At 36.2% G+C, this 144179-nt stretch overlaps 1 protein-coding gene across 2 annotated transcripts; it reads left to right on the forward strand.

Annotated features, from left to right (window-relative positions):
- Positions 1-45320: 45320 nt before the first annotated feature.
- LOC121739533 (zinc finger homeobox protein 4) lies at positions 45321-113975 on the forward strand. Of its 2 annotated transcripts, XR_006037463.1 has the most exons (5): positions 45321-45554; positions 82424-85187; positions 90296-92991; positions 94646-97871; positions 113964-113975. XR_006037463.1 is itself a non-coding variant. In XM_042132049.1 (4 exons), the coding sequence occupies exons 2-4, from the start codon at positions 82460-82462 to the stop codon at positions 97499-97501; spliced, it is 8280 nt and encodes a 2759-aa protein (XP_041987983.1). In that variant the 5' UTR covers positions 45321-45554; positions 82424-82459; the 3' UTR covers positions 97502-99583. The 2 variants fall into 2 exon arrangements, 1 of the variants encoding a protein (XP_041987983.1); XM_042132049.1 differs by lacking the exon at positions 113964-113975 and having other exon boundaries at positions 94646-99583.
- Positions 113976-144179: the final 30204 nt, after the last annotated feature.

A 144179-nucleotide genomic window follows, 5' to 3' on the forward strand; every position in this document is an offset into this window, starting at 1 on the left:
TATCTCCCTAGTATTTACAAACTACGGTTATTTGAAACACACGCCAATAGATCGACAATTTCATTAACTACATGGACGTTTGAATTTTCTTAGGTCAATTTTGAAGTAAGATATCGGCAACGCGGCAAATATATGGTCAAGGTATTTTGCTCAGTGGATGGCCTTTATGATTCTATTCTAATTTTCTTCTTCCGAACGGAACGATTTCAGTACGTAAATTTCAAGTTTAAGCCGGCTCGTTCGCACGTGGACGAACGAACGTTTGCGCTAACGTCACGGAATTCCGAATCTTAATTCCACATGAGAAAATCGAGTATGGAAAACGTGTGTATGCAGTCAGCCTAAACATTGCATGCGCCATAATATGGCACATAATAATTATTATTTAGCAAGGCGTGCTTTGGTCATTAAGAATTATCAGCGCTGCCATCTCCATTGGCGCGTTAGACAATAGAGTGACACCTCTGAATACATACAGGATACAGCATTGTTTTACTCCATCGACCCCATTGACACACATACAAACATTTCACCGTAACAGATTGACCGTGCCTCGCATTTGGTTCGAAATAGACAACTTAATACAGTTTGTACAAGTTCATTTTTCGGAATCTAACCCAGAAGATAAACAATACTATCAAGAGTAGGTACTTAGTCAACTTGTCGATCATTTCGAAAGCGAAGTAAGAAATCCAAAGTGTATAATATTATTTGACATACAGCATACATCATATTATATTAATTGACATACATTTGAGGATCGCTAGCTCCATGTCACGATGATATGATCATATTGTTAGTGATTGCATTAGTTAGTCATTATTGTCAAATATTGTTAATTTTTAATTTTGCTGTTATAACATAATTTAAATATTATGTAAGTTGGCTTACTCGGAGACATTTAATTTTAATTTTATTACATTTAATTAATTAATGTTCGTCTCTGAGTACGGCGATTAGTACGCTTAGTCAACTTTATAGGTCTTTATACCTCTCTTCACGTAGGCCACGAATTATTATACCGTCACTATGATTGCACTACAAGCTACACCGATCTTGAGCAATCATGGAGGTATATTGTGTCCTATCATGAAGAGCTTCCTGTAGAAATTAGCCGTCATTAGTCCTTATTAAAGCAAAACAGCAGTACCTAACATTAACAAGCGCAAACGGCTAAGAAGCGAAGCGAAGCCAGGCGAAGCGGAAAGCGGAGCCGCCTCACTTCTCCATGAAATCGCTTACGCAATCCCGACAATGCGTAATGACGATCATTAGGCTCAGTAATTGACTTGATTTTACAATTTCTTCGTGTATTTTTATTTCCTGCATAATGAAGCGCATTCGAATGCGAAGTAACACATTCATTCTGATTATGTTGCATTGTGACTTCAATAGCTCTTTAATATTATATTCTTATAATCTTTAAGAATAAAGCTATACATAATAATAAAGGGATGTGCAAAAAATAAAATGATGTACAATTTACATATTACGAGTATATATAAAATTACTTTGTTATGTAAGTACGTGGTACAACGTTTAAACGAACCATCCTTATTGGAATGGGGATGGTTCGTTTCATTTTTCATTTCTCTGCCATTTTCATTTGCGGAAAACAACAGATATTGTACAAACTATCTATCACCTCCAAAGAGCAGTTAACTCTCTCTACATATAATTTAAAGCCATTAAAGACATCTGCAGACCCCATACTTGGGATGCGTGGCGTCCCTTTGGAGCCCTTTTTTGTATTACGTGCGGGGGTGACTTTTTCCAGCAAGGGGTGAAAGCGTGGGGTGATGTTTATAACTCCTTGTTCTTGACTCACATATCGTTTTATGAAAACTCTGCCTTCGATTGCCGAAAGGTCATTATACCCATCAGAAAACGATTATGGATTTTATGGGTAGCATTAAAATGAATGTAGATAGCGTACATATATGCGAAAAATCAAATAAGCGCCTTGTTATGTCCCTGATGTCAATGTTGTTATGTCGATTTTGTAGTGCCTTCCATAAGTTTTAAATTTTTTGTTCTAGATTGGTATAGAATATTTACTACACTACCTATGCTATGACTCCAGTCTCATGGTCTTCTTAGACTGGCGATCAAAATATCTAATTTCCGTGAGTGCGTTATGGAAACAATTGTTTTACCCAGAATTCACACCATCGGCGCAAACAAGGGCGCAAGTCCGTCGTGACTCGTGCTTAATATCGTCCTCCTCTGATTAACCGACCCCCACGGCCATAAAAACATTATCCCCCCGTAAAAAACATAAAGAACAAACATCAGATATTGGCAGTTAGCGACATCCTGAACACGCTTCGTTGATTACGTTTAGTTGCACATATTTTATTAAAACTAGTTTATATTTCTAGTTTATACTCTTCAGTCGTGTATCTTGAAGAACAGAGCCTTGTGCCTTACTCCCGAAACGATTTCAATTTTCGATTTCAACGGTTTTTTGACATTTTTTAGACACACTTTAGATGGCTAAAGTGTCAAAAAACCGTTGAAATCGTAAATCGAAATCGATATTCGGGAGTAAGGCCCCAGTTTAGAAATAGGGAATTTGACCAGTATCATTAAAATCGAATATTATGTGTCTGAAGTTGCATTCGTCATTTTATTATTTGGTTTGGATAGAAGATTACAGTTTTCAAAATTAGTTAGAAGTTCGTTAAGTGCAAGTTTTTAAGGGTTAATAAGAAACAATACAAGCTTTTTATTATTATAGGTGTTTAATTCCGTGGTCTAGTCCTGATTTTTTGTGCTACATTTCTTCAAAATACATCCATAAAATTGAAACATATTATACGAAACAAAGAAACCCATGTTTATAATATTATTAGTGAAGATAATTTATTTTATTAAGGAAATAGGGCAAAGGTAAAACGTAAAAATATTATTCGATAGGCAAATGGAGTATGAACTTGACGAAACGACACGTGTAAATCGATCGACTGAAATCGCTGCCAAATATTTTAATATAATTAACTAATTGATTATTCATTTATCTATTTAACCTTTTACAGTCACCTTAACATGAAAGACAAAATTTAAAATATTTTGCGTCGCCTTGTCCGTTGTTTAATGCTTTTTGTGTGTTTTAATTAAATTATGTGATAAAGTTAGGAACACAATGTTAGTTGTTTAGTGTTACTTGTTTTAATAATTTGTTGCACAAGACAAACAATTTCAGAGAGTTCAAAACTTAAGGTCTACAAAAAGCTACGTCATTAATTACTATGCCTTTGACAATATTTTAAGTTTTAAAATTTACCACACCAAAATGACCCAAAACAACCGCCAATCGGAAATCATCAAGAGACATGCTTTTTACCTAGGCATGCCATGTCTTTAACATCAGTTATGGCACAACCTAATTCTATTTTAACTGTCTCCATCGATTTTAATTAAAAAGGTTGTTATCTGAAGCGCCATTTTAATCATCACTAATCATAATGTGAGGCACTGCGATAGTTTTGAATTATAAACTCATCGGCTCGGCGACTTTATGGGGCGTAATGGGCATCACGTTGAGAAAATGACAATTAATATAGAGTTTTAATATAGGTGCCAGTTATTTATATCTATTCTTACGTCTGTTCTATGTAACTGTTCCACTTCAATTATAGTTTCAATTCATTTACACTGTTGTTTTAATTTATCCTCAATTTTGTGAAATTATTAGATTGCAAACACATGCAATAAACATTTACAGTAACAAATGACAACATCTCAACTCAGTAGTGTTGTAGGTGATCTAGTTTTAGTAAACTTCAAAGTAGATTTTACACTAGATACTTCATATTTACAAACGAAACCATCAGAGGAACTAGTGGAATAGGATTACGAATGATTTATTTAGCAATTATAAATGGACACAGAATAGCCTTAGGGTTGAAATCTCAAAGCGTGGAGAAAAACATTTGAACGCTCCACCGATATGCTTAATGCACCCCCACAGAAATTATCGATTAGAAGCTTTTTTATGCAAGAGGGGTTCGTGAGGGAGCCTGCCTGGGGCGAGTGGTTGAAACAAAAAAATGAGAGTGAAGAGCAAAATAAAAAGTTTAAACAAGTAGGATTGCAGTGCCCCTCAAGATGCCGATCGATAGCCGATGTTGCCCATGCAAATCCTTATTGATTTCTTATGCGAATTCAACCGGTTTTAACTGGATTTGTCTGGTTGTGTCCGGTTATTCGATTTTTAGTAAATTTCTAATCTAGATCAATTGATTCTGGACGTACTGCCTGCTTTACTGGTAATGTACTTATTTAAAAGTATATTGCGTGGTTATCTATAACAAAGTGTTATTATTTTACATTGACATAATTAACAAAAATGTTAAAACAGTTAATAGAATATTACAAAACGTGGACCTCACCTATATACTTGACCTTAATGCTTATTAATGAGCTAATTCTTTAATCAAAAATTACTTCACTGAAAAATATTATAATTTTGTACGAAAACGCGTAAACAATGATTTGAATTTGCATACCTAGTCCAAAAGTCGTAATAGACGTCACATCATAAGTTCTGTCGTGCAAAATTTAAATTTAGAATGCTAAAACATATTTTGAAGTTTTGAATTTCGATTTTTTTAAACTTTAATAGCACTTAGAAGTACACGGAACTAAAATGGTCACATTTTGCAATTCCTCGCAAATCAATTCAGAAAATGAATTGTTAAAACTGTCATACTGACGAATGTCAAATTAGTACGAACTGTGCGAATTACTAGTCATAATATAAATTGCAAACAGAGTCACCATTTTGCGATTAAAAAAAAATGAATCATATTATGATTCATTATAATATGATTCATCTAATTCCGCTGGCCGTTCAAAAAAAAGAAGAATTGTTCGTTGCCGTGTACAATTTCAGGAAAACGCTGTTACAAACAATACTTACCCACGCATCTCAGGGTGACATCAATCAAGTTTTTTTCTTAATAAGTCCTCTCTGTATCCTCGGCCCAATTAAACCGCCCCTGGCCTCAGATGTTCTTCTTGATCGCTGGAGCGTCATCTTTAAATTTCCGTCGTTAAGATTTAATTTCACCCCGTGCGGAGGGGGGCACCTGTCGCGCCAAATATTTTCCTCCGTAGTTTTTCCCTCCGATGGCACTTACCCTCCCTCGGTTGTACGCATTTTTTTATCATTAAAACTCGGAGTGGGGTCGACGAACTCGCACGATGTCATAACAAAACATAATCCACGAAATGGCGGAGGTGCGAAGTTTAAGTAAGTAGTATTCTTTGTTTAAAATACTTTTTTAAAAATAAATAAATTACACAGTTTTTGTGCTGCTATGATTTATATGGAATATATCCAAAAAAGGTATAAAGTAATATTTTATTTCTAAAAAGAGTGTACAGTTAGGGTTCTACTTTTGTAATGTTCTCTTTACAGAATATTAGCACGTTCTTGAATTGTTACTAATTTAATTAACGCAAATATTTGTTTTTCGCTTCGCTGTCCTTGTCGCACAGTGTACGGTTGCTATGGTAACGCTCATTTAGAACGACGAAAATGATTTATGACAGTTAGAATTAGCACAGGTAGACGCTATTGTTATTTGTTATTTTATTTATTTCGTTTTTTTCTGATACATACATATTAGGTTAGGTTAGGTTTTATTATGTTAAAAATGTTAAAATACAATTTCTATATAAATAGACTTTATGTTTTTGTCTTACAATTAAATGCCTATTATAAATAATATACATAATATCGTTGTCTATAATCTCACAGTTTGCTGTCAATACAATACCAACAATCTAAGAATATTCATAAAGTATCCCGTCTTACCGCACAACAACAAAATCTTCCGGCAATATAAAACCAAAAGAACGTCCAACTCCCATTTCCCTCCCCCCACCCTCGACCACTAATTGTGTCCGTTAATTAAGGAACGTCATGAGTGTTTACCGAGCTAAGTGTGAAGTTCGGGAGTCTCGAGTTGGCGCGTTACCGAGTCGGGGAGTCTCGAGTTTTCTCGAGTTCTCGAGTTGAAAGTTTTTGTGAAAATCAACTCGGATTAATTAGCTGATGGGCGAGATTAGCCGCCGCGTCTGCGTCTAATGAGATTATGTGAGTTTCCTCAACTTCTCCCACCTAAACGACCACAACTAATGGTTATGGATAAAATGGGATTGAGGCAAGTTAGTGGGTATACATATTATGTAAAATCTTTGTTGTGATATTGACGTAGGGGACAAAACATTGCGGTAATGTGCCATTTTAAGTATTTATTCCTAGTTGGTCTTACTTATTTAATTTATCTATCTTGGAAAGACAAATACATAGAGAGATGTAAAAATTTCCAAGTATATTCATTTGCCTATATGTGAGTACTTCAACACTTAATCTAGAATCTTTTTCTCTTCTATAATAACTAGAGATCGCCGAATGGTCGAAATTCGACCTTAGTTTTAACGACATACCTATATTTTGTAAAAAATATTGACTTTATCATTTTTTTTTCAACTCTTGTCTCTGGGACTTAGCTGATCTCAAACTGGCCGTGTAAGCATTGTCTAATAGTATCATCATTTCTCATGTGTGTGTGTTGTAGTGTGTGTAATATTTTATTTGTTAGAAAAATGTATGATAAAAGCATAATTTCAAAATAATATTAGCTCGATGCACTCCTTCACCATATAAACTATAACTGTGCGAAATTTCATGCACCTACGTTTCCCCATTTTTCGTAAAAAGGGTTACAAAGTTTTTCGTTCGCGTATTAATATTATGATAATAAGTAACTCCGAATTCAAAATGTGACAGCAAGAATGCACGAAATGAAACATAAAACCTCATTCTTTATCTTAATTCTCACACGAAAATAAATCAGTTAATTGCGTCTAAGACGTTATACGGCGAGTAAAGCCGGGATTAAGTGTTGTCGCGGTAATGGACGGACGGACAGACGCCCCGTAATTAACGGGACTTAATTAAGACCAAGTGTGAGGCGTCCTTATTGACTTTACCCCCCGTGTGTGGCCGCCCTTATATTTACAAGGAAAATTGGCCTATAAATATATAGGAAAGAAAACATTACTGATATAAAACTTGCTGGAAAATCTTAATTAACACTAGAAAATATTAATTTGCATGTTCAGAACTATTGCACATTTTTATTAATATTGTAATTTTTCCCCTTTTTTTCTAACTTTTTATCTACCCTATCTAGTCCACATACAAATACGAGAGTGGAGGGTATAATACTATAAAATTACTTGGTAATACTAAGGTGTTTTTCTCTTATACTCCACCACCCCTCCCCGCCGCGTCAAACTGTGAAAATGTCCTTTACCCTGAATAGCTGTAATTCCGTGTAAATTATGAATTCATTGGCGGCCATTGAGGCTGACAGGGCATATCTCATACTCTTGTCTGATTAACATGCCGCCCCTGTGCTCTGATGAGTAATTGCTTTCTTAATTTTCGTCATCCATCCCCAAAATAGGGCAATTTTTCATTTGGTTCGGTATTCATAGCGACACGTCTATGTATTTTGCATATTATCGTAATTATGTTTTTTTGTAAGTATTGAAAAGGTGAACTAAGAATTACACGTCATATCAGTAAATTTATCCAGTAGAAGTTCTTTTAAAACTGGAAAGTAAAAAATAGAAAATTTCATAGATCCATAAAACGTACAAAAAAATTGCATATTTTGCATATTGACGCTGCACTAACAAACCCCAACTTTCAAATATCTTCGACGTTGAAAAAACCATTAAAATCGCAAAAAAATAGCTGACTCCGAATAAGATAAAGCGCGTCTAATTGGGAAGTATCTTTGCAATTCATAATAAGTCTTAAGGTAAGTGAAAACCCCGGCTTAACAGAGTCGTTAGCTCGGCCCTATGCTTTCTTCCCTAGCCCGTAATTTATTCCCGAAAACATAAAAGGATTCCGGAGAACATCGTTAGCGATATTGTAATTTTATTATTTGTATTTTTTCGAATAATTTTAATCACTGAGGGGGTGGACCCTCGGAATCCAATTTCAATTAGTCCACGGATTGAAGAAAATGAGTATCGATGAACTTACCCATTCAAATGATGGAATCGATTTTATTTTTCGTAAGGTGAAATTTTACCTGTAAAGTAAGAAAATAAGTTATTATTGTCTTACTTTACAGGTAAAATTTTAGTTAAGTTATTAAGTGCACTTGCATATCATGAAGTTTTGAGTTTAAGTTTAAGTAAGAAATTGAGACAAAATTGCTACGTAATCAAAAGTCATAACTCATATTAAGCATTACATAACACATCAAACCTCACAACAGACGTAAAAAAATCCTAAAACAATGTTACTCCATAGAAAAATTGAGTCTGGTGATATTTTGAGTATTAAGTGACAACAGTGATTTACTAGAATCAATTAACTAAAAAACACAGACGACAAAAAGAACACGAACAATAAATAATGTTGCTTCGTTTTTCAAAGCTCAAGGGAAACTAAAGAACCCTAGTGGAAAACTCAAAAATATAATTAGTAGCCGAGGCGCACGCAAAGCACAAATAATTAATTAGTGAAGCAGTCACTTACTGTCAGGTCGACCGACTATTACTGGAAAGGTTAGACATGATTGGATAATTGACATAAACTGCACTATTGATTGTGTTGATACAGCTGATAGGCTTTTCCATGGTGAGGGAAAAGGTTTTGAATTTTGCAAAGCTATTACAATGGCAGTAAGTGTAAAGGACAAGTTGGTAAAACCAAAACTAGTGTGAAAGAAGATGCTGGTCGCAACTCTCATTATTGCACGACAATTATCTTAAGCATGAAAGAACTTAAAAAATATTTACCAACGAATCACAAAATAGATTACCAAAGAAATTAATTAAGGAAAGAATTACATTTTAATTTGCCTAACCATCAACGACATTCTAAATTCAAAATTAAGTCGACCGAAAAAAAGTGTGTTCCGAGTGTAAAATTTAATTTGTCCGAAGTATTCGCCGACACGAACCAATTAGGAGGCCGGACGTCGAGGAAGCCACAGTTAAAAGAAATCCTCGAATCTTCCGAATTAATGACTTCTTTGCTTGTTAATTCCTAAGCTAAAAAACCCCGAGGATTAATTCCAAGTGCGAGTCGATTGTTTGCATAAGTCGGTTGGGGAAACATCACCTCTCAGCCACCGGCTTAAAAAAATAATTAAAATTCGTAATCACTCTTGACTCGCTCCCTGGGGAGAGCGTCTTCCCTTTTAAGAATTCACAAGAAAATTGTAAGTGCAAAAACTTGGGTGTTTATAGACTTGAAAAATTTTACATGCACGCCATTTTTGAAGTTTGCGAAAGGTTGGATCATCGTTGCATGTTCGTCGGTAGTTTTCTGTTCTCGCGGCATATTTTGGCATATTTCGATTACAATAAAGCGTTCAACTTGATATATTGTATGTGCACTTATTGTTTCAGAATGCAGCGAGCTCCATTACGTTTTAAACTCATATGCTATTTATCGTATCGTTCAATTTGGGATTATGATGGGCTTTCGGTTTAAAGCTTATAACGTTATAAGACATAATAAGGATTCATTTTGCTGCATTTTTATGTAGGTAACTTTATTTTCTTGCAGTAAATAAATAAATGAATATGTAAACCCATCTTTTTGCATTTGGTACATCGAATAGAATATTTAATATCATACAGTTTCTTTTGTGGTATACAAAATTTTATAACACTATAATAATTTATCTTGTTCAAATCTGTAACTCTTCAACTTTTTATGGCCTTACAATACAGACAGCAATGCCCTTTGCTGTAAAATGGAAGCTCTTTCCTGAACATGTCGTTCGAATTTTTGTGAATTCTTAAATTTCGTGCATTATCTCAAAAACTGAGCCGACCAGTGGAACGCAATAGAATGTAAAATAGTCAACAATGGGCAGACATTTCCTTGTTACATTCAAAAGAATTCGAGCTTATCATGGTCTTAAATTAATAAGTATTCAAGTTGAGCCAAGTAAAAATGAATAAGGCTCGTAACGACGAACAAAAGCGTAATAAGGATGGTGCATTCTGCCCCTTAGAGCTTGCAAAATAACAATAATTCTTCTCCCCGTGAAAAGATTTCCAGCGTTACTCCACTTGAAATTGTTATTATTTTTTCTTGTCGTCGTCTTGCCATTGTCTCTGAAGGTAAGTAATGAAAGAAATTTGGGGTTCTTGGCTCGGACGCGGCTGGAGGGACAAGATTTGCGTGACTGCGCCGGCCCGCCTGTCTAATGCCTCATAATGAAACGACCAAGATTTCGGCTTCGCGGTTGCTTTTATGAGGTTTAATAACCCTCTATTATTATATCTTGATATATTCGCCTAACAATGATCGATCTTTTGGCCCATTAGACTACTTACCAACATTACAATTATGAAGCTTTATTATAATATTAAGAAATAATAATATTAAATCTTGACCATGAGATTAAGACGAGCAAATTAAAAAGATAAAAATAAACATAGTCCAATGACCACTAAGTTGTAGTTCCGGTAGATGGAAAAATGGAAGGAAGGAAATTTAAAAAGTTGTCGACAATTCCATTTCGATCAATCTATCGGGTCGCAATAAGCCGTCCCAACTCAAACATTATATTTACATATCCCAAAGCGGTTTTCCTCGGTCCATACTTGCCGTACAGCATTTTTAATCTTGTTGTTTGGATCTCAGGACACGTGGGCTTCCCCTCTGTTTACCTTCCGAAATAGTTTAACGGGCACAATTTGCATCTACTTATGCGTCCGTCCTCGCTTGTTAGCCGTGCCCTTTTCGTAAAAATGCCAACATCTTTGCCTTTGTATCGAAGTTTTTGCATAACAAATTCTAATATGAAAGTCTATTGTTAATAAATGCGTTTGTTTGGTGCCTCGTTAGGTCGTATTTCTCAATATTTACATCGTCTTTCGACAACTGCATACATTTACAAAGTGCCATACATATCTAATGTATGCGGTAGTCGAGTGTAATAACATCATCACAATGACGCCTGAAACAAAAAGTGTAATAATAATTTAGAGGTTTTTAATTATGGTAGAGTCATCAGAAAAGTGAATTATTGTGGTGTCATCATCTATATCTATATTCTATATTTTAATATATAAAACTCAAAGGTGACTGACTGACATGGTGATCTATCAACGCACAGCTAAACCCACTGGACGGTTCGGGCTGAAATTTCGCATGTAGGTAGATGTTATGACGTAGGCATCCACTAAGAAAGGATTTTGATCAATTCTACCCCCAAGGAGTCAAAATATTGGGATGAATAAGGGATGAAAGTTTGTATATAATAATACTTACTAACGCGAGCGAAGCCGCGGGCAATAGCTCGTTTCAGATAAACTTGGTAATCAGTTAATTACACTTGTAATAATAATTATAAATTAAAATACTTAGATAGTGAAACACACGCCCAAAATTAAAAAACATAGATAAAAATAACATTAACTCGCTTCTTCCGTCAAAGCTAAAGAAATCAATTACGGAACGGAATTAATTGAAAGTAAACATGAGCAGGTCCTACGTGAGCCAATCGATAGCTTATAATGATCGCCGGAGGAGCTCGCATACGAAATAAGGAGGGCCGAGGTGTCCGGGGGCGGCGGGGAGCGGGGGGAGAGATATGAGACGATTTAGATTTTTTCCCTCTTTTATTCTTTCGTTTTTTTGGGGGAGCCCCCTTCAAAAGGGTGAGTTTAAGACGGCGATCGATATTTCGCGTATGCATTGGTATTCCCGTAATGTCTTACTCGAGATTAGAATTATGTTTTTATGTTCGTATTTGAATTCATGTTTTAGTTTTCTTCTGGTTTTGTATAGTTTTAGTGTACCTATTTCAGATATAGGTAGGCAATTTTGAGTCAGTACTGAGGTGCGATGAGTTGCAAAAAATATGTTTCAGTTGTAAGCAACATGACATTAAACAAACAAAAGATTATCGTGATACAAGAAATGGGTAATAGATATACAAGAATCAAAGAAAAAACTCAAAACACGAGACCCAAAAAGAAAAGTAAAAAATAAACAACAGCGGTAAAAAAAACAAAGTGCAAGCGGTAAAGTTAACGAAAAGGCAGCGGTATTAACACCACGGTTAGAAAAAACAATATTTCGGTTTTATTAATAGATTACCGGTGAGCGGGCACAAAGTCGGCTCGCGCTAAAAGCCGACAAAAAAGTCTCAATTAAAAACCAGTCGGAAGCTTTTAGAAGGTAATCCTTCAAATTGTTTCCGACGCCCCCTCATTAGCGCCGAAAGTGTTAAAAAATAAACTTTTTAATCTTTATAACTCGGCGATCGCGCTAAACGGGTTAAATTATTATGGGACAAGACTTTAACCCTCCGCTGACTGTTGGTTTCTTTGAATTCCTTTTGATGGTGAAGGTTGCCATTAATTTACATCTTGGCGTGTCTATTATTTTTAACTCTATTGTGATTTATGAATACAATTTTTATGAACTTTGTTGTTATTTTTAATTGAGCTTTAGGTAGGAGTGGATGTATAAAATGTTAGAAGAAGTTAGTAATTATTATACGTTCACTTTATAATAATTAAGCAAAACAATAACACTTTAATAGTTCTTTAAATTGTAATTAAAGCAGAGATTTTTTATTCACATCTTTTTATAAACTCTTATCGCGTCCGACCTGCTAGAATAGTACCTACGCGGCTCATCTTACTTGATGAATTAAGTACCGAGTTGTACTAATATCGAGAAGAAACCGCAAAAATACTACAGATGTAACTTAATAATGTCAAATTACACAAAAAGAAGGACAAAATGCGACAGTTTTTACAAATCATTTTCAGTTCGTCCCTAACTTCGCAATTAATGTTTACGAAACAAACAAATGTTTTTAGGCGTCGTTTTTCTTAATTATGACACCATTAAACTCCGACCACTCCTTCCCTCCGACAAAAAACTTGCAAGACAATTAATTGAATCTAACCAACGCCGGTTTATTAAGACTCATTTCCATTTAGGAGGAAAAATCTTAAGTGGACGAAATCTTTTTCATGACATTATTATTTTTAACAAAAAATTAAAACCGACTTCCAGGGTAAAAACAATAATAACATCCTTATAATATGAACTAAAAAGTATTAAATAATTTTTCTTATCTAATAGTGCCTTTTTCCGAATTCGGCTAAACCTCAACTATTTCTGTACTTAATCTTCATCATTTTGAAGTCGGTACCAGATATAGCTGAATCTTCAGTCTGCCAGAATATTTGAAACTTTTGTAACGGGCACCGACTTCAAACCATATAAATTTAGAGGAGTTCCCTCGATTACTCATGGATCCCATCATCAAGTCACCACTTTTGTGAACATGGTACCAAATTGGAGTGAAACCTAATACAACAAAACAAAAATTTCGAAAATCGGTTCACAAACGGCGGAGTAATCGTTGAACATACACAAATAAAAAATAAAAAAAATATCCACAGCCGAACATAACCTCCTCCTTTTTGGAAGTCGGTTAAAAAGGGAAGTCGAGGATGCAAATCTCGCGGTTTCGTTTGAATTAATTACTGTAATGATCAACTTTTTCATCGCTGTCCGCGTTGAGTTTGATCGCTGTCGTGTTGAGCTTCGTCGCTGCCGTGTTGAGCTTCGTCACTGCCCGGGCCCGTGTGGAGTTTCATCGCTGTCCGCGTTGAAAGTTATCGCTGTCCGCGTTGAACTTATCGCTGTCCGCGTTGAACTTATCGCTGTCCGCGTGCTGACAAAGTTTTCATCGCCGTTTTGATAACAATGTTGGCGTAAACAAAAAAACTTGTCAAGGAAATGTTTTTTGCCCATCTGTTGCCTTTTTAATTCTTTTCGAAGTCGGACTCGCTGGAGGATTGTTTGTGAATTTATTCCAGTAATTAACGAAGTTTTCGTTTGTTTCGTGTTACAAATTGTTTTGCGTTTATGTATATTGATTTATTTCGAATTTTCGAGTTTTGTTTCTACTGTTTTTTTTTTGTATTGCAATGAATTTAGAGACTTTGTTATCTTGATGTTATGATAACATCTATTACAGATGATCAAGAATACTTTACAATTAATATTTACCTAAATATTGCTGTAGTGATGTAATGAATTGTTAAATTTAAATCCTCGTGCTAACATGTAGCTTTATTTGTCGATATAATTACTAACGCCCGGCGTGCTTTAGAGGTGCCTTAAAATTGGTTTATGTATATGCCGCTCGTATAAGGAATTTCATGGTTGTTGAAGGTTGTTTAGTTTCTTAATTAGACTCCCGACTTCGGTTTTGACGCGTGGTAGCCGAGATTAGGGTTGGGCATCGACAATCCAGTTTTATATTTTGTATTTATTCTTGTATAAAAAGTATAGATTCGAAATTTGGTTTTATATTGATTGTATTTTTTTTAATTTAGGTAACTGTAATGTTAATATAACCGGCCAAGTGCGAGTTGGACTCGCCCATGAAGGGTACGATTTTCGATTTATTTTATATTTCAGTTGATTTAATGAAAGTTAAATTATGGTTTAATATTTATGATCTATAAAAAAAACTACTGGCTAGATCTCGTTCAAACCAATTTTCGATGGTAGTTTTTATAGAAATGTAGGAACATCTTTTTTTTTTAGAATTATTACCTACTTTAGAAGTTAGAGGGGGGGGGGGGCACACATTTTACTACTTTGGAAGTGTCTCCCTCGCAAACTATTTAGGTTAGAAAAAAATGATATTAGAAACCTCAATATGATTTTTAAAGACCTATCCATAGATATCCCACACGCATAGGTTAGATGAAAAAAAAATATTTTTGTTTCAATTGTACCTATATTTAGGACCCCTAAAAATTTTGATAATTTTTCCATTTTTGTATCAAAATCTTAATGCGGTTCACAGACTACATCTACTTACCAAGTTTCAATAGTATAGCTCTTATAGTTTCGGATAAAAGTGGATGTGACATACGGACGGACAGACAGACAGACAGACATAACGAATCTATAAGGGTTCCGTTTTTTGCCATTTGGCTACGGAACCCTAAAAATGATACTTAATAAGTAAGCTATCAATTATCATACGTTAAGATCATTTCTCTAGGTGTTTAAATATTAAAATTGTTTTTCACTGTTCTCTGTCTGACCACTGTTGCTCTAAACTGTGAAAGCGTTTGCAATAAAATAAACAATTGTCAATGTTTTTATTCGGCCGTAAATGAAATGATGGACTATGTAGTTAAATTTGAGTGTTAGGTGCGACCAATTGTTGCCCGCCTACGATATGACGTGTATTAACTTGGAAATATAAGGCTGGACCTATGAATGGCTTAAGTAACAAATAATAAGTAATAAAAAGTATATTTTTTGGATTGGGAATGCATATTTCATTGAATATTTTTGAATTTTATTACGTCGACTTCTTCAGGCGATTCGTTTACTTTTCTCATTTCCCAGATTTAAATAATACTGTAATAATTTAATTACAAATTGTAGCCAAATATTTCCTTTTGTCACTCAAATGAATAGACCAACACCAGACAGTCATGTTTCATTGTCCAACATGAATTTTCTTTGTTCATTCGGAATAAAGATATTATAGAATCGTAGGTACGTGTTAAAACAAAATTATCTCAACATAAACGCCATGTACGCGGCCGATCTGATAATGTGCTCCATTAATTGTGCACAAGTTCGCGTCGACACCGACAGTCGACACACTCACCGACACACTCGTCGACACACCGACACAATACCGACTAGTGATGTGAAACTGAATCCGTAACCGTATTTGCGATACTGCGGATATCCACGACGCGAGGGCGCCGCGCGGCTCCGCGTGAATACGGAAATCCGGATTTTAAAACAAAGAACTTATACTTAATACATTTTTACTGTTTAATAGTCTATCGACTAATAAAAAGTAAAAATAGTTCTAAGTACTTATATTGTATAATTGTTTAATAAAGTAAAAACTATTACGTTCTATTTCAATAACATTTATCATATTATTTTATGTTAACAAATCCGTAAGCTATGTCATCGAACCTACATAAAATATTATGTTACAATAATTCACAACTTTTTTGTACACAGAAGATACTTTATAGGTTCATTTAAAAAAAAAGCACTAAAGTTAAATTTTTTATTTATATTCATCATCATAAAGGCCCATATTACTATCCGAATCCATATCCGTATTCGCGATGCTGCACATCACTACACACAGACCGACACACGCGCCATATAGAGGTGAGAGGACAAAATTTATAAGTTCGATTACTTTAATCTCATTTAAGTTATGCGAGTACGAGTACAGCTGACAAAAGAAATGCACGCCATAAATTTCGCTCCTATCTCTTAAATATGTATTGTGATATCTAAGCTTAAGGTAATTAATTTGATTGTGCTTTTGCTTTGTTTGCTAGGTAATGCTAAAGTTAACTTCTACACAAAGATTTGGCTTATTGAATAATATTATTATATTACTTAACTGAAAATCTTATTCTTTTTGGTTTTTTTTTTGTATTTGAGGCGTTTGACTTGTTTTCAGCGTTATAATAGAGTCAATTTTTTCTTTAGTAGAAAAACTTTTTAAGAAAATTCAATGTCTTAGAAACGTTAGGTTAGGTGCTTTATTGAATCTAGTAGCAAGAAAAGTCCACTTTTCGCCAAAGTTCAACCCTCCTATCGTGTGCAAAAAGAAAAACATTTCACAAAATATGATCCTCCATAGTGCCACAAACTACATATTTCGAAGGATCATTTTTAATCAATTCAACTGTAATGAGGCCAATATGAAACTCCTTAATCCGAAGGTGCGAAGCTATAAATAAGTTCGAGCGATATTTCTAGATTACGTCGCACAAAAACGTATTATACTGCGCATTTAGAAGGACTTATAATTAAATCGAATGTAAATAGCCAGCGATGTATAACGAAGTGGAATTATGCACACCGCATCGTATTGGTCACGCAAATCAGATCGCGCTGTCCACGCAATTATAATCAAGTATGTTACGCCAGTCGTAATTCTAACGTAATCAAAGGTTGTCCCATCTGTTTGCAAATAAATATACTTTGTTTACATTCCGATGTAAAAGTAGAATGATTCGTCAATTAAGCCTAGGGTAGGTAAAAGCAAAATTAATTTAAAGAAGTTAGTAAGCTATAAAAATATGTACTATTGTGTTAATGGGTTAAAGTTTTGACCATGAATTAACGTTTGATTGCTGATAAAAATACTTAGTTTCAATTAAATATGTTTAGCCAACCAACGTCACGTATCTGGGGGTACGGCAGAATCCCGCCACGGGCCAAAACGAGGCAAAGGTTATTTTTCTATGTCTAGACTACTAGACAAAAAATCCAGTTTTTTTACTTACCATAATTTTCTTTTTCATTTTAAATGTCTCCAATATAGTATCCGAATCTCCCGATCATGTCACAGTACAAGATAAAACTGGCAAATTAAATAAAGGGCGATGTCATTAAGTTTTAGGCTAATACTCCCATTGTTGACACTCCATCTCCATAATCCATAGCGAGCTCCTTACCATAAATAATGCATGTAGCTCTAACTACAATACCGTACCGTGCGTAGGCGCAGAGTGATCCTGGCGTAAATCTCGCCCAGACATCGCCTAAGGAGCGCTTTATGTCAATAATGTATGTATAATGTATATCTTTTATATTGATTACATATCTTCATACAGTATTGAAGTTATTGTAATGTTTTTTTTTAATATTGGTTTACACTAGTAATAAGGCTGACGATTTTAAACGTATTGTGTTCGGTCAGGCTCAGAAGATTTAGGGCCTATTTTGTAGAAATAAGATTTGATACAAATTTTTCCACTTTATACTAAAGTCCTAATTGTGAACAAAATCTAATCTTCAGATAATAAATTATTAGGCAAAAGCCAATTCATCGTCTGTACAAAAGAAAGAAAAAAAATTAGATTTTGTAGACTAAAATTTCATCACAAAAAAGACAGATAAATATAATTTACTTTCTCTAAACTACTTAAGGCGGGGATTAATCTCAATCCAAAACGATAACCTTGCACACAACTAAAGACCAAGCGTATACGCATCGCCATAAGATTCATTTTAGCTTAGCATAAAACTGTAGTTACTAGGGGCGAATCTTCTCTATTTTTCATGTTTTTTTTAAATATCTTTGGAAATAAACATTAAGAAACAAAATTGTTCGGTTAAGGACATTTTAATATAGATTTACTAACAATTTATTCAAATAAAATGTATAATTATCCTTGTTAATACTTATATTTCGATGAAATAGGTTTTTATCGGAAGTGAGTTTGTAAATTAATTACAGCCAAAGTATTACGTTTTATTAAAATGTTTATGGTTTAAGGTATTTTAAATATTGTGCTTTATATCTCATATTTTTTAACACTTCGTTATTATATTGGAACTAGGTAAACCGGGAGTCACGGAATAACAAATTGGGGTTTATACTCGCCTTAAGCCCCAACCTTATTTAACTTTGTTTTCTGGTTCAAATTATTACCCTGCCTGATGTGTTTTCTAACAAGTCATATAGTAGGATCAGACAATACTCCTGTCTGGCTACAGTCTACAAGCCTCAGTAAGATGTCCGATTGTTCTGATACTACGCTTTGTAAGTAGATACAGTTTTACGATCCACGCACGTTTCAACGCATATGGAAAACGCATTGTAAACATTTTCTAGGCTAAATATGTCCTCTTTCTTGTAATGTTGTCTTTGAACTTACATATAATATTTTGTATATTTTTATATTCGAGCAAGCAAGAAAATTAATTCTGTTTTATTTCATTCCTTCTACGTAGGCTAAATGCATGTGTATATTAAAAAAAAAAAGGCTAAACGCATGTGTATTTGCCAGCTACAATATATTAACTCAGCAATTATTAATAAGGTATAATAATCATGTTCATTAAAGATTTAAAATGTAATTAAATATTACCAAATTTACGAAATCATAATATTTTAAACTGTATAAATTATTATTTAATCGCCCATAATCATCTGACTTAAAGAGTTCGTTGGACAAAAATGGTATCTTAATTGTTTTGTTAATAAAATAAGATCGATAGTTACAATATTAATTTCTTCTCTCGATCGATAGTTTAGATAATGCCATATAAGCCGAGGTATTTTAACGTTGCCATTAAGATTGGACGAATATGCGCGAGAGTGGGCGTTTTAATAGAGAAATTACAGGAAAATAAAATAAACATAAACTTGAAGTGTTACAGACTGATGACAAAGCAGACATTACTGAGTATTACGAGTTCACAGCTGACGTGAAAAAAAAAACTGCAAGCTTCTTTTTTATCTGTAAATACTGTAAAATAAAGTTTCACATATTTTTTGTTGACATTTTCAACTCTGTCATTAATTCAAATAGATCCAATGCGTAAACTGAAGCCTCCTATTTAAAATTTACGGCATAATGTTATGAAATATTTTGTAGAAAAGTTATTAAGCAAATTTTGTTGTACAGAAACTCCTCAAAGTGTTATGAAAAATTCTCAATCTGTTCAACTTTCGAACTAGTACCGTAACATACAGTATACACGTGCGAACACAACCGTGTTGATTGTAATTTGTAGTCCGCCCGACGCCAAACAACTAGTCCATGACTATAGCAGCTATACCTGAGTATAGTTGACTATAGTGACTATAGGTGACAATAGTCAATTTCTCCACGCACTTTGTCTACTTTACATATCTTTTACCACTTAGACAAAATTAAACGTTCTAATCTAAGTTACCCAATTTGATACACAGCTTAGTAATTTTATATTATATTTGAAAAAACTTAGTACATACCTATTACAAAATATTCTCATGTAAAATTATACCAAGACTAAATTAATATGACTCGTAATATCAAAAATTTTGGTTCTGCAATACATTGCAGAGCCAATAGTCGGTGTTTACCTTAAGAAAAAAATATTCTAGCTGTAATTCTTACTCAATTTATGTGGTTTGACTATGTTATTTTATCTTCTCCAGAGATAATTTTTAACAAAATAAAAAATATTTCTGTAATAGCAATGGAGCTTTTGCTCATTACAAAAACATTTAGAGGAATAAGGTCAGTGATCGTTTTTCTGTATATAAACGAAAAAAATACCCATTAGTTACTTATATTTTTGAACAAATATGTTTAACCTTTGTTTGACCTTCAATGGCGTTAAATTAGCAATAAATTCGACCAACATCACGTTTCGAACTTTTGGTAAGCTTTTCGTATCAGCTTTCACATAATGAGAACTTACATTTGACGAACCAGCCATTATAAATAAGATTGAAAGGAAATTTAAAACATACTGCAGAGGTCAATTGTCCGCCGATGATGACGTCAGAGCGAAACTTTAAAAATTTATTGAGAAAAAACTAGCCAATGAATTTCAAAATTATGTAATTTATATTCTTAAAATACCCTTTTATAACGAAAAAATATATAAAAAGTACATGTGATTTTTTTTTGGACAATGCCCATTAAATTGTAAGTCTAATAGGCATTAATCATTATGGTAATTAATGAGAAATATATTTTGTTATCCAATATAAAAATACCATAAAAGGAAAAACATTTAATTTATATAGACTTAAGTGATAATTACTTAAGTAGTCCTGTGTCTTATGTAAATTAATTTATATTAATGTATATCGATTAAATTATATCGACTTACTCTAAATACGTCCCACTGCGTATATAATTGCTTCTTAATAAAATTAATATTGATCAATAAATAGAATAAATTATTACTTTCTCAGATTTTTTATAGCTCAATTCATTACTTTAATTATTAAAGTAGTCGATACTGTAACGACTCCCCTACCCTCCCCTATTCCCTTCCCTAGTCCCTACCCACCCCTATTACCCTATTCCCTCTTAAAAGGCCGGCAACGCACCTGCAGCTCTTCTGATGCTGCGAGTATCCATGTGCGACGGAAGTTGCTTTCCATCAGGTGGGCCGTTTGCTCGTTTGCCCCCTTATTTCATAAAAAAAAAACCTACATCCTGTTGAGAACTTGAATGCATTATTATAAGTATTAAAAAGTATAGTCAAGCTACAAATTGTAAATCAAACCAATTAACTGGTGTAATATGAGCTGGTGATGAACGAACAGACCAGGAACTGGCCGCGGACGACAATAAATTATATCATCACCCGGAACCCACATGGGTTACGGGTACGGTTCTAGAACTGACCGCACGCGGTGGTGGAAAGAAAAAAAACTCTTTAAAAAAAGGAATTCAGAATTAAATTTTATGCAAAAATTTAAATATAGAAATGACACTTTTATTTGAAGTAACTATAATAAATAAACTGTGATGTAACTGCAATACCAAGTTATTTTGATGATTCACAAAATTGGCGAGGGTATTGTAATAATAAATTTATGAAGCGAAGAAGTGAAATATAAATTTAAAAAAATCAAACTTACATTCTAGTCTAACAGAGAGGGTACATCGTTGACCTTATAAGTTTATAAGGTGTCATGTAACTTAGGTATAATGATAGGTTATGCTTTTGGACTACTACAAGATTGTAATTGTTATGTCAGTATTAAGGGGCTGTTTCACCACTTCACGATAAGTGCCGGATAGGCTATCCACAACTTATTTGACAGATTCTTCATACCCTATCGGTCAGGTTAAGTGGTGGATAGCCTATCCGGCACTTATCAGGAAGTGGTGAAATTGCCCCTAAGTGTACTTAATTCAAAAATGTTCAGTCTAAATATATTAATTTTAATAATCTCTACTACATTAAATATTCTGTAATATCATTTAATTGTATCAACATTGAATAAGTTTGCTAACTTGAGGTTGAGTCCTAATGTCCAGTTCTATGACAATATGTATTTATTTTCTATACAAGAATTGCAGATAAGCAACATTTTCGCAATATTGTCGAATTCTAAAGGCGGTTGATTAACTATTCCGATTTGTGTGCGAGAGTGTGACAGTCATTCGAGTTATGAGATACATAAACCACATTTACTATACCAAAGTAAAATGGCAAACGATGGTCAAGTAATCCTAACAAGTCATTTAGTGACTGTAACAATGTAGAAGGCAGTTAGCGGCTAGAACAAAGTATATGGCGCAGTTACCGCTTTATGTTACTATGCGCCTTGTTAACACGCGTTTAGTGATCTGACTACCGAATACAAAGTTACAACTGAACTAGTGGAAAGTCACTGGTTTCTGGTATTTGCTCCAAATTAGGCTACTGGCTAGTCACAAAATTAATCGTTAAATAGAAATAGAATTAAAGTTTCCGGCAAAATCTTAGAAAACTCGCGAATTTTTTAGCATAATATTGTGTGTAGTTACTTTTTTTATACATTTGTAGTTTTGTACAAAGTAAAAAATAACAGTAGTTCTAAAAGCCCCATAAGAGCACCGGTGATCGCGACAACACAATAGAATACAATAGCATTTCCTGGAAACTGTGATCGAAGTAGAATAGTAAGTAATAAATTTTTAACTTTTCACGTTGTTTTTATTTTTATACATATTTTTTGCGCTAAATCTCAATTGAGATTAGAATATTGGGGGTGAAGGGGAGTGGAGGCAAGTCTCACGATATTATAATATTTACCATCGGGGAACGGTAGCTTCCAAAGACTTTTCTACCTGTACTTCTTCTATGAAACAAATCTGCTAGGAGCTATATCGAGATAGTCCATATTATAGCTTCTAAAACGTAATCTATAACAAATGTGTTAGGTGTAAACTTTGAAAGAGTTGTGCTACCAAATTATTTATCGTAGTTCCCGGCGTGACGCCCACGCACTATTAATTAAGCGAGTCCCAAAACCTGTTCGACATTTATGATATCGAATTAATCGTAACTAATTCTAAGATTTATTTTTAAGATTCAAAGTACGGTCCTTTTCCCTTTATGATTGTTTATTATAGTAGTTTTTGTAAACAGTGTTAAAAAAATAATGAGTTATGAGTTATGACCGTATCGCATGAAAATGTCCTACAATTCTGATTCCAGAGGATACTTACATTAACCTCTTAGATTTTTTTTTTTGTGTTTTTTGTGATACTTATTAAGCAGTTAAACTCGTTGTTCCAACGACGCGACGGTTGAAATTTAGAGGTTAAATTATTCTGGAAAAAACTCGCGGAAATCGTAAGTTTTTTGTCCTATAACTATATATTTATATTTTTTTAGTATCTTCGTCTGATACTTGGGAAAAATTTACTTGATGGTTATTGTGTTAATATTTTCGGATAAATATTAAAAAATTATATGACCGAAGTTCACAGTACTTAATTCAAACATAATATTATGTAAGGAAATCAGAGACTTAGGTTTTACGATCAATGAGATCACTTGACATCGAATAAGTTTGAGCACGAGTAATTTCCAGCGATTTAGAATCGAAACTTGACATAGTTCATCTCGAAAAAGAGTTCAAATTTTCTTGAACGAATATCTAAAGCACCTAAAAGGAGTTACACTGAACTTGGTCATGAAACAGGTAAGTATAGATAGAGCAGATGATATAAAGAGTTATATAAATTAGAGGAAAGTAACCAAATGTGGAATAGATATCCCTAAAATGGAATACTGTCATTGTCACAAAACAAATACTCCTGGTTGCTAAGGACTTTCATCTTCTTTTTCTATAACCCAAAAACAAAATTGTATTCCATATTTGGTTACATAATACTCTACTTAAAAAGAATTACCTTTAAGATAAAATCTGATTTGAATACGTTTACAAATTGTAGGTCATTTATGTTGATTGATATATTAATTATCCTTTTATTGAATCTGTTATCTGAATTTAAATTATTATTAAGGCGATCTGCCTTACTAATAATTTATTAATATATCAAATGGTTGCTGTTAAGCATTAGTGTCCTAACCTACATTTTTTTGTTGATAAATTTTGAATGCAGTCTTGATTTAAAACATTTATAGAACATAACTGCATTCATAACTCAATACGTAATTTTTATGTGGGTTAGTACACGAATGCTTAACAGCGTCCATTAATAAGATTTGTGTCCTTTTAACATTAATTACCGAGAGCGTTCGATGAAAACCGATATTTCTGAAGTCATCCACAAATGCTTAGTCACAGCCAAATAATTAGGTCGATTTTAAAGAAACTATACAGTTCAAAAACGAAATCATCCATTCGAGAGCTATATCGCTAGACATACACAAAGACGAACAAATCAAACTTGTAATACTTCCTTTTTACGTCGGGGGCTAAAACAGTTCGATCGAACCTTAGTAAAACTGTTAAGAAAGATCAAAATTGGCCTAGTCCAGTATTTTGAGGTTATGGCATCTTTATGAATGAACGCGTTGACCGTTGCGTACGCCACACAAGCTCGCTCGCACGCACACAGGCGCGCGCTCGCGTGTGGGTCGGTTTTTTGTGAATGGCCAGCAATATCCGGTCCACGCATCGACCGGACTACAGGTTTTCTTATCACCTCTCGGGCACTGTCTAAACACGAGATATAAAAATGGTGTTTTATTACATTTTACAACACTCACGATCCATGAATATCGATGAAATAAACCACAGATCGATCACGGGATAGATGCGGCGAAATTTATGCCTTGCTGTGCCTGATTAAAAATTTGAATAATATTATGTAATACTAATAATATTTTATGTCCTTGGTACTTAAAAATACCTTTAAGTTATTATTTTAATACCAGGGACAGCTATGCATTGTAATTTGTAACCAAAAACTTTGATTTCAGGGGAAAAAATATTATGTTATGTTCTTAATTCTTAACCTGTGGTGGTGGTAAAGGTGGTGTGCATCACAAACATCTTCATGCTTAGCAATTTGCTTTAGTCATGTCCACTGATTTTTAGGTCTATGTCTGGATTAAGCTTATAATAGGCCTTTTGGAGACGAAGTATACGCGTAGGTGTCAATGAGTGACCCGTTCTTTTGAACGACAATTTAAGGATGGAATTTTCGAACATTTTATATCAAAAATATCTGGTTTGTTTGTATGTTAATTTGTATTCACGTTGTGGTCCCAGCAACGGGAACGAAATATTAAAATTGTATTACAATTACTTACTCAAAATAGAATAATAGTGAATTATTATAATTTTTAACTGTATAATAATTTTTATGTAAAGGTTTCCTTTGACAGAACTTAATGTTTGTATCTAAAATTGTTTCACACATACAATAATAATATGATGATCCACTTGCAAAAAGCGAACCGTTAAGGCATAAAAGATGTTATTATGTTTATGTGAAAATTATCCGTGTCCCGATGCAGGCGTGAAAAAACCAAAGGGTCATACCAAAATTCGTTGAAACCAAATCGTAAATCTTGTATCACCAAAAACACAAAATCAAAATAAAAACCACCCCACCAAATCGAGTCAGACTTAGAAGAGAGCGGGGCTCGCCTTATCAAAATTTAAATTTGGAAAAAAGCGGGGGCCGTCTCATTTCAATAACCGTTATTCTGGCCCCCGCCCCGCGTCCTCCGCGCGCCCCCGCGGGGCCCGAGTGCCCCGCGAAGGTGATTGATGGCGGTGCAGAAACAATGGCCACTCGGCGACCCGGTCCAAAACGCGAATCCTAATATTTTATTTTGGGCCGGAATAACGAGACGTTAATAAATATCGACACGGCCGGCTCGCTATTAGCGACATACATATGAAGATTAGACAACGGAATATTATGTATATCGGCTCCGAATCCCGATTTCATTGATATGTATAAAGCAAATGCATAAAAGAGAGCATGATTAGATGTAAATTAGAGTTTTTATGCACGGTACGGGGCATTTTGGGCTGAGCTGGGTGAGCGAGCCTGAGAGAACGGTGTGTGGGCACTGGGCCCGTGTGAAAAGTGCCAATGGTCTTCCCTATAATGTAACCACTTATAACGTGTAATCAACTTTCAAAACGCATGCACCATGCAATAACTACCATTTGCTATTAATAGTGTTGTAAAACTAACATGTGCATCGTGCATGCATGCAATTTGGTCCAAGACTGGCCGAGCGCGTAATAGGTGGCTGTTGACAAGGTAACACTGTCTCTAATGACTGGACTAGATGACACTAAACCTGTTATTAGTACAGTGCGTGGTGCCTAGGTATATTCCCCTAAACGATGCATGAATGATTAAATACGCTCGTTCTGTCCGTTTTGAGTCCTGTCAACAACAGGAATCAGGACTGATCTGAAGCTTACACTTGTTTACATAATAAAGGATACTGAAAAACATCTCCTGGATTGCACAATTTAAAAATAGAACGTAGTATTTAAGGCGCTATGCTATCACAGATAAAAAACTCAAAATGAACTTTTTAAATGTCTGACATCCTGTGAAGGAATTTCCGTTATAATGGATGATTTAAATACAGTATAATATGGAGTTAAGCCACTTTACAATATTATATATTATGATGTAGTACCTGAAACTATTTCATAGAGGTTTATTAAGTATTGTCTATGTTTTTAGGGTTCCGTACCTCAAAAGGAAAAAACGGAACCCTTATAGGATCACTTTGTTGTCCGTCTGTCCGTCTGTCAAGACCCTTTTTCTCAGGAACGCGTGGAGGTATGAAGCTGAAATTTATATCAATTACTCAGGTCTACTGTCCCTTGAAGCTGTGAAAAAATCAAACTTCTAAGCCAACGCAATCAAAAGATACAGCCGTTTATGCCGCAAATTTTCGACACTTGCAAGGGAATCAAAACCTACAGGGTGCTTCCCGTGAACTCAGAATCTTGAAATTTGGTACGAAGCAACGTCTTATAGCATAGATAAAGGAAAAATTACGAAAACCATAAATTTTTAGTTACATCACATAATATATATTTTTTTAATAATTTTAAACTTACTACCCATTTCCTCATAAACGCGTAGAGGTATTAAATTGAAATTCATACCAAATACTCAGGTCTATAATACCTTTAAGCTGTAACAAAATCAAACTTCTATGTCAACGCAATCAAAAGAAACAGCAATTTAAGCTGCATATTTTGAAACTCGCAAGTACTCGCAAGGGAATCAAAACCTAAAGGGTACTTCCAGTCGACCTAGAATCTTGAAATTTGGCATGAAGCAACGTTTTATAGCACACATAAAGGAAAAATTCCGAAAACCTTAAATTTTTAGTTACATTACAAAATATATATTTACTTATTACTTTTTTCCTCATGAACGCGTAGAGCTATTACTTAAACGATAAAGAGATCTTTGTCTTAAATTTATGCTCCTCCATCTTTCCCCATTGTAATGTTATGAATTTCATTTTGCAATAAAAATACCATAGTTATGACTCGATTGTCGTAATGAACGAACTTTGTAAACCTTGCAGGTTTGTACGGAACCCTCGGTGCGCGAGTCCGACTCGCACTTGGCCGGTTTTTTTTCCTACTCAAAGTACTAGAATTCTTTAAAGATTACAATCATACAACTTTCACTCATAAACCTATCTTAACTTATTTAGCATAATATTTTGTAAGGCCAAAACGATCGACACTCCCTCAAATACTGACATATTTTTAAATGTCGAATTTTAGTCCGGTTTTACTGTGATAATTGTATTCAAACTTAATTTATTATAAGTTATAAATTGTATTTCGTCATTTAGCTAAATTATTGATATTGGCACAGAGCCTAAGGCTTTGGGTTAGGAAAAATATGTCAAAACACATTATGAGACACATTATTTTTATGGTTTTATCTACTTTACCACATTAATAATAATAAAATGATTTCCGACAACATTAGAATTTTTAAAATACATAATAATATTATACTTAATAGATATTACAATAACGTAACTGTAAAAACGTAAGCGAGGTACTTACGCGTACGCCATAATATTATATAATATGTAACATCAATATGTAGTTTAGATTAATATAACCTACATCAGACCTACATTAATAACAATATTATATCATAATAATATGATTTTTGTCATGATGTCTCAGCCTTGAACTGTTAGGTTACATAACAAGTTTAGGGGAAGGTTTAAAAAAACTTCTAAGTTTTTTACACCTTCCTCAACCATTCTTTAAAAAATGCAATAATATGGGAAAATTTTCTGTTGAGCGGAGAGTCATACGTAAGTTGAGATTTTCACTGTGAGTACGACAATTATTTTTTTGCCCAAACACGAATTTATGGAAACAGTAGATCCCAAAATAGCTGTAGTTAATTTTTTAAACCTTATATTAATTAGAGCTGCCTACTGCCACAAGTTAGTTTGTAAAAAATTAACAGTTGCTATGAAAATGTGACACTGGTTGATGGTATGGGTATATGGGCATACTGCAGGGCTGTCACAAGTCAGAAAGTCATTGTTTCACGATAGGGTTACCACTAATTACGAAACAAGTCGGGTATGGATGTATGTGAGAAAGCCAAGCACAAAATGACATACTAATGCACTACAGGTAATTGTCTTGCTTAGACCCTCCTCGTTACTTATAATTTCACCGTTTTTTACGCAAAAATCAACGTTAACTTCAAGTTTTAAGATTTAAAATCGTATCTACTATTTTAGTGATAAGCTTCGTTACTCTTATTAGAGGTTACAAGTTACAAGTCTTACGCTATTACAGAAATAATTGCATGCAATATAGATTATTTTCTATTTAGTTATTAGCAGTTCCCACTTCCAGCTCACTTTTATCACCGATTATTATTATCAATCTTCTCAATAAATCGATTTTAACCGTCATGAGCACTGGCAGTATACTGAGTTATATTAGGAACATACCCTTGACAACACGTCACTAAAGTGACACTTGTCAAAATTTTGGCAAAGCGCCAAAAGAGCCTTATAGAGTGGTTTATTCCATTGTAATAAATATGTCAAAGTAGTTTCGAGGCAAAACATATTGACATTTCATTAATAGGTATACTTTATGAATATTGATATCGCGTATAAGAAAACTTATTAGCATAGCGACACAATGTTGGCCGCACTAATGAAGAACAACGAAGGCAATTAAAATTTTTATGTTAATATTGCCGTAGAGACGAAGATTTGAAAACTTAGGATATGGCAATTGGCAATTTTATATGCAAAAAATAGTAGTATAGGCTACGATTTACGAATAATAAAAACTAAGGAAACGTAACTCCCTAGTATGGGAGTTACGTTTCCTTAGTTTTTTACCGTTTTAAATTTGGTTCCTATCAAACTGTCATGTGACATCAGCCTGATACCGCTGAAGGCCACCTAAATATTGCAAAGTATTGAAAATGTGTACCTACGTACACATTTTTGACAAGTATTGTAGAACATGTTATTTGACGGAGTTACATTCCTTAGTTTTTATTATTCGTAGAGTATAGGAGAAATTTATTCATAGTCAAATGGCGGACCTAGGTTACTTTGTAGAGTTATGACAAATGACAATTCGGTTTTGGTTGTGGTTGACATAACCCGACCAATTGACGTGTGTCCTTCGATATTTTAATATTAAGAGTCATGCACTTTTATTATTTATATCCTATAATACAACCTATTTATATTATACTTGAAGTTGTGTCATAATATTTTAATTTGACCATATTTTGTTTTTTCTATCATTGCAAAGACTAGCACTTTAGTAAAATAGACTAATTTCCTAATATAAATAGAATAATTTCCCTTTAACTGAATGGAATATCTGTTTCTTCTGAGACCTATATTTACAACATGTTAATAACATGGACCGGTATATTTTATGTCTTATGTTATAAAACAAATTATTGTAGAGCAAATTGTATCGGGCTTATCAAAAATTATAAATTAAGATTTTGATTTGCATATTTTTTATTTGATCAAAATGTTTCATTCAATCTTTCTTCCATTCATGCGACGCCATAAGCATAGGTAATGATTTCATTAAAATCACGTATTACCTTGACAAAAACTAAGCATCCAAATAGTATGTGTCATAGTTTTCTCTATATCTTATATCTTTAAACGAGCAATTCTTATATATATAATTGGAATCTCGGAATCGGCTCTCGGATCGGAATATAATTGGAATATCGGGAAATTTAGTATACAGGGGGTTTCGGGGGCGACAAATCGATCTAGCTAAGAATAATTTTTAGAAAATGTCATTTTATTCGTGTTCTATCGAATACCGAGCAATGCTCGGTCAAATAGCTAATTACTATATTAAAACAGAAGTACATATTAGATTAATTTGTTGCATTAATACACTCGCATTAATATATATTTTATAATTGACTAGGAACTTGCGGACAAAACCGGATTAGTCCGCGAGAAAAAAATTGCACAGTGGTTAAAAAACTAAGTAGTATCAACTAATACTACTTTACTACTCAACTAATTCGGTTTTGTTTAAAAATTGACTTTTTCAAGCCTTTTTAACCGGGTTTGATTGAAATAATTAACAGGAATTGACGCAGATGGGTCAAGAGAAGACGATTCGAAAAAAATATACTTTTTCACTCTGGTGGACTTGTCCGGTTTCGTTCGCCAGCGCATTGTTTTTACAACTCACAGAAAAGGAGGCTATTTCCATCGCAGTATAACACAAGAATCGTAACGCGGACGAAGTGAAAAAAACATATAGGTAATATTACTTACATCCAATATCCATCCATACTTCCATACTAGTCCATAATATTATATCCATATATCCATATAAATTATATATTATATTATAAATGCGAAAGTGTGTCTGTCTGTCTGTCTGTCTGTTACCTCTTCACGCCCAAACCGCTGAACCAATTTTGCTGAAATTTGGCATGTAGATACTTTGAGCCCTGGGAAAGAACATAGGATACTTTTTATCCCGGAAAATATATAATTCAATGATGACTGACTGACATGGTGATCTATCAACGCACAGCCTAAACCACTGGACCGATCGGGCTGAAATTTGGCATGCAGGTAGATGTTATGACGTAGGCATCCGCTAAGAAAGGATTTTGATCAATTCCACCTCCAAGGGGTTAAAATAGGGGATGAAAGTTTGTATACAATAATACTTCTTAACGCGAGCGAAGCCACGGGCAAAAGCTCGTACATTATAAATACATGGGAAAGGTACCGAAGAAAAACACACTTGGAAATTACCACAAACAACATTAATATCGTTATTAAAATAATTACGAGCAAACATTAGGTAATTAAAGAAAGGGGTCTATAACAGGCTGGTAATTTGGCCGCGATTTGATAGTAATTCCACCTAAGTGTTGGTGATTACGACTCAAGTTGTATGATTTATACGTTTATCTACACGCCATGTAATTAAAGTTTTTGGGTTGGTGATTAGGACTGGGTTTATCCTATTGGTGTTGGCTAGAGAAGAATTGAAGCATAATATTTTTTTCTATTTACAAATTATTGTACACAAGATACTACAACTGACATGGAAATTACGAATAATAAAAACTAAGGAATCGTAACTCCCATACTATTACCGTCTTAAATTTGGTTCCTTTAGATCTGTCATGTAACGTCAGCCTAGAGGTCACCTAAATATTGCAAATGTATAAGGTGCACTTTTTTGACAAGTATTGTGGAGCATGTTTTATGACGGAGTTACTTTTTGTTAGTTTTTATTATTCGTAGCATGGAAAACAATAATAAATAATAATAATATCTATGGACGCTAAACACCACGTCAGTCTGGCGGCTGGCCCTGTGCTAAGTACCTGAAGTACTTGTGTTACGGGTACCAGACAACGGAATAGTATAAAAGTATATTTAATACTTTTATACTATACATATATTAAGATTTTATTATATATTATGATACACATATTTAATACACATCCATGACCCAGGAACTTCTGAAAACTTTTTGTTCCGTCGGCGGGATTCGTACCCGCGACCCCCGGCTTGAGCTACCAAGACGCCCACCAACTGAGCCACAGAGGTGGTCATTCATAATATAGGGGAACTGCTTCTTTCTATGGAAATTTCTTGCAGCCACTCTTATATCATTCAGCATACTGGACATTGCACACAAGACTCTCAGAGGCAAACGCAAAGAAGCAACGTTCTGATCAATCTTCTTCTGATTTAATATTTGGATTTGATCAGTTCACTGTCACTATTTATGTGCTGAGTTAACAAAATACGATTTTGAAATAATACATAGTTCATAATATTCCTTCAATGACCTAAAAAGCTTCTAAATTCAATTTTAATTGCAAATACAACTTGTATTTTTCATCAGAAATTAGAACAAATCTTCGAAAACGCAATTAACCAAATTATCATAGAATGGAAACAATTTAATAATCATAAACATTGAAGAGAAAAAAGGTCCCTGAAAGGCCATGAAAAAAGGGGCCGAGTAAATAAAATTAATTCATTATTTCATTAAGCAATTATCTTCGGTCCGAGGCGTTTGAACAAAGAACGGAAAATTTCATTTGAACCCAATTAGGTCGTTCGAGAATTGAATTTTCTGACAATTATACCCGGGTATCCGGATATGGGACAGTCCGAGGGAGATAGAAACATCCGAGCGGAAGCGAGATAGAGCAACAGGTGGCTGGAGCAATTAAAACAGAGTTTTAATTAGTAGGGGAGTCGGTTATTAGCAAATCTCGCCGCTTTTACGGTTTAAAGCGGAATGCAAACTCGGCTGAGGGGAGATTTCGGCTCATTCGCTGGTATCACTTGAGATTTTATTACCAGCGTCTATTGTTTTGGTTTTATCCCCTAATTCGGGGCGAAATTAACGGGGAACTGTAATGGTTTAATAAGTAATATTGTGGCTGAAAACAGCTGCATCCATAATTTTTGTGGCTATTTTAAATAAAGTGATTGAAACAACGTATTAGATTAAGTAACAAAGCAAATAGTCAAATAGAAAGCACATATTAATATATACACATCTCTTAAGTCTCTTAGTATATTGTATAAAATCGTGGTCTAAACACAACATACAAGAATTATTTACGTTACAAAATTATACGCATTGTTTCAATAAACTTCATGAAGTAAGATGCCAAAATACTTGAAATTCGATATTTAAATAATCTTAAGTCCTTATAAATAAGTCCTAAAATACTTTTCATTCATCAGTCGTGACTCATGAGTCATGTAATATATCAGCTGACCTAAAGCTGCATACAAACACACATACTCAGATTAATATCAACACCCCGATAAAACCTAAAATACTCGAAACTCGATATTCAAATAAACCTTAAAAGTCTTTTCATTCATCAGTCATGACTCATCAGTCATGACGTCTTTCTGACCTACAATAAACTCACACTCAGATTATGACGTAAACACCGCTACTTGCGAATACTTATCCGATACTTAGCTTTTCTTCAAATGTCTGCATTTCCTTATCAAAAGCCTCCTGGGAGGGGTGTTTTTTAAAAGAAAATGTGGGGTGGGTGGCGGTGTGTGTGTGTGTGTGTGTGGGTGAGCCCCGCTTATGTTGCTCTACTCATCTATATGTGTTAATGCGTTTTCTTTTTACCAATTTTTCGTGCGTCCACAAGTTTGGAATAAACTAGGATATTTCCCTTATTGTCAATCAAATTATGTAATAGAAATATTGGTGAGAAAAAGAAAATTTTACTAAGTACAGAGTAAGTGTCTTGTTTGATGGTATATCTTGTTACGTTCATTGCGCAAACTATGGCAGGGAAATCATAATATAATCAAGCCTTTTTTTTCTTCTGTCCGTCTTTAAAACAACATTACCTACATTACTACATTTATACGCTGGTTCCTCGCGCCGGGCTAGTTCCCGAAACGGTGGTAGGCAGCACGTAGGACAAATCGTAAAATAAAAACAATTTTTATTAACCGACTTCAAAAAGAAGAGGTTATCAATTCGACGCGTACTTATGTATGTAATATATCCAGAACTGCCCAATTTTCGTATATGTTAGTCTATATCAGCGTCTGAACAAATGTGCCCAAAAGTGTATGTACTATGTATGTATGTATATTGTAGTATGTTTTTATTTTTGTGTTCCCATCCATCATCTCTGGAACTACCATTCCGATTTCAGTTTTTTTTGTTGTACTAGGTATTATTCAACTTAGGGAATAATGCAAGTTTCTTTAAAATCGGTTCAGTATTTTGGAGATAGGGAGTTTTAATTCTCAATTACGTACAATTTTGAAGTCGGTCTTATCTTTTTAAAATACCGTCATTTTACGATATTTTTTTTTGTATTTCCTACTACTTACGTCACGGAATGTTCGGTTTCATTACGCAATGCATATTAGAATATCCATCAATGTTCTTTGTTACTTGGTTTTGTGTCCGACAAAACCAAGTAATCCATTAAAATACCAAAACATGGTTCACCTCTCGAAAGTCTTCGCTTCACACGTCCCGAGCTTGCATATTATTTGGCCGCTGTATGTGTGTGTGAGCGTGAATGTGTGTGTCACTCGCTATTCACGATTTTCGCATCGATGGTGTTGGTATTGATTTCGAATTGTCGTTAGCTCGCGACATGTAAAAATATAAGGGGTGTTACTTCTATACAATAATTATCTAGTTTCATAGCCTAAAAAGATTTCTTTATCTCTTCATGCTGTTCTCTCTAGCTTTACTTTAAGTTTTTTCCAAATTGTTTTCTGCCTTGCTGCCTAAGCCTGTTAATATTTTTTCTGTGCGTCAAGATATTAACTGAACTAAACTTATGAACATTAACCCATAAATTTAGTTCAGTGAATTTTAGAAAAAAGTCATATTACTCGTATCTTAACCTAGCTAAATGTTCTAAAATTGATATGGTAGCAGACACACTGTATTTTCTTCTAATTCACGTATTTTTTTAGGGTTTTTGTTAGTAGTTTGTTAATTATTATTATTATTCAACAGCATCATTGTTTGATTTGTTCATGTTTTCTATCGTTACCCAATCAAAATCACAAGTAAATTCACCTTTGAAATCACAGAAAGCGGTTTTTTATAGCTCTACCATTGCATCTAAAACTTTCCCAAAAAAAAAACTTCCAATATTGATCCGAATTAAAATACTCGAATATTTAAATTGAGAGGTCTCCCTAAAAAAGAAAAAGGGTCCGGGCGCCATTAGAAAACGTCGCGATAAGGATGTTCAATCATTTCTGCAATAGGGTGGTATCGATTCTGCGTCACCCGTCAGCCGCGTCACTATATTATAGTTTAAAGTGCCGTTTACTTTGGAGATAAAATGCTAGGTAATGTTTGTATATTCATATTATTAGGCATACTCAACCTGCGGCCCGCCGGGACTTTATCAGTGGTCCGCGAGAATCGATAACATGAACGTTATTTTTTTATCCCTAAATAAATTTAAATGCGGCCCGCGACACCAATACTAAAACATGTTTGTGACCGTATAAAAAAATTTTGAGTACCGCTGTTATAAAGTGTTTCAAAGTCGACTACCGCTGATATTTCTGCCCACGATCTACTGCGTCAGGCTAAAAAATAACTGCCCAAAATTCATGTAGTTGATTTTATAAAACCTTTTATGTTATAACATCTATCCGAAGAGCCAGTACATACCTAATTATATTTGGTATAAGAATTTCCTTTCCCTTCCTTCACCACAAATTAAAATGTCCTTGTGTCTGCTTTTCTTCTTAACTTTTTTTACGCATACGCTTACGAACGTCAAATTGCGATACATTTGGTTACATACAGAGTTAAATAAGTAATTACTAATTAGATAAGGTTAAAACTTTAATTCTGTGGATTTCAAAATTCAAATTATTGTGTTTTTGTTGCAGATAACTAGCGGCGAAGTTGATCACTGCTGTATCCATAGGTGAGTCTGCTTCACAATCTACTAAAAAGTTTTTATCGTATTCTTCTAATTCTTTACTATGAAATGACGCCGTGTAACACACGTATCTTGGTTCTAAGACACTTGCTATAAATTACTCTAAATATTATTGTGTAAAATAAAATTTACAAATATTAATATACATAGAATAACTGGTGCTATACAAGAAGTGTGTTACTCGTTTATCGAGGTTGAATGCGCTGTGTTCAAGTTCAAGAACGTTAGTTCATTCTATCCGCCAACAGATGGCGCCAGCAGTTGTGGGGGCGTACACATCACACGGAGGAAGTTTACTAAACATGCTTTTCTTGGGACGGGTGCTTCATTACGTATGTAATAGTTTCATACTCAGCGTATAGGGGGCGGTTTGTTTTGCATTGCGAAATTGCGAATTGTCTTTTTTGTATGTCGTAGAGTTTTTCTATTTTAACAATAAAATATCTGTTGTTTATGAGTCAAGTTATATTGATGTAACTAAATTGCAACTGTCTGGGTGTCTGCGCGATTGAATTGTCAATTTTGAATTATATTTTGATTGATACATAGGATCACTTTCTTTACAAGTTGTAACTCTTTCCTTTGTTTTTTAAATGTCTTTACTCTTTACTTAGCCATAAAGCTAAATAATTATAAATCCTAAAAGTTTTATTTGTTTCATTATTTCATCAATGATAATTATACAGCCTGCCACAACCTCTACGACGTCACAATATTTGTGATAGGACTACAGTCACAATAGACATAACGACCAGTAGTTCGACTGCAAAGAGACGGACAGGTTTCAATATCTGTCAAATTCGTCGGGTTTCACTAGGATTATGAACGGAATGTGCCTCGCGCTGGCTGATATAATTTATTTTTAAATATTTAAAATAAAGATTTCAAAATTGGATTCTGACAATTTTAATCGCATGTGCCAAAACACAAACAACAATACGACCAAAGAGGAACACGTCCATCGAATATATCATATTTTTAAATTCGTAGGTAACAAGTTAACAACCCTAGCAACGATTTTCGTCATAATACGTCAAATTTAAAAATTTCAACATCAGTTCTAAGTCGGCATACTCTATCATTCTGTCTACTCTGCTACAGTCCTATCAAAAGTCGGTTAAAAGAGTGTTCTGTTATTCAACCCATTCCTCACGTGGGGTATCACGTGGTGCACACGTCAAGTCACAAGGTCAGGGGTTGGCCGGCGGGTGAACGGCCGCGTTGGTGAATAGGCAGGTCAGCTCAGCGCGCGAAACGCCGCCGCCAAAACTTTGACGTTTTTTTTTTATTTCCACAAGTGAGTGGCCAAGACTTGTGAAAATATTTCGTGATTTTGAATTTATGAAATCAAAAGTTAAAGATTACGATAGTGAATAGATGCTTTTCCTGCAAAATGCTTAAACTGTAACTAATAGTTAATAGATCGTTTTGTCAGTTCGAATTTCGAATTTTCTACAGTAGCTCTAAATTCAATTTGAAACCACATCACAAAAGGCTTATCCATCACGGGAACTCCAATCTATGTCTGACAAAAACTTATAAAGTTGACAACAGGTGTCCAGTTTTGCTCGGTGGGTGGCATTGCCAATGTTTGTTTTTTTTTTATTTATCGCTACCATCATTTAACACGAAAGTTTTTGCCCGTACGCCTATCATTTTTTTCTTATGTTTTGTGATTAATCAACGAATATAAAATTACTTAATTTTGACTAGTGAGTGATGATTGCTAAGACGTTGTTTTTTATTCAGATGTATCTAATATCATGATTAATTTGAAAATTTGTTTCAAATTAATCAAATAAGTTTTCCGCAATAATACAAGTATATTTAATGAGGAAAATTATTTCGAAAACCATACTTGGCAAAAAATATAATAAATAATATCGAAGTAAGACAAAGGCTCAAGTGCTAAACTGATTTTTCAAAAGGATTTGTGCCCCTGCCTAACTGAAAGTGTAATAATAATAGAAGTACATATTGTATGTATTGTATACATCAATTAGTTAATTGCAATTTCTTTTTAAAAAGTAACCTTTTGTTTTTGAAAACACATTACTCCTTTAATTAGTAGCCAGTAGGACACATTAAAGGTGCTAGAAACCAGCCCCCCCCCCCCCCCCCCCCCCCCCCTAAGGGCTACTGGCGCGAGTGCCTGTGGGCAAAAAATGGATTTTGGCGCCCCTTTAGCTGTAGGCAAATTTTTTGGGTCCTTGGTTTTGGCGCCCCTATAAAAGTTGGCGATTTGTCGCCCCTAGAGGATGGCGCCCGTGTGCATTGCACACATTGCACATATGGTAGCGAGGGTCCTGCTAGAAACTCTGTCCAAGTGCCCATACACAAAGAAACTGTCTGTCTTGGATATTTGAGTCCTGGGAAAGGTTATTACTAATTATAGTTGTTTTTATGGCAGAAAGATGCACGGTCCCTACGTGTTAAAACGAATTTGCGACCATGAAGTCATAACAATATCTACTTTGTAATAATATAATTAACATAGATTTATTACGAAAGCGAGACGTGTGGTAGAGGCTTTTAATGTATTATGATTAGCATATAAAGTATTATAATATATTTGGCGAGGGCAGATTTTGATGTAGATATAAGAAATATAGATTTAATCTAAAAGCGCTTCATCATACATCAACATGCAAGCTATATATAAATTCAGAGATTTTGTAGAATAAATTTATTATTAAAAACTATCCTATGTCCTTCTTCGAGTGTTAAATTTCAGCGGCAAGGCGATTCTCAGACCTAGAGTATAAGAACATAAAATTTCTTCACAATCGGTGTAGCCTTTTCGGAAGAGTTTAGTAAGAAACATCGCGATACTAGAATTTTATATATTTGGGACATTATTATTCTATTATTTAAATACCCCATCTATAGGAGAAATAAGCAATTCTATCGCCTGATGGATACATCATGAGTAGGAAAACTCATGATAATTTCTGAACCAAGGCGCAGACTCTCTTGTATAATGTATGTATGTTAGGGTTGCCAGACGTCTGAATATTTCTTAAGCGTCCGCTCTAAATTACAGACTAAGGAACTTTTCGTAGAAACACAAACTATTTTGTAACAATCTAACTAGAGGTTTTGAGTGGCTTGCAGTTCCTTATAGGTAGGCTTATACACTACCCCCCTTACATAAAAAGCTGTATAAGCTTTGATTTATTTGACGTGGGAGAGCCATGCTTCGGCACGAATGGGCCGGCTCGACCGGAGAAATACCACGTCCTCACAGAAAACCGGCGTGAAACAGCGCTTGCGCTGTGTTTCGCCGAGTGAGTGAGTTTACCGGAGGCCCAATCCCCTACCCTATTCTTTTCCCTACCCTCCCTTATTCAGTTCCCTTTCCATCCCTACCTTCCCCTATTACCCTATTCCCTCTTAAAAGGCCGGCAACGCACCTGCAGCTCTTCTGATGCTGCGAGTGTCCATGGGCGACGGAAGTTGCTTTCCATCAGGTGACCCGTTTGCTCGTTTGCCCCATTATTTCATAAAAAAAAAAAAAAAAAAAAAAGAATAGTTATACAGTGTTTTGTCTTCTTCAATCCAATTAAAAATGTCACTTGCGTGACAGAAACAAAACACTGTATAACTATTCAAAGCTTATACAACGTTTATTAGTAAGGGGGTACCTTTCTATTGGCTTTACTTACCTCTTACATTTTGAAGAACATCATGGACAGTATTTCCTTCATTATAGAAGAACCAGCCTTCGCTATTGCCATATTCATCACTGCCAATTTGTACTACGAATATGTCGTCCATTCTACTTCCAAATACTGACATTATAAATGCGAAATACTTGGTTAGTATAGTGTCTGACTACTTTACTTTTTACTCTTAAACCGATTAATCAATTTTAATTAAATTTGGTCTGACTATACTTTGACATATTTCTCACCCCAGAAAGATAAACTATCTATATATCTAGTAATTAATTAACATCTAGGCATTCCAGCTTTTTTTACCCAAATGTCCGGCATTTTTACCTAAACATAGGCTTGTCTGTTCAGTTTTTAGATTTTCTGAGCTGACAACCCTATGTGCGATGTTTTTCTATGCGCAGACGCGTCATTAAACATTTCCATTTCATATCGGTAAGTCTCGTGCCCCGAAATTTTCCATTAGTTTTAAACATTAGGTGTTTACGTACATTACTGTCCTCACTGAATCACATATGCATCCTACGTATAATCATACAACATCCATACTAATATTATTATAAATGCGAAAGTGTGTCTGTCTATATGTTATCTTTTCACGCCCAAACCGCTGAACCGATTTGGCTGAAATAAAATGTGGAGATACTTGGAGTTCCGGCGAAGCACAGAGGATACTTTTTATCCCGAAAAATTGTACAGTTTCCGCGCGATAAACAAATTTTGGTGCAACGGAGTTACGGACGTTATCAATAGTATTTTATAACTTACTAAAATTTCAGTAGCAGTTTTTTTATTAAGTATTTTATATTAGATGACGCCCGCGTCCGTTGTGCCAAAATTCGTTTTTCGCGCGGGGACCGTACATTTTCCGGGATAAACGTTATCCTATGTCCTTTCCCAGGACTCATACCATACACTATGTCTGCATGTTTGTTACCGCTTCACGTCTAAACCTCTGAAACGATTTAGCTGAAATAGGGTAGGCCCTATTTCAGCTAAATCGTTTCAGAGGTTTGGACGTAAAGCGGCAATGATATTCTATGTTACTAACGTAACTAGATTGGAAGTTTACGGTAGCAACGCGTTGCCACTTCGAAGATGCCTGCAGGCATATCTCACATACATAATGACATAACGAATATATGACTTGACATTGTCTTTTGAACAAAAAAGTGGTTACGCATTTCTGAGAATCTTTTGTAAGACATTGCTACTCTAGTATTTTAGAAACTCATTGTAAAGCGGTAACAAACATGCAGACATACTTGAGCAGTTTTAATATTATCGTACGGAGGTTGTAAAATTATACGTAGGATGTGTAACTTCTATTGTAAGTATATGATTCATTTCTCGAGATTCAAAGAATCTTATATCTATACCTGATTTCAGCAAAATCTGCTCAGCAGTTTGGGCGTGAAGATACAACACACAGATATACAAACAGACAGAGATCCACACTTTCGCATTTATAATATTATTTGTATGGACATGAATATGGATATAGTTACCATAAACCTCATACTCTACTCCATTATAAAGTGCCTAATTTAATAATTTGGGTAGGTTTAGGGCCTGTTTCACCACTTTCTGATAAAGTGCCGAATAGGCCACTCACAACTATTTTGACAGATTCTCCATACTTGATCAATGATCTGTTAAGTTAATTGGTGGATATCCTAATCGTCACTTTTGAGGAAGTGGTGAAACTTGCCCTTAGCACATCCCTTATACAAAGGCCTACGAATAATTATTAATAGTTTTTATTATTCGTAGGCAAAGGCTATTTGACGTGCATTTTTTTATAAAATAAAGGAACAAATGAGCAAACGGGTAAAGGAACTACCGTCGCTCATGGACACTCGCAGCATTAGAAGAGCTGCAGGTGCGTTTTAAGCCAGCCAGCCATTTTAAGAGGCAATACGCTCTTCTTGAAGGTTTAAACATAATTTTACAAAAATGGCTATGAAATAGTATTATCCTGTTAGTCTAATGCACTTAGCTTATGTTCTAGAAAACAAATAAGCAGGCATTATACCCTAAGCTTACACTCACTCTATAATATTTACCTTAATAAGTACTTTAGACTAGTTACGATGGGTCTGGCATATGTAATGTAAGTATGTCAAAAGATGTAACAAATAAAAATCGGCCAAGTGCTAGTTTGATTCGCGCACGAAGTGTTCTGTACCATTATAGAGCAAAAATAGGTAAAAAAATGTGTTTTTTTTTTATGGGAATTTCTCCTCCTTAATTATTTGTTTTACTTAAATTTCATTATTAATTATTATTAAAGTACAAACACAACTGATTATTTTGTGAACATTTCAAGTCCTAGGTGTTATCATTATTGATTACGAGCAAAGGCCAAAAGAAATCACGATTTTTGTATGGGAGACCCCCTTAAATATTATTTTTATTTTGTTTTTAGTATTTATTGTTATAACGGCAACAGATATGTAACACAATCTGTGAAAATTTCAGAAATCTAGCTATAGCGGTTCTTGAGATATATCCTGGAAACAGATAGTCTTAGTACCTAATAGGGTCCCGTTTTTACCCTTTGGTTAACCCTAAAAAAAGTACATAGAGTAGGTAATATTGTTTATTGTTTTATGTATTCTGTGCTTGAGTGCAAAACGACTAGCAAAGTATTGAGGCTACATTAAAAATAATAAGGCTTGAATGTAACTGTATTTGATAGTAAGTAAAGTTACTTGCCCGATTTCTAAGTTTGTTGTTAATTGGTTAATATTTTGGCGAAGAGAAATTAGAAGAGCTATATACTGACCCCCTTACTAATAAACGCTGTATATGCTTTCAAAGCTTATAGTGTTTTCAAAGCTTCTTCAATCCAATTAAAAATGTCACTTGTGTGACAGGAACAAAACACTGTATAACTATTCAAAGCTTATACAAAGTTTATTAGTAAGGGGGTGAATATATAAACTTCTGTCAAAAAACCTAAAAAGCCTGGCATTACTCCAATATTTTGAAAAAGGAGAATAAGTAAGTGAGGAGATAGAGCGGAAAAACTACAATGAAGCTCTTATTCAAATTCTGATAAAGTGATAACTAACAAGTTAAAATATACATGGCATGTAAAGAAAATAAGCGTGTTACTTTTAAAACTCTAAATGTTGGATGCAATTTTAACATTTAAGGTGGCATAACTTTTATTATTTGATGAGCTTTTGCCCGCGGCTTCGCTCGCGTTAAGAAGTATTATTATATACAAACTTTCATCCCCTATTTCAACCCCTTGGAGGTGGAATTGATCAAAATTCTTACTTACCGGATGCCTACGTCATATCATCTACCTGCATGCCAAATTTCAGCCCGATCGGTCCAGTGGTTTTTGCTGTGCGGTGATAGATCACCATGTCAGTCAGTCACCTTTGAGTTTTATAATATATATGAATTGATGAATTTTCGCCCAATTATTGTAGCGTGTCTGGAGTTAATCTCTAGCTATAAGTACTTGTACTTTTATTACCAATTCTGTGCTCTAGGGAGATATAATATTATTTCATAGTTATTTCTGTAATATTGCGATTACAGCGGTTTCAAGAGTATGTTCCTTTTTGTTTTTACCTTACCTTGTAATTTTTTACCTTCTTTCCTGGATCTACGTTTTAAATTTAAACCCTAGATCACAATTATAGTGATAAGAGTTAAAATACTATCCGACGAAATGAACACCTTCTTTTCTTGTCATTTCCTCCCAAACCTAGCATTACAATGTAGAGCAAGGAAACAATAAATTATTTTTTAAATCAACTTTTTCGATATCGAGTTTAGATTTACACTAAAAAGCAATAACATAAGATATCAATGGCTACGTAGGACGACATACGGCATTTGGACTCAACCGGCTCATTCATAAAAATACGGAGGTAGAGTTTTATTGAGAATAAAATCTCTTACAAATACGTCTTTGGTAGAGTTTTGGTTGTCGTGGCGTGAAAACTTTAGAAAGTGAGTATAAAAACATACAAAAAAAAAACTCCACAGCCGAACATATAACCTCCTCCTTTTTGGAAGAATATTAAGAACTGCTTAACTACAGCACTCGGAGGAATATTAATTAGTTAACTGTAATAAAATGATTTTGACATAAGCCCCATACACTGTGTCAGAGTAGACAGAATGATAGAGTATGCCGACTTAGAACTGATGTTGAAATTTTTAAATTTGATGTATTATGACGAAAATCGTCGCTAGGGTTATTAACTTGTTACCTACGAATTTAAAACTATGACATATTCGCTGGACGTGTTCCTCTTTGGTCGTATTGTTGTTTATGTTTTGGCACATGCGATTAAAATTGACAGAATCTAATTTTGAAATCTTTATTTTAAATATTTAAAAATGAATTATATCAGCCAGCGCGAGGCACATTCCGTTCATAATCCTAGTAAAACCCGACGAATTTGACAGATATTGAAACCTGTCCGTCTCTTTGCAGTCGAACTACTGGTCGTTATGTCTATTGTGACTGTGTGTCAAACTTTTCATTTAATTACAGTTAATAATTAATACATTATTCCGTCTCTAAATGCGGCCGTTAGAGTATCAGTTTGTACCTAGAAACTAGAAAAACAGATATAGACATTTATCCAGGCAAAAAGGCAAAAAGATGGCCTATAGTAGGTACCTACCTACTTTTGGGACCATTTTGACATTAACTGAAGCACGATAACTTCATGCTTCAGCTATTATCGACGTAATTTTTTTCTTGTATGACTTTTTTGTTTTATTTTATTGAATCTATCCAAGAGAAGAAATAAATAGTTATAATGTAACCAAATTAGTATTGTTTTATCTTGGTCTGTAACTACCTATGATTAAAAAATGTGAGTAACAATAGTTTTTTGCTGCTTAGGTATTATGTTTCTTATATTTTCTTGCACCGTCATTTTTCAGATATCTACCTTCATTTTACCAATATTATGTAGCTAGTGGTCACTGATCTACGTATGTTTTGTAAAAATAATGATGTTTTAACGAACTCTACAATTTTGGCTTTCACCCAATGCTTAATATATTATCTTACTAATGGAACTCGAATACTTCTTGTTTATTGAGATATATCTTTTTATAAAATAAGCAGGTAAATAAGTATTTTACCTCAAGGTAAATAAAGCAAAATACTCAGCTTGTAGAGAACAATTTCTGAAACAAACATGATAAAATACTCTTATAAGAAAATATTGTTTATCTGTTGTGATAAGAGCGATAAACCTTATTCTATCTTTATTATCTACCTATTTCATTTAATTTAACCTAATAGGTAGTTGTAACTCGTAACATCCCATTGTACGTCGCCAACATAAAAAAATCGTTTTCCCTCTACGGTGTACCGTAGAGAGAATTCGTGTCATCATTTTTTGGCCAATTAAGGCGATACAAGATGAGACAATCGGGACGGACGGGGCCGAAAATAAATCGCGAATCTCGGAATCCGAGTAAAAAGTTAGCGGCCGGCGATTACTGCGCGTAATTAAAGCCGAGGCGGGGCCGCGCTAATGAGGGAAGAGCCGAGGCGGCGGCGTAATCAACATTAAAGATTGGCGGGAGATGCGCCTCTCCCTCGCTCCCTCCCCCGCCCCCGCCGCCCGCGCGCCCCTCATTACTTATACAAAATACTTAAGACGCGCGTCGTCCCGCTCTCCGCGCGCTAATAGCTCGCGCCCACTCTATCGCCGTCCCGCTTCGCCCGCAAAGCGTAATTAAGCTCGCTTCGCCTCGCCTCGAAGGAGCCCCGCCCCCTGAGGGGCGAGGGGGCGGGTGGCGCAGAGCGGGAGCCGCGGCGCCCGAGCGCGCAGTATGCCGGCGAACGTGCTTAGTGTAACGTCGTGCGCGCTAGCCTCGCAACCTGAACGATACAAGCTCAAAGAAACAACACTTCCAGTTCCTCATTAACAGTTTTAAGTGTTTTTCGGTGCCAGTTCCCTGTGTTTTGACTGCTTCAGTGTTGCTTGAGTTTGAGAATATTGGACGAGTGCTAAAAGTGACTGCGCGTGATATGCCGCAAAAACGTGCATAACGGCGTTCTGCGGGCGATGCTCAAAGGTTTTAATTATTTTTTTTACTTAATGTACACATGCGAATTCCTACTTATTACTACCAAATCTATTTGAAAGCAGCTGAAATGAATGCAAACGCCTTTTGAAGCGGCGCGTAAAACTTTTACGCAGTTTTACGTTTGTTTTGGTTCGAGATAGAGTCGGCCGAAAAACTTTCGAAGTTGTTTTATTACTTCAATGCAAAATAATATTATTTTAACCCGTTTGAATACTATGGACAGATCATAAAACTATATATTTAATGATTTTTACAAAGTCTAGTGTGAATTAGAATAAAATGATCCAATAAGACTGCAACTCTACATTTTGCAAAAAAATCAATTTTCATTCTTATTTATTGTAAAACTTTTATCAAAACATTGCTATGTTTTTTTAAGATAACTAAATTGTCAGTATGTTTTGTTAGATATTGTTCTGCAGTTGTAAGCTACGGAAATTAGTAGGCGTATTTTAATGCAAAAACCTTTTAAACATTTTCCGACGCTATGAATACAAAAGTTTCATCTAAAACAATTTAAATCTAATAAGAATCATAAGCATTATTACTATAGTATTAGAATATTACTGTTTATGTAATTTAATTTTAAACTCTACAAATGTCAAGGTTTTTTTTTTAATTTATATTTTTCAATTCGGAAAAAAATCTCATAAATGGGTACTTACCGCAATAATACTTTTGTGCCTTAATTGTAAAAATACTAAAAAAATTGATAAAAATACTCGAAACAAAACGCGAAAGTTAAAAATTTTGAACGCTCAGCTTATCAGAATTTACTTAATCGGTAATAGAATTTATAGTCACTGTTCTCAATACCTTTTGATTTAAAATAATGTAATTAGTAATTAATAACTATTATAGAAAACAAATAGGAACAAAATTAAATCACATGAATTGTCGTTGGATTGAGATTTTTAATATTTTGATTTTGTATGAGCCCAACTGTAATAAAAAAATAATAAAATAAAAGTTTTATAGGTGTCTAAATATTTTATATACTTATTTTAATTTTAATATGACAGTTAAAATTGCATATTAGCAATTTATTTGTTTGTTTGCCATCGACTAGGCCGAGAAACTACTGGACCAATTTCGATACAATTTTGCGCATTATATCTAAGGTATTTAACCAACGCAAAGGACAATAAGTTATTTTATTTTCAGCGGAAATGTACCGTTGCAGTTTAATTTTATTTTACACTTACATATTCTGATGTTATTGTAATTTCAATAAATTATTATGTTATCCGAAACAAAAAACTGTCAAAATTCTAGAAAGTCATCGACATATAAATAAAATATAACTCGATGTGAACGAAACCAAACAAAAACTTTTTATGAAAACGTCGTTCTTGTTCACTGTAAAGTTTAAAATTAAAAAATATATATCTTTCTAGGCTTTTTTTCAGAATTGAAGCTACTTAGCTTCAATTATGAAAAAAAGGCTGATCAGGCAGTGAAACAAGAGCTTTTTCCATAGATATCTAAATAGTTATTTTTCTATACATTAATTAACTAATTCTCTGTAGTATTCTTAAACTTACTCGCTTTTTGTTTATTATTATTTTTATTTAGCCTATCGTTGCAGGTATTTCAGAGAATTCACGGTTCTTTGTAAATACCAGAGTAAACATTAAGTACGTCATGTTAGTAAACAAGAGCTGGCGGACATAAAATTAGCAATAAAAGTTTGTGCATAATTTCAGCTGACATTTCAAACAGAGTTGCGTAGTAATTCATAAATTTTGCTATTAATGCGACTTCTATATTTTTGGACCAATATTTGTTCGTCTCCACATGTCTATTTATAATGCCATTATATGGAGCTCACGTTGGAATGCATCTAGCATTCCAATTTTAAATAATTTAAATGAAATAACAATTAAACGCGCACGCCTGCATACCGCGCTGCGGGCAGCCTGCGTTTTGGTCTCCTCACAATATCGCTCAGGCAACAAGAAATCATTAATCAAAACAAGATTTGTATCAGATCAAACAATATTTAATTTATTATGGAGCACATAATTGCTATAAGCTGCGTAGGCGCAAGCGAACAATAGAACCGTCGCTATAGCACTGTTTATTTTGCATAGAATTTTTTATGCAGAACAGTTTAAATATCCAAATTATAGGAATGTGGTAAGTGGGAATACCGATTTTCATACAAAATTATGCTGCGGAGGCGAAATCTGGATCATATTATAGAAATTTAGATTTATTGCGAATTTAAATATTTATGTACCTAAAAAGACTTATTATAATAGCCGTTCTGTTTCATCACTGTGCAGATGTGAGTTAACTTTGTAAGTAGAGAACACCTGCGAATGTTTTTTATCGAGTTAAGTAACTTATTGACTGCTGCCTGTGCTAGTAGCACAGGCAGCAGTCAATATTTACATTCTACTCATAATATATCATAAACACAAACCACAGAATTTGGCAGAACCATAAATTACTTTTGAATTTTTTGGCACATAACGCAACATTGCACCTTTGTAATCAGATTACAAAGGTGCAATGTTGAATTTATGCCTAGGCATTAGAAAATATAAATTACTAGATGTACTTACTTAGGACCAACCTAAGCGACCAAAGCGACTGCGAAGCGGTAGCGTCTACCGCGCGGCGGACGCTGCCCATGTAATCTTATGGCGCCGTGCACACCTACGCGACCGCGACGCGAACTGTTCGCGTCGGCAAAGCGAAACATGCCCGTCAAGTTGTCAGACGCGTGTTTTAAAGTGTACATAACTAGACTTCTTTATTAAAACCTTTTTTATATTATTTTGGCCACTCTTTAGTTTATGATTTTTTTAATTTGTTTACGTTTTGATAGATTGTGTCATGATATTTAAGACACCTACCACATGTGCATGCTTGAACACAGTTTTGCTAGCGCATGCTTCTCGCATGAAAAGATGTAAGACTGACTTATCTACCACATGCATGCGCAAGCCACATTCTTGCCGAGATCGTCGGCGTATAAACAATGTTTGTCAATGAAAAACCATTTCTTCTGCTTTAATTTTTCCAGTGTTTGCTAGTGACAAAATTGATAATGAATAAATAAAATAATTTTTTTCATATGCGTATTTTTTTTTATTCCTGTCAGAATAATCTTTCGATTTGATCTTCCACAGAGCGAGCAGAGATTTTTATAATTCAATTAATTCAGTTGCAAACTGACGTTTATAATATGTACGTAAATCTGCCATTTTTAAATAGCAGCATACGCGCATTTTAACACCATATTTTCACTGACAAAGAGCGGCTTGAACACTGAACTTCCAACCACACGCGCAGACAAGCAAGTTTAAAAAACAACAAGACAAACTTTGGGGCTTGCGCGTACTACAATTTTACCAACTACACGCACAACGTTCAGTGTTCAAGCCGGCATGGGCAAGCAAATCTGTAGTCAAGCATGCACGTGTGGTAGGCGCCTAAATTAATTCAACTTGACCATTGTGGACGTGTTTTATTCCTCTGCACCTTCCAAATCAAAAGCAAACTTAGCATCTCGCAACCCTCATGTCCGTCCGTCCGACGCATCGCACTCTGATATTAAGTATGAGGATGTCATTACCACAACAGTTAGCATACACCAGATAAAGTAGCGCGTCTTCAGTGACTGTTCATTAGGCGGGTCCACACCAAGCGAGCCGCCTCGGCCGCGGCCCGCCTCGCGCGGCACGCGCCCGTGCTCGCCCGAGGCGGGCGCATGCTCACGCTCGGGCGAGCGCGCGCGCTGCCGAGCCGAGCGGTGTTGGTTTTTCGAAATGCTCAAAGGTGCCTCGGTCGTTTGCCTCGCGCAGTGTGGACGTCATATGTTTTGGTTTGTGCCGCGGTCAAAAATGAACGATCAGAGTCGACAACTAATATGTTGATACGCCGCAAATGTATGGCTTTGGGATGCCAGGGATCCCAATTACACTAACAGAGGGATGAGGGAAGATTCTTGGAGAAAAATCAGCCGCAAAATGAATATTCCTGTTAAGGTTCTAAAAAAATGGAGTCTTTGTGAGGACACGATCATACAGACGAGATTCTCCTATTTTTTATAGTGGTGTATAGCAAAATAAAAGCATAAGCTACCATGGCTGTGCGTACGTGCGGTGCCATCGTGTCTTTGTGAGCAATGGCTCGGGCTGTTCGAGCGAGGCAACCTTGCTGTGTACGCCCGTCCGCGTCGCCCTCGGCGAGCATGCCTCGCCCGCGGCTCCTCGCTTGCCGCGCGCGGTGGGCCTCGCCCGAGGCGGCTCGCTTGGTGTGGACCCGCCTATTAACAAATGAAGTTTGACGGTTCGCGCCGTAGTCGCGCAGGTGTGCACGGCCAGTTTCGCGTTGCAGACGCTCCCGTCTCGCGTACCGCGTCCCCTGTCACTGACGCCTAGGTTTGTTCTAAGCTTTATTCCTTTTAATACATTTTTTAAATTGTTGTATTGTCATTTCTGTGACAAAAATATTAATTTAAAAATTAAAATAGACGGCATTTGAAGTTAAACCCTAAGCTTGAAATATTACATTCAGCTGTGAATTAGTAATTTAGATAGGTAATTTATTAACATGGGTTTATACTAATTGAACTTACAATAAGTAATAATAATAATTATTTTCTCACTCTTTTCGATCTTTAATAGATCTCAAAATCTCAAAATCACGTACGCACAGCCATGGTAGCATAAGCTACCATGGCTGTGCGTACGTGCGGTGCCATCGTGTCTTTGTGAGCAATGGCTCGGGCTGTTCGAGCGAGGCAACCTTGCTGTGTACGCCCGTCCGCGTCGCCCTCGGCGAGCATGCCTCGCCCGCGGCTCCTCGCTTGCCGCGCGCGGCGGGCCTCGCCCGAGGCGGCTCGCTTGGTGTGGACCCGCCTATTAACAAATGAAGTTTGACGGTTCGCGCCGTAGTCGCGCAGGTGTGCACGGCCAGTTTCGCGTTGCAGACGCTCCCGTCTCGCGTACCGCGTCCCCTGTCACTGACGCCTAGGTTTGTTCTAAGCTTTATTCCTTTTAATACATTTTTTAAATTGTTGTCTATTTTAATTTTTAAATATTAATTCAAAAATTAAAATAGACGGCATTTGAAGTTAAACCCTAAGCTTGAAATATTACATTCAGCTGTGAATTAGTAATTTAGATAGGTAATTTATTAACATGGGTTTATACTAATTGAACTTACAATAAGTAATAATAATAATTATTTTCTCACTCTTTTCGATCTTTAATAGATCTCAAAATCTCAAAAAAATCCTTTTTATAAAGTAACTGCTACATTATTTCATTACACCGTGTTAATTGATTTCGACGGATCTAATTAAAATGTAATTATGGTTAAATTTAATTACTCGTTCCACCTCAACAACGATGGATCAACAAAAAGCGCGTCAACAAGCATATTGTGAACTCTGTTCAACGCCATCTGTCGGCCGATAGTGGAACTTGTTATCAGCTTGGGAATTGGGCAGCCACTTCAGTGATAACAGCCATCGTGACTTGAGATGAAGATATAAAGATAGCTTATCTGTTTGTCATCGATTTAGGTATGAAATAAATAGGTAATGTTCGGATATTAGGTACATACAAATCATGAAATGTATTTTGATACTTCAGTATCTATATTATTTGATATTTCAGTATCTAGCTACGAATAATAAAAACTAAGGAAACGTAACTTTCATACTATTACCGTTTTTAATTTATACCGCTCAAGACCACCTAAATATGTTACATTGCAAAAATGTATTGAAATGTGTACATACGGTACACATTTTTGACAAGTATTGTAGAGCATGTTTTTTGACGGAGTTACTTTTCCTTAGTTTTTATTATTCGTAGGTATCTAAATATTAAAATATTCAAAGTCTCGCTAAAACCAGAGAACGATTGAACCGATTTAGCTGATTTTCGTCGTTAAAATATAATAAATATAGTAGGAGAGGAGTGAGTGATAAGAAGTTCAATTCTATACTAAGTATTATATTATAAAAAAACGTACTTACTGCTCCACCAGAGCTATAAAGCCTATACTCCTATAGCTTCATACATAATAGTAGAGAAAAAAAGATTTCAACATGTAAAATGTTGTTGCCATTATTTATGATCTAAATTTTTCCTGTCACGACCAATCACCCAAATACATAGCATTATACGAAAGGTGTTTATCTGAGCAGACCGCAGACGTAATCAGTTAAGAGGCCGCGGAGGTTGATAGTCTCTTTCATAAATATCACATGAATACAATATTTGGCATAATTACTAGTCTTAAAGGCACTATGTATTCTAGAGCAATCGTACCAAACACAAGTTGGTATTTCTTTTAAAACGCTGGGTTATTGAAATACATATAAATCTTTCCTTTTATAAATATTTGAAAACATGAATGCACCTGGTATCCCTCTTAGGTTAGCTCTTGACTTAGATCACAGATTAGATCATACTAATAGGTATTACTTTCCTCCCACCCCTTTCTCCGATTTGTAAACAAAAAAATACTGATTATTTCAATAACAAGGCTTAGGGCCTGTTTTACCACTTCCCGATAAAGTGCCGGATAGGCTATCCACAACTTATTTGACAGATTTTTCATACTTTATCTGTCAAGTTAAAGCCTAGCCTTGTGGATGGCCTTTGCGGCACTTATCAAAAAGTGGTGAAATAGGCCCTTAGTATAATAAAATTTGCACGGGTTACAATTAAAAAGTGGTAAGTACCTGACCACGTAGGAAAATATTGAAGCTGGCTTGTGACAACAATCAATGTTTTGCCCTAAGCTTCTCCGAAAAACTGCTTTTGCCATATTACGGTTCAGCCATCAGCTTATGGCATCATAGTATTTTTTTCTATACTTAGCCAATGTTTTACGCACAATAATTGCTTTTAATGTTATTGTGATTCCAATCGACCGTTAGGCGCATGCGTGACACCGTTTGCCTATTTTTTATGTTTGTTTGACCGTTACGATTCCACACGACGACCATATCCGTTCGAATCGGTGGTCCAATTCTGGAAAAACAACTAGCATTGTTGGCCCTTGAAAAAAAAATAACTGTCAAAAATTAAAAAAAATCCCAACAGTCATGAATTCATAAAAAGATGAGCTGTCAATTCTTTACGGTTATTGTGATACTTCCTCTCCGCTTCAAACTGTAACAGTGATCTATCTTCCGTTTTTCTGTTATATGTTTCCTTACATATATGGATATGGTAATTTGTTTCCGGTGCGGCGCGTGCGCGTACCTCGACATCTATTACTCGAATGGCGTTAGCACGATTTGCATTTGAATTTCGACCGGCTCGCGCCTAGGGCTTACAATAGAGCGTGTCAAATTTCGTGTCTTGTGCCCCATTGTGGCCATAGACACGTGCGTACAGCCTTCTTTACCGGATATGAAACAAGATTTTCAGTTACATCTTAATTTTTTGAACACTGTAGCAGGGAAATAATATTTTATTGACGTGGTACAATATTAATTTCTAGACCGTGCATGCTTTTGCTCAGTTTCTGAGAGCCTCAATATGTTGAAATAGCTCTATGATGAATTGATTGTCTACGATATGAAAAATTAACATTTTTGTCAACGTTGCGTTCCGTTAAAGCTTTTAATAATTCAAAAAACGAGTATAAGACATAACGACCGTCGAATACATTAAAATAACAATGTGCCTGAACTTAGACATTATAAAATACAAAAAACGTGTCAATAAAAATGTTTTTAACGAATTTCATCGAGAAATTGATACGAAAATGGCGAGGCGTGGGCGGACCATCGGTATGTGCATTTATATTTAATAGGTAATTATTTAAATGAACACAATTTATGTGGTCGTGTTAGTATTATGTATAAATTAAGAATTCATTATAATATTAATGCTCTTATACGAGGCACATTTTAATTAATTAAATGCAACGTCCGTGTGATGAACATTCATATTATCAATATTCATATTTTATATGCGTCATCAATGCCATTCAGCCCATCATCATATCGATTACAAGTCACTTACAGCTGAACTAAATTGACATAGGTTATAGGGATTTTTTTCGACAGCCCAAAAAAAGCAACAGTTCAATCACATTTTTTGATCAATGAAAAGAAATATATTTTTTGGCATATTTTTTATATTATGTAAGTAAGTACGTTTGCCGTGTTTATTATTACTTGTCGAACCAACAATTTACTTCTACTATAATATTCTTATGTGACAAATATTTATGCCTAAAAAAGTCAGTATTTTTAATTAAATATTAAGTATATATTAAAACATCAGTTTTTGACACTTTTTCTATTCATGATCTAGGCTTGAATAATACAGGGCTATTATCACGGTACAAAATTGAATAATGATGATTTTAGCATAACTAGTTTAGGCACAAAAGGAAGAGAAAAAATATTACAAAAATATATTTTCACATGATAAATATTTGGACTTGTATAATCATTGCTGAGATTTATACATCCACTTTTTCAGATATAACTACATTATCTACCTCCTTAAAGTATTTAATTGATATCATTTAATTAGCATTTAATGCAACAAAATTTGTACTGAAAATTTAATATTTCCCGCGAGGTGCCAAAAATACAACCCGAAATCTTACGAAAAAATGTCCTAACAGAAAACTTGAAAATGCTCAAACGCTTCATATTAATTCTATCTTGGCACAAAGTTCCAACGCCAAATTGGCCGAAAAAAGGTTTCTCACCTAAAATGCCGGCTTCACCAGGTAACGAGCAGGTGAAATTTGCTAATTAAGCGAAATTAATCTGAGCATTTCTCCCCGTGACGCTTTTGTTGAGACTGGTTCCTTCAAGGCCAACGCCAAACGTGAACACGGAGACGAAACATTGATGCACTGCTCAGGAATTCGGAACTATAATGATTTTGTGTTTTGCTTAAGAAGAATATTCTTTTTGCTATTATTTATGAATATTACGAAGATATGCATAAATAATAGCCAAAAGAATATTTTTACAAATAACTAGGTACAAAAATATGAAGCCTCCCAGAGGTTGAAAATTGATAAAGAATATTATGCTTTTTAGGAAAATAAACTTTTTTCTTCTTTTCTTCTTCGTTTTCAAAAAAAAAACTTGATAATAAATGTAGCTGCAGGGAGAAAAAGAACTTAGAAGCTATATTAGGAGCGTACAGGCTCACCAGTTATTAGATGCCTACGAAATGGAAAAATCGTAAAATTACAAAAATAATTTTCCCGATCTACCAAACATTAAAACAGAAGTTGAGATCGTAAATCTAAAATCATACAAGCATTATCGATTTATGAGCTACGTACTTGATGGCGTAAAATAAATTTATGGCTCGAGTCAGCCGTACGCAGTTTTTAATAATAGTTATTGAAAAACGCCCGAGGTGTAGGCTTCGCGTGACAAAGACTCTCCATGAGGCTTTGAATTTCTGTGTCATTATTTGAAATTTGAATACGTTTTTCTTGCCCTTTATTACTTATTACTAATTAATAATAATTACTGTACTTACTTGCATTTTGGTCGTTTCAAATGCATATTTTAGCAATTTGATAGTGCATAATTTTATACAATGTCTTGTGATTTGTGTCATTAATAAAATCAGAGTTATTGCTCAATAATTAGAAAACTTTTACTTAAACTCTTTAAACAACTTACCAATTTACGGGTTTTGTACAGTTTTTCTCAACTTTTTACGGAAAGAGAGTATTTTTATGCAGTTTCAGTCACGAGCAGTTGGCTGCTCGCCAAAAGTTGCGGTAATCTTATGGCCATAAGGCTCATAAGAAAGAAAAATGCTCATTGCTTCCTTGCAGGGGTATGAGTGTATTATATTTACGTCTAGAAGTATCCACTTTAGCATATTTAAATATAATTGTTATGGTTTTTAATGCATAAATAAAAAAAATATGTAGCAGTTTCAAGTGTTGAAAAATTTTAACCGTACAAATTAGACACTTATTATATGATATGACATACTGTATCTACCGATAGTGTTATCTCCTATAAGTACTAATTGAGCAGTAATCTTGTTTATTTTGGCGATTAAGTACACTTCCTTGGGGAAGCTCCATCCATCATCGTCGATCACAATTATTGGACACTTTATTAGAAAATGTCCAATATTTGATAAAGATCAAGATGTTCCAATGTATCAATGTAGTATCGCAAAAAGATTAATAAAGTGATTTTTGTTTTTTCGCCTGTCTATGCGTACCTGGCTATAGAGTTTTAAAAATTAAAGCCATGTACGCATCTAATGTAATTTTGTTTTCCCCTTTTTGCTAAGTAACATAGTATCTTGTATATATTCTATAGTTTCTGAATTATGAGAGGGTCAAACGTGGCTGCAAATGGTTCGTGTAATATTACACACGGTGCTGCTCGCCAGTTTTGTTATACTTGAACTTGGCTTGACACGCTACCGCGTGTCTAGATTTACTTAGAAAATATTAAGTCCTTACATATTATGAAATTGGCGTTTTGTTGTACAGGTCACTTTGATCTCAAATATCTCCTCTTTGGTCAAGAATTCCAAATTCAAATTTATATATATTCATTTATTTGGTACATTTGAGTTTTCAAAACAGTCATTCATTTGTTTTTTTCTTGATTATTTTTCTTTGGAGTCGTTCATAATATTATCACACAATGGAAAAATTGAAATATCGCTTTATTTACGAATATGAGTTCTACCGTGGCACGAGTGCTTCAGAAACAGCTCGAAGAATTAACAATGTGTATGCCGCTGGTGTCGCAAAAGAAAACACGGTAGGGTTTTGGTTCCAACGTTTTCGTTCTGGAAATTTCGACCTTCAGAACAAGCCCCTTGGACGACCTAAGACCAAAACGAATAATGAAGAATTAAAGGCTATTGTGGAAGTGGATCCATCGCAAACCACTTCAGAGTTAGCAGCAGGCAGCAAAACCGCTATAACAACAGATACTGAAAACAAAATAAAATTTTTATTTAAGGGTAATACAACAAACGTATTTTTTTCGGCCTTTTTCGCTCTATATGAATGAATAATGGCAAGAGGTAGGCACTTGAATTTTTCAAACATTCTTTTTTTATATGCGTACTTTATTATTTTTTAATAATATTAAAATAAAATTTAAATTTAAGGGGGGCTCCCATACAAAAAATACAATTTTTAGCCTTCGTGCGTGAGTCCGATTTTTATAGTCACAATGACTTTTTTTAAATTGTAGCATGGTATCAAAGTATATTTGCTTACGGCATTTAAATACAGCCTGTCACTGAAAAGTAAAGGCTGACACATAACCCAGCCCCATAAAGGTACGGCTCTAGTAATTAGCGACGCCAGATAACTGCCCAAACCGTATCAGTTGTATTAAATAATCAATAGATAACGGTTCATTGCTTGTAAGTTCGGTCATCCTATCTGCATGAGTTATAGATCAGTTGCGTTTAATGAATTCTATATCTGGACGATATATCATACATAGGGAATATTGATGATTTTATTATCTGATCATAAAATACTTTTGCGTTTGCAGCTTTTATTTCAATTCAATACTTTATACTTGCATAAGCATATATATTAATTTAATGGATTTTACAAAAAATAATGTTTGTCAAAATTATCATGTAATAACCACTAAGAAAGGATTTTTTCAAAATTACACCCCTCAAGGGGGAAACCCCTAAAATAACGGACTAACCTCTCAAAGAAGTCCTAATTCTCGATCTAAAGCCATCTGTAGTGCTGTAGGGTATGTACGTAGTTTGTAAGCAGATGCGTTTGACATCAAGTTAATTGTAAGTTGGAAATAGCCATGATGTCGTGTTTACACTTGACATGACGACACTATGTTAATTTAATATACTGAGCGACATAGTGTGCAGTGTGCTTAATTGGATGTCGATATTTCATCGGTATCGATTAATATCGATGCTTATATCGATATCGAGGTGACAAAAATTAATATGACAATTTTAGTACTTTAGTGAATTTATCAAATTAAGCTATATTTTATTAAAAAGTAGAAGTAGAAGAATGTCCTCAAAAATGTAGCATAGAATCAGGGGTCCTACCACGAAACCGTTTTGAGACTCGAACAATCGTACGAGAATGCCGCGTCCTACTCTAACAAACGTGAAATGACGTTGTTAGAGCAGGACGCGGCATTCTCGTACGATTGTTTGAGTCTCAAAACGGTTTCGTAGTAGGCCTACAGAATCAGGGGATTCGGATTTTTGTTCCTTTACTCCTGTAAGAAACTCAAGTACTCAAATGTTTATTAAAATACCGACACAAATCTAACATGACACTATTCCCGTTGTACGACTCTTTGTGCACAAAGTCCTAGTAAAGAAAGGTAGAATTATGTACCGATTCCGAACTCTACATCATATTTTCTTTCTCTATTCCTGCAATTTGGCCGACTGTTAACTCAAATTACGAAGTATCTATTGGAACACGGAACAAATTACTAATAACTCACTTGAGACCTCGCTACCTGTTAATGTTTGCTGTGCAATTAATAAAGATTACGTCATGCCGTCTAATCGAGGATCTAACTCTACCTTTGGAACTATTTTAACGTACTGTGTTATTTTGAATTAAAAATATATTTTCAGACATGTTACAAACTGGGATCCATCGTTTATTTCGTTGTCTAAAAAGGGAATATTACTTACGCAAAGTTCAGATCAGAAGGCTTTAAATGAATATGTCGATGATGTCAATGGGCGCTGCTGGTAAGGAGAACTGTCAAAAATGACGTTTTTGTATGATAGAAGCGTTAGCTCCTTTTCTCGCCACGTTCATAAACAGCCTTGTCGAACTGTAAATAATCCGAGCAAAATCGGACATGTTGCACACGTCATATCAGAAGTCAGAATATTGACAGACAAGTTGTCAAACGTCTAACAAAACCTTTTTACTACATCTGTCTATGCTGGTGCTGCTTGTAGTATAGAGGTTGTTATAGTAGTGCAATGTTTTCAACATTGCACTACTATAACAACATCTACACGTTGGCCGTGTTTGCCGAACAGAAGAGGACGGCGCTATACTAAAAAAAGGGGATTGAATTATTTGCGTCTTTTTTCTTGTATAGCGCCGTCCCCTTCTGTTCGGCAAACACGGCCAACGTGTAGAGGCTGCTTAAAATATTATATCGTATTCGAATTTAAATGGCGTCGTAAATGACATGTCAGATCAAGCATACTTATTTACTAATAGCCCAGGATTCTAGGACAATCATATTTTTGTGGTTGCACTATAATCTCTCTTTCAATTATTAGTATGCTTTCTTTTTCTAATAAGCTTATATCCAATTAGCTTTGTCCACACTGTGCCTTTTTCTGTTCGTCAAAGGCATGCGTTATTAGCGCAGTCAACAGCGAACGTGAGGCATGCCCGCGACGCATGCCTTCTGAACAAAAATGACAATGTTGGCTTTGCGTTCGTTGACGCATTCAATTATTAAATGCGCCAAAACGAAAGTTGAATGAAAAAAGATGACGAAAATTGAAGACGAAAGCGCATAGTGTGGACATAGCTATAGCCCGAGCATTGGCCTTTACCAAGTAAAGTTTGGTCTCACTTTATTGTTTGCGCCAAATTCGTAATCATTTTTACGTAACAAACGAAGTTACGAGCAGCATTTTACACCATTTATCCTTGGCTATCAGAATTAATTTATCAATTAATATTGGTGGCAATTAACGTTAAATACTTTAATTATTTGGTATCGGTCGGCACGTCAATAGTTTATCTTTACGGTTTAATTACGAAATTACATTATCTAAGTGTTAAACTTTTATTGCTCCGATTTGTAAGTATTGTTTTTGTCGCGACTCGGTCTACGATAGAAAAAAAAACATGTTTTCTGACCCAGATTTTCCTGGAATAAAATTCTATTATATTTCTATATAGAATATATATATTATATTCTATATAAAACTCCATTGTGCCAAAATTTGTTTATCGCGCAGGAACCGTACATTTTCCGGGATAAAAAGTATCCTATGTCCTTTCCCGGGACTCCAAGTATCTCCACACCCTATTTCAAACAAATCTACATACCAAATTTCAGCAAAATCGGTTCTGTGGTTCGGGACAGACAGACATTTATAATATTATTAAAGATTTTTTTAGGCTTCAACTATAATTACACGCCTTTAGACAATAACTACCTTGAGGCATATAGAGTCCCTAGTACTCTCACTCAGTACCTGTTGGCTTAGCTACCTCTTACTTTGTACTGTTCAGAGGGCTGTATTACAATGAAATTAAAAAAGTGGGTAAAGTTCATTTAGCAAGTTTTGGTTATTGTCGATCACTATAACAGCTGATGAACTGTCTGACAAACGAGTTACAACAACAGCTTACCTTATATGCATATTTATGATCAATATTTATTAACAATAATAAATATTATAATTAATTAATTATGTAACTGTTACATTGTTAAAGTCATAAATGTCAGATTCCTTTGTTATCTACGTCATACGTCGCAATGAATATTCCATATTAATTGAATATATTACTAATACGAAGCTAATTGCCTCTCTTAATTGATTTAACATTTTGCATATTTTAGCTTTGCTAAACAAAATGTACAAGAATATGCTCTATAAATTATCTACTTACTACTTAAAATAACTTAAATAAACTTTCCTTGTCACGTTTCATTTTCTTTTTATTAAAATTTTACTAAGCCAAAGATAACGATAAAAATTAGTATTTTCGCATATTTTTATGTACTTAAAATTAACCCTTCAATAATAATTTTTTACTTTGGGTAAATATGCAAAAATATGCATAGCGACCAAATATGCAAAAAGTATGCATAGAGTCCAAGAGCTCCACCTGTCAAATCGCCAGCGGTCCTCCAGCCCTCCCATTGTTCCGCACAAAAATTATCTTAAAACAATGCCACCCTCGGGCGGAGTATTACATGGTAATTATGCCGCATAAAATTAACCGGCAAAGTGTAGGGTGTAAGTGGCAAATGACCGACGCGAAGGTTGCGAGGTTGTTTTAATGTAAAGCCAGAGGTCTAAGCTTTATATTGAAATTGATATGTCCCGATGATGATGAACCATGATCATCATCACTTATCATATTGAGGTCAGATTTTAGGTGAAGGATAAGAAGAATCTGTTCGTCTTTTCATATTGAAGATAAACTTTTCTAAAAATGGATTCCATAGTGCATTTTTCATAAAATTCCATGCAAGCACCACGCCCCACGGTGATGATTTTTTTTTGTAGATAAAACTTGAGTATAACATTTACTTTGTATTGTAGATTGTGGGTATAGAACTTAGGATACGTAAAAATTACGACACGGTTGTGATTTCGATACTTTTTAAACGGCTTTCACAATGTTTGGTATCTAATGAGAAGTGTAAATTGGTGTCTCTGCGCTTATGTAATTGTATACGTCGAATATTGACTATTGAGAGATATTTTCTTCGACGATTATGAACTTTTGAAATAATATTAATAATTGCAATGTATTCGAAATAAGAAGCTAGTGTTGTGAGTCGTATAATATCGACATCGATAAAACACACTCCGTTAAAATAAGGAAAAAATTGAAACAAAAATATTATTTTTATAATTATTGCAATATTCTTAGTCCAAGAAAATTAAAAGTATTGATGGGCGTCAACAAACATAATATAAAAAAAAAAATTAAGCGTGAAACCACTCACTTGAAATCCATACTAATATTAAATAGTTAATAATTAATAAAACACAATAATATTGTTATTCATTCAAATTTGAAACTAGTATTGGATGCTACGGTTGGATATCATACCGATTCGATAATTTACTCTCTAGAATAATAATAAATGAAAGGGATAATAATTGACAAAAAAATAACTACCTAATTATTGCAATGTAATCAGAGAAATTGATAGTGTTGGGCGTCCTACCGGTGTCGATAAACCGAACTCACTTATTTCTGATCCCGAGTATTGACCGCATTGATTCACAGGTGCCTTATTTAAGGTCCATAAAAACACCCCGGTCCGTTTTAGTGCGTACTTACCTCGAACGTTAAATATCAGCCATATTACATTAAAATTTGTCAACGGAATATTTATATCGACGACCGAAAATGCACTTAATTAGAATGGTCATGCTAATATTTGTTGGAAGCAGTTTGCTTTACCCTTTTCACGTGAGTTTTAATAAGTTTGCCATCATCATCATCAGCAATATTGGTGACAAAGTAGTTGTCTACATTTATTTTAATTAAGTTTAAATTATTTTTTTATTAAATGCTAAAATATATTAGTCTGCATATTAGAATTATAAATTTAATCTTATTGGAATGTTTGTGTTTACAAGTTTTATGGCAATTCGTAAGTTTAGTTTTAGTTGTTTAGCGACTTCAAGTATTTAGATTTTAGTAGTCATTATCTTTTTAAAAATACTTGACCCTTCCTTCAAGCTCACGTCCGCTTAGACTCAGTAATGGATATCATTAATAGTTAAACGCTAGTAATATTGTTTGTCACCTCAAATTATATCGTAAGTTCTGAAAATGACGCAGCTCGCTCGCCGCGTCAGAGCGTGTCGGCTAAGCGTATTTTAATAACATTTGGCCGGGGCATAATTATTGTTTATATCATCAACACTCGCCGAGGTACAATTAAGTAAGTTTTTTGGGAGTAAGCGACAATCACGTTTTGATTACGGTCGTAAAATGTGGACATGGCCACGGGTTAATGCCGTCGTTTGTTTCTTTTTAATTACAAATCGTTATTAAATTACACTGAGTTTTTTTAAATCGTGTTTTATATTACTCTCAGCAATAAAAACTAATAAGAATCGTGTTGTGATATTTATATGTGATAGGTAATAACCTATAATACAAGAAAATCCAAGCTTACAAATTGCCTTTTCTTCAGTTATTTTTTCCACAAATGTAATCAAAATATGCTAGAGCGACATCTTACTTACTACGTCATTATATCTATGTTACCATATTTTAGCACTTTCAATAGGTCATACTAATTAAAAATGTTTGTATCAACACTAGTGATGTCCTAAATGGGCGAGGTTGAGCAACGTTCGCTTGTTCAAACGATTATGTTCCGTCACATTTGGGCGCTGTAATTGGTGTTGAAAAAACACAATTTTGTGTCACACGGAACCATTACCCGTAGAAGATGATATCGTATGAAACGCTTTTATTAATTGCACTCACCTATTTGTTGACTGATTCATTTTTAATAGTTTTTCAAGTGATTTTAATTATAATATCTAAATTGCAGTTTTGTTTGTTTCAGGTAATTATTAGAATATGACAGCTTTAAGTAAAAATTTGAAGGATTTGTGCAGAAAAGTCAGCAGATGATAAGTCAAAGAAGTTCTCATTGCTGTGAAATACTTACCAATAAGGAAGCCCGAACATAAAAGCACGAATTGCAGGTTTTTATCAGTCACAATTTGGTTCAATACGATTCTTACAATAATAGTTTTGATTGAAAATCTGGTGCCACAAAACTACAGAATGGTTTTAATTGTTTAACGCGTTCCTATTGGCCAAATCCCCAAATCCCCAAAACAAACGTCAATCGTCGTTTGACGTTTGTTTGACGAAAATGAAAATAATATTATGTAGATGATATTATGATGGATGGTTAAAGTAGATCCATCAAACCTGTAATTATGGACTAAAATAGCAGAATCAGAATACAGAATTACACCTACTTATAACATTTCAAAGTTTAAACACTAAAACTCAATGAGCCATAAAACGTAACCGAGCATTCCTTAGCTCATATTTAATATCAGGATAAGTATCGAAAATATTTATATTACGTATATTCATATTTTATCGATACTTGTTAAACTGTGGCTACCACTCGCGTCGTGAGGTGAGAACGATGGCGCCCCCCGCTGCGCGAGAGAGACGGGAACAGACCGACTGGCATTCGGAATGAACTTATGGCCCTTCGTACCTTTTTCTCTCATTTGATAATATTATTTTATTTAGATGTTCGGTCACGCATTTTTGTATAACGAGTGGGACGCGTAGACTAGACGACGCTATTTACAAAGTCAAAAATCTCAAGTCTTTCAAATGTTTAATTACAGTAGCAGTAGTTTGTGTTAATATGATTCCAGCAAACAAAGCCTTATTCCATTAGCTGGACGAGTTGTACAAATATCGAGCGTCAGTATTTGCTGTCGCGGAGTAAATATCGACAAGTCAGTTTGCGTTACGCATCACTAGCGCGTGTTTGCCGAAGCTCGCATGTACACGGGTGCAGGCGCGTAAAGGGTTGTCCACTCGAAAACATCATGTCGATAAATATCCTCGTTTACCTTGTTACGCTAACAAATAACGTCGAGTGCGAGTCCGTTTAAGTGAGCACTCGCATTCCCTTTCTGCAATGGCTGCCAACGGCACTTCATTAGGTCGCGAGCACACTGTCATCTCGATAATATGTAAATCGCGAGCGTTTACTAAATTAAATTAAAAATGTAAATACGAGATATTGAAATCGAGATTTTAAATAATAAAGTTATTTTAAAATTAACATTTCATTAGTCGCGTCATAAATATGCATGAGTTTTTTATTGTTTACCAAATCGGGCATGTCGAATTTTTTATGCAATATAAACTTTTAATAGATATTATTTAAATATGATCGTGTACTTAATGTATTAAATCAATCATACGGCGTAATTAATTGCGCGTCGGACGAGATTACGAGTGTTTGGTTAAGGTTAATAACGAGATCTATTGTAGGAAAGTTCAAGGTTCCATAATGAGATGTATATTAATTAGGTGTGTCGAAACCGGCCGTTCGGACCGAATTACCTGCGAGATAACAGCGACGTGACTGCGGTGTTGCAACGACGCGATATTGTCACGGATTCTTAATTTATTTTGCTATGTTAATGACGCATTATATAAATCCAGCTCTAAGGTGCGGTGCACGTTTGACGTACGCTAACGAACCACAATCAGGTGAATTTGTCTCGGTCGTACTTCTCATTTGTCCCTACTAAAGTTTTAAAGAGAAGCAGACCATTATTGTTAAATAATAATTGTACTTCAGCGTTTTAATTACTCGAGTCAAATTGCTTTTTAATGAAATTTAATTATTTGCTTCTACAAAACCAGTTGCATCATTCTAATTAAAGCTCCGATGATGAAATTAATAATGGTCCATCGATAATCTAGTTGGATATTAATTATATGGGCATTCGATTCACCGTCAGAATGTGCCGAGTAACGGCGGCACTACCGGTTTTACACCATGTACTTACACTTCGTCTAATTTGTCCAATGTCGACTATTCACGCTGGCACCGCTTTAAATTTTATCGATACTTTTTATCGATACGTCAGGTTAGTGATGTGCTCGTGACGCGTATTTTTGTGTATTTTATTATGTCACTCGCAAGTCACTTTTCCTTTAGCATTTTTAATATGTTTTGGTGTATATGTCGGTCATGTAACTTTTCTATTGTGCCAGACGAAGGCAAGCAGATCTTTGTATTTGAATTAGTGCGTGTAAAATATTATTTTTAATAGTAACTACCTGAAGGTTTTTAGAACTAACCGTCACTGCTGATAGTTGATACCTGTAACAAGTAACGATGAGCAAATATTAATTTATAAATAATGACTATATCTAGACAACGATGCATTATTAATTATCATTTCGAAGAAACTAATCATAGCGTCGTGTCTAGCACTCGTTGAGGATAAACCAGTGTTTAACTACGTCCATATAACGATGGAAGTTGGATGTAAAATAATCAAAGACTGGCTTAATAACTTAATTGGATATTGAGGGTGCCCTTGGCGCTTAGTTAATGTTTTATTCACAGTTTAACCGGCGGTTAAACAACGGATAATCTCAAATTGCACCCTAAATTTAGAACGTTCGACGCTAGAACTTTTCTTTATCTTTCTAGATAAAAATGTTTAAAAAACAATAAATAAATCGAAAATGTAAATTAATTGCCGTATTTAGTTCGCCATTCGAAGACACCTTTGGAACGGGAACCACAAATTTGCACAAATATTTGATAACAAATCGTCTAATCGATTCTCATCGTTGGCTACCGGTGTTACGTTCATTAGAAAACGAGTTATACAATATACATTATACACCCACTCACATTGTTTATACAATGTAGAAATATACTCTAAAAATTCCAATTGAGGTTGGGATTCTAAGCATTTAATTCGCTTTATATAGAAATGTATCCGACATGCACAGAAATATGAAGGTGATTGTAACCGTTTCCTGTGTTTTGTATGTCGATATTTTTATTTTTTATTTATTTACCATTAAAGTTTAATGTACCACATTAGAACTTCAGATTTAAAAGTTATAGTAGAGCCTATATTATGCTCTACCAAATAAAATAGATGACTTTTTACGGTTTCCGAGTTTTTTTTTTTTTACAGGAGTTTATCAATTCAACAGTGTTGTTGATTGGTTTATGTTTCGACTTTTGTCATTAGCCAATCAAAAGCACTAGTGAATAGATAAGCACCTGTCGAAAAAACTTAAAAACATGACGTCAGTAGAGCGTTTTTTCTATCACCGTTTAAAACTCTTTTATGACAAAAATATAACTGCACATAGTGATGTACTGAATAGCTAGTGTTGGGCCACCTATGTCGATAACCCACATACGTGCCTACGGCAGGCCAGGTAGTCATAAACAGCGAAGTGTGATCCGAATAATTATCATCGTTGAATCACGATGACGTCACTATATCACGACTAATCACAAAAGTGATATTAGTCACTGAAACTCACGGAAAAATCAACCGACTATAATTACTAGTGACTTAATGACTATGTAATTACAAAAACCAATTATCAATTTGTTGAGATATAAAGACGTGGTCGGGATTATTAGTCATAAGACTCATAAAGTAAAGAGTTATCCCTCCCACACCTACGTGACGATGGTCGGTTTTATTGAAACCAAGCTAGAAATATAGAAGTTTCTCTATAGTGCTCATGTGTATGCGCAGTACACAATACCTTTTTCTTAACTCACATAACGACCGATAAGACTCAGGCGCAGAACCGACTCATTAGGTGCTCATCCGAAGAATGCATCATCTTTCTTGTCAGACAATCAGGTGATCAGCCTGCAATGTCTTAACCAAACTCGGAAACATTTTTCAACGTACGAACCGAACCCACAGAGAAGTCAAGAGCCGCGCTCTGAACTGCTGCACTGCGAATGCGAATAAAAATGTCGCAAGCGTATAAAATATTATGTTTAACGCGAATCGCGATACATATTCTTCATCCCATATAAATTAGAAGTGAAATCTTAAGTATTATACGAAGCCACGGGAAACAAGTAGTTATTAATATTCAAATCTGGATCGAGGTAAATCTTATTAAAATCATTTCTATTTACATATCTTTGGAAAATAAATTACACGGTAATCCATAATTTATTGTGTTCATTCTTATAATACGGTAGCGATTAAAATTGTTACTATCGAGTCAGTTCTGGTTCAATATCATAGGTTCAATATCATCTGACAGCTTCAGATGCTTACGTAACTATTCACTTATTAATATTAAGTATTTGCTTATTTTTTACTGTATTCAGTATTCAAATAATTTTAAAACTAAGGGCCTGTTTCACCACTCTCTAATAAAGTGCCGGATAGGCTATCCACAACTTTTTTAACAAATTCCCCATACTCGATCTGTCAAGTTAAGTGGTGGATAGCCTATCCGGCACATATCAGGAAGTGGTGAAACAGGCCCTAAGTATATTAACTTATTTGAGTTCTTCCAATTATGCCTGTAATTTAACCTTAAAGTTTAACCAGCAGAGAATTTAAAAGGTGTCTTATATTAAGCAATATTTGTATGCATACGAGTCAAGTCAACTTATCACGTCTAAACACAGCTTTACAACAGTGAGATACCAAAAATCCATTTCCATTCATAAGTTTACCCGGACGATGCCACACCGGTGCTCAAACCTGTTTAGATTTTGATAATTTTATTAACGATCGTATGCACGGCCGATCGGAGCGAGCCTCATATATTACGGCATTAACACAAATTATACAAGTTCCACCACGCGTGGGCGGCTTAATGTCCGTGTGTCATCCGTTATTAACAACTTAAATGTCTCCCAAATGTCGCCTATATCACATCTATCCGGGGACGTCAAAACACTAACAATTATACACCGCAATATTCCAATCACTCCGTCTTTATGTCTAACCACGGCAGCGTGAATAATTCCACCGCTTCCTATCATTAAAGCGTTTCTTTCGCGTAATTTCGATTCGTTTGTTGAAAATATTAATACGCGTATATGTTTATGGCCTTCGGACGTGCTAATGGGTGTATCACAATTACCGATGGATTATGTAACGAGGTACACTAATCGTCTTTGATCTTACCAGCGCTAACCGTCAGCGCAAATACGGGATGCGTCCAGCCTCGTAAGGCCTCGATTACATCTACCGAGTAAAGTGACGAGAGAGTGACGAGACAGTACTCTCGGCCAATCGAATTGTACGTTTGCTGTCTAGCCACTGTACTCGGTAGGCGTAAGGAGGCCCTAATAGGAAAAGCTCCATCGGCCCCGTCGACTCGATTAATAAGAATCTCATTCCATTTAAGACCTGCGAGGTACTACTTTAATTAGTGGGTTTCCGTTTATCGGACACCTGGTAAAAGCTATTTGACTTATAACTGGCGTCCGCGAGCGGTATGCAAATATAGACCTTGCGATTGAGGCGTGGAGTGCGAATATCGCGCGTGCAGTAATATTGACTCGTTTAATGAAGATAAGTGAGGTTTTTAGAACAATCTCATTGGTCAACCGGCCGATAACCCGCCGATCACGAGTTCTATTTTCAAATAGTCGGTTATTAGTTAAGTTTTCTTGCCCGCCCATAACAAATTGAATTAGTTCACTTATGACAAGATCGACTTCGTAATAAATTAATATTACATGCGCTACACTCGTTGGTTGGGAGATTGTGAAATATTGTTTTGACAATTATAAGGTAGCGCTTATTGCCACTCAATTTGGACCAATGTTTACCCAACTGTTGTGTCAACTGACTTTAAATTTTTACACCTTACCTCGTGACAGCTTACATGGAGCTGTATGTTTACCTTAAAGAATATTCAACTTTCATCTTTTGACAATAGCTTACATCAAACTGTATGCGATTTAAACTTAAAGCATATTTCTCTTCCTCATCACCCTAACACAATAGTTATAAATCATTCTGTATGTGTATTTATTCTACACTCTACAGCATATTACTCTTTAGTCTTTCCTCGTCACTTTTGACAATAACTTTCATCAAGCTTTATTTTGACTAAAACATATTTCTTTTCCCCCTCACCTTTTGACATTAGCTTATATAAATATCAAGCCGTATGTTTACCTTAAAGCATATTATTTCACTTTCTTATGTCAAAGCTCTGTCATGGGAATGGTTCGACTATTATCAGTGAGATGAAAGTTATGTTCGCCGGATCACGTGGGTGTTAAGTAGGCACTAAAAGTTTAAGACATTGATTATATTATTAATTCCTAATCTCGATGAACAGGAATCGCAGGTGGAATTCGTTTATTTCTTATATTAGAAGCAGTTTTATTAAAACTTTCTTTTTTATAAATACCATGGCTATAGTATAATTATCCAAATACTAATTTGAAATAAAATAGACCTATCCAAAATATTTTCAATAAAGTCGCCAAGTCACGTTAAATTTTTACAGCACCAACTCCTCGCCTAGTCAACTTGGCTGTATCAAAGATTGACGTTTTGTATATTTTTTTTATAAAAGTTACTAAGTCGCTTTAGCCGATTTTACATCACCTAAACTTGGCCACTTCTCTTTGTTATTGGTGTCGTCCTAATGACGTTAATGAAATTTTGGTGAAAAGTAGTCTTACCTAATAAGCGCGACACGAAGTGGCTTTCTGTCGCGGCAGCCAGTTAGCATTAAAACTTGCTAATGATACAAATAGCAATTCTCAAAATACTCCTAACTAAATGGTCCGTCAGTGTTAATAGCTTATTAGATATAGAAAGTTTTTTGTCTCTTAACTGTAAAATTGTACTAGATTTTGTCCGCATGTTACCCGCCTCATGCCCGCCTCTACACGATGGGCCATGATGGACAATCTAGAATGTGTCATGAATTGTCACCACGATCGCGGATCTGTCTCCACGATCGCTGCACCTCCATTTGTTAATTGTTATCGGTTAATCATGGCCCAACTTCCTTTGATGATTGTGCGAAAAACCGACACAACGGCGATTACGCTCAATCGACGCCCATCATGGCCAATCGGAAACGATTATGCCCTCTACACGATCGTGATCGCCTGTGATTGTCCATCATGGCCTATCGTGTAGAGGCCCCATTACAAAAAACGTTTACCGTGCTAACCGTACATTTTGACGTGATTAAAATCCCTTCCTACATCCTTCCCCGGGACTAAAAGTACATATCTCCATATCCAATTTAATAAAAATCGATTTATTGGTTTTAATGTAGAGTACGGTCAAAATTCAAATTATCATTTTCTTTATCAGTATGGTTGCCTTGTTGCAACACCAAATACGTCAACCGTAATAATTTAATTGAAACTTTTAATGGAGCCAAAGAATTTTCTAGTTCGTGAATAAACGCACTACGCACGTTTTAGACCCGGCGCGGCGACCGTAAATAAACAAACGAACATCACGACAGTAATAAGTGTAAGTAACGGGATACTAATTACTATTTGTATCGAGACCTCCGAATTCCGTGTAAGTACGAAAAAACAGAGTCGTGAGTTAAAAAACCATTAGACGAAAAAGTCAGTGAATAGAAGTTTCATGACGCTTTTTATGTGTATCAAATATTTTTCCGTTATTTAATGACTTTCTAAGAAGCTCAGAGCCTCTATTTAGGTCTGCCTGCTATTAATGATTATGAACTTTAGCTGTACTAAAGATTTCAAATTATTTTATCCCAGAAATAAGCCTTGTTATTTAATATCCAGTAAAATTATAAAACAAAAAAGTAAGTAGGTGTTGTTTCATGTTTTTTTTTTTCCAGTGCCATAAGTATCATGCCATTTCTAATTGGTTTCATATACTATGAAGTTTTTGTTAATGTCTATTTTACTTTAAACGTAGGAGGTTCGTACGTTTCAAATTACTGTTTAATACTGTAGGGCGTACAGTGTGACAAAAAATGCGTTCTCATTTAGTACCTCAGAAGTTTGGTATCTACGAATCGTGAAAGGTAATTTCATACCACATTTTCCTTTTGATACGCCTCCCAACGTGGCCCTTAGTTGGGTTTTTGTTTGGGTTTTAAATATGTTATTATATCGTAATTAAAAAGTTATTATTTTCATTCGGTCTTTTGCTCTGAATTTGGAAGTATTACCCGTCAAAAGTCTACAACATAAAGTTCTTAATAAAATTTACCGGTCCTTTTGTAAAATATTGTTGTGATAGATGTAAATTTTTAACGGATTCTATCAATATTTTTTGTGCGAAACGTGGATATCACAAAATTGAGCAGATGTTACGTTCAATAATCGCGCTATTATGAAATATCCCAATTAGTTCCAAACGCAGCAAAATGTCCGTACATGTGCTACACTGTCATTATTTTGTCTTATTGTTGTGTGAAAATATGAACCCACATGATTTAGGGAATTTGTTATAATCCGCCGGCATTGTCCTTTGTGTCTACGGAGGGATGATATCGAGGGGACAGCAGTCAAGGGCGCCGCGTCGAAATGGTCCGTTTTCGCAAAATTTTGGATTCTCGGGGGCTCGGGAACCGATACAGTCATTAAAAGCTATCGCGAATAAATTAACCCTGCACAGGTGGCGCGGTCGCCCGGGGCGAGCGGTGGGCCGGTCGACGCCGGAGAGGCCGGGGTATTAATAATCCGCATCGGCGCACGAGCTCGCCGGCCGAGTGCGACTCGCCCGCGACCACATTCCACGCCATTGTCCCGGCCCGCTCCGCCCGCGACTCGCGACACTCGTCTATTCACACCGATAAATCACCTCGCCGGTACTCGTCCCATCCCGTCGCGCTACATCGATTAATTAGTGTAACACTACAGATAAGATAGCGGGGAAAGCGATCGCTTTCAATTTCCTCTCGAGGGGCACTCGGCGTAAAGTGCGCGTTAAGTGCGAACAATCGAAGATAAAATGTGCGAAACGAGGCTGCCCTTAATCCGGTGATCGAAGATTGCGAGAAAACGTTTTGTCGTGGGGTGGCACGCTCGAGTCGCTCGCATTGTTTGTCGGCCGGTCCTAATTCGATCACGTGGCCCAGCTCCGGCCGAACGCCGAACGCCGAACGCCGATACGGGACTAATTAATCCCGTGAAACTCTAGAGGTCGCGCGGCGATCGAGCGACCGTTTGCTGTTATCACTTCTGATACGTTACATTACGTCGGATTCAATTAAAATTTTTATCGCCTCCATAATCATAACGTTTTATTGGTTACTAAGAAATATTTTCATAAATTAACTCGCGACCGCTTCTTAAAATTCATGCAATGAAATCGGATATTTACTAACGTAAACAATGTAATATTACCATAAGGTTCCGCGGCCGCCCCACGCGACGCGCCGGCCAGACTCGTCGTCGGCCGATCGCCGGCTTTTAAATTGATAGTAATGGGTGCATGTGGCCCGGCAGCAGTCAGTTCTTCCAGCCTCGTGGACGTTTACATGGTCATTCCTCCTTGACCCACGAGTGCGCGGATGTGTCACCGACTAGTTCGCACGTCGATTCGCGTTCCGTCGCATCTGCATTATATTAACGAGAATCGCCGGGGGCTTTATTACCTATCTCGTGGCATCGGCGGGTTAATATGCTTATTAAATGGCAAAAGCCGAGGCGGACGTTTAGCTTTAGGGAGTAATTAGGAAGATGCGTTTTATTCTGATATTTAATCATCGCCTTTAATTATTGGGTGCTCGCGGGGGCCGATAAGACCACACCGAAATTATGTGTTTCTGCTCCTAATATGACGCCGATTCGCCCTTTAAAATGTAACATTTTATTTAGATAGACCCTAAAGGGTCGTTTTTGTTGACCGAACTCGTCTGATGTAGTAAATTAGAGACGAAATCGATTATTTGACCGAATTTGGACCGTGCGGGCTCGGTACGGTGGCATTAACCAACTTTGCATATCAATACCCATTTTATATCGACATGCATCATTTCATTTGATTACACTTCCTGCACACTCGTCAATGCCTATTAATTAGGTGGGTATTCTATGTCCTGCGCATAGAATAATGTGGCATCAGCGTTCGTCGCTCCAAACGCAGCTATGATCATCAGACTTCGTACTTTAATGGCTTTTTTAGACCATGAAACTTATGCTCCCTTGGAACTGGTCATGTCCGATGTCCGTATGATCGATGGCTTTCCATACAGAGAAATAAACTAAGGCTAGACCTCTCGATGTAGGCCTCGCTTATATAAATCACAAATTAATTCAGTCCTACATAAAATACTTCAATGACATGTGCTCGGCTGCGACACGATACGATCCCGCTACGCTCTCGTGTTTCGGTTCACGCTTTTGTCCCCGAAATAAATTTACCACCAACCGACACAGGAATCTGTTCAAAAGTGTTAAATCGGTTAATATAATGATGATGGATGCCGCGGCCGGGCAGCCCGCAGCGGGGGTGTCCTACCCCACTATACAAATAAAATATTTTTATTATTAACCGGTCCGGCATCCCGCTCCCACGCGTGCGATCGCCTAAATCGCCGTCCCCGTCGCACCTTATAATCGAAATCATATTTCTGTTTTGTCATTATGGTATCGCGTTAAGAGTTCCTCTCCTTTGTCCGCGAGGCTTCGGTCTCCCGTTGCAGGTTTCGTTTTTTCGGCGCCCGAAATATAACACCGTCGCGAAGCTTTTAATTTTTTCGTATGTGTGCCGCACCTTTGCAAATAATTGCAACCCGACCGCTACATACTCCCGGCGCCATCTGTCGTCAAGTAGTCGAAGCTGCGCCTGCACTTTTTTTCGATTTCACCGTTTCCCCTCGTCCGCGGTTCGTATGAATGAAATTCGTAAAAAATCTTGCGGGTGCGTTAAATTCAAATATTGTTTAATATTTAAGACAGACGCGTCCGATTTCCTTTCAACGTGACGACCTACCTGGGCCGAACAAAAAACGCGGCAGGTAGCTCATTTGTTTGTTATTAATTCTTGCGTCGATCTTTTTTTCTTCCATCGTTCATTTGATGCTGTGAGAATATTAATTATAATTATAAACGGGGATCGTCGCGCCGATACTGGCTAAGGACTTTGTCGTTAATTTAAATCTGATAATTTATCATACGACAGTGTCGGATTGGGGTTTTTTATATCGACGTTTTTATTTAAATTCGAGATTATAATTTATGCAATTTTTCTTTTATTGTCGTTTCGTGTGAGGATAAAATAAGAGTAAATAATAAAGTGCATAAATTATAAGAATTTACTTGTGTCCAACAAAATAAATATATAATATCTTTTACAGTTGTGACAACATTGCACCAAAGCTTTCCCAATACAATCTCTTTTTATTAGTAAAATTTTCCTAATTTATACAAATCATTTTTCATCACACAAACATAATATCCCATCTAAATCATTAAGTTCTTACTCTTTGACCGTCACAGAATAGATATCTAACAGAACAGTTGCAGACAAACGGGAATTATACAGGTGATCAATATTTAATAGCGTTTTGTTAGCCATTCATTCTTACATCACGTGATCCACCTCATCATCACGCTGTTGGTGTATTTTTATTGTGGAATATATTGTAGTGCTGTATTGTTACCACCTGATAAATATTACAGTATATTCTGTAAGATTCTGCGTATTTTTATGTTGACACTAGATGTTACTGTTAAATCATCAATCATATAGAAATCACAATATCATATATATTTGCCTCGATAGTAAGACTATTTTCTTCTCTGTGGTCCACTGTATGTATGTTTCTTTCATCAGTCAGTTCCGTAGTTTCAAACTCTCTTCAAGACAATCAAAATTTTCTTCTTTATTATGTAGATGAAGTCATGTTGTATTGTGTGATTATCTCTTGCTGTAATATTTTCTCCTAGACGGTTTTTTGTTGTTTTTGTCGCGAAATCTCGAGGAATGTTGTCACTTTGTTGTTAGTATTCCAATGATGCGGTCCCTTAATTATTATGTATGGTGTAAAATTTTTTGTTCTAAACACATTCCAGATTTTAGTAAATAAAACACCACAACATAAATTCCTTTTATAGTTGTTTTACCTCTAAGAGGACCTTTTTTCAGCTCTATAAAGATCACTATCGTATAACCTTGAAGTATTTCACTAAGTGTGTAAATGTTCCTACGATATAGCGCCCACGTGTCTGCTTTCTAATTATTTCCTTGTTTGTGTAATATCTAAGTGTCTAAACACACCATGCCGAAGTTACGCGGCCGAAGTTCGGCATTATTACGTCAGCAATGTCAAACGCATATGTACAATATTATATAACGCGACGCGCGACGTTTCTGCATGGTGTGTCATCGGTAATTTAAAAAACATTGCAGGCGTAATCATGTCGAACTCCGGCCGCGTTTTTTTGGCCTGGTGTGTTTAGACACTTAGGATTGCGTTGTATTGTACCATCAAAGAAATTGATTCATAGGCAGTTGACGATCCTACGTCAATTGGTCGAGTTATGTCAATTCAATGTTAGCTGTGACAGGCTGTGATTTTTCGGATGGACATAACGCGACAAAATTACGTGGGTCAGCCTAGGATCTGCCTAGGAGTCAACTTCTCTGATAGTATTTTTTAATATCCTGAATGAAACAAGGTGTTATTAAGTTCTTCAACTTAGGTTATAACGTACCTACTCATCATACACATAGCTTAGCTCTAGTTTTAATAACCTTTAAAAATAGCTCCTCGCGCCTTTTTTTGTGCTTAATAATTCTCCGAAATCTAATGATGACCTTTTTAAACCACCACGATTATCGTGATCGTGACAAATTTAAATAGATCACTCCAACCTTGACTTTAGTTAAATAGTAAATCAAGTCTTAAAACTCAAATGTCAATTACACCTGTAAAAAAATATGAGTATAAATGTGAACATTCTAGAAAATAGGTTACGGGTCATCACTCATCTCAAAAGTCTTCTTAATATAAAACAGCCTCATGAAGTTAAGCAGTAAGTTTCTTTCTCTTTTTGCTCACTGTCTCTTTCTCTTTTTGGTCTAATGAACAGGATAGCAGAACCTCTCAATTTAAAATGTTTTGGCTATTCGGTGGCACTTTTGCTGTCAGTTTTTCTGCTCTGAAAGACGCATTTTGTGAAGTTGATTATCGTTATGAAATTAAAATTTTTGCGTTATATAAAAACTTAATAAAGCATTGGAATTATTCGCTCCAGCGGCTCCAGTTTTTGTTATGAAAATGATAGCATAGAACACAATAAGAATTTTAAATTAGCATTTTTTGTGCAACCCCACTCGCACCCTATAGTCTTTGTATAGTTTATACTCTATATTACACTGGGTTATACACTTTTATATTATAAGCAAAATATACATTATTATACAAGTCGAATATACACTACACCCCCGTGCAGCGAAGACAACCCAAGTAATTGAATTTGGATATTCGCATATCAGGGAGGCTCACGGTGGAATACGCAGAGATGAAATTCTTAAGGAATATAAGTTTATAAGACTTTGTTTCGCTTTGTACACAGGTCAGGTACAACTCAGAAAATACTATCTATGTTACATTTTATAAATAGAAATGAAGAAAAGACGGATCATCTGATTATAAGCGGATGCCTGTTGACTTTTGTAGAGGAGTTGCTAATTGTAAATATTACCCACTAACGTTATCATTTCTCGGCTTGAATAATTAATTATTACAACCCCTTATACCTTATGCCTTACTCGTCGAAACATTTTGGGTTCCAAAATAGTATCTTTATTAATTAATGACAGTTTACATTTATTTGTTTTCACTCTAGATTCCTACAATTCCACTAGGCGCCTTTAGGTCTTGTCGTCTAGTTGCAAATGTCGACTTATTTACATGAGACAATGCATATTTTCTGTCGCTTACTTACTATAAATAGAATATGTTAGCCTTATATGTAGAGTTTAATTAACCTTATATTAAAATTGATTCGTCACGTCAAGAAGGCACGCGCATTCATAAAGAGGTATTTTAATTTAATTATTATTTATAATAATTCATAGCATAATAATTATCGTAACTCAAATCTACTACTGCAATTGATTTTAAACTCACTACCAATATGGAGGAGGTTATTGCACTTTACATTAAGTAACATAATATGGAACTTAGATAATAATATCATAATTCATATTGCTCAATTCAATATTTTGAAAATTCATTTGCAAAATTAGTCTCAAAAAGTTCTAAAGTAACTTAATATACAATAGTCTAACCTGGCCATTAAACCAAGCAGTAGGAGTCTTTTAAGATACCAATACAGATACCATACTGTATATTAATTATACTGATAAGTAATATACAGTATGGTACTAATCTGTATTAGTCTATTCTTCCATTTTCTTCAACTTCAACTGCTGAGTTAAAGTTGAAGAAAATGGAAGAAAGGCAGGAAATAAAGAGATTAGACTTCACATAGAGATGTACTTAATGATGACAACCATGATGATGCTGATGATGACGACAATACACGATCTTCTATTAATCCGATCGGCCTTCCGAGAATGTACGGCAGATATGTAATTATTGAGCGATTAACATGGTCGTGTACAAACATGGCGTCTGATTGTGGGGTCGGTTTTAATTGCGCACGCGCATCCAGATATTGATTCGTACTAGCCGTGAGAACCTATCGGTGCCCGTACCGAATATGTAATTATATCCGGATTGTTCAATTAAAGTAATTACGGCAGCACCAAAATTAGAGTAGATCTAGCGTAGCTGGTCTGAGATATCGATGAAGAATTTGTTCATGAAGGAGATGATTTTGAGAAAATTGTTAGAGGTGAAACTTCTCTCTAAGATTATGAGAAAGGAACACACTTTAATATTCTCTTGTTTTCTAACAGTAATTCACAATCACGTCATCAAGTATGACTCGTTAACTCATTGTCTATTTGAGAGAAAATGATAAAACTTTCTACATTTTAGTCGACCCGACAATTATTGGAATTATGAAATGCGATTTGAATTGTCCTAAATGACATACTCGTCACGCTCTCTAAAAAACTAATTTAGGACCTTCCAAATTATAGAGCGCGCGCGGCGGATGTCGCTGCGGCGCCGGCGGCCGGCGACCAAAACTGCGCGTCATCGTTTTTTGTGGGCCCAGACCGACCCGATCACTAATTAATTACTCCACGTATCGGTCGTTAATTACCCCGACCCGGCCGATATCTTTAATGACGCCCGCCAATTTGTCCGCCGCAATTATCTAAGGAATCATCGCCACAAAAACGAAATAACGATTCACTAACACGAGTTCCTTAGGTATCGGGAGATCGAATCAATCTTAATCTCTCACAGAAACGTAATCCAGATTTATTTATGACGGAGCTGCGTGTGCTATTATGCCCGTCTGCGGCAATTTGCCTCGGAAATTGTCTTAATCGGCCGCTCAAGGGACTATTTATGTATAATTATTTCCAAATTCGACGCTCCGTTTGATGCCTCTCCGCTCTCTTTGAGGTGGTTCGACAAAAAAGTCATCTGTTGGCAACAATTAGCTGAGAAAAAATGTAAGTATCGAAGGGTCCGCAATAATTATAGGCGCAGATTGGTGGTTACCGCGGGCGGACGACGCCGTGGCGCCCACCACCATTAGCTGGTGTCTAAACAAACTGTGGTCAGCTTGCGACATTGTAGGTTTGCCGCTACTTAGTCGCCCGTTACGACTTACGTAGCCAATCGCTTACCACGGCTTTACTGTTTGTTTTTACTGAGCATTAAACACTTTTTGTTTTATGATCAGCAACATTATTTTTCCTTTCTTTGTAAAAATACTTACCTTTACATAATCAGAACCTTCCCTCCGTCATTGCTTATTTTATTCCTCGTAAAGTATATTACTGTTTTCATTTATTTTATTTATTCATTATCATAAATCGTACATAAACCACGAATGTAACTGGTAAGGTGTATTAAATGAGTATAACAATTCTATCCTCATTAAAAGTAATTATATTTTTTATAAAACATAACAAAAGAACAGAATATTCTTAATTATAGACAGATACATATATTATACTTTATTGCTCATATTGTACATTACTATTTAACAAAAAGATGATAGAATTACAATTCATGTCTCATTTAGAAAATGGAAAATCTCGTCTCGGAGTTCACAAGCTCAACCACATTAGCAATAATTAAACAAATGGAGCGAATAATTACAAAGACTCGTATAACGTACGGTACAATTACAATTTCTGCCGTCTCATTTTGTCTTAGAAAATGATTTAATTGTCGCTTTCTCCACAGTAGTCGGTGCCAGGTAGATGACAGATGTTTTATCCGATCCCATTTAGAAAATTACATTTCTAATAAGTCCATTATTAGTTTCTATAACAGAATTCTCTGTGGGAGAAAATGCTGTTGTTTTGTTTAATTATATTTAACTGTTTATAACATTATGACTAGAACATATTATTATTATATTTAAAAGGGTACATAATGTCACTTTCATGGCTTTTTAATAAAAATAAGAGTTAAGCTTTTTTATATATTTTTAACTCTACGTGTTATTATTATTACAATAGCTTTTTTTCAGATTGAGTTTTGTAGAAGTCAAAATCTTAATCTAGATCCTATACAGATTAAAGAACGTTCGAATTTTAAATTTAACTTCCATCTTAACCCACATCCACTTAGAGTAATTGGGGCCGATCAAAATAATTATCTCGAAATTAATACATGCATTAAAACCCTGAAATAACTCGTGGTATAATGTTCCCACGGATAATGTATATTGAATATTGTATTAATTTTGCTTGTAAGGCTCTCTTAACCTCTAACGAGACTTCAATTACCTCACCTTACATCGTATATCCACGAGTAGGTTCATATAGAGAGCGAGAGGCATCGCGTTACCTTTTTGTCCCTTTTTAATTGAGACTAAGTAAAAAATATTGTATGCCAATATGAAATCGTTGAACTTCAGACATTTGACAATTTGTTAAAATTGTTTAAAATATGTTAAATTAAATAAAAATAATGAAGAAGAGCGTCTAACAATTTAAAGAACATTACTCAAACTCTTCTAAATTTTAAATTGACAATCGTATTACATAGATCTTCAACTGCAGGTATTACACATATCCCATACAATGCACATAGCATGCATACCTTTGTCGGACTGTCTTTCAACAGCATAATTAGCGTTGTTTGTTTGCCATAAACATGAGGGCAAAAGAGAAACGTTTTGTTGGTATCCGCTCCCACACTACTTACATTACTTGCGCTACCTACGATACTTACACGCTAATAGAGACTTGTTTAATTCAAAGTGATCACTATATTTAAGTATCATTTCTTTATTTTCTAAGACACGCGTTCCTACTAGATGTTCATAAGAAGCTCTGTAAATTCTTATGAGGCGTTCCAATAAGAAAAGTAGATTCTCATACGACTACATCAATACCCATTCATTTATATTCCGAATGAGAATTATGGTTTTTGCAAATAATAACCTTGCCCTATCTGAAATTTACACCTTCTGATTAAATAAAAAACATGGTGCGATTCTTATGAGAATTTTTAAACATTATGCCACTCCATAATTTCCCGTGCATAATTCCATATTTAGTGTTAGTTTAAATGACAGGAGCTCGTGTGAGAATTACTGCACGTGGACATTAAACATGATAGTGACACTTCTTGTATCGATTGCAAATCAAACCCGACTCCATTATATATTGTAGAAATTTTTCATTACTTAGCCATACATAATACATGAAATATGAGCTTTGTATGGGTTTTTTTTTTGTTCAATCAAATAAGAATTAGTGCATTTACAGTGTATGTAGCCAGGTTACTTTTTTGGTCCGAAAAAACATCAGAGACGTTTTTTTTTTCCAGCAATTTTCTGCGTAAGCGTCATTTACCAAAACGTGTCTCGATTCTCGGGTTATTATGACACCGAGATCATATTAACACCGAAGACATTATCCGAGAAAATTATAACCATCACAGTTTCTTCACCCCAAGTCTAATTACCGTCTGCATAATGTCTATACACTTAGCGCGGTCTGATCTAAAAATTGCCTTGCAGACTGTAATTACAACGACTCTAAAGACAGCTAATTGTTTGGTGCGCCGACAAAATCTTGAACGGGTTTCGTTGTTGTGGTTTTGTATGGATTTAGTTTTTGAACATCACAGAGGTTTCAGTTGTTATCAAAATCGACTTCATTCAGAATATTATTTATATCTAAAAATGTTTTGAGTAATAGCATCATTCCTATTTTTTCTGAAAGTAGTTTTGCGTCGATAAGGAGTAAAATCTAATTGAAATTAAATATAAATGTTAAAATTAATCATACCTTCGCCATATCAAATCTTAATATTATTTACACAGCCGAGCCAATTATATGAATTGATAACGCACATAAGGCGTAACATTTAAACGCGATTTTGAATAAATATTGACTCAGTTATGGAATTCTATATCGCGCTCAAGGTCCCGAGTTTGACCGTTACCACTGTAAACAAGGTAAAGGAGCGGCCCGAAATTTTAAAGAACGCCCGAGGCCTTCACATTTGGGACAGTACACTTTTCGTATATTTATCTCATATTATGCGATTTCCGGTTCGTCGTTTATCGGTTATCCGGTTACTCATCAATAGATTAACACATAAATTAGTCAGACTTATTTCTAATTACTTGACATTACATGTATCTAGATTCTAGATCGTAACATTGATTTTCCTCAAAGCCAAAGTCACAGGATTATTATTCGCGATCATAGATTAATCTAACTCGATCGCGATCTATAATTTAGTCCGAACACCTCCAAGCCGGATATTTATGTCTTTTCACTTCCAATTCGGCATTTATAGCGAATTTATTATTTTTATTTTGAATTTCAATGATCGTAAATTTAAGCTACGTCTATCTGTAATTTCTATATATGTTTAAAGGACGCATAAGTACCGTCGTATCTCTGATAATATCAAGATAACGGGGATGACGAGTTAATCTCCTCTTATAAGAATTTTGTAGATATTTTTATTTACTTTCCATCGTTGATAATTTAAATCGTGCTCTTAATGCCGATCACTTTAAGGAACAAATTTGTACAAACGCAATAATCGTATTCCTCTATCGAATTCTTGTAATATTCATTGCTTAATTGTGAAAATGTGAGTTGACAGTGTTGACAGCTTGTCATTCGGATAAATTGATGGGAGTTGTTTGCGCAAGCGTTTGATAAGATTTATTATCAGCGTTTTAATTTAAACATCTGAAATATTAGGTGCGGGTTACCCACGGGAACAGACGTTTATCTGTGTTGAACGAATTTAACAATATTCGAAGTGTTTAATACGTCTAGTTGGATTAGTTGAATGAAATTCTCACGGAATTGTTTGACTCCACCCACTTCCGCCTCCATTGATCGCGGGAGCTCATCTATTTGAACGTTACACAAAAGCGAGCAAAAATTACGTAAACAGTAAAATTAGGACTTTGTTTAAGCAGACCTGAGTCAATGCCATTGTTGTGAGTTTTTTCTTTTCGACTCCTTTGTTTACATTATGTGCAATGATTAAATGTATTTTTATTATTTTTAACGTTTTTCTCTTCTTTCTAGGGGAGCATGTGATGCCGGCCCTTGACGCCCGGCGCCATGCCCACGCCGCTGCAGCCCGGCGGCCCCGCTAGCGGCCCGCCTCTGGAGCGCAAGCGGCGCCGCAAGCGCGACGACCCCCAAAGTTCAGTGGCGCTCGAGCCTGACGACGACGACGACGGAAACATGAGTCCCGAGGAGGAGCCCAGGAACACGGCGGCGGCCCCGGCGGCGCCCACGCCGGCGCCCTCCGCACCGGCCCCCACCTCCCCGCCGGCCGCACCCGACGCTGTCGACCTTACTTCGCGACGAGACTCCCCTCCTCTGTCATCGGACGTGGAACACTTCGATGGTAAAATCGTCTATAACCCCGATGGTTCCGCCTACATTATCGAGGATCCCGAGATATCGGAGGGCGAGACGAGCCTCCCCGATTTACCTAAAATAGAACCGGGCTGCATAGTCGACAGTCGGGAAAGTAACGTCGTCGAGAGACCGCTCGACTTTCCACAGATAGCCAGCGCCTTCTACGTTTCGAGAAATTCTTCACTCTATGGTGCTCTTTACGGCAGATTAGCAGCGGAACGAGCACGGGCGCGACCCGATGCCCCAGTGATGCATAGTTATAGAGTGTTTAGTTTTAGAGGAGGAAAAGATGCACCTAGACCGCTTTCGCCTATCCCGGAGTGTCCTGTTAGCGTCCCGGTCAAACCCATTCTCATGTGTTTTATTTGTAAATTGAGTTTCGGGTACGCCAAATCATTTGTGGCGCACGCTCAAGCCGACCACAGTCTGTCGTTGCTAGACTCAGAGAGAGATGCGCTCTCGAGGGATAACGCCTCAGCAATTATCCAGTGTGTCGGAAAAGACAAGGAACCTTTGGTTTCGTTCTTAGAACCAGTCGGAACCGCTGCTCCACCTCGCACATCAGTGTCATGCAGTCCCGCTAATGTTTCAGAACTATCCAGTCCATCGATAGACAAGCGACAGGAAGCTATCACGCCCGATAGAGATAACGACTCTATGCTACCCAACGGATCATGTGATGAAAGAAGGCCAAGTCCGCCCGCGTGGAGGCCACCACGTTCAATGACTGAATCTTTAATTCCTCAACACTCTTTGATCTCAGTGGCACACCCACACACAATAAACGCTTCGATACAGCCCCGTGCTAGTCCTAATTCGTCACCAACTTTTCAAACTTCCCCGGCTGCTTTCTTAAGCGGAACAACGATTGGAGTATGCCCTGATCATCTGGGAGGGCGACCTTCAGGTGCTGAGTGTGCGAAATGTGAATTAATATTGAATTCAGGAAGATTGGGAGGTCCGCTAGCTGGTATGCACAGTCGAAACTCTTGCAAAACCCTAAAATGTCCTAAATGCAATTGGCATTACAAATACCAAGAAACCTTAGAAATACATATGAAGGAAAAACACCCGGAAGCAGAAACCAGTTGCATTTATTGTATAGCAGGCCAACCTCATCCACGATTAGCGCGGGGTGAGACATATACCTGTGGGTACAAGCCCTACAGATGTGAAGTGTGCAATTACTCTACTACGACAAAAGGAAATCTAAGTATACATATGCAATCAGACAAACATCTAAATAACATGCAAGAGTTACAAAATGGTGGAAATCCAGGAGAAGGTAACTTACCACCGACGCAACATACACCACCAGGACCACATAAACCGCCGTTGCCTCATCATTCACCACTGGGCCAAAAACCCAAGCCAACATTCAGATGTGATGTTTGTAATTACGAAACAAACGTTGCCAGAAATCTAAGAATACACATGACATCGGAAAAGCATACCCATAACATGCTTGTACTGCAACAAAATGTGAAGCACATGCAGACACTATCTGCTCTACACCACAGACAACAAAGCCAGCAGCAACTGGAGAGCTTATTACACTTCCACGGTGGTGATGCTCCTCCACAAAATCCTGAGGCTGCACTAGCCGATATGGCTTACAATCAAGCTCTGATGATCCAACTAATGACTGGCGGTCCTGGCCCATCACCACCAGAGCTAGGAGCACATCTCGATGTCGGCTTAAACCCAGAAGCAATGGAGCCCCCTCCGGAACCGGCAGATCCCGAACCAGAAAGAACGTTTCATTGCTGCATATGCAATTGTTTCTCTACGGATTCGTTAGAAGCATTGGGACATCACCTAGCTCAAGACCGAACAAAAATAAGAGAACAAGAGATTTTGGCCCTAGTAGCCGGTCACTACGTCTGCAAGCTTTGCACATACAAGACTAACTTAAAAGCAAACTTCCAACTTCATTGCAAAACAGACAAACATCTACAAAGATTGCAGCACGTCAACCACGTTAAAGAGGGTGGTCCCAGAAACGAGTGGAAGTTGAAATTCTGCGGAGGCGTTGGAACAGGTGGTGCGGGCGTCGGCGGTGTTCAGGTCAGATGTTGCGCCTGCGACTACTACACAAACTCGGCGCACAAACTGCAACTTCACGCTGCCGGTGCGAGACACGAAGCAGCGACGCTACTGCTAAGACATTTGAGAGATTGCGCATCAAGGATACCGCGTGAACGACCACGTATTTACCGATGTGCATTATGTGGCTTCGGTACCCAACATCGTTTGCCAATACTGCAGCACGTACGCTCCGTAAAGCACCTGCAAATGGAGCAAATCCACCAACTCCAACGACGATCTGAAGGCAAAGATCCAACACCTGATGTAGCTGAGCTGTTCCAAGTCATTCCTCAGCCGCCTGAGCTGCCAAGTCCATTCGATCAGCAAGACAATGGTAAGTTATTTATAATGTATATTAAAACATTTAATTTAGCAAATCACCGATTGAGAACCTCATCAAACCTTCAGTTGAATTATGAGACAGGAGCTAACATGCAAGAACATTCTTTTCGAGATAATCAGACTAGTTATACGGAAATTGTTTCGCGCATTTGCCACCAATGTTTCACCAACCGTGACCACCCTATTGTTAATATTATCGTAATTTAACTTCCTCGAGTCATTGTCTCTTTAAGTAACTACTAACAAGTTTTAATGATATCTTACGCAGGAATAAAAGCAATGTCACAAAAACTTCGCTAAATGTGCTATAAAAACTAACAGAGCGCAATTAGGTGCGCGTGCGCAGTTCACTCGATAGTGTCTGCTCGTCGCCGCTAGATGTCTCTAGTTGATTTGAAAACACAATGAATTTCATTTAAAGTTAGAGTGCTACAAACATTTTTATGACTTTTATATCGAAAGCATTGCGCAACATTTATTCTATAAACAGTAAAAATCGTATTAAAATTAAACCGAAACCATTACCATAGTTCATATCGATAAAGTAATAATATTATAGAGTCGACTTATGAATGTGATTTCGAAACGTCACTATCGATTTCCAATTTAAACCAATTCGTTCCTTAATCAATTTTGTTGTGCATTTTTTACGAAGCCTCCGCGGATGGAGCACATAGTGAGGGATAAATTCTCCTCAACGAGACGTAATAAGGTTAGTCGCTCACGTGATGGTTCATTATCACAGCTATATTCGAACGTGGCCATTTACAGCGTCGATCGTTTAGCGAAGAATTCGTAATCACAATAATGAGATAATTACACATGGACAAAATTTAATTTAAAGCGCACATTAGAACTGGTTTCTTTAATGTACGCCTCACGATGTCGCCAGCGTCGGCGGCAGTCATTGGTCGAGGCGGCCCCGCCCCGCGACCGAGACGGGTAGAACATTTGAGAAGGCGAATTTTCCATAAGCGTATGGGACAATGACACGCGTTACGTATGTGGCCGCGCATTAGCGCTGATTGTCCGCTGATGAGCTACATCTTACAATGTCACCGGCCGGCTATAAAAGGTCGGGTGGAAAGGAGATAGCTTTAAAGGAATAAGGTGAGCAGAGATCAACGCATTGAGTTGATGTTCCGTCACAGGAAAATGGCGCACCTTAATTACTGGTGGCGTCAAATTCTAGCGGTTATTTAGGGGTGTAATTAAAAAAACATTAGGCGTAATTTTACCTTCAATTATAATTTTTGCTGAGTCCCACATTTTATATTCTATCATTAATTTTGCAAATCCATTTTAAACGACTCGACCGTTATTCAATTATTCTCATTTCAACCGAAAGATTGAAATAAATATAATTAATTTAATTCAATTTAGGTGTTTGTATCGAGTTTTATCTACCGTGCCCCACTCTGAGCTCTGCCGTTAATTCAAGACGGTCGTTTAATCCCAATTTATTGCATCGATTTACTTAAGTCGAATACTTTGATTTAAATTACTGTAGCGATTTAAAATGTATAGCTAGCGATACCCCATCGGCCTAGCTCGATATAAAATGTGAGCGAGTTTTGCGCAAAAATGTGGACGCAAACTTATGTAGTTAAATTCCTAAAGAATTTTTATCCGTTTACTAACACCCATAAAGAATTACCATCACATCACACTCCAATAACAAAAATTCTGTAAAAAACGAAGCTTTTATTGTTTTTGGGAATATTTCAAACGTTCATGCGTTCTTACTTCTTTCTGAGTACATAAAATTAATCACCATGCAAGTCGTAAACTAGATCTTATAAACCGGAGTATTTGGACTGCGTCGTTTGGTTCTTTTAATTACCTGTCCATGAATGGACAGAATTTATAACGATTCCCTTTACACCTGGGCCAGTACAAAAAGGGTCAGACACAATGTCTCGCAAGTAAAACTTACTAAATCTCTGCCTCCACGTGACATCTATAGAAAGGACCCTTTTGTGGGTTTTTTTCCACACATTAAACCCCTCGGAGATGTCCAGTATGTGTTCTTAAAATTGGACATTTTATTGAATGTTGTTTCGAATTTGTCCTTAAAGTGGTCGTATCTTTAAATAAAAATCCACAGCATAAGTAGGTAAATTTTTTATATCTGGCAGTTGTATTTTAAGAAATACATTACATATTTAATTTTTTATTAAAACTTGATTTGGACAATAGACTAATAGAAAACTTTATTTGGATCAAAGACCTAATATTTATCTTAGAATGCTTGAATAAATTGGAATTTAATATTTATGTTAATCAATTCGTAACAAAAAAACCAACATTTACTAATTCCTAATAATAGGACGATCATTTATTTAAAAGTTATTTGCAGTCATGTTACCAAGTCGTAGAAAAATGATTATTAATAATTACTATCTTATAACTTTAACTTGGGTTTTCCCTTGATGGAATTGTTATAGATTGGCAGGATATCGATACCTCGCTCACAAAGTTATTTAAATACTCCTTTTCATTTAGATCCAGTTAAATATATATAACTAGGTGACCCGGTGAACTTCGTGTCACTTTAAAACCTTCCCTGGACTTCTACGAATATTTTGAGACTAAAATCAGCCCCATCCTTCCAGCCGTTTTCGAGTTTTAGCGCGACTAACACATTTGAAAATCCATTTTTATATAATTACTAGCTGTCCCGGTGAACTTCGTGTCACTTTAAAACCTTCCCTGGACTTCTACGAATATTTTAAGACTAAAATCAGCCCAACCCGTTCAGCCGTTTTCGAGTTTTAGCGCGACTAACACATTTGAAAATCCATTTTTATATATAAGATATAGATATGCTAATTTCACACATATCTTTATGAACCCTAAAATGCCAATGCTGTAATCTATCAACACCACAAAAATCCTAAGACCACCCGAAAAATCTTTTGCACTAATAACGTAGGTACGTATTGTTCGTCACAAATTATGACAGTCGTCCCTGGTCAAAGTCCGGTAGCCAAGAGCCGAGGATTATTATTGTTGGTCCCCCTTCATTAGATGTAACGGTTTTAACTGCTAAAACTATGAAACCCGTTCCCAGAGGGGACAGGTTTCGACTGTGAGATAATTTCGACTTTTAATTAAAGGTCCATCCCTTACAATCTTAACAATTGCTATTCACTTTTTTGGCAAGGGTCTTGAGCCTTGAATAGGTAACAACGCTTAAATAATAATTACTTTAAACAATTATAAGTGTATTATAATAGTAAAATTATTAATGAATTAGTATTTCCATCTCTTAATTTGGTATGAGTGTGTTGATAATTCTAAATTAATAAAAAATACTTAGTTCAAACAATTTTACTACTTACTCATTTTCTACTTATATCTAAGATTGAAAACTCAGATTTAAAATACTAAGAATTTTCAGATTCGTCTCAGTCGGTATTGTTCGGTTATCCCGACTAACAAAAGTGATTTCGTCCCTTGATCGCCTTATGAAACTTAATTGTAACAATATAATAACGAATTTTGCGCGTCCCACCTGCCTTGTTTGAACGTAAACAATACGGAGCTTTCACACGCTACGCTGGCTATACCCCTGGTCAAATAATTACGCCCAAACCTCGGTACATATCGTCGGTCACCGGTAGGGATGGGAATCGGAAACGACTCGATTACGCCTTAGGTAGGTCAATAATCGAATGAACTAATTATTTCTATTATTATTTATATTTACTAACTGTCCCGGCAAACGTTTCTTTGTCATGCAAAGTATTTCGCCCGTATTATTTTATTGAAGTGACTAAATAAGTATGTCACCTTGGCAACGTCCATCGCTATCCCGTCGCACAAACAATGGTCGCCTTCAGTCTCGACTCTCGAGTTGTAATAATTTACTGTTATTTATTCAACAAATGCACTTATCAATATAAAAGTACCCAGTAGCCGATCCTCAGACCCACTGAATCGAATATATAAAATTCTCGTGTCACAGTTTTCGTTGCCATACTCCTCCGAAACGGCTTGACCGATTCTCATGAAATTTTGTGAGCATATTGAGTAGGTCTGAGAATCGGCCAACATCTATTTTTCATACCAAAAAAAAAATATGGCAAAACAACATTTGCCGGGACAGCTAGTATGCATATAAAATTTGGTTTAAATCAGTAAAGCCGTTTCAGAGGAGTACGCGGCCTGACATTGTGACACAAGAATTTAATATATAAGATATTATATTGTATTAGAGATCCTATAATTATTATTCATATTAAAAATAACTCTACAATCTTGTCAATTATAATACAATATTAGACTTCTCATTGACGTTATTAGATATTCCCATTTTTGTTATTGGTATTTACATAGAAAAATTAAACCCGTAGTAATTATTAAATATTATTGAACTTTGCACGAATTAAATATTTATGATGCAGTCTGTTGTGATAAGGTTACCGATCGATAGAAGCTCAAGTAAAGTTGTGATTGTCGAACAATTTGTTTTAAATAATATTTATGAAATTGCGAAAAATAATATTTTAATTGCAACCTACGTGCGATTTTGTATCGAATACAATAACTACATCGAGTTGGCCAATTCTCTCGAGACCCATCCCTAGCCTAAATCTGATCCAATACAAAATTTTATATACGGAATCCTTTGTAATAATCAAGAATAATTGTTCGGCCGCTCATGTCCTTTGTTACCGAGTGTGCGTGTGTGCGTACTCGTATCTTTGTCTTGCGGGCTCCTCGCAAACAAAACGGGTCTTCCTAGTAACATAATGGGAAGAATTTCATTTTTAAATTCAATTCAGCTACGGACTCAGGCGAACAATAGTCAGCTTCATTTATAAAAGTAATCTTTTTTGCAGATAAATCTCACGTAGATTTAGGTAAGTTTTGTTGGTCGGTGTTCTATTTATTTTGCCATTTCGTTCGTAGATTTCGCTATGAAAGGTTTGTTGAAGGTTCTCATTTAGATTTTCTGATTATTTTGTATCGCAAGTAAATTTGATTTATCGTTTTTCTAATTGTAAAGAAATACTGTTTACTATAAGTTATTGATAATTAAAAATTGTATAATTATAAACTTTTGTAAGTCTCATGTTTTTTTTATTTTCGCAGATTCCAAGGAGCCTATTGATCAAAAGCCAGACTTAACAAACGAGCAGAAAGTCATGCGGTTTTTGGAACATCAACAACAACAAATGCAGCAACAAACTCAACAACAAACCCCTATGCAGTCGCAACAGACTCCCAATGATAAAGAAGAAGACCAAGACACTAATGGCAACCAGAGCTGTCCCTACTGCAACTTCACTTGCAACAACGAAGGTAGGCTGCACGCCCATATCAATACAGTACATGGAGACACAGCGAGACACTTCATCTGCCCGCTCTGCCAGGACGCCTTCAAAGACCGACCGGCTCTCGAACGCCACGTCATGCAAATACACTCGGTTAACTCCGAGGGCCTCCAAAGACTTCTTCTACTAGTCGACCAGAGTCACTGGCTAAACGGAGGAAACCAAGCTCAGAGAGAAGATTCGAGACAAGGAGAGGAGAACGAGAGAGAAATATCTTCGCCTCGTTCCGAGGGGAGCGCCGACGGGGAGATGGAGCGGTGCTCGACCTGCAATCGAACCTTCCGTAATGTTGATGAACTGTGTCAACATCAGAATGAATCGGGCCACTTGGAGCTAAAACAAACACCGCAAGGACCCGGTTACGTCTGTTGGAAAAAAGGATGTAACAGATACTTCGACGCGGCCCACGCCTTACAAAATCACTTCAGAGAAGCTCACGCTCGTAATTCAATCGCAAATATGTCGGTGTCCGAAAAACATGTGTACAAGTACAGGTGCAATCAATGCAGCTTGGCATTCAAAACAATAGAAAAGCTGCAGCTACACTCGCAATATCATGTCATACGTGACGCGACAAAATGTGTTTTGTGTGGAAGAAGCTTTAGATCTGTTTTGGCTCTTCAGAAACATGTCGAAACTTCACACTCCGAGCTATCTGAAGAGGAACTCAACGCTTTTAAGCGGAGCCTAGCATCAAATCCATTGTTACAAGGAAACCAGGGTGTAGCTCTCGATGCTGCGTCAGCTGATTTGCTACGAAAGGAGGCCCTCCGTACTCCAGACGACGAGGCAGGCGAAGGTGAGGACAGAGACTCTAGTATAACAGCGAACGACGAGTCCGGTCACAATGATGCCGACAACTCTGATGATTCTATCATTTACAAAGATCAACAATTACTTGAAGATTATCTAAACTCTCAGGCGATGGCAGAAGATTCCTACAACGATCCAAACAGGAAATATAAATGTCACAGATGTAAAGTGGCGTTCACTCGCCAATCGTACCTAACGGCTCATAACAAAACCCTCCTGCACAGGAAAGGCGAGAAGCTGACGTATCCCATGGAAAAGTATCTAGATCCTAACCGGCCATTCAAATGTGACGTATGCAAGGAATCGTTCACACAAAAAAACATTTTGCTCGTGCACTATAACAGCGTGAGTCATTTGCATAAATTAAAAAGGGCCATGCAAGAACAACAAAACAATAACAATCCGCCGGTGTCACCCGGAGCCGGGACAGCGCCATCCAATTTGACCCTTACGCCAAAAAGTACATCTAGCGAGGAGGACGACCGCAAAAGATACAAATGTAACATATGCAAAGTGGCGTACACGCAGGGCAGCACACTCGACATTCACATGCGCTCGGTCCTACATCAAACGCGCGCAGGTAAATTACAGGAGCTCGCCGCGGCGGGCCACGTGGATCTATCGCGGCCTCTAGTCGAGCAGCCTGAAAGAAACGATCCCGCCAAAATTTTACAAGACGTGCTATCGCCGAAAAATACATCCCCCTCGTCTACGAGTAGCGGGGGACAACCCTCCTCGCCCCCCGCCCGCCCGGGCAGCCCGCGGTCGCCGCACACAGGTAGCCTCACGTGCGAGCGCTGCCGGCTCCCATTCCATAGCGGTGAGCTACTCGACGCGCATCGGGCGACATGTCCGTTTCACGATGCGCGCGCCCATTCGCCGCTCGGGGAAGTTGACGTCGCGGCTCTGGACGACATGGTGTCAAAGGGCAACGCGCCGAAAAAGAACTCCCAAATGTATAAGCAACTTTTGGAAACTTTCGGCTTCGACCTTGTGATGCAATACAATGAAAATCAGCGGCGCAAGTTACAAGAGGAACGCGAGATGGTGAGAGCGCCGAGCCCGCCCCCTCCGCCCCCGGTGGAGAAGCCTCCGGATGGGGAGAACAAATCGACGTGCCAGCATTGCAACAAAGAATTTTCGAGTGTGTTTGTGTTAAAGACTCATTGTGAGGAGGTGCACAAGGATAAAGTTCCGCTGGAGTTTTTGGAGCAGTTCGCGGAACAGTTCAAATCTGAATACGAGCGCAAGTCGGGCGCGCCGAATTCGCCACGCCCCGAATCGCCGGCCGGTCAAGATGAACGATCGTCTTCGCCCCGCGGCGACAGCTTCAACGACTCAGCCAACGGGCCCAACGACAGCCAGGCTGGAGCCCTTCTGGCGGCCCAGGTGCAGGAGATGCACGCCGCCCTCAACATGCTGCAGCTACAGCAGCAGCTGGGTCAGCTACATCCCATGATGGCCCAGATGCTATCCCTCGGTCTTCCTCTCGGCCTGAACGTCGGAGCCCTGGCGGCCATGAACCTGCAGCCCCCGCTGGTCTCCCTGATGCTGCCGCCACCGCCCTTCGACGCCATGGCGGCGCCCTACTCCCACGACGCTCAGCTCAAACAACAGCAGATGATCCAGCAACAGCAGCAAGTGAGTACTCGTTCTTAATTACACTATGATTCATAAGCGTAATATATTCAAATTAAAGAATAATCATAAATTAATCAGGAACTAATATATTTATAATTAACTTTCACTTAATTTGCATATTTCTGATATTAGCTAGTAACCTAAGTGGATGGTCTCCTGCTGTTCTAGTCCTAATTAAAATTATAATAACATAAATTATACATAATTGTAGTAGCTCACGGTAGTTCTTTTGTAATTAAATAAAACGCTACAGATTAAAATCGTATAATGACAGAACATTAATTTAAATAAATATTAATTCACTTGATATGTACACCATAATTTAATTTTTTTTTGCAAATAAGTACTATACTGTACTCGGCGAAACATCTCTATATAAATCGCGATTGACAATGAAGTTTTTGACAGGGAGTCAATGACCGCTATCGCCATGTTTCGCCGAGTACAATATATATTAAGATATTATATTCAAATATTGCAATATTCTGTTTATGTCTTTGAGACTTAAATAACTCTATCCTTATTGGTGTTAATCGTTGTCTAATCTAGAGTCATCAAGAATTTAGACATTTTGATCGAAGCATTTAGGGATAAATCGCAAATCTTGATCTTTAAATTCTAGGCAACTTACGCAGTAACCGAGTTAGTTTATACTAAGTATTACACGTGACACGTCATATCACAATATTATATTATTAGTGTAGTAATAATTATAGTTTGCTCAAGTATTTACTTATTACTGCCAGCACCTATTGTAGGTTAGCCATTCCAATTAAAAGTTATGAAATGTGCATCAAAAATGTTGTATCAAATAATGAACAAAACCTACTATTTGAGCTTAAAATATGACTTTTAAGATGGACAAATATCCTTGAAAATAATACAAAGCACTCCACGCCTTCAAGTAAGCTACTTAAAATCGTACTTGACAAACACAATACGTGTCTTCCAAAAAGTGCATTTAGAGTTTTTGAAAAATTACTATCTCATCTTTTGTGTTAAGAGCACCTTTTGTACGTCGAGACTTTTGTTCTACTCTTTGTTTTACTGTATTTACAATCTTAAGTATCCCAAATCGAGTGTAACAGGTGAATTGTTTTATATTCGTTAATATTGAGAATTGGGAAGAAACCATAAAGTTAATTAGTGTTCCAAAAAGTATCTTCAAATACTTTAAAACGATTCTCTTGTACGCAGTATTCGATAAAACGAGGAAAAAATATAAAAGTCGAACCCTACGTAGCATATTTTAGTCGGGGATAATATTTATTTACTGTGTTCGATTGCCTTTAGTGAGCTAACTTCGATAACGAATCAGAAAGATACGTACAATATAATAAGATAAGAATAAGCTGTCTGTTTGTACAAAGTAACAGAGGGTTCATTGTTAAAATACAGGGACGAGGTATTATTATTTAAACCGTCATTATTGAACGTTTCCTGTGATCTTTACTGGTTCGATGTGATCTGTACTCGGATTTATAACTCGTTTCGTTTATAACGTCACAACTGTCTCGTTCCGATCATCGATCATGTTAACTGTCTTACGTAACTTAGAGATGTTATTTACTCAGATATTTATTTTTTTTACATTTTTGTTATATTGTAGTTTTAAATTAACGGAGTTTTATTAACCTATTTCTCATTTTTGCAGGCAAATGCGGCTGCTGGTCAAAAGAGAGCTCGTACACGCATAACTGACGAGCAACTTAAGATTCTGCGATCTCACTTTGACATCAACAACTCGCCAAGTGATGAAGCGATCGCAAAGATGGCCAAACAGTCGGGACTTGCCACCAAAGTCATCAAACACTGGTTCAGAAACACGCTTTTCAAAGAACGTCAGAGAAACAAGGATTCTCCCTATAATTTCAATAATCCACCATCTACCACCCTGAACCTCGAGGAGTACGAAAAAACTGGAGAAGCTAAAGTCACACCACTAGACTCATCTATAAGTTCTGATGAGAGTAAACCCCCACCCGAAAAAAAAGCAAAAACTGAGGACATGCCGATAACTAATCATCCGGAGATCATGAATTTAAAATCGGAGCCCGATGAACCAACAATGGAAGAAAAGTATAATTCCTACGACGACAGACACCAGGAAGACAGAAGTTATATGTTTCCCAACGCACCATCCCAAAGCCCAGCTTTAATAAACAACTCGGAGAACCACCAGAATGTATCGCGGCCCCATACACCGCCGCATATTTCGCTCAATTCGTTGATTCAATCCCAACTGGATTCTATTCCCGCGACGAGCATACCGCAACCGACGCACCCATCAATGTTGCCACCAAAACTAAATCCTAACTTCGCGTCCCCAAACTCCGCGCCCCCGAATGTCCTACCTTTGACCCCAAATCGCAGCCTCAGTCCTGGCAGGGGACCGGCCGATTTCGGACTTTCCGGGGGCAACTCGAACGGATCCAACAGCTCGGGGTCTTCAGGCAAACGCGCCAACAGAACTAGATTCACGGACTACCAAATAAAAGTCCTCCAAGAGTTCTTTGAAAATAATGCTTATCCAAAAGATGATGATCTTGAATATCTTTCAAAGCTTCTGGGTCTCAGTCCCAGAGTTATCGTCGTTTGGTTTCAAAATGCACGTCAGAAGGCAAGAAAAGTTTATGAAAATCAGCCAGCCGCAGATCCACCAGCAGGCTCGATGGACGATGCGAACCGATTTCAAAGAACCCCAGGACTTAACTACCAATGTAAGAAGTGCCAACTAGTATTCCAACGTTATTATGAATTAATAAGACACCAGAAGACACATTGTTTTAAGGAAGAGGATGCGAAACGTTCAGCGCAGGCGCAGGCGGCTGCAGCTCAAGTTGCTGCTACTCTAAGCAGCGAAGATTCAAATTCAAGTACCGTAGAACATCACGTTCCGCATGTGCCAGTGTCACCGGCACCACCTCGAACTCCAACGCCTGCAGCACCAACCTATCCCGTGTCGCCAGCTCCGCCCACGCCACATACTCCCGTTACGCCTCTTACACATCAACAGTCACGAGAGGAGAAAGATGGTAACTTCCAATGCGATAAATGCAATTTAGTCTTCCCTAGATTTGATTTGTGGCGGGAGCATCAACTCGTTCATATCATGAACCCAAACTTATTTCCCACTTATCCACCCGACTCTCCCTTTGGGATTTTACAACAGCATGCTCAATTGCAACAGTTGAATGCTTCACTTAATAATGACGAGGCTCGTCATCCTTTGGTAGCAGCCTTAAACCAACAAGTGTCTAAAAGAAAATATGATGAGTTTGAAGAAGTAGAAACAGGTGAACAGCCAAAAGATAAACGCCTGCGGACGACTATTCTGCCAGAACAATTAGATTACTTGTATCAAAAGTATCAGATTGAGTCGAACCCATCAAGAAAAATGTTGGAAAATATTGCACGTGAAGTTGGCTTAAAAAAGCGAGTAGTTCAAGTTTGGTTTCAAAACACAAGAGCGCGCGAAAGGAAAGGACAGTTCAGAGCACATGCACAAGTAATAAATAAACGCTGTCCGTTTTGTCCTGCACTGTTCAAAGTCAAGAGCGCACTAGAGAGTCATTTGAGTACGAAGCACGCTGACCAGTGTGCACGTGGTGAGATTAACGTTGATGCGTTACCTGATGAAGAACTTAGTACTGAATCCACACCTAGCTTCGGCTCCCAACAAAGTGACCGGCAGCAAAATTTTTCCCAAGCGGGGGCTCCCATGTTGCCCCCTATTTTCCCACCCTTTCATTCAGACATGGAGAAATTTATCAAGCAGTACAGTGAGGAGTCGATGAAGAGATACGTGAGCGAACTGCAGGCTCACGCGACAGCGCAGCAAAACGGCGGCAGCACCGAAAACAATGAAAGAAGTCACGAACCCGGAAAACCTGAAATACCTTTGGACCTCAGTAAACCGGTAGACCTATCGCGCCCGGGCTCCGACGCCGACGAACGCTCGGACACGGCATCCGAAACTATGGAGTTCTACGAGGAAGACGAACCCACCTCGCCGATAGCGGGTCAGCCTCACACACCCCGACCTCCCGGCAAAAGATTCCGCACTCAGATGTCATCAGTACAAGTGAAAATTATGAAATCGCTGTTCGGAGACTATAAAACTCCGACGATGGCGGAGTGCGAGGCGCTCGGCCGGGAGATCGGCCTGCCGAAGCGCGTGGTTCAAGTATGGTTCCAGAACGCCCGGGCCAAGGAGAAGAAGGCTCGTCTGGCCGCCGGTCTATCGGAGGTGTCAGACGCGCCACCCCCCGACGAATGTACCGTTTGTGATTTCAAGTACAATCACAAGTATTCAGTGCAGGATCACGTGTTTTCACGGGGACATATCGCTACGGTTCGCGCGCGGATCGAGAACAGTGCGAGTGCGGGAGAGGACAGTACGCTGGCCCTCATGCAGATGGCGGCGCGGCTGGAGGGAGGCCTGGGCAGCGAACTCCACAACGCGTTCCTGCGACCGCAACTGGCCGGCAACGGTGAGTGCACGTCTTGACCGTGGTCGCCGTCGTCTAGCGCTCCCGAGCACTATGCGACTTTGGACCTTTTGAAAGTAGAGAGTGGCTGACGTCACGAGGTTTGTTCTCTACTTCGGCACAGAACAAGTCTCGTCTCGCGCACCGTCGGTGAAAATTTCCTATTAGAGAGTGCTTCTGTAAATAATTTTAGATAGTAGAGAGAATTGTAGTGTGTATGCTGACTGGTGTTGATATTTCAATGATAATTTTAAGTTTATTACGAGGATATTAAGTTATGTTATTATCACTTAAACTACGATACATATCACAGTAACGTCAAAGTATTTTTCGCATTTAATTACAGATCCGAAGTTGCATGTTGTTAGACTAGTCATTTACTACTACTTTGTTTCTTGAGCCGTTAATGATTTGTATCATTGTAAATTTACCAGTTAAAGTCAATCAAATTTTTGTCTCAAATAGACCTACTTAATATTTTGATGCTCGCCCAGCAACTCCTAAATTTATTTTATCATTGAATGTTTAAATTTTTTTAACATATTTTGTAAACACAATAATTTTAATCAATCATTGTTCGTTCCTCTAAAAATCAATTTAACTTGCAATGTAATCATTTAAATTAATTTTCTTTAAGGTTTGCGTTTTAGTTTAGTTTAGTTGTAATCTCGATTTATCACTCTTCGTCTGAAAAAATGTGTCAATGACACATCACATCTTATGTAAACATGATCGAAACGATCGTTGCTCTTGATTAGGTTCGTACAGGAGGTTGTCATCGGAGGCGCGAAAGGCGTGCCCGCAGTGGGCGTCCCTGTATAGGCCGGTATTCAAATGCAAACGAACATACAATGGTAGGGGTTAGGACGCGTGAAGGACATCGTATATGTAATAGGCCGGCGCACATGCACGCTCTCATGAATAATCAATTATTATTTAAATGTCGCGAATCAGCTTTCTCAGAATTTTCGGAAGATATCACCGAATTTATTCGATCGCATTGAAAAACCAACACTTCAGTAGTTAGCATATCACTAGCAATACGTCGCATATTCTTCCTAGTTGTTTATATTTAAACTCCTACTAGTATATAGAAAATCGATAACTGTTGTAGATTTGTAATCAAAACCAAATTATATATTTTAGAGAAATGATTAACGCTTAGATAATATGTAAATTTAAATGCCTCCTGTCGAATAAGGTGCCTTTTACGAAGTTTTGTAAATTATTATGTAGACTTACGATGTAAATAGTTACGTAGTACGAGCCGGAGAGGTAGGAGTTGTAAAATGCAAAAAATATACATCACGAACGAAAAATATATTGTTACATTAGAGGCGTGTTAGGAATATTATGTGATATGTGTCTTAAATATTGTAATTCCCTACGACTATTTATGCACAAAAATGAATGCAGACATAACACGAGGTCGTATATTACATGATAATGAATTCGATATCGTGAGGGGCCGGGGTCGATATTCTTCCGAGGCATTAACATAAAAGTGGTTAAGAATTGGGGAGTTAGGGGATATGCAAATATTTTCTTTAAATTTAAATGACTTAGGCGATGCATTTCGTACGTACAAAGTAGGGCATCCGCCGCCCCGGGCGCGCGCCGAGCTGCGCACGCGCCGCGGGTGCAGACGTCCCCATACAAAACCCGCCGTCTTAGCTTACACATACAATTATGATTTTCACCATTTTGATGCAAATCCCTTTCAACCCCGCATCTTACATTGCAGTGGTTTGCATATCGATTTTATTATTTATTTTGATGTTATGTTTGTATTTGTTTTTGGTTACTTTTTAGTTTTATTTTATTATTTTTTCTTTGTATAAGTTCATATGTACCGAGGTAAATCGGCTGGATTAGACACTGTCACCTCGAAAACGATATAAATAATTTTATGATTTTTGAAATAATCGTATGCAAAGTGCATTTAATGTTATACATATTTTATTTTTAAATAGACTTAACTAAAGCCCCGTAACAGTGTACACTATCGACAAATGAAGACTTATACACTGAATAGTATTACTGTTATTTTTATCGTTATGATTACAGAATCGAGTGAAATAAATGCAATATTTATATTATGATTTATGTTTTCTTTTTTGTTTTCCTTGGTTCCTTTATCCTAAGTTTTTATTATTTTTGCATGCGACAACACAGAACGAGTAAATCCTGTTTCCAGATCATATAAATACAGGTGAAGTATATGAACGAATATTTAAAAGTTTATTTACTCTGTGAAAGCCCTAGAAGAGTACATCTATAAAATGATAAGTTGCTATACAGTACGTAGTTATATGGCCTACCTATATAGATTTAGCTGACACCAAACAAATAGAAGTATGAAAAATAACTTACTCTAAACACTCTACATTTTGCTTAACCATTTATACTTTAACCAGAAATGCCCGCAATCAGCCGGGCTAGCACGGCCACCAGTAGAAATGCGAAAGTATAGACAAACTGTGGAGATAAACTTAAGGTGAAAATTCGACCTTTTTTTTCGTTCCGAAAAATTCAATTAAAATGCCACTTTATGACAGACTATAGTCCTAAAAATTCAAATAATATCCTACTTCATGACATATAATATTATAGTCTGTCATAAAGTTGCATTTTAATTAAATTTTTGTCGGTCGCGATTAGCCGCGGAAAAGATCGGAACGAATCTTAAGTTTATGTCCACAGTTTGTCCATACTTTCGCATTTCTACTGGTGGCCGTGCTAGCTCGGCTGGTTCATGCAGAGATTATTTAGAAATTACATAATAAATATAAGATAGATCATGACGTAGAAAGACATCTTTTGTAGGTACGAAGAGCAATGTATAGCTTATCAACATAATATTAACACATATATGTTGATAATTCAATATGATACCTATTGAATTGTGACTTAACTATTGTTACTCAGCACCAGTAAAAATGCGTCACTTACTCAATTCTCATTAAAACTTACTGAGAATTCCGTCTCTGATAGACGTATAGTTAACTTCAGATAGTTGCTATGCATAGACTTTACTAAAACAATTGCATCGACCGGTTTTCCTATTCATAACGCTGGCAGTTAATGTTATTATTGAAGCCTATGTGCCTACTGTACAAAATCTTCTAAAGAAACATTTCTATTTCTAAAGACCGTAAGGAAGTCTGACATATCCTATAACCTTAAATTGAATGATCTTAGTAAAGAGTATGCTTGATATACCTATATCAAACTAAATGACGCTTGATATATATTAAAAAGTATTCTATGTCCTTCCCGAGACTCAAAGTATCTCTGACCCTTTCAGAAAAATCGGTTTAGCGGTTTGGACGAAGAGGTAACTGACAGACAGACACACTTTCGCTTTTATAATATTAGTATGGATTCTTCTTGATCTTCGATTTATGCGATATAATTAATTCGCTATCGATTCCTCGAGTTCTATAAATCGACAATCGTATTAACATAACAAGCCCTACAGTAGTCGGGGATGAATTTCACGCACGATTTTTTTACGCGCTCCTTTGTGTTTGAAGGTAATCGATAGATCTATTGAGCAACCCACTCACTTGGGCTGCAAAAAATATTAAATTACCTGATATCAATGAAAAGATGAAAAAACCTCCGTTATACAACCAGCTAATTATCTGTTTGAATAACAATCATACAGACGTGCTTACTTGAAACTTATACTTTTTGTGAAAGTACAAAAGATTTTTTGTCGAATAACAGTTATCAGGGTAATTAAATGAGAAAAATATGAAGGCTACATACTCCCCAAGGCTTAGTTCGCTTGAAATGCTGAGAGCCACAGAACCTAAGCCGCACTATCTTTTGCTTAGGGTGGGTTGCACCAACTTACTTTAACTATAACTTTAACTTTAACCATAACAAAAGTCCATAATGGACGCCATATTTGACGATAACCTTAACCTTAACTATAACTACGCCTCTAGTGCAACCCACCCTTACTGTTAGTTAATTCAAGATTAACTAAATAAATCTAAGTCTAGGAACGTACACAAGCTTAAATGTGCTTGGACTGCAAAGAGATATTTGAAGGACTTTAATAAAGCAACCATAAGATGATCTTAATCTTGGTAAAATCACAAATGTTGTCTCTGAGTCTCTGATATTTTATATACTGCTATTTTACACAAAGTTTTTAACTTTGTGTAAAATAGCAGCGAGTAACTTAGAAACAGAGAGCGTCCCTTCACCTATTCTTAAATTAACTGCCGTACTCAGACATTTAACGATAGTACTTAACTTTAATTTAATGAAAAGCTTGACATAAAATATAAATAAGTTTACGACAAGTAAATATTCATAAAATTTAAGTAAACATTTAATTTGAGTGCAGCCGATACAAATATAATATTGATGACTAAATAGTAACCTATTAATGAGGTACCTATTATACCTGAAAGGCTGTATTGGCACTAAACTATGCGCCTGATGAAATGGCTGAAAGCAAGTCTTTCAGTCATATATTTATTTTCCACGCTGAATACTTGGAGCTCTTTCTCCTCACGGAATTCCCAGTCGTAATTCTACAAAGAAATTGAACACGGAAAACGTATGTATGCGGCCAGCCTAAACAGCGCTGACGGAAAATTTCACGAGTAAAGTAACTCTTTAATTGCATACAAATCCACACGTAGATATTAAACATCATTACCGCAATTACAACACAATTACGGCATCACAATAATTGTAAAGCCATAAGCTAGATTACAATACAAACCGATTTCGCACATTCCACAGTCGGATGCTAAATTGTACTAACTCAAGACAGTCACGTCGGCCATTACCGGCCGTATCGACAACGCCAATTATTTGATAGCCCCACAATCTTTTTACAATTTCTTCTCCGTTATTATATTTCTATTAAGTCTTTTTTTGTGATCAAACTACTAATGATTCGATTCCATTTCCTAGGCGGACGTACCGATGTTAATGACACTAGGTAATTAGATCCGGATGGTTTGAGGTCGACGACTCCGGCGCATCACCAAGTGTCAATTTTAGTAGAAATATGGTAATTGCGGTGACCATTTGTGACGGAAACGAGAAAATTTTGTGGAATGACACTAATGAGGGTCGCCACTTGTCCGTATTGTTTTAAGATTCAAGAATTATTCTGATAAATCATAGGGGGCGACTAACCCTAAAGTGTCGATTTTATAATTCATTTTAATACTTGAAAATAAGTCCTGAATTGTGTTATTTTCTAAAATTAGATACTACATTATATTTTCGAGAATTCGATGTGAGCAAAAACACTATATCTTCAAATTTTCTCGATAGAAAAAAATCACAAAGATGCATCTAATTTTCACGAATTTTTCATTTACTGCCATAACCGTGCATTGAACTAAGTTAATATTTTAACACATTGTGTAAAATTCCATCATTGAGAGATCGACCTTGCGGATTTTTAAAATGTTGTATATTTATCGAGTTATTGAGAAAAAACTAATTTGGCGATGAATCCGCGTCGTCCCTTTTCACCTGGCATATGAAAGACGGGCGTGAGTGTGAAGAGAGAAGGACGATATTTGATTTTTGGGGTTAGTCGCCCTCTTAAGTAAAATTTACTCTGAAAGCAGATGATTGAAAGCCTTGGTAATGTTAAAACACAGGTGTTTAATTAGCCGTACTTAGAAAGTTAATGAACAAAGCCGCTGAAGTTACCGAACCATTATTAGCACTTCCGCGCTCGCAAATGACAGACTGACAACTGCTAGGCACTTGTTACTTAGCTTAGACCGGGCGCAACGTTAAATAATAATTATTTATTGTAAGGGTGGTCACTCACTGCGATCGTTAACTGTTAATTCTCCTATCTTACAATACATTTAGGGCCTATTTCACCGCTTTCTGATAAGATAGTGGCTAATAGGCTATTCACAACTTTTTTGACAGATTCTCCATACTTGATCTGTCAAGTTAATTAGTGGATAGCCTTATCAGGAAGTGGTGAAACAGGCCCTAAGATGCAGTTTCGCTATAATAAAACTAAGGAATAATATTCCAGACAGAATGATATCTTATTAAAATGGCAAAGCTTTTTGATTAGCTGAACTCCAAAAATCACATACGATTGATGTTTGTCGTATATTATGATAATTGATAATACTATTTTGCTATTAGATAGGATCTGGACTGGATCCAATCTGTTTTAACGTTGGATTAAAATTGCAGGATCGTGGTGTGAGACTCTTATTTGCTTTCTAAGGTACCAAAATTACCAATTCATGGATGGATCGAAACGATTAATCGCAAATTCTTTGCACTCTTCTAGTCCATCTCAATGATAAACTCATAGTTTGCACTTTGCGCCCGCCTTTGCGCGATTAGCGACAGCGAACGTCTCATTACTAATGTATTAGAGTCGTGATTATTTTAATCATTTTACTAACAAAGAAATACTTGCGGAGACAATCATTATTATACTCGTCTTTCTGCTTTTTGAATTTGTTATTTTGTTCCGCTTACAACTTCTGAGTATTCCTTGTAGAGTTTAGTATTTTATGTAGAGTTTTGTTGCGTATAATGTTGCTCAGTACCTACCTATTTCAAATATTTATATACGTTCATGTATCAGACTTTCAATATTGTGTTATTTGATGATTTGATGATATAATATTATTGAATTGATTAAATGCATCTACATTTTGCTGTGGCTATTTCCTATTTAAGCCTCTTGGGTGTAAAATTTAAAAAATCATTACTATGAAGCCTTACCTATAAGATCAACAAAATAAATAAAATCATGACTCTTCCTTGTACCGTAGCTGGTTAAAACTTAAAAGTACCATGACAAAGCAACCAAGTGGCACATTTCACTCACATACCTGAGCGCGGCGGTTAGCACGCGTTAATATTTTCATTACTTACCACAATAAACACTGGTTAGAATTGTGTTGAGGTTAATACAAATTAACTTTAAATAATTAATATATTAAATTACTTACTACTTTTTTATTTTAATATTCACCTATAATAAAAAACCTAGACATTACGTTATATTAAAAATAATCTTTAAAATATCTCCTTCCCGGGATTCCAAAGAACTCCATGCCAATGTCACCACAATCGATTTAACGGTTAAATCGTGAAGAGGTAATAGACGCGTTTTAGCATTTACAATATTAGTATGCATGGTGAGAGAATTTACTGTTTTCATTTTTAAAATAAAGTAACTTACATTTTTACCTACAATAGGTAGGTACCTAGTTAAGATCTCTGGGTCTTTACATAGTTACATAAGTACTAAAGGGTCTGCGTAAGTACAGACAATAAAGATCTACTTTAGTATGTAGGAATATTAGGTTCAGTAATTGCAACCCTCGCTAGATATTTAAGCTAGACCATAGAATCAACTTAAGTGGCGCCGGTTGCCGAAATGGCGGCCGGAGCCGTTTTCCGAAGTTTGCCGAAGTCACACGATGTTTGCCGATTAGGCTGTCGGCGCCTATTCGGCAAACATCGCTTGTCAATTAATGACAGTATAATGATCAAAAACATCAGTCTTGAGCTAAAGGACTATGAAAAGTACAAATATAAGCCTACTAATATTATAAAGGCGAAAAAAAAAAACTCAGGAAAATGTGGGGAAAACGGGGGAAATATCAGAAAGGGTTTATCTCACGAACTACTCAAGAAATTTTTATGGCAATATTTGGCACAGATATAGAATAGACCACGTGAAGAGCGTAAGGAAATAAGCTATTTTTTATGAGAAAATGTACGGTTTCCGTAAATTTCCTAATTTACGTGGGCAAAGCCGCGCGGGACATCTACTAAAGTCATAATGTGAGGATTAATATTTTAATATTGTTTCGCCTTTATAATAACAGTAGGATGACATGAGACAAACGATAACAGACACTTTGAAGAATGTTAATTGCGAGAAATACCTACTCAAACACAACATGCATTTTGTATGTAAAGTATGATTACTTAACTCAGACTATAGCAAGTAAGTTAAATGTTGTGTCACCTACTAAGGTCTTCATGACTATTTATGATCATTATTCATTTCTATAAGTTTTTAATGTATGTACTGTTTGGTGGCCTTACAACAATAAATAAATAAATAAGTATATTTATTTGACAGAAAAATCATACTATCTACGTCTGTTATCTTCACTCGACACTTAGTGAATCGATCCAATAAAATTTGGTACGGAAAGACTTTCAGTCCCAGGAAGGACATAAATTAGATAAGTATTATTATGCCAGAATGTATGTACCGCGCGATAAAATAATTTCTGCGCTAACAGACTTGCAGGTAATCATAAAATTATGCAAGTGATTTAAAATAAGCATGATTTGCTTTTTACCCGACTTCCAGAAAGGAGGTTATATGTTCGTCTGTTTATATTTTTTTTTGTATGTTCAACGATCACTTCGCCGTTTGTGGACCGATTTTCAAGATTTTTGCGCTATTGTATCGGGTTTAATCCGAATTCGGTAACATCTAGCAATTATTTTAACAATCTATTTCTTATCATAACTTTATCTGCCGAAAATCTTCTGTGTTTAGCCAAAACGAATGCGTTCAACGTGCACGTACCAGTTCGTTCAATTTTTCGGAACCATACCGCTTTGCTATTACAAAGCCAGCAAAAACTCGCAATCTTTGTATATTAATAAAATATTGTTCAGTATTTTCACGGTCAGATCGGGGAAAAAATGTCTTCATTACGTGAGTAATTTAATTTCGACAGAATTTCGACAGTGAGAACAGATTGGGCTGTTCCACTCCGTGAAATAACGTTAGATACAGAGTTATTATATTAAGTTTTTCACCAGTAAGTACTGTCACCCCAGTCATCCTTGTTTCTAGAATTTTGGATGCAAAAAAGTTGGTCGTAAAGAATCACAAAAATGAAACAAAATAATAGAAAGAGATTCTAATACCTACTTTTGCCTAAAATAATGTTATATGAAAGTGGATTCATTGTAAAGAGAATATGTCATCCTACCCCGATTCTAATATAGCTATAACTAATTATTAAAATGGATGATCTACCTCATTACTTAGTTACATTACTAAAATAGATAAACTCCATAAAAACTGGTTGTTTATGGGTGTACTTGCGAGTTTTTATGGCATTTGAAGCTCTATTAGAGGTCCTTAGCGTTCAAATTGCAGTAACACAACCGAAATGACGACTCGCACTTAGCATCTTGCATATTAAGAGACATTACCGCGGCCGATACTTTGACAGTCAGATTCCTACTGCATAAACTTACTTTATATTCCTTGGATATTAAATGAGGTACAAAATCATCACAAATTACCTTTAGATTTGACTGTGAAATATATTTATGACGAGTCAGGCCGAGAAAAACGTTTATTGTTTAATTCATAAAGGAAAATTTCTGATTTCAAAAGCATTGTATTCATCAAAGATTCATAAAATACGGTGTTTTCGATCCCCTTACTTACCTTGCGATACAAATTCCGTAATAAAGAATGAACTTGATGTCTTGACGTCATTCATCGTTCATCTGAAGGTGAAGTTCATACAAAAAAAATCGCATAAACGCATAATATAATAATTATAATTATAGTATCTACGGGGTGAGTCCCAAACCTTCAAAAGTCAAAATTAGAATGTGACTATTTTTATCCTTTAGGCCGTAGTAGGTAACACTAGAAAGCGAAGCACGAACAAAAATACATTTTACAAATTTATATAAGACGAATATTCGTATAATTTTTAAAATGAATGAAACATGACCAAAACATTGCATATTTAAGATGGATGTTTAAAACATTCATATAATTTTATTGGTGTATTTCAGTCGGATCGGTGTTTCACTAAACATAAATCTATTAAAGAACAAAACAACATCCATTATCTGTAATAGCAGAAATTGCATGCGGGAGTGCTAAATGATAAGTGATATCAGCTGAAAGTCTAAATTACCTGCATTATGCACGTAATTTTTTACTGTCACTCATTTTCACCAACATTAAATATAATAATGTAATTTCTTATCTTTGTTTATGTAACTTTTATAGAATATACTTAATTGCTAGACTTATAGGTATAATGAAGGTATAGTAACAATAAATTATAAGCAAAAAACTTTTTGAAAAAAAGCTTTTATTTAAATACTTCAAAAAGAAGAAAATAAATTTCTCCTTAAGAATTTTAACTATTAAGTTATATCCTCAATATATTATACAATTTGCATGATTTTCTAGTTAGGTACCTATCTCTGGCTAGATTTCCAAGTCCACTTGATTGTAATTTGTTTGTTTCAAGAACTTGATAAAATATGATTAACTTAAGTCCTCGATTTTGATCAGTAAAAAATCATGTCTTTATTTAGTGAGTTGCAATATTCCGTTTATTTCTACACGACTAAAAAATTAAATTTCACTTTTGGACACGACACGACACGACACGACACGACACGACACTTCACGACACGACACGGCACGGCACGGCACGGCACGAATCGGTACGACACGACACGGCACGACACGACACGACACTATGACTTTTCAATTTGATACCCATATTGCAAAAGTGCTATAAAAATAACTATTCCCCTATCTTGGATGAGCTGCTATATTGGATATAGAATGACATTACTTTCGTTTCCGAGTTACTCTCAATGAGCCCTTTTATTTGATAACCATATTGCAGAAGTGCATTAAAAATAACTATTCCCGTATCTTGAATGAGCCGCCATATTGGATGTAGAATGACATTACATTCGTTTTCGAGTTACTCTCAATGAACCCTTTCATTTGATACCTATATTGCAGAAGTACATTAAAAATAACTATTCTTCTATCTTTTATGAGCCGCCATATTGGATGTAGAATGATATTGCATTCGTTTTCGAGTTACTCTCAAAAAGCCCATTCATTTAATATCCATATTGTAGGACTGCATAGAAAATAACTATTTCGCCATCTTGGATGGTCGGCCATATTGGATTTAGAGTGATGTCAAATACAATATCATGCATTGTCATCCAAACTAAACGTGCATGCAAAATTTCAGCTCAATCGGTTAAATGTATCTACTTCAAAATTGAGTTCCAAAATTTCACCCGAACATACATACTTACATACATACAGAGCAAGTTAAATAAAAGCTTTTAAAAAGAGGGCGCCATTCTGTTAGATGCTTAATCATGTCAAAAGTACTGATTTTTGTGAATTATTTGAAGAAGATTTTCTGAGCCACGGGAAAGGACTTAAGATGTCCTATGTCGGAAAATGCACGGAAGGTGTAGAAATCTTTTTACCTTAAAGATGCTGGTTGGCAGCGGGCGACATGAAGCAACTGCAGACAACGTGTCGCAGCTACTACTGGATGTATTTCTATGAAATACCTTCCGCAGCTAGTGACACGAAGCTAGCGACACGTTTCATAGAAATACATAGAAACCAGTAGTGTCGCGACGACACGTCGTCTGCTGCCGCTGAATGTAGCCGGCTTCCAACTTGTACCCTAAAGCTAACTATCTAGACATCACAGCATGAAAAGATGTCAAACTATAAGAAGATTTATATCATAACAATTTAAAATTATAATTCCTGGCACTACAATTTTTGTAACATTAAAATCAAAGTATTAATTTACACAAATCCAAGTTCGTTAACAATCGCGGCATCACCAGGGGCCGTCGTAGGGGCCCGGCCCGCATATCCGTCACATCCTAATTGAGCACATCGCGCTAAATACTCCAGATTGGGCCCCGATTCATCTCACTACAATAAGGAAGTCTGACGCTGATAAGGATATTGGGAATGAGGAACTGACTGTATCGCTAGACGTGTCTATGAATTGAATGATTGTGGAGCTGTTTGTAGATGCATAAGCAAACTACAGTATGGATCTACATCTAAATATCAAGAGATTAGAGATGTGTTTTAAACTCTTAACGGTCTACTGCCATCTGACGTCTCAGTAGCCAATCGAATCACTTATACGCCCTGGCCAAAATGCTGTAAGAGTTTTGGAACACACCTCAATACAAGTTTAACTAATGAGAATACCCCATCATAAAATTGGTGCGCGACCAAAATGAATAACCATTCAACATCTCACGTTTCTTAAAAATCTTATTCCAGTCGTTCATTTGAAACCCCAAAATTAAGAATCAGGGAAGATAAAAGCATAATGAATTATAAAATATCCTTTGTAAATGACCAGTCCGCAGCGAGATCCATTCAAGTCGTCAAATCGCAAAGTGCTAAAAGCATTCATTCGGACTCCTTTATAAAAAACATATGGGAGACTCATATCTGATGCGACGGGGGCCCTCACAATGCCGTGGCCTCATTATAAGGGCCCTTTGTCCTAAGAACTGGTTCTATTATTGGGTTTTTATTTAAGTAAAGCAACGGGACATTCAATAAGTGTATCAAATCAGTGTCCCCCGTTGCCTTCTTTATTCGAACCTCTCGAATCGACTGAATGGTAGCTTAGCTTTGATTTTAATTAAACCAAATTGTCTTGTTCCAATGGGTTCATATTGTGGGAATTTGTTACAAAGCTAAAATGAGAATGTAATACTTGTGTCCATTGTTCGAGGGGTATCGGGATTCAGTAGCAAGGAACCTTAGAATAATATTTCTTATTGATTGAGTTCTCAAGTGACTATTCCAGTCAACTTATTTTCATTATCTGCCATGATTGTCGCATATTATACGTATGAATTAATTGAAAGTTGTAACAAGGCCCTTAGATTTCCTCATCTTATTATGTTACGTCACATCGGATAAATTCTGTATAGAAATTTTGTATCTGCAGAATATTATTCAGTCTGTTGAATTCCTTTGATGTCCTGTTGTCGTTAGTCGAAGTAAGTTTAGTCCAGGATGGTCTAAGTATGGAGTTGTCGTTCTTCATACACGCAGTTCTTCAACCATACGATGGCTGAGAAACATTAAGACTCAGGCATATTGTAACGACTTTAAAAGCAACGCCTTTTAGCTCCATTCAAAACAAGTGTAGTGCGAAATTACCGACAAAAGAGGACTAGTGTTGGAAAGTTTATTACATCCTATAATCAGGGACGCGGCCACGACACAGTAATTTCAATTAATTGTACCTCGAGGTTTCACTTTTAAGCGAAGGAAGACAAAGGCGGTACGGTCTAGTGCGGCTGTTTACCCTCCCATTATACACTTAATGAAGCCTCTAATGACCGCTTCGTGGTGCAGTAATTAATGTTCTGCGACCGGCGAGATTGAAACGTCGTACAACGCTCGTTTCGCTCATGCGACTCCCCGATTGTGACACAAAACAGCGATGGATGCGCTCCGTGTTTTCTGTATGATATTGCGATATAATTAAGAACGGAAAGCAATTTTGATTTCTTTCTAATGGGAACTTTATACGAATGTGGACGTTAAGACAATAGGATAGGCGATAGAATCGTATCGAGGCGATGCATGCAATGGATGCCGTACAATTATACGTACGCCTTTCATTTGATGACTGTTGGTTGTAGTAAACGCTTAATTATTGTCTGCAATTACACGCATCCGTGCTTCTAGGGCAGTGATAATAGATTTCACTAGCTAGTCGCGGAGTTCGCGGGTAGAAATCTTGGATATTAAATACTTCGGCCTCGACGATACGCAATTAAATCAAACAATAAGCTATGTCGGTCATCTGGTGGCTTATGAATTAGACACGGGTTTGACAATGGTCTAGAACCATGATTGGGTTGCTGTCTAATAGATTCGCTAATTAAAACTGTACGTACGACATCCACCAGATATTAGTCCATCATGGAACAACAAAAAAATTTACTCTACTGACTCGCAAAACTCCATAATGATAGAGTTTCAAATAGTTTTAAGACCTTAGAGGGATTATTACTTATTTAACAATTTAACACTTTGTCATTATTAATAATATATAATAAATATGTATCTAATTTAACATCTCCAACAAAAACACAATTTTTGTCTAGTTTTAATTAAGACCAGAAGTTTCAAAATGTCCTTGATAATTTATTTGTGGTTTTGTCTTCTATGCTTCGTAAATATTCGAACACGCCGATTGTAGATTATAGGATTACATTTTAGTCTTCTGTTTCACCTACGAATAATAAAAACTATAACTATAGTTTTTATTATTCGTAGTGTTTCACTTATAAAAATCCAGCAAAGGAAAACCTTCTACTTACTAGGTTTATTAAGCACCATTATATTTTCATCATTTCATCCCAAGCAAAATGTCCAAAAATAACAAAGCAGCCTACCTCCTCTGCCAGTTTCCCTGCCATTGGCACGTCCACCGAGGACCTTGGACAATAAACCGTATCAATACTCAGTCATAAATTCATCATTAAGTGAGTGCGTGACCCGAGTTAATGTCACTTTTTCACACTTTTCGTGTTATTCCCAACAAACGAGGTGGCGACGTGACGTCCTCACTCGAGATTTCAATAGTTTTTGCGTAACCTTCGAGGTAGGGCCTTGTTGTGGAACCAAGGAATCCTGTGACCTACGAATGTCGAATAGTTTTTATTATTCGTAGCATATGACTTAGGTATTGAAGTCAGCCGGGTTCAAATGTTTATTCACCCGTCTACGGCGCTGCCAAGAGGAGGCGCGGCCAAAATTGCTGATAGAGTCAAAAGATTCATACCGAGATAATGCCACTGTTACCTGTAATATTATGCGAAGCAAAAAATATTTATGATTTAAATTTAAATTTTCATTAACATCACAAACAATCTCTACCATTGCTCTCCAATGTTAATCCTCGTTATTTACGGGGTTAAAATTTAGAAAATCTAGAAATTAAACAATGTAATCTCTTATTGATTTGAGAGGGGAAATCTTCCTTACCATGATCTCACTTTTTTGATCAGTAGAACTAATTCCAAGTTATTTCTGTTCATAAAAGATTTATTGTGTCGATTGAGGTAGCTACGTTTACCAGTTTTTTACTGTATTTTCTTGGTAACTGAAAAATTGCCGTACAAAATATTTACCTTGGTACACGACGTAGAGCTGATAAAGTTTTATAATCACGTGTAATCCGTAATAGAAAAAGTTTTCGTATTCAGTGTAATTGAATAAATTTTCGTTTACAAAATTATCTATTACAAAGTTTTTCCATCAGTGTAATTGGTTGTTTTTCACTTCGCTCGCGAGGCGCGATGGGTTTTTTTAATCGATTCAGGCGTTAATGAACCTTAATGGTTTTGTCTGAACTTTTTAAAATATGAGCTTAAGCTTTTTACCTGAAACACCCATTATTCTTAATTCACAATCCTATATCCAGGGTTCTCTGCTGATTAAAAATACGTGTGGCACTCGGGGACTGCCGCGGTAAACCTATTGTATAGTATTTTTATCAACTTATGCAATTATAATTCGCATACGTCTATTCCCACACATACAAACACCGAGCCGATGTCCGACGAACTGAAACGACGTTAGACGATGGACGGCTTTCAACGCCGCTTGTCGGTCAGAGTGAGGAGTCTTAGGTTTATTTTTGTTACGGAATTTCTAGATTCGATCGCCGCGCTCATAGCCCGCGATAAAAGCTATGCAATAGCTTAAAAATCGACAACTTTGTAAAAGTTGAAAACTTTTTTACAAAACTTTAGCTTGCAACTTTCAGTGATTAGTGTAAACTGTTGAGCCGCCCTGCAGCTCAGGAATGCGCAGCCCTGACTCACTCGCGATCACACGATTAGCAGCGCACCTGTTGAGCTTACATACGTTTTTCTAAGAAAATTAAATAATTTCATTTCACATGCTAAATACGTTAGTCGACGACTTTGATGTCATTTAGCGAAAACAATGGCGAGATGCGCGCGCGCCGCATGCTGATCGGTTATTTAAATCACCTTATCGCTATACTCGTCTCGCTGGCGACTATTTTTAATGTAATGAGTCACATTTGCGCCTAGCGAATTTTCTTTAGATTACGTCGTTTGCGTTTTTGTCGCGTCGGCTCCCGTTATGGTCACGCTTAGGGCCGTTAGCGATTTGCCTGCGCCTTATGGACTTTCCTAGCGCTTTCAGCTATCATAAAGTGATCAAATAAGCAATCACAGTCATAAATCAGGTTGGGCTTTTCCTAGTGTCGTTACGATTCGCGCCGGAGACTCACGCTCATACTTTCTGACGTTTTGCCAACTTTTTGTGCTATTATGCTAATATGTAATGATGGGTTAGTTTAAATGTCTCGTGAAGTGCATTTCCCTCGAGTAATATTCGCATGAACTTTGTACGGTCAGCATACATATCTACAGATAAGGGTAACGTGAAAAACTGAAAAGTTTTGCAGGAATATTATTTTTCGCTCGTCACTTAACCTTCTTATTCGATAGGAAGGTCCAACTACCTCCCTTGAAATGTTTCAAAGTATTTAATGAAAAATATATTTTTTACAAATGCTACAACTACAGTCTACATGCTTTCCTCGGTTCGCACATCTTTTAAATATTCAGCCATCGATCGAGTTGATTTAACAACATCCTTTGAGATTTTAATCGAAAAAAGGTTTACGACGTCTGTAATGCGATTATAGAGGACATATTAATGTTATTTATAAGAAAATCGATTTTTTACGATCCCTACTTGATATTCCTGGAGTGTTAGGACCATTCATTGTATATTAGCAAATAAATAAAGTCCAACAGAATATTTAATTAGGCGCAGATCTAGTGCTACATTATTTATATAAAAAGTAAAGCCGGTCATTGGTATGCGACGGACATACGGACGGACAAAAGACGTTATATCCTGTCACTTATTATTAGCCTAATGAAACAAATTTATAAATTTTTTAATTTGGCAGGGGAATAAAAATGCTCTTAAACGAAAATATCTTGTTAAACGTTGCCTTTACAGCATTTTTATGCCTCGAATAAATTGATGATAATATAAATAATAAGTAATAATATTTTATTGGTAATTCAATATCGAAAGTAAAAAATGGAAAGTAACAAAAGTCGATTTCTTTGCAGGTAAGTATCATCAGGTTTGCTGATTTTACGTTGGTGGTAAGTTGTTAAAATAAATTTAATTTAAGTAGAATTTTTTAACATTGTTACAATCGAACGTGTCGCAATTTACCGCTTTTGAATTTTTTTTTTTATAAGATTTAATGGCCTGGTAACGAGACCTTTAAGCCAAGTCTTTTTAAAGGGTTTTTAATATTAACGATCCAAAAACAAAATTAGCAAATAATAAGTTTTGACAATGACGTTGGGTGAAAAGACGAGAAGTTTATTTCTTATACAGCACATTATATTATAAGAATCTCGTTTATATAGTAGTAACTAATTAAACAAACATCATTTTTAAAAATCGGTTAAAACACTTACTGCCGCACTCAGAATGGACCATTAATTACTTAAATGTGATCAATTCAAAATTTTGACATAAGCTCCATACATTATCTGTCAAACTCTTCATTTAATTGAAGGTTAATCATAACTTAATACCTCTGAGTACGGCGGTTAGACGTATACCTACTGTTGAATTTGGACAAGAGACAACGAAGCATAGAGAAAGAAAAATATACACATCGGATAATAAAACTTATCAGAAAACAACCACGAATAAAAGTCCCGAGTTTATCAAAATACCCAAACAGTCCCCTTCATTACAATTCTGTATTAATGCGACATCCTTGCTTAACATATTAGTGATGTATATCATATCATTGTTTATCTGACTATTGGAATCTGCATTAAAGGCGAGGCGGAGGAAATGCAAATGGCCGCCGAGATCGACTGTCCATCAACGTTTGTTCTCCTTTAATTTGAATATCTAATGTACCCACATTATGTATTACCTGTATTTATGTAATAAATTACGGGGGGACTGACGTGTATAGAAATTCCGAATTCGACTTTTTGCTGCGGTGAAAACATTTGGTTTTTCAGGCAATACAAAATCCTAACGGGCCTGTTGTAGTAATCATCTTTGACGATGGTTACTATGACTACAAATTACATAACTTAAGATTAGGAACAGAAAAAGGATGTAAAAATGAGAGTTTATTAGTTATTGAGGTCTCATCGAAACAGCGATAAAAATGTGCTTTTTAGCAATCACTAATGAGTAATGACACAAAAATCAAGTATAACTTTTCAAATTCAGCTAAACACTCGAAAGTCTACAGAGGTCGAGCAACGGCTAACTTGTCAAAAACACGACCAATTATAAGAATGTTTGGCAAATACTCGTCGTATAATCAACGCTTTTCTAGCGTATTTTTATTGATTCTCTCAAACCGGGCTGCCTCCCACCCGCCTCCAAGGAAGCCGGCCTGGGAGCTGCCTCCTACCGCGCATTCATAATCGTATCGGCACACATGACGCGGCCCCACAACGTTCTCCACCTTACACCACTCGTAATAAAGCCCCTTTTCCGAAAACACCGTCCCGGCTAAAAGAATGGAACGGAATCGTGCGTTACCAGCCACGAGACATTAAGCGTCATATAAATTACATTAGCATATAAATAAAGTATTTTTGTTGTCGCTCCACCCGGGCCGGAGTACTTTTACGACGTCGCAGGGTTAAAGCGAGTGGTCGTTTTTTGTTCTTTTTAGATAAATCCCCGGTCGTAACGACCGCGAGCGAGTACACGTTATCGACATACATTTATTGCTTTTACGAACTCATAAATAATTCCAATGAAAACATGAAATTAATTTCATTGTGGACCGCGCACTACTCATTTTCAAAACGCTCAACAATGGCCTATTAAGTAAAAAATATTACAATATATGCGAGTATCGCAGCTAAATGGATTGGTCCTGGAGCGTGTAAAGTAACAGAGATATTAACAGATAGACTTCCCCTGCCTCACAGCCACTGTGCAATATGCATCCTTCTGCACAATATAGCGCTAAAGTATCTAAAATCCCGGGCGTTTCCAATACATAGTGATGAAATTTGAATCTCAAATAGTTAACTCTCAGACGCGGAGGCTGGCGACGGGCCAGGACTTGTCTAGCATTTAAATTTAAAACAGGTCTAATAGGCATTCAGCAGGAAGCCTCCGGACGGGCTTTGGCAACGTATTAACTTCTCTGTTGTGCTTAACTATTTCACTTTACATACTTTACGGTACCTCAATTTTAGGTACGATTTTATGTAGTTTTGCTCCTCGTTTGAACCAGATAAACCAACAAGAACATTCTCATAATATACCTACGTGAAACAAACTGTCTTAAAGTTTCTTTGATATTTTATAAACTGTAATTTGATAAGTCTAAATCATTCCATCAGTCCATTTGACTCGATTTAATAAGTAACGAAAGCTTTCATGATGCAAAATTTAGTATTATCTAGGAGTAGGAGATATATAGGAGTACAGTCCTTTAATATTTACCTTTAAAGAAATAAAATTAGAAGAATAATTAATTCAACGTGTAAGTTTTTTTTTCATCCGAATCAGCCCCACACATTCCGTGAAAACAAACCTTTTCCAAAAATAAAAAATTTATTAGCAAATATTTCCATTCTCGTACAATAATTGCGAATCTACATATCGGTGATATCAAATCGAATAATATTCTATTACGTTTCTAAGAATATTTATCGTAAAAATAATAAATGTACCAGGAACTGAATTGGCAATTCGGGTAAAGATAACGCAACCCTTCTCCCCGAAATATATTCCCATACGTATGCTCAATCAATGACATTTCTTCATTTTGTTCCATTCCTACCTGTGTTTATTCAATATACACGCTACGCATGAAATGTCATTCAATTAAAAATGATAAATTGTATTTTTCGCTAATATAATTTAGCTACATAGGCTAAAAGTCTAGACAGTATTTACAGGTTACTTTTGTGTAGGGATCTATTAACTTAATATTTGCCTCTATAACCTCCATAAAAAGGTTTCAGGTCATTTGCAGGAATTCAGGAAAGTTTTTGAAGAAACCTTTTTTGGCATTTTTAGAACTCGCGACTAATTAACACTTAATCCATTCACACTGATGTTTTAGTAACTTTCATATTAAACAAATCCAAACTTAAACGTGTTAATAAAAGTAAAGGAAGAACACGAAGCAAAAAGGAATAGATTTGCGAATAGGAAAAATTATACCGATACATATCGGCTGATCGAAATTCAGGCATAATTTGGGATCGGGCGACATGTAGATAGATGAAGGACGCCACCCCCTTGATTGAAAGTGGTGGTGGTGCCCCACTATTAAACGCCCGCCCGAATACTCAATACTCAAATAAATGGGATTTGGATGATTGAAATATTTTTTGCGCGGAGGAATGGACATGTTATATGTTTAAAGGAGCTTGATTTTGGTGAAGACTAATCGAGGCTTATTACAGCTCTATCTTTTTGGATTTAGTTAGAAAAAACTTTTAGTTTTTTAAGAATCAAACTCACTAAACACTCAGTAAATATACTGTTAAGTTAGATATTTCAAAGTTAAGGGGATTCGATCATTTGACATAATCACCGCAGTGCCATGTCCAAATTAATTGAATGCTAACTGTTCTCTTGTACAGTGACTACATTTTAATTTGATATTCATTACCATTAACTAATAGATTAGCAGAATCATAAATTTATATTTCTCTCTAAACTCTCTAAGCTGCAAAAACCGTAAAATTCATCCCCAAAGGATTAAACACGAAAAAATTAATACATAACCTCCACGATATTTGCATGAGAATAGGAAAGGTGGAATTTCGTATTCAAATTACTATTAGAAGTCGGGTCGGGAAATTGCCTAGGCAAGAACAAATCAAAATGCACCCTTCCTACGTGCGGCGCTTCTCTGATGGATCAGCCACCTAGTCGCGTGCCATTTTTTATTTAAATCATACTATTTAGATATGCCACAAGACATTTTTCTGTGACATGAGGGTAGTCGGCGTGAGCGTGTATTGAATACTTTCGATGTCCTTTGTAAATCTTTGTTACGTAATACTTGACAAGTTTATTCGTGTTTTATATTATGATATATAACTAAGTATGTAAGATAAAAGTCTTAGTGAGTGCACTGTAAAGAGACAAAGTATAATAAATGAAACAAATAAACAATAATAATATACAAATAACATAGAAAGACATAAAGTAACACCTTATTTCAAAAAAGAAATCTCATAGCAGCCCTTTTTAGAGATAAGAGATAAAAGCAGACAGAACGTGCACAATTATTACAATTAACACCTAGTAACTAATTAAACTAAATATAATAGAATAATAATAACAAAATAGTTAGTATATATCCAACTTGTAAAACCTTCTATATACGAACAAAGCACATAGCGACTGGCGTAATACCTACAATAGAACCCCAATCACAGCCGAGAGCGTCTTCATTAGGAGGCGGCGATGAGATGTTAGTAATTAAAACGCACCACGCATGCGCGACCACGCCCTTCCCCGCCTTTAATTACTAGAAACATTACCCTTATATACATTATACAGCCTTCGAGGAAAACAATACAAGACAGTAGCGTAACTACGTTCTCGAGATGAAATTCGTGGACAGAGAAAAAATTGTCACGTAATTTTTCTGCTCCCTAAAGTAAAGGCTCTCTACGTATCGATGGATAACCATGATTGTGGCAATAACTACTAATTATAGCACGTATGGATGTCGATCATGGACAATCACACATGACATGACATGTTCTCTCTACTTCACGCCAGGACAAATACGGGCGATTACGAACGCCATAAATGTAGAGATCATGTTCATCTTTAATTATATTGCTCTCGTATTTTTAATGCATGAAACGGCTGCATAACATGAAAAAATAGAAAAGCTGCACAAAGTTATCGGCTTATGCGTGGGTGCGATGCGGGCTAGTATAAAGTTAGTCTACTGTGTGTAACGCATATTGCGAGGAAAACATACTTTCTGATTTCCGCTAGGCCGCTACGCATTATCTCTAATGAGGCACCATTACTTCGATGTTTTCTTTAACGATAACGCATCGCTCGCTGATGTACACATTTATTTAATTTGTCTCTAGAATTGACTTTGTTTTCAATAAGGATACTCTGATGTCGATATTGACTTTTGCGATTAGGATGTTATTTGTGAATGAGTAGAGGTTTGATGCTTTTGTATGTGGGGCGAATTTTCACCACATCTGCCTGTTACCTTGTAACGCTGGTGACATTTCGTATGAAGATAATGTCGATCCCGGAAAAGTACATGGACAGTTTTCATCAAGGAAAAACAAACGCGACAACTTCAGCACAAAGAAGTTGTGGGCACTGGGCAACACATCATGTAAGGTATCATCCGAATACAGTTCACATATCTTGTACAGTTGACACAATCTAATGACAAACTGGCACTCTTACTCCAAGCATCTCCCAGGTATCCTAAAAAGTATATTATATATTTACCCCAAAAAATGTGTAATAGTACATAAAACGTGTATTTTATACAAATAGAAGCGGAGGCTCATTTGTTAGGTGCCGACGAATGCGGCGCACGTTCCACAGCCTTCTCATTTTTCACTACATTGGTCTTACGTGTGAATTATTGTTTGCTGTACGTCCGCGCTTCCTGAAACCGGGGGGTGTTTACTTTTAAATATAAAAAAGAAAAAGATGTTGTTTAAGTATAAAATTGTTGTTACACCGTCCTTTTTATCTGTGGACATCAAAATTGGATCAGTAGTTTCAGACTCAAATTCATAATAAAAATCTCCCAACACTCCTTTATTTTTCTTTCCTTTCTCTCTGATATCCACTTACATATTTAAACGTTTTGTATAATGGGTTTCGGATAGCAGTATGAAATATAAGCCTAGAAGAGCCTTTCGTGGAATAACATACGAGTAACTTCTCAGCAGTGTTACTAAGCAGATAAGCGTGTCCACAACATAAACTATAAAATCCATTTCGCGATAGGAAATTCCAATTTACGTAAGCCAATAATATGTAAATCTTAAGCGACAACATAGGACGGTAAACAACAAGGCCACTGAGATTACGCCCGAGACATCGTTTAACTGTCCAAACTCGATCTAAATTTCATTTTACGCGGCGAGCAGCACGTACGAGCATGTACAGCCTTCCTCGCGCTGTCAAATTTTAATTTCTCCCTCAAATATTTACCGAAGGAAAAAGGATTCCCGGGCGGGCCGGGTTCTAATAAGTTTTCCATAAGCGAAGGAGGAGCGAGTGTGGGGGGAACCCCCGAGGATCTTATTGTGTTTGCCGAAGCGGGCGCAGCATACCTAACAAGATGAATATGTACTCAGCCACCCCTTTCGGACCGCCATCTGAAATACTGCACTGAAATTGCATTTTCGAATACTAATTCCGCTCGGTAACGGAACGTCACTGGTCACATTCGTCTGTGCTATTTCATTTCCAATCTCATTCTTGTCAAGCTGTTGTTTTTCATTTTGATTTATTCTGATTTCTGGTGTTTTTAAATAACAAATTTCTCTTTTTTTGTCTGTTTCTCAATTAATAACCACGATTGAAATCGATAATGAAAAATTCTCCGTAATTGAAAAAAACTTTCATAAACATTAAAAATAAATAATATTTACTTTAAATCTAAGCTAAGTTTTGCAAACATAAATCGTTATAAATCGCCGCTAAACATTTTTGAGAATGCGAGTTTCACACAATTGAAGATCGCATCGACCTATTCATGTAGAATTTCAGATCGGATCGTTTAGATTTATTTCCTTATTCTTTGAAACAATACGAAATACAAAGGAGTCCAGAGGATTGTCGCCACCGAATCGCTCCTATCGCTTTTTCCCTTCGATTATTTCGAGCAGTCCTTAATGTTTTTATTTAACGCCGAGTATTGAGTGGTGTCCGTATTCGCCGCTCGCTCTAATTTATTACGTTGCTGCACGATCACTGCGCGTTTTTGCGCGCATCCAGACCGCCCAAACGAAGGGAATCCTTTCTCGACCGTTCCGGTACGAAATACTCCGCGTTGTACATTGAACAGTCTCTTGTGTCGATTGTTGCCACCTCCACGTTAAACCAGCAATGTATCGCAGCCTATATTTAGTCTCCGCGTAGTAAATATTCTGTGCACCAGCCTAGTGGATGCTGAACGAATCCTACGCGATCCTCTAGCGAGTTTTTGCCCGCGCGTCGCTTTAATTACCCGACGGAGGCTGGAACGCGTCGCGAAGTATTCCGGCATGCGGCTCCGTTAACGCAAAACCCCTCCGAAAAATCTTCGGTGTTTAAGAACTTAATTACTTGGCCTTCTACGATTGGATAGTAAAAACCTAACCGCTCTCGGACCCTTATTATCCCGAAGTGTTTGTCAGTTATTTTGTGGCTTCGTTTTCGGCGTTTTATGTGGGAGTACCTTTAATTGTGCTGGCCCGAAATCAAACAGCCAATATTTCTCATCGATTTTTTACCCTTTGACTGCCATGGAAAAATTTAACTTTACCTCCTAATTTCGATACTTAGAACTTGGTTATACGGACCGAAATCTGCATTACAAATGTGACAATTACATTAGCAGCTAAGGTAAGCTAGGAGTATTTTACAGTAATTGCACTTACGAGGTTTTTCGCCAGTATGTTAATCGGGAATGTCGCGTGTAATCGGGCGTGGCGAGCGCGCACTTCGCACGTCAGCGAGCGCGCTTTAATCGCTCGCACAAGTAGCTTTTATTACTTAACTGTCACTTACTTTTTTTACCAACCGGCGGTACTTTTTGTTCCCAGTCATCTGAAAAAAATTGTTATAATTATTATTGATTCCAACTATCTACAAAAAACGAGCAGTTGAATAAGAGAAAATGTAGGAAGTGGCCGTTCGTTGCATAAACTGACGCAAAAACTAACAAACGCAAACGTAATATTCATCTTAATGTTAGGAAGGTGTGGACATAAGCATAGTGAAATCGGTAGAGCGTTGCCCCCCGAGGGGGCGAAGAAAACATACATTTTTAACGTGTTCACCCCCCGAGGGTGGATAGGGGGACGAATTACAAAAGAAAACAGCCTTAATTTCCAATGTCATCTCCGCTCTACCTAATCTTCTTATCGTTTTATATTTTCGGCCTTTGAAAATTCATTTATTTTCGTTTGTTTAAGGAAAACATTCGCTCAATTTTGGGCAGTCGCGAACCGGTTTTATTGATTCGGCCGCGGGCTTTTTAGTGGCTTAGCGGAAAAAGCGGACATGAATATGTAGTTCCGATTCTTTTGCTCATACACACTACGCCGTCTTATTAGGCAAACGTTCCAACACAATTGCCAACGTCGCAAAATACGGCAAGTTTTTGTATGAAAAACCATCATTACTTTTTACATACAAAACAACATACATTATAACGTGAATTAAACTTCCTAACTGAATACCATTACTATGACATTTATTGATATTTGTGAGTGTATAGTCCTCTTTATATATCAGCTATGTATAATCCGCTTTACACCTAACCCCTACATTTCCTATTTCTCGGTGTAGGTACAGTCGTGGACAACACGGTAAACCAATTTACAACGCTATTCCTACAGTAACAAGTACGAGATGAAATATACTCTTTGTACGACTGTACCCTAAAACCGATAGGATCACCGCAATCGTTTGTACACAATAGAACATAGACGGTCTAATTTCCACAATACAACAATTGGTTTAAATCTGTACCTGTTTAAAATGTTAACTGCCCCAGCTCCCACGTAGGTTATGATAAAGTGATTTTTACTGCTCATACGTCTTTATATCGTGCATCTTTAGCATTTACTATCAACCGAACGGAACCTTGCTTTAAAGCAAATGAAAAAAAAACAAGAAATGACTTAACAAGACTTTGAAATACACTACTACAAAGTATTTATTACATAACAAGACTAAATAAAAGTAAATAATATCAATAGAACGGTGACGGCTTACTGAAACTTTCAATTTACGCTTAAACCAATGATATTCTACAAGACATGTGGTAAGAGATTCCATGTGTTTTGTTTATTTTCGAGTCATAATTGGTACATTTCCGATACACGCACTACGTCATTTTCAATTTATTTAGGTAAGACAAGACGCAGCACGTTCGTGACTGCGCTCGATGCAGACTAAACAACAGACGGCCCATTTGGGCCGTATTTGAATCTTCACAACGCGCGCGGTAGTAACATAATATCTGCTTTGAGTTTTTCATCATTGGCTTAAACTAATCAAGTTCGTGTCCCGCGGTTTCTATTAAATATTGTTTTCCAATAGGACCTGTCGCACTCAGAGTGGAACATTAATTACTTAAATGTAATAATTTAAAATTTTGACATAAGCCCCATATATTATCTGTCAAACTCTTCATTAAATCGAAGGTTAATCGTAATTAAATGTCTCTGAGTACGGCGGAAAGACGCATAAGGATCACTTAAACTACCGTAATTATGTTTATTTTTTATTTTTAAGGCCATAACTGATACCGAATTACAAGAAAAAAAAAAACAAAAGCTTCGAAATTCAAATTCCGAAGTCCTCTCACATAAATGCTAATACCAATGACATGTATGCACATAGTCAACATTTTTGCAGATACAATGGAGGCCACAGAGTGAACATCAATCAGGTGCCTGCTGCCCATAACTCAATCAGACCAGCTCTAGATATGGTTAACAACCATTATGACACAAGTATTCGCTATATTTTATAACATAGTTAATATTGTTTATGAACTTCATATTTTCTTTAAATGATGGAAATGGAGACATTTTTGTGGTAAACTGGATGTTGCCAGCAGTTTTCGTTATTAAACGGCAACCGTGATGTGATAAAAGTTATCTTATGTCCTTTTCTATGACCAGAGTGCGGATCATTTGTTTTTCATGATTGTTTTAGCGTGACAGATGTAGACAAATATTAGGAAGTTTATTAAAGATTGACATTTTGAAACTGAAGGAGACTCCAAAGTGCAATGTTTTTTAAACCTAAGTTTTAAGGGACGTCTTAAGACGTGCTTAGATTGTTGAGTAATGAGACTAAGTTATACCGAAGTTGACCGTTAGTTCCCGTATCGGCGAATCTGGCCGGGAGCGCTCTTCATATTTTACATAGAATGGCCGCCTGTCCACGGAGCGCTCAGCCTCAATCACTCCCTATCGAATGATAAAATTGCACCTAGCTGACTTGTAGCTTGTTTACTGACTTTCGACCTGCAATCTAGATCCGACTTTAGTTGAGGTTTTTGGTGATATAAATATAGTATAGTCTCTGTTAGAACTTATAATTACGTGTCTGCTAGAAGTTTGAACTTGTATTTACGTATCAAATATTGAAACAGTATAAGAAATGCTGATTCCTCAGAAAAATGTGCAAAACACTAAGTAATAAGAATTTAAAGCTCAGATAATAATTGTTATTTTCACAAATTTTATTATCATAATTAAAATTTACGACTAAATATACTTACTTTAAACGAAAATAGTGGTCTCTATTCGCAAGGTATAAACTGCAGTAAAATATGCAAGTGTCTATTTAATAAAGTCAAAGATCGTTTGAAAAGGAGGTGATATTTTATATCACCTTTACCCGCTTCAGAAACATCATAGATCATAAATAATGGAGTAAAAAGTGAATAAATCTTATAATTTATACCGTACCATTCGAGGAATCGACTATAAGATGTCATTAATTGGTCTAAACTCTAAACCAATAAAGACAACCCTACACGTGTAAGAGTCCGTGAAATAAAAAGCCCCTCCAAATTCGCGAGAATTCCCGCGAGATTTCGTCCTCCTTTTGAAAAGTTCCTGATGGTGCAATCAATGTTTTGCCGAAAAAACAAAAAAAAAATCGCTGTAACATGTCACTTAGTTACAAGTTGAGCAGAGGCTGATATTAAAGAAAGAACAATTTTATATTTCAACTGTACGCTATAAAAAACTCTCGCACAGCTAGGATCAACACAACCATTCACTACGGAAATTAATATGGGCATTTGGTGATTCGAGTACAGCGGAACTCAAATGCTATGGGAAGTGAAGTATCGCGTTGCTGTAATATATGTAGTTATAACTCCTTGTGCGTTCCCACCTTAACAAGGTTGGAAATGTTTCTGTTTCTCGGGTTCTCGGCCGTTTGGTTGGTCCTTTACAAATCGTGACTGTTGCAGCGTATTCTAAATATTTCTGGCCTCAGCTCGGTTTTTAATTGTTGTTTTTGTTTGGATTCCGTTTTTTGTGATTGATTCAGCTTGCAGTTGTCATTGTATTGGGCCGGGTCTCGATCACGTTTTTTATCCCTCCATCCAATTGTTTGTATGTTTTTAAAGGATTGGGTATTAATCAATATGGTGAATTTTAAACAATCTGAAACAGAAAAAAATCCTGCCTCAAAAAATATTTGAATTCTGATGAATTTCATCTAAGTCCTGAGATGATATTATTACGTGTGATTAGAATGCTTTGCCATCTTTGCCATATTCTTGTAAATGGTGGATCCTCGTGTTAAATTATAAAATTACGAATTAAGTCCTCTGATTCAAAACATGAGACTAATCATATTTCGACATTTAGGGCCTGTTTCACCACTTTCTGATATACCGAGTAGGCTATTTACAACTTTTTTAACAGATTCTCCATACTTCATCTGTCAAGTTTAACGACCTCTGTGGCTCAGTGGTGAGCGCGTTAGTAGCTCAAGCCGGGGGTCGCGGGTTCGAATCCCGCCGACGGAACAAAAAGTTTTTAAAGTTCCTGGGTCATGGATGTGTATTAAATATGTGTATCATATAAGAAAAATCTTAAATATATGTACAGTATAAAAGTATTAAATATATTTCCGTTGTCTGGTACCCGTAACACAAGTCCTTCAGGTACTTACCACGGGGCCAGACTGACGTGGTGTGAAGCGTCCATAGATATTATTATAATTATTAAGTTAAGTGGTGGATAGCCTAGTCGGCACTTATCAGGAAGTGGTGAAACAAGCACTAAATTTGTTGTTTTGCGGCTCCTGTCGTTGAAGAATTACAGAAAATTATATTTTATATTGACCTAACATTAATTCGCGATGAAAAGCAATCTTAATAATGTAACGCGATACAAAATCACGATAGCTTAATGCCGTATATGAAAGGAGAATCAGAACTGGTGCAAGTCACTCCACAAACATCTATCACGTTCACCCTCATATTAATGATAATGTATGGATCTTTTATAATATTTCATTAAATATCATATAAGGGACAGTCAATTGCGAATCATCAACTAAAAGCATTTTAAACTCTCATACTCGTATTGAGGAATTGAACTTTGACATGACTTTGATATCCAATGATATTCTATGTTACTAACGTAACTAGATTGGAAGTTTACGGTAGCAACGCGTTGCCACTTCGAAGATGCCTGCAGGCATATCTCACATACATAATGACATAACGAATATATGACTTGACATTGTCTTTTGAACAAAAAAGTGGTTACGCATTTCTGAGAATCTTTTGTAAGACATTGCTACTCTAGTATTTTAGAAACTCATTGTTGATATCCATTACTTAAATAGAGCTACAAAGTACTATCAGAGAATTTGATTCCTATGCAAATCGGGGACCTACGTAGTTTGGTCGCGTTACGTCAAACCCAGCTGACGGATCACAATTAACATTGAATTGACATATTCGACCAAATAACGTTGGTCTGTCAATTGCATTGGAATCAACTTCCTCGATGGTACATAGCAATTAGCATGTCATTTTCCACCTATGTACAGCTTAGTTTTTAACCTCAATTTTTATGCCAAATTTGTATGTAGTCATCGAAGAAATTGATTCATAGGTTGGTTGACGGACCAACGTTATTTGGTTGCGTTATGTCAAACCCAGCCACGAGTACACAATTCACGACTAATATTGAATTGACACAATACGACCAAATGACGTAGGTCCCACATCTGCCTGCGTCCACACTGTGCCTTTTTCTGTTCGTCAAGGGCATGCGTTATAGCGCAGTCAACAGCGAACGTGAGCCATGCCCTCTGACCGTATCCGAAACTTTCGCTTTGAAATGACAGTTGGCGTTGTGTTCGTTGACGCATTCAATTATTCAATGCGCCAAAACGAAAGTTGAATGAAAGAAGATGACGAAAATTGAAGACGAAAGCGCATAGTGTGGACATAGCAGCTTATGAAGAATTAATTTCTCCGGTGGTACCATACTTTTGCTAAAATATTTTAGGTTGATAAACTATGTGGATTGTGGTTATATGAAAATAGTAAAGAGAGGTAGAAAGAGAGCAAGTTAAAAGTATGGCTGCTTAAGATTTTCGTGATGATATTTTTATGAAAACTCTCTTACAATTTTATAGACTTGTTCTTTATCCAGGGAGCATCAAGCCGGCTTACTTTAGCATAAAAATAGCATAATTTAATCTATTTTATTCAAATTTTCGGTGCTGATGATGGGAGCAATAAAAAGAATCACTGGAGATTTGCATCGGGCAATATCTGGGGCAATATAGAAGTAATAACAGCCGCCAGAACAAAACATAAAGCATTTTACGACTCTGTTGATTTATTCATTCATAATTTGATGCTTTGCTACACTCTGCCACGGATTTTAGTTGCAAAATGTCGGAAAAACTACCAAATTTTGATAAAATTCATGATTTTTACTAAACAGTTTATATTTAGACGTACTTTACATGTTAGTTTTCAGCGAAATTTACATCCAAAGACCTCATTTTCACAGTTTTTCAATATTTTAAATGTGAAAATTGTTACGGTTTTCCTCGTTGAGTGTACTTCGGATTCGATAACTTTTGACGGCGATCGCTTAGACAGATGTTAAAGTATGCCTTGTGTAACGATCATAAAATTCACATTAAGCCGCATTAAGACAGCCTCAGATCTTTTGCTAATCTAGTTATTTAAAACATCGGTTTATGTGTTGACGTCATTATTTTATAGCCGATATTAGTACTGACTGTATTTTATTAGTATCGGTGTTTTAATGTTTATAGTTAGTGCAAAATAGAAGAAAAATGGCTCTCGAGTCCTTAAAATAGGTTTTTTGGTTCAACATTTTTACTATAAGGACTAAGCGCTATATAATTATAGTAGGTATTGTACATTTTAGAAACACTATTTGTCTGAAACTTAAAACAATGTGTTATGAGCATGGCTGACTTTACTTAATGTAGAGTATGGAGTTAAAAGAATAACAGGTCCTTTATTAGGACACTTTGCACGGACACGTTAATTTTGACAATAATAAAAAATTGTTCACTTTGTTTTCGTCGAATACGATAAGATGCATCCGGATTTGTTAAATAGAATAAGAAGACAGAAGAGACATCATTTACATTATGCCCCGTTTCTGAGATTCTTTGACAGTACTTTATCTTTTCAAAAGCGTTGTTTATTGGTTGACGTTGGCCAATAAAAAGCGCAATTGAATAGATAAACTCTTGTCAAAAGCCTCACAAATATTAAATCGGGATCTGAATCGGAATCTTAAATAAATAAATAATTTTGAACGTGGTAGAGCCATGCTTTGCCACGAATGGGCCGGCTCGACCGGAGAAATACCACGGGTTCACAGAAAACCGGCGTGAAACAGCGCGAGCGCTGTGTTTCGCCGCGTGAGTGAGTTTTCCGACGGCCCAATTCCCTACCCTTCCCCTCCCTACCCTTCCCTATTCCCTTCCTTACCTCCCCTACCCTGTAATCCTATACCCTCTTAAAAGGCCGGCAACGCACCTGCAGCTCTACTGATGTCGCGTGTGTCCATGGGCGACGAAAGTTGCTTTCCATCAAGTGACCCGTTTGCTCGTTTGCCCCCTTATTTCATAAAAAAAAATTATACACTTGTATGTCTTAGCTGTCCTAGTAAAAAGTGGATAAATACAGCATAGGATAGAGACGTGTGGAAGGAAAGAGCTGGGACGCTTTTGTCCAGCAGTGGGACACCATCGGCTATCCATACTTCTGTACTTCCATATTTACTAATACATAATATTGTAAATGCGAAAGAGTGTCTGTCTGTCTGCCTATCTGTCTGTTTGTCTGTTGCCTCTTCACGCCTAAACCGCTGAACCGATTTTGCTGAAATTTGGTATGGAGACATTGGTATGGAAGTACGAGACTCAAACTAAGTCCCGGGACAGGATTTAGGATATTTTTATCCCGAAAAAATGTACGGTTTCTACGCGACTTAACGAATTTTGGCGGAACGGAGTTGCGGACGTTATAAAAATAAAAATACTCCCCACACCGGTTTCGGTGACGGTGGCCGGTTTCATTGAAACCAGGCCAGGTACGCAGGAGTAATTTTATAGTGCCCAAGTGTGTGCGCAGTACACAAGAGCACTCTCTATTCCTTTACTCTCATAACCCAGTGGGACGGAAGACCGACACGACTGGCGAGAGATCAGGCGCAGGACCGACTTTTTATCAGGTGATCAGCCTGCATTGTCCTAACCAAACTTGGAAATAACATGTTTCCAACGCGGGATTCGAACCCACGACCTCCGGAGTCGAGAGCGACGCTCTAACCACTATACCACGGAGGCGCTCTAACCACTAGACCGCGGACGTTATAATATAGTTAATAACAATAATAATATCCTAGCTAAAATCAATAACTTGAAGTTTATACTACAGAACAACGTATTGTCGTAACTTTAATGAGTGAAAGAAAGAAATATTGGTTATAAATTAGAGGAAAATGAATTGAGGAAGATGGCGGTCGATTGGAAGCGGTGTGCTCTGTCAACAGAATGTACACTGTACAGTTGTGCGGTGATTGTAAACACTATTTACCGTGTTAATTATACGAATAAATTCCACTAAACACTATCACTTTTGACATATAGCTAGTCTTGATAGTTTTAATGATTTTGGAAGTTTTCAAAGACAATGTCAAAATCAAAAAATATCATAAACTAGATGACGCCCGCTACTCCGTTGCCGCCAAAATTAGTTTATCACACGGAAATCGTACATTTTTCGGGATATAAGTATCCTTTGTCCTTTCCCGGGACATTTTTCAGCAAAATCGTTTCAGCGGTTTGACCGTGAAGAGGTAACAGACATACAGACAGACAGGTACACTTTCGCATTTATAATATTAGCATGGAATATGGATAGTAGACTACACTTTTTGAACGATTACTCTGATCTTTAGTCTTCTATGTGAAACGCATAATAGTACCTGTTATTTAGCCAGCCTCTATTCTTTCACGGGCGATGCAAAAAATCTAATTCATAAAGGTGCGATTTTTTCAAACTCCATAAATTCCTTTATTTTTAGAACAAAAGGCGTCGTTAGCTAAACAATACCGGAACAAAAGAAGTACTTAATACTCATTGTGTATATCCTACCTGGAAAACCGAAAGACTGAGGGTATTTACACCTTTGTTGAGGTTTCGCTAGAATAATACTGTGATAGGTAAAAATGGCATCCACGTTAACTGTAAATTATAGGATTTTCCCCTTCGCGGGGACTTCTGCGGCTATCGATAAATAATTGCGCTGATTAATTATATGGACGCTAAGACGCAGGTAATGGTGTGCATGCATCAAGTGGATGTAAACACTTAATTAACATTGTAAAGTATCAAGACTCGGCAATCTCGCCACACTTATCAAACGTCCATAACAATTTGTGACGTGTTGTTACGGCGAGGTGCAAAAGTGGCTAACCTGACATCACGCCTTTGACCTCACCGATCTCGCCTCTCTCTCGCACCGCGCTCGCCGTCCCGTTCCCGCATCACGCTCCAACTTTTCATAATCATCTTAAAGTCGCATGTTTCGGTCGTATATTAAAATTAATGGACCCTAAGCCTTCAGGTGTAAATACGAATTTGGTTCGGATGGGTCTATCGGCTTCGAGCCGGGTCATCTCTATTGTCATGTCGTCTACTCGAGCTTTATAAACAATCTTTTATTTTCACTTACGATAATCATTGCTGGAAGGACCCGCCTCGTGCTTGGTGGTCTCAAACGAGATACGTTTGAAGTGTGTCAATTCGACGCCATTGTTATCGTCTATCGAATAAAATGTATTCATCTCGCAGCTCGAGTATTCTGAATGATTAAATCTAGTATAGAACTAATTTGGGAGAAGTAACGTTCATTTGTTAAGACGTCATACTTGAGGGAATGTTATTATTCTACAAATTTACTATTCGAATAATTCGAATATTTTACAAAACTTTTCGAATAATTCGAATATTATTCGAATAATTAAAAAATATTGAAAAATGCTGAAAACTCGGAATAAACGTAACAAAAAGCTTCGTACAGCCATGTCCAACCTATAAAGTAAGCAATTCTTATTTTTACTTTTATCAACATAAATCTTTAAAAATGACATAGTTTATTTTTATTGTGAAACACTTTAAAAATGTATATTTTAAGGTTACAGCTGGGCAATAAAAGAAAGGCTGTAAAGTGTAAACCGTTTTCGATCGCAGCACCTTTTACTTTTCTCATGTGATTATGCTTAAGTCTTGCTAGGCAGCAGTTGAAATGAAATAATAATATGATATTCGACGTTATGATATCTGTTCATTAATACTAAGCCAGCTTACCCGTCTTTTTGATATTTTCGATCCACGTTCACCTAGTTCACCTAGTCGACTTCACCTGTGTCAATGTGGCTCGAAATTATAAAAAAGGGCCACTAGAAAACCAACCCCACAACAAAGAAAAAAATTGCAACGAAGCCCTGGGGGAGGGTGAAACAATCCTAGAGCTGGTGAATTTGGTAACGTGAAGTTTGATAACACAAATAACATCATATTAAGGAGCCATCGACATTTTTTGATACTGTACTGTTTCAATTATCAGTCGAGGACTGCCGCGATAAAGCTATTGAATAGCAAATTTTTATCAACTTGTCGAATAGATCACATCGCGAGCTTTAAGCCAGAAAGGCATATAAAAAAATATCTTTTGTATTGTATCTACATATTTTAAAAATCTCAATATTGCACTTACATTTATTACCTTCTTAAAAACGAGTTTGTTTTATATACATCCTTCTGGCGTAATGAACATGAACAACAATGAACTAAAAACATGGTCAGTGGCGACGATGAATGGTCGTATACTCATTAGTTAGACTAAAAACAGATTTATATATATCATCAAAGATATAGAATATTTATAAATGATAGTATTTTTCTGAAATACACTTAATTATGTCCTTATTCCATGTTAATTTTATGTTTTAAACAAAAATAAAAAATATTTTTAGTATTCGAATTATTCGAAAAATAATTTGGCGAATATTCGAATAATAAAACCGTCGAATATTCGAATAAAACGAGTATTCGAATATTCGAATAACATACCCTACTGATATTTCCTAAATGTATAGTCGGAAAAGAGATCGGTTGATTCCTATAAGGAAGTAAATAGAAAGAAATATCTTTAAACAGGCTCAAATTATTTGAGTTGACCGACATTTCGTCCCGGGCGACTCTTGTAAGAGGGGAGAATAAGACGTCTCACAAATATAACAAGGTCAAGAAAACGTCTTCTAAAGTAAATGATAATCGAAAGACCCAATATGCTGGAATTGTTAAATATCAGTTTAAATATTTTTGGCTGTACATTAAACAGATCAGAGGAATGTCCTGTCACTCCTGTCAACGAGTTTCTCAATACAAGCACTTTCGTAAAACATATTATTATAATATCGGTGACCTTTTTCCCATCAGCAATTTGTCACTTCACAGATGTTATAATTACATATCATATTTTAATTAGTTGTCTGCATATTCTCGTATTTTAGTTGACTCTGTATGGAATGCGACGATAATTTGTAATGACTGAGTCGTGAGGAGTTCTTTACGCTTCGTCTCTTTAATATGCCTCCTTATTTCGTTCCCATGCTGGCTCCTGGGTTTTTGATCTAAGTGCATATATGGTTCGCTTTAATTACCTATAGCTTTCGAAGAATTTTAGATAATTTGCATAACACCTCATGGAATTCTTATGTTATATCTTTAAACGAGCAATTCTTGTATATATAATTATAATTGGAATCTCGGAATCGGCCTCAACGATTTTCATGAAATTTAGTATATAGGGGGATTCGGGGGCGACAAATCGAGCTAGGAATCATTTTTAGAAAATGTCATTTTATTCGTGTATTATCGAATACCGAGCAAAGCTCGGTCAAATAGCTAGTTATGTTTATGTGCAAACGTCTTGTGTGATAAAATGACCCTCAGATAACAGCACTAAACACAAAATATATTGTTCATTTCTGAAATGAATGTAGGTAACTAACAATGTCACTTTTTCCAAAGTTCTTTCAGTCCATTATCTTTTAATTATAAAGTTAATTTCTTTAACTATTCTCGAAGGATAACGAATTTAACTATTCACTCTCCTCTCCCTGTCTCGATGGCTGTACCTATTTAAGTAATGATTGAGGAAACTTTGCTTTCATTATTCTTCCTCGTTTCGAGTGTTCTCGACGCTCAAGTACGTACTTTCGTTGTTTCACAATTTCTTAACGCAGCTTCTTTTTATTGAACATTAAAATCGACTGATGTTATTTAATTATCTGCTTAAGCATGTACATGTATATATTTTTTACTAGAAGACGCCTGCAACTCCGTTGCGCCAAATCTCGTTTATCGTGCTTTCTCGGGACTCAAAGTATCTCCGTACCAAATTTCAAAATCGGTAAAATCGGTTCAGCGGTTTGAGCACAAAGAGGTAACAGACAGACAGACACACTTTCGCATTTATAATATTAAGCATGGATTCTTGTTCTATACATTGTAGTAACAGTTATGAGAACTTCGACGTGTTTAATTAAAACTGTTAATCAGGCAATTAAGTATTCCATATATGTGAGGCATGTGCAAAAAGCACTCCTCTTTCGGCAGTTGGGTAAAAATTACATGTAATTAAGTAAACGACAGCGTCCTGGAACGTGGAGAAAAAGTCGGAATGCGCGCCACGGTCGATTGTGACATACCAACGGCACCCCTTAATCGCGTCTAATGGAGATTTTATAGTGGACATTATAGTGCTGGTACCTTTATAAATATTGTACTCCTTGTAGTCTCTTGTGTGAGTTATTGGAGATGATTTGATATGTTATGATTTTTGTATCATTGTTATTTATTTCGCTGAGTTTGTATTATCACGTTTGATTTGTGAGATACAATGTTTTCAAACTTTTTAGTATGAAACCCAATATTTCTTTATTTACCTAGCTAATCTAAAACTATATTAGAATGTGCATTGTTATTTTTAACTAGTAAGTACTGTCAATTAATTGATGTATTTTTTGTTACAGGTAAGTTTGAAAATACGTGATTATCATTTTGTAAGTTACCTATTTAATATTTAATACTTTCAATTATATTTCCCACTTCATTGAATGTACAGTTAAACTGGATTGAGATCCTATATATAAGGTATAATGAAAATGTGGCAATGCTTTAACCTCAAGTAAACAACGACATGAGGTGAACATCAGTATTGTCTGAGGTCTGCCCATTTGCAGATGATTTCGTAAGCGTCAGACGTTGAAAAACCACACGACTTTTAAGGATACTGCTGCTGGATACTTAACTACTAAGTACTACATAATATGTATTATATTATTAAGTGAAGTTGTAATAAAATTTGCTGGGAGTTTTTGTCAACCCCCTTAGTGCCTTAGGCGAACTAAGTATCCTATTTAATTGATTAATAGTATAAACTTTTGAACTTTACACTCCAGAGATGCTTGTTGATCTAAAAATGAGAAAGTAACACATCGGTCGGCCCGAACGACATACTATAAACATCCGACTTAGTTATAAATGAACAACAATATCCATAACATTTAAATAATATTATAGTACATACTGTGATTTACAATAATATATAAAAGTATAAAACAAGCCTCGTTGAGGCCAACAATGAGAAGCGGGGGCGGTATAAAAACACATGACATAAAATATTAATAGAAATGCACGTGCGTTCATTGTCAATAAATTACCGGAGTGACAGAGTAATAAAAAAGTACATTTCTCGTGGAGTGAATGGAGGCTGCTGAGGCTGCGAGGGCTCGTAAAGGCGGGTCGTAAACGCTGGGCCGCGCAGACTGCGTGGCGAGAGGCGACTGGCGAGACGCAGGCGAAGACCCAACTGAGAAGTCATTAAAACCTTTCGAAAACTTTTCAGTAGGTAGTTTCAAAGTAATCTCTATTTATATATTATACTAGCTGTTACCCTCGACTTCGTCCGCGTCAAAAAAATGTAAAATACATAGGTAAAAAATAAAAAAGTAAACAAATATCCTCCTCCCTTTTTGGAAGTCGGTTCAAAAGTAGCCTAAGTTACTCCTTATTAGATCAGCTATCTGCCAATAAAAGTCCCGTCAAAATCGGTCCAGCCATTTCGGAGATTAGCCGGAACAAACAGACAGACATACAGACAAAAATTCTAAAAATTGTTATTTTGGTGTAAGTACCGTCTAAATATTCATATGCATGTAGTAAATAACGGTTATTTTAATATTACAAACAGACACTCCAATTTTATTTATATGTATAGATGTATAGATGTTTAGATATACAGCCTAAGAAACTTGTGCTCTGTCGTCATAATATATTACGATAAGTCACTCGGAGCCTTATAAGTTTATAAACAATGTCCTAGCGTGAACGGCTAACATTACCTTATATGGAATGTCCTAACCTAACCAAAAGCTGAAAAAACTAACCAATTCCTTTAACTATGTTTAGTGCGTCTTGTGTCAAACTTCTATGGTGTTTAGAAACTGTAATATTAATAATAATAATCACTAAATGTTGAAATGTAGAGCATTTAGAGTGAAAAATGTCCTAACCTAACCAAAAGCTGTAACCCCTCAGCGTAATTACTTTTAATCCTTATCCTTTTCTTAAATCAAACTTATAGGATACTCCCTTTTAAAGCTGCAACATCAAAATATTGAGCATTTGAAGTGCAGACATGTTGACAAATCATTAGCAATACTAAAATGGCCTAGAACCATCCGCGTTGCCGCCATCTCAAATTCATCGCACATGAATGTTGGATCACGTGAAAATAGCGGGAAGGTTTTTTCTGCAGCCGCAAGTGCAATAAAAGGGAGGACTCGAGAACTATAACAGTCCATCATAGAGTAATAAAGCAACAATAATAAATACTTCAAGGACAAAATCGAGACCAAACTTTAATTTTTGATTATTTAATTTTAACATCTGAATACTTATCGATTTGATTTAATTTGACTTTAGTTAAACTTGCCATACATGATACATCTAAAAACGACAATATTCTAGCACGAACATCTCTTCTTTACAGTCTATTTTGTACTGACTACTACCTAATAATTGAACCTGTGACCTCTCCTTCTAATCACTAGACGAGGAATTTAATTTGTATACGTCGGACGGACGGACGGACAAAAAACAGACGTCTGTCGCGATATGATCTGACCCGCGCCTATCTCCATGAACAATCTCCATCTTGTTTAACATGTAATGCTTTTAATTAGATTATTGATTTCGATCGATACCGTGTAATTAATCTGCATTTTAAAATCGATGTAATCTTGCTAATTTAGTTTCATCATCATCAGCATCTGAAATATCGCCTTCAAGGATTTAACCATTTTCATTATCTTTATCACTATCTATACATCTTCTACATAGATAAAAACCGCCCAAGTGCGTGTAGGGCCACGCGCAATATAGGGTTCCGTAGTACCGCAAGTTTTTGATAATTGTTGTACGGTCAATGAATGTACATTTGTAAAGTGTTTTTAACCTACTTCCAAAAAGGAAGAGGTTATTTGTTCGTTTGTTTATATTTTTACACTACTAGCAACATCATCTCACTTAAATATTATGTTCATAGGAATTTGAACGCAATGTTCCATAATACTTCGCCAAATACCTTTTTTTAGTTGATTGACTGTTACTCAATAACTTTAATGAAGTATTCTTAGCCGTGATATATTTCTTACTCCCGTGATTTTTTTCACATTTTCAGATTTAAAGCGACCGTTTAGCTGATAAAAGGGGGGACATTGGGCTCTAACGATTTTTTCCACGTTAATACTTCATATTTTACAAATGGATCCCTAAATCGGAAAATAATCTATGAATACGCGTAATATATTTTAAAAACCTATCCAACGACACCCAACACGGTGGGCTGGACGCGAAAAAAATCATCCCCGCTTGATGTGTAGCTGGGGAGGTACCAACACAAGATTTTTAAATGTGCGTAAGGTTGCCCAAGCGCACACGGCATTCTCGCATCATAGTCGGCCTAGTCCAGAGGAAAGAACTAGTCAATACGTCTGGGACCAATAATGTGCGGGTTTCCTCATGATGTTTTCCTGCACCGTATGAGCGTCCGTATTATGTACTTGAGATCAGAAAATGTCTCAGAGGTACACGCCTCCACCCGGGTTCGAACCTGCACCCTCTAGGAGTGCGAACCGAAGGTCTACCCATTAGGGCACGGACGCTCCCAAGTTAATTATAAGAAATTCCATATTCACGCTTATTAGCTTTCTCTATAACTATAGTTTGTGCGTTTTATGATGATATGCATGACAAATTATAATTGACAATAGTAGGGAAGTTACCTAACAAAAATTAATCGATAGTTTAAAAATATCGAATCACTTCGTAAAGGAATTGCAATCGAAATTATCGATTTCGTACTGATATTTCAGTGGTGCCGGCGATTTAAGATGGCCGCCCTTTTTTATCGATTTGATTTCGATTCAACAGAGTCAATCTCTAATGACATAAGTTCCGTTTCATGCATCTGAAATGTTTCAAATGTTTTCGTAACAATCATTTTTCACAGTTAATATTTATAATTTTATATTAATAAGTTAGCATTTAGCAACTTTTCGTTTTTATTCATTTACAAATAAAGGAAACATTTGTTTTTATAGATGGAATATAATTTATTACATTGAGATTTTATTTTTTTTGTAAAAAAAAACCCGTAGCAAGGAATATGAAAACTGTCACCCATATCATCTTAAAACGCACAAACTATAGACAAAAGGAACACAATCCTACTTTTGGCATTACCTGCTGTTATTAACGATTTTGTGTATCTGAGCGTTATGTTGTCTCTGTTTGAAGAAGCCGCTATGTGTGGTCTGTGGCCTGTGGGTCCTTCGCTACTTAACTAAAATTTTAAAGCAAGTACATATTTTCTAAGACAATAATTATAATACTGATTACTGATACTAAATTTTGGTTTTTTCGATTTCACATAGGTATCTTTGTGTCGCATATTTGTATAATTATTGTACACACGATAAATACATTTGTATCGTCTTATTAGTTTTATCATTTTATACATACACGATACAACATTAAAGAAAACAAAGTTTTGACAATACTAAATAATAATAATAGCACAATCCAAAATCTAGCATCCATGTCCAAATTTCAATGGAATTTTGCAAAACTAATTTGAAACTTTAATCTGGTACATTCATCGATAGAAGTATACATTCAACAAAAAACGTCTGATTTAGATAAATACAAAAGGCACGTAGCATTATTGACAAAGTTTTTGGGATATTGACGAAGCCGACCCTCGGATCGCAACTTGGCTAATGAAATAAAAAATAACAAGTACACCTCAAATACAATGATATGAAAAGATTTTTTACGTGCGATACGCTTTACCTGCGAATACATTGTCTACCTCGGGTGCGCATGCGCAGGGTTAGCGATACACACAAACGTGCCTCGATATTCATTTTGAAATCGGACTCATTATAAAAATATATTATCCTTTAAAAATCAACCTAGCTTACCGTTGTGTACTTATAATATTTGTCTAATTTAATACCTATATTAAATTAGACAAATATTATAAGTACACAATTTTGCAAAAACGGTCTATTTGATAGAACACGGAATCTAAATTAGATTCAATTGAGGTTATTCAAGTAAATAAAAGTTGATTACGTAAAAAATAATGTGAATTCTGAACAATAGGTCGATCGAAATATCGTTACCAAATCCGTTACAAAAATAAGCCAACTAATTTACGAAAGATAAAACGCACCCCTGTTTAAGCTTGCGCGTCGTAACAAAAGATTTTTATAATTATTATTATTCATCTGCCTCATTTTTGTCACAGTTATCAATCAACATAAAGGCGACGCTCCATCTCTTTCTCTCCTGTAGTCCCTTATATCCCTATCTCTTTCCCGGGCATAATTATTGGAACACCTGGGCGCAAAAGAATGTCGCACAAAGAGATACGTAATGACGATCTTAGATCGGGGATTCTGTTACCGAGAAAACCTTTTGCTTCATTAATTATGAAACACAATATTCTTTACAATTTTCGTAAAATTATGTCCGTTGCGCTGTCATACTGCTTGATAAATCACCTATGTTGCGCCTTCTGGTTAACAAAAAACGATGCAGCTTTGTTTCTCGCTTATTTAGTATTCAGCTCCTGTTTTAAATGTGAGGTGGTGCGCGGTAAAAAATTAAAAATTTAATTTTTAATTAAACATCATTTTTTTACTCGACTGTACTTTGAAAAGTTTGGGATAATATTTTTTTTATTTTCAAGTGAAAAGTTTGGTAGGCAGACTTGTGTTTTACGTAATTACAAGAAATACAAAAATGAATTATCATAATTTTCGTATCTTTTAACTAACTTTGTCACTTTTGGGGCCTTTTACAGAATGGGGTTTGTCTTTGCAGTTTACTTTGTAAATTATTTATCATATTCTATAAGGCATTCGTGAAAAAAGGTACCTGGGCAAGTAGTAACTAGTATTCAATAGTTTCGACAGTAAGTTTAGAAATCAAAGATGTATTGGATTTGACAGTATCGCAAGATTCGCAAGCGCCATGTTACATTAAATGCTGCGTTATGTAATTAATCTATCAAACATTTTCATTCAAATACCTAAGTGAAACAAAAAACTCATTGGATTCTAGAAATAATAATATTCTATGCATATTTGTGGAGTAAATCACTACGGATTTGCTTATAGTTAGTACTTATGACTCCCAATGCTTACATTTAGCAGATTTCAAGCCGCTTAGCGCCCGAGGTGTGGACGTAAATGTCCATAACTCATATACTCACACGATGGGCTTAGTGGCCACGAACATAGACGATAGCGGATTATGTAAGAAAAGTAGAAAAAGCCAGGTATAAACGGATACAAATACTAATCAGGAAAGCAGAGTAAGATACCATTTTGTTCCAAGTTTTCTTACTAGCCCTTTTACATTTCAAGTTATTTCAATGCAGTCTGCGAAAAGGCAGTTACATAGTTAATATACCATCTGCTATCAAATCGATCTAACCACCTAAAACCATCCAAAGGTAAGTTTAGCTCCAAAAGCTTACAACTCTGAAAAGGAGGCCTTTTCCTTGATAATTATAATGTCCTTCAAAATAACATTTCTATCCCAATCATATTCATACTTCCCAGATAAACTACCGCAATATATTTTTGTCGCTGCCGCTTCCGCCTCAGTTTGTACCTGTGGCCACAAACTTAAGGTTCTGTAGCACTGACGAGCAAGTCGTTAATGAAGAAATATGCGCGCGCGAGATAAGTCGTGCGATCGCGCCGTCTTTTAATTATGGAGTACACTCAAAACTCTGAGTTATATCCCATCTGATACAGCATAGGCGGGTTATTGTGTTCTTTAAGCTTTAAAGATATTTATTTTCTTAAAGGACTTTACATTGTTCACTAAGAAACTTAAATAATTGACAATTTAATATTCTGCAAAATCTGAAGTGACATCAAATTAAGCATCAATTATAAGGATATAATTAAATTGATATTTTAAAGATGATTATCTATTATTTAGGAAAATGTTGTATAAATTATGAGTTTTCTTTAAATAGGTATTTAGGAAAACCATAGAAAAACGTACTTTTTTAAGTCCTATACTATAATACCTTAGATATTTAGTTGAAAAAAAACCTTCTCATTTATTAGGACTCCTAGTTTGGGCAATGCACCAAAACGTAATACACGAAATACACCGAGAAAAAGGTGTTCATTGATTCCCTTATTGTCAAGGTTTGAGCAAACAAAGTAATGCTATTGTTTTCTTTACACCTGCCCAGTAATTTTATCCTTAGTCTTACTTGGAAATTTGGTTTTGTGAGATTAAGATAATCCGCATTGTCAATGGTCCTTTATTCTACCTGAGCTTAACTTTCTTAACCTCAGATTAGCCCTTAAGCTAAGTTTAAGAAGAAACCCGACGTGGTTACTAATATTATGAAAGATCCTATCGGATTAGGAACTAGTCTGTAGTGCTACTACTATTACTACCTAATACTTTTGAAAAGCTTTTTGAATCCACGGCCACTTTTGCTTTTCCAAGTTTATTACATTACATACTTACCTTATTTTAGCTAACTAGATTTACTAAAAATACTTACAAATCAAAGCCATGATAAAATATGCGTCTACGGTAGAAATGGCATGTAGAGACAAAAAACGTGGTTATGTTGTTACTTCGGCGACATTTTGAACCATTTTGACATTTTGATATTTACGTTATAGATGACGTAAATTTTAATGTACTGTAAGTAGTCTCCTATAAAAATATGTTAAACATCCTGAATTATCGAAGACATGAGCAATATAAAAACAGATTTTTTATAACACAAAAAATACAAACAACGCATGATGAATAACGGCAAAAACTACTTTACACCCCACGGAATACCCCGCATAATCCCATATCTCCGGATATTGGGTAAACAGCAATATATAAAAAACAACGCATAATCAAATTGAGTATCAATCCCCGTGATGATATTTCAGCATAATAAATTGAATCTATATACGGTCAAGCAAATCCAAGAATGTGTTTGCTTAGGGCAGCCCACCCCAAAATATTGACTTTGCCGGTTTGCCGAAGTCGCGTCAATAGCTTTTTCCACTTTTTTCCTCGTTTTAAAAGATTATAAGGCTGTTTGCTGAAGATATGGTAAACTAACTTCGCGGAATTAGATAATTATTGATTCTTCGACCGATATCTATTGGATTTACGATGTCCTAAAACTCTGTCTTTATTTACATGTTTGAGGTTCTACATTCTAAGAGTATACTGTTAAAGTTTTTTAAGAGGTATGTTCCGAAATATAACCAAGTATACTAGCCAAAGCTCATGACGTCTAAAATCGCCGCCATACTGTTATGTTGGTTTGTGCTATATACGCCAATGCATTGGACTTTGTTTGCATTTCATTATAATTCGCAACACTTGTCTCACTACCATACTTGTAAAACATAGCGCTAGGTACATGAAACCTTAGGCACTAGCTAGCATATCTACTGGCTTTTATTTCGGAACCTACACACAGTACATATACGTGGGAGAGCCATGCTTCAGCACGAATGGGCCGCTCAACCGGATAAATACCACGTTCTCACAGAAAACCGGCGTGAAACAGCGCTTGAGCTGTGTTTCGCCGAGTGAGTGAGTTTACCGGAGGCCCAAGCCCCTGACCCCTACCCTATTTCCTTCCCTACCCTCAACTATTCCCTTCTCTACCCTCCCCTATTACCATATTCCCTCTTAAAAGGCCGGCAACGCACTTGCAGCTCTTCTGATGCTGCGAGTGTCCATGGGCGACGGAAGTTGCTTTCCACCAGGTAACCCGTTTGCTCGTTTGTCCCCTTATTTCATTAAAAAAAAAGTCAACACAAAAATATTTGTTTTTTTTTAATATTTTCAAATCAAAAAATGATAAAAACTCAGACTTCAAGCACAATTTATCTTAATTAATGCTTGCTACGTCACACTTACTAAATAAAAAAATGTTCCATTTTTGGAATGCTATAAATCTCTAGCACAGTTTGCGGTACATTGTGACACACGTATAATATGAAAAGACACTTTTAGTTTTTATTATTCGTAGCTTTTAAGACAAACAACCTTTGTCTATGAGTAAATTAAAAGCAGGTGAAACAATACTCTTTGGACGTAGGTGGTGTTACCTGGACGCAGGTCTCATTGTTAGACAAGGTTGACAACGTAAAGACAATAGAATAAAAAACTGTTTTATTTTAAAGCATAAATTATAAGTCACGTTCTATTATATAAATTTAAAAAATTGTTTTTAATGAAAAAATAAAAATCAATTTTTGAATTTCGAATTTAACGGAAATTCAAAAACGGTATAAACGGTATATCTCCTGAAAACAAATCATCTTCGAATGATTCGAAAATTCAAACTAAGTATGATAATTATTATTCATAACTCAACTAAGTATCATAATAATTATTCATAAGTCATCAAAAAAACTACATTATAAATAACTTAATATGAAATTCACCGCCGTACTCACAGATATTTAATTATGATTAACCTTCAATTTAATGAAGAGTTTGACAGATATAACAAATCTTAGACTATGTCGAAATTTTGAATTAATCAATTTTTAAGTAAATAATGTCCCTCTGCATTTTTCCGGAAGCATGTTGAGGTATCTTTCTCTGTCAAGGTCAACTCTCAAGACTCTAGACTCTACAAAATGTCTTTGTTATTTGAAATTGTCATTCATTGTTAAAATGAACGCTTGATTTATGTTTCCTTTCGAAGCCATGCTCACCTGTGGAAGACCACCCATTATAGCAAAGACCAAAAATCTCATTGCTTTGTTAAAATTTACAAAATAAGCACAATGATACCTAGCTCTGCAATGTCTGTTGTAGATCAAAGTAATATTTCTCCTACATTTCA

This window comes from Aricia agestis, chromosome Z (assembly GCF_905147365.1).
Source record: "Aricia agestis chromosome Z, ilAriAges1.1, whole genome shotgun sequence".
NCBI lineage: Eukaryota > Metazoa > Arthropoda > Insecta > Lepidoptera > Lycaenidae > Aricia > Aricia agestis.

What these genes read in the sequence shown, in the direction of transcription:
- LOC121739533 (XM_042132049.1), top strand. Translation starts at nt 82,460, where the DNA reads ATGCCCACGCCGCTGCAGCCCGGCGGCCCCGCTAGCGGCCCGCCTCTG. An exon ending in ATTCGATCAGCAAGACAATG is followed by an intron (nt 85,188 to 90,295) that starts GTAAGTTATTTA and finishes TTATTTTCGCAG; the next exon opens with ATTCCAAGGAGCCTATTGAT. An exon ending in TGATCCAGCAACAGCAGCAA is followed by an intron (nt 92,992 to 94,645) that starts GTGAGTACTCGT and finishes TCATTTTTGCAG; the next exon opens with GCAAATGCGGCTGCTGGTCA.